This window comes from Notamacropus eugenii, chromosome 3 (assembly GCF_028372415.1).
Source record: "Notamacropus eugenii isolate mMacEug1 chromosome 3, mMacEug1.pri_v2, whole genome shotgun sequence".
NCBI classification, from domain to species: domain Eukaryota; kingdom Metazoa; phylum Chordata; class Mammalia; order Diprotodontia; family Macropodidae; genus Notamacropus; species Notamacropus eugenii.
The window spans coordinates 18,177,155-18,316,132 of NC_092874.1; the positions used below are offsets into that span (position 1 = coordinate 18,177,155).

The 138,978-nt window shown below is 47.0% G+C and overlaps 8 protein-coding genes and 3 long non-coding RNA genes across 22 annotated transcripts in view; 4 read left to right on the forward strand and 7 right to left on the reverse strand.

Moving 5' to 3' along the window:
• Positions 1-4,898: 4,898 nt before the first annotated feature.
• On the forward strand, positions 4,899-19,184 carry LOC140532487 (uncharacterized). Of its 3 annotated transcripts, none has more exons than XR_011976534.1 (3): positions 4,899-5,042; positions 17,077-17,141; positions 17,697-19,184. It is a non-coding gene; the product is annotated as an uncharacterized lncRNA (long non-coding RNA). The 3 variants fall into 3 exon arrangements; XR_011976532.1 differs by having other exon boundaries at positions 17,767-19,184; XR_011976533.1 differs by lacking the exon at positions 4,899-5,042 and adding an exon at positions 16,403-16,506 and having other exon boundaries at positions 17,767-19,184.
• HOXA5 (homeobox A5) lies at positions 5,605-10,572 on the reverse strand. Its single transcript, XM_072651003.1, has 2 exons — positions 7,829-10,572; positions 5,605-6,679 (listed from the first exon to the last, which is right to left on the reverse strand). Exons 1-2 carry the CDS (start codon positions 8,385-8,387, stop codon positions 6,429-6,431), a joined length of 810 nt encoding a protein of 269 aa, XP_072507104.1. The 5' UTR covers positions 8,388-10,572; the 3' UTR covers positions 5,605-6,428.
• HOXA6 (homeobox A6) lies at positions 8,891-13,646 on the reverse strand. Of its 2 annotated transcripts, XM_072651007.1 has the most exons (3): positions 13,389-13,646; positions 12,289-12,547; positions 8,891-10,868 (listed from the first exon to the last, which is right to left on the reverse strand). In XM_072651007.1, exons 1-3 carry the CDS (start codon positions 13,476-13,478, stop codon positions 10,603-10,605), a joined length of 615 nt encoding a protein of 204 aa, XP_072507108.1. In that variant the 5' UTR covers positions 13,479-13,646; the 3' UTR covers positions 8,891-10,602. The 2 variants fall into 2 exon arrangements, with proteins under 2 accessions (XP_072507108.1, XP_072507107.1); XM_072651006.1 differs by lacking the exon at positions 13,389-13,646 and having other exon boundaries at positions 12,289-13,121.
• HOXA7 (homeobox A7) lies at positions 19,177-28,508 on the reverse strand. 2 transcript variants are annotated; one of them, XM_072651004.1, is made up of 4 exons: positions 26,247-28,508; positions 24,796-24,851; positions 22,539-22,841; positions 19,177-21,188 (listed from the first exon to the last, which is right to left on the reverse strand). In XM_072651004.1, exons 1-4 carry the CDS (start codon positions 26,303-26,305, stop codon positions 20,881-20,883), a joined length of 726 nt encoding a protein of 241 aa, XP_072507105.1. In that variant the 5' UTR covers positions 26,306-28,508; the 3' UTR covers positions 19,177-20,880. The 2 variants fall into 2 exon arrangements, with proteins under 2 accessions (XP_072507105.1, XP_072507106.1); XM_072651005.1 differs by lacking the exons at positions 24,796-24,851; positions 26,247-28,508 and having other exon boundaries at positions 22,539-23,313.
• Positions 28,509-30,715: 2,207 nt separating this feature from the next.
• HOXA9 (homeobox A9) lies at positions 30,716-52,138 on the reverse strand. Of its 2 annotated transcripts, XM_072650999.1 has the most exons (4): positions 51,490-52,138; positions 33,715-34,305; positions 32,770-32,914; positions 30,716-32,197 (listed from the first exon to the last, which is right to left on the reverse strand). In XM_072650999.1, the coding sequence occupies exons 2-4, from the start codon at positions 34,262-34,264 to the stop codon at positions 32,038-32,040; spliced, it is 855 nt and encodes a 284-aa protein (XP_072507100.1). In that variant the 5' UTR covers positions 34,265-34,305; positions 51,490-52,138; the 3' UTR covers positions 30,716-32,037. The 2 variants fall into 2 exon arrangements, with proteins under 2 accessions (XP_072507100.1, XP_072507103.1); XM_072651002.1 differs by lacking the exons at positions 32,770-32,914; positions 51,490-52,138 and having other exon boundaries at positions 33,715-39,809.
• HOXA10 (homeobox A10) lies at positions 40,518-46,568 on the reverse strand. The gene is made up of 2 exons (XM_072650995.1): positions 43,750-46,568; positions 40,518-42,131 (listed from the first exon to the last, which is right to left on the reverse strand). Exons 1-2 carry the CDS (start codon positions 44,774-44,776, stop codon positions 41,857-41,859), a joined length of 1,302 nt encoding a protein of 433 aa, XP_072507096.1. The 5' UTR covers positions 44,777-46,568; the 3' UTR covers positions 40,518-41,856.
• Positions 52,139-53,168: 1,030 nt separating the features above from the next.
• On the reverse strand, positions 53,169-57,729 carry HOXA11 (homeobox A11). 2 transcript variants are annotated; one of them, XM_072651011.1, is made up of 2 exons: positions 56,909-57,729; positions 53,169-55,250 (listed from the first exon to the last, which is right to left on the reverse strand). In XM_072651011.1, exons 1-2 carry the CDS (start codon positions 57,624-57,626, stop codon positions 55,018-55,020), a joined length of 951 nt encoding a protein of 316 aa, XP_072507112.1. In that variant the 5' UTR covers positions 57,627-57,729; the 3' UTR covers positions 53,169-55,017. The 2 variants fall into 2 exon arrangements, with proteins under 2 accessions (XP_072507112.1, XP_072507113.1); XM_072651012.1 differs by having other exon boundaries at positions 55,031-55,250; positions 56,905-57,729.
• A 146-nt stretch (positions 57,730-57,875) lies between these two features.
• LOC140532492 (uncharacterized) lies at positions 57,876-65,120 on the forward strand. 4 transcript variants are annotated; one of them, XR_011976540.1, is made up of 3 exons: positions 57,876-61,113; positions 61,389-61,519; positions 63,691-65,120. It is a non-coding gene; the product is annotated as an uncharacterized lncRNA (long non-coding RNA). The 4 variants fall into 4 exon arrangements; XR_011976539.1 differs by having other exon boundaries at positions 57,876-60,699; XR_011976538.1 differs by having other exon boundaries at positions 57,876-59,457; positions 59,845-61,519.
• A 7,111-nt stretch (positions 65,121-72,231) lies between these two features.
• HOXA13 (homeobox A13) lies at positions 72,232-76,246 on the reverse strand. Its single transcript, XM_072651009.1, has 2 exons — positions 75,222-76,246; positions 72,232-74,347 (listed from the first exon to the last, which is right to left on the reverse strand). The coding sequence occupies exons 1-2, from the start codon at positions 76,165-76,167 to the stop codon at positions 74,103-74,105; spliced, it is 1,191 nt and encodes a 396-aa protein (XP_072507110.1). The 5' UTR covers positions 76,168-76,246; the 3' UTR covers positions 72,232-74,102.
• Positions 76,247-76,443: 197 nt separating this feature from the next.
• Positions 76,444-99,175, forward strand: LOC140532493 (uncharacterized). 3 transcript variants are annotated; one of them, XR_011976542.1, is made up of 7 exons: positions 76,444-76,744; positions 83,951-84,225; positions 84,560-84,683; positions 85,189-85,627; positions 86,035-86,143; positions 86,505-86,809; positions 94,042-99,175. It is a non-coding gene; the product is annotated as an uncharacterized lncRNA (long non-coding RNA). The 3 variants fall into 3 exon arrangements; XR_011976541.1 differs by having other exon boundaries at positions 83,951-84,200; XR_011976543.1 differs by having other exon boundaries at positions 83,951-84,200; positions 96,038-99,175.
• A 35,254-nt stretch (positions 99,176-134,429) lies between these two features.
• Positions 134,430-138,978, forward strand: part of EVX1 (even-skipped homeobox 1) — a 7,096-nt gene continuing 2,547 nt past the window's right edge. The window contains exons 1-2 of the mRNA XM_072651013.1: positions 134,430-136,401; positions 138,422-138,702. Of these exons, the coding sequence (XP_072507114.1) occupies positions 136,008-136,401; positions 138,422-138,702 (675 nt within the window). The 5' untranslated portion in view covers positions 134,430-136,007. The remainder of the gene's footprint in view (positions 136,402-138,421; positions 138,703-138,978) is intronic.

Here is a 138,978-nt window from a genome sequence, read left to right on the forward strand (position 1 = left end):
AGGCAAGCCTTCCTTCAAGGCTGGCAGGAGATTTGGAGCTTATTTACCTGCTCACTCCGAGGTCCAGAGTACCTCAGAATGTGGCCCGATAATTCAAGATGAAATACAGCGCGTATTCCTCTCGAAAAGAGGAATTTTCTATCCTTTCCTCAGTAATTGAGGTCATTCTAGCACCAGGGTTCACCTGGAGTCCATACCATGATACACGCGAAACTCGACGCTCTATTTTATCTTTTGTGTTGATAGCCTGCATCTCGGCTGTAACATTGACATCAAACTCTGTCTGGGCAGATGACGAAGAGTGGTGCACAACGTAAACTTTTGACCCTCAACTTTTTGACCCGCAGTTGTAACGACCTAACCACAAAGATATACAAAAGCGATGCCTCTCATTTCTTTGAGGACCGAGAGGGCGCCCTATTAGTTTCAATAGTTCTGCTGTTGCCCCCTCTCCTCAAAGTGGATTTGGGGAAAGAGAGAGGATTAAAATATATATTTCCCCCCCTTTCATCATTGTATTTGCTGTCAAATCCGTTTCCCAACTCTTTCGTCAACGATAAGAGTGACTAGATTAACTCCAAGAAACTCATGATTACATTTGCAAGGGAAATATTGGGTAAGTTGGGGCAACATTGAAAAAAGTGAAAAGAGAGAGATGATGGGGGGACAGTGGTGGCCCAGACTTCCATTCTTCATTTTTCCTTTATTTAAAAATAAAGACGCAACAAACCGAATTGTTTGGGAAACCTTGCCTAGGCAAAGGAGTTGACTGTGAACTTGGTCTGAAGCGAGCTCTGGTGGTGGTTCCTAGGGCGTGCAGATTTATCTTTTCTGCATTTACTTAACCCGGCAGTGAACTGCGCTGGCTGTCATTTGTTTGGCGATGACAGACTTCACCTCAAGCAAGGACTGTTTCACAAAATAGCAATAATTACCCAATAACCTTCATAACAAATATTATTATTGAAAAGACCATTTGGGGAGGGAGAGGAAAAGGCAGAGGGAGAAAGGTGGAGTCCTGGTGTAAAATACCAAAGAGGGGGACCCTATTCCCCATCTTTGTGGCTTTCTATGGGGTGTTCTGTAGATCCACCATCTAGGGGTAGGTCAGAAGAGACTAAACAAGAGTCTGCTCTGGGAGGCCTTTCCTGGATGACTACAGAAAACTCCACTGTTGACCAAGAGGAAACCTGTAGATGATCTATATTGTCCTCTTCATGGAAGGGCAAACCAGGGATTACCTAAAGTTTAGACATGAAAGACTGGAGTCCACTCAAGCTAAAAAGTTTATTTTCCTCTTTAACACCCTATAATCCAGAGTGTGATGTATCCCTTTATTACTAATTATTTGGAAATGGTAATATTTTGAATTGCACCAGTAGAAACTGCTTTTTCTCACTACACTGTCTTCTCTGAAAGAATACCCACCATGAGGCATGGGAAAAGACGAAAAAAGTCAGAATCTTGGTGTAATGTTTTTAAATGAGCCCATGGAAAACTTAACAACCTATAAGTAAGTGTGACCAGAAGCTTCCTATAATATGTTTATAATTCAGGGGATATTGTCATTCTTCTTACTTAAAAGAACTTAGGTCCTGGAAATTTAGGTTGTTTTATCCCATAAAATGATCCAAATCGATTATTCATTGATAAAATGACCAGACAACTAGATCATTCTCTGTTCTTTACTCTGAGCCATTTAAATGGAGACTGATGGAGAGACAGAGTGAGAGAGAGAGAAAGAGAGAGAGATTCCCTAAAATAATTTCAAAATGTTAATTGAATTTAGAATTTTTAAAAGTCATAGAACTTTGTTGATCTAAGTATCCACAAAACCTCTAATTAAATTTAAAGACTACAGCTACTCAGACAAGATAATAACATTTCCAGCTAATATTTTGGAGAAATCAGCTGGGCTCTTGGTTAGTTTGTGGAAGCAGATACTAGGCTAAGTTCTGTTTTTCAGTCAGTTTCCCTCAGTGTTTAATGCACACAACTTTCTAGAGAACTAGCTATTCATAAGTGCATCTACACACTTCCTCTGATTAGGCCACTAGAATATAGCAAGGTCCCTCCACTTTCCTTTCTGTTTGTTATTTCAACCACCAAGAAATCATTTAACTTGATTAATCAAAGGACACTAAAATGAATCCTTGAGTTAATGTTTTTCTAAAAATGAAGGTGGAAGTCTGGGTAACAAAACAAAGAACTAAGATTTTGTACACACACACACACACACACACACATACACAAACACACACGACCCTTAAAAAGATAAAAGGAGAAAAAAAATTCCAACAGAATTTCCATTTCTCAAACTGTAGAGATATTTGAATTTCGATGATTAGGTTAGAGGATCATGCAATATAACTTATATGATGCAGGTTTCCCCCAATCAACAAAAGGAAATGATCAGGACCAAACAGATTTAGGCTTTTTCTAGAAACTTTGCTTTTTTAAAATTTTTTGTTTCCTAAACCTCTGATTCTGTGGGCAGCTGCTGAATGGATGTTCACTGTCAAAACATAAACTCCATAAAATAAGGTTTGGTGCAGTTTTAAAACCCCCTGAATCTCAAGTTCCCTGTCAGGAGAACTGAAAATGCCCACTCAAGTTGTTGCTTGTAGGAAGCTCTCCAGACCCTAACTGAGGAGAGTATTAAGAAAGACAATATTTGATTTTTTACTTAATTCCAGAGACCAGCTGAAGAAGTCAGACTGAACTCAACAGTGCCTTTGGAAGGGAATTTGGGATTATTTGCTCACTCTATCGCTCCCAGAATCTAGCCAAGCACACCACCTCGGGATAAGGCCGCGATACAATAAAGTTCGTGAGGTTTTGTCCTGGAAAATATAGAGGGCTGAAGAGGGAGGCTAGCGAATGTAGGTGGAAGATAGGATCAAATAGAAAAAAGACAATTCTTTTTCCACTAAAGAATGCGCCGCTGGTGCCATTTTGGAAATGGTTGTTTTCAAAATCATAGATTATGTAAATTGTCCATGATCAAACAGGGTGAGGGGCTGACAAAAGAGAGGCGGAAATCTCCTACTGACAAACGACTCATTTCTTCACTAAATTCCCCTTTATGGAGTGTCAGGAAAAACAAACCTAAGGGCTCTGTAAGACTTTAAAGTTGGACATTGAAGATTGCCTTATATCCCCCAAAACGCAAGAACCTAGGTTTTAATGGGTGGGGTTATGGGAGGTGGAAGAGAGAGGTGCTATTTTTTCTAACTGCTAGCTAGATAGACAGTTCTGTCACCTTTTCAGAGCAAAATTCTGGAGGGAGAGAGAGAGAGAGAGAGAGAGAGAGAGAGAGAGAGAGAGAGAGAGAGAGAGAGAGAGAGAGAGAGAGAGAGAGAGAGAGAGAGAGAATGAAGAAAGAAAAAGAAATACAGAAAGGAAGGAAGAAAGGAAGGAAGGGGAAGGAGAAGAAAAGAAAGAAAGGTTTTTTTACCCTTTTCATTCAGCTCTGGAAATTCAAAGACCAGAGTGAAATCCGGCCATAAAGTTTATTGCTGAGTAATCACAGGCTGGTGAGAAAAGCCCCAGTGAAAATAAGAAGAATGTAAAGGCAAACAGGCAGTTGAGGCCTAGCTCCCACAGCTGGGGGTCGGGGATTGGGGGAAAGGGAAGGATAAGATCTCAAAGGCCAGAACTCTTGGCGTCTCTATTTCCAGGGATGCTCCCTTTTATTGTCTTGTCTATAACATGATTTCCAGTCTCTAAAATCCAAATCTGTTGAGTGACCCTGCAGTGGTGAAAAGTGCCTTTTAAATGGCCTCCAAGCCAGCATCCTGGACCAGAATATCACAGAAACTAGAAGTACAGGGTAAGGACCCCTTTGAATTCAGACCCTGCCAAATGACTCCAATCTTGGGGAAGAATATTTCAATACTCTCCCCCATACACAAAAACACACTCCAGTCAGACAAGAAATCTATAACCAGCTGACTTGAAAAGTCAACACTGCCCTTCCTAACCCCTGATATTGGAGCAGAGCACCCTGGCCCAGACTCCTTTCCAAGCTTGCAGCCTGAGGCCCCCACCCCAGTTCAGAACCCTCAGGATTCAGTCTGCCAGCCCCCACTCACCCACCACCACCAGGGCTCAGAGAAGATTTAGCCAGATGCAGGACAAGGACTTCCTGAGAGTCTGCTTTTCAGATCCCCCACCCACCCACACACACACACACATACACACACTGTACACATATGCACATTCTCACACACACAAAAATCATCTTTTTGCAAACTGGAGAGACCAGACTCAGAGAGCAGCGGAAGTCATTAACATCTGTGGTAGTCCAAGTAATTAAAGTTAGGCCTCAAAATCAATCTCTGCCAAAGTCACTTATTGTGGTTTACTTGGATGGGACTGGTAAAAATTTCAGAGTTGCTGTTAGCACTTTTTATTTGGGAAGGGAAGCAGGTTTGCAGGCAGATTCATAGTCTGGGTAAATTGTTTTACTCTTTTGAATTTAGTGGCAACCCTTACAGTTATTGAACCAGAGAGACAGAGACAGAGGAACTGAGAGAGAGTTAGTTCACTGTACAAATAAACTATAAGGAACTCACGAGTCAAACTTACCTTAACTTGCGAGGAGTCATTTTTCAGAGAGTTTTGAGAATTCGTGGTTTAGGCACTTCTGCCCATAAAATTGACCATTTGAATGACCAGGTGCCACATGTAGCCTGCAAAAGAGTCCAATGAAGTCCAGCGTCAGTGAGATTATATGTTATGTGGTATATAATGTTGGATGTCAACTCCCCAAAACCATAAAACTTACTTTAATGGCACCACGTGACTTTCTATAGCCAGTGAGCCTATCTGTCTGTGCTATGGATGATTTTACGATCTAATTCATAGACAAAACCCTATTCATTTGGCACCCAAATGTCATATAGCCGGAACTGGGGCTTATAAAGTTTACTGTTTTATAACTTTTAAAGGAAGCCATCAATGTAAGCCCTCAGTAAATGTGCAAATCTTTAGTTGCTATTCGAAGCTCAGAAGAGTTAACCAATCGAGCTAGGATGGGGGTAAGTAACATTACATTTGTAGCGAATGAATTGTAGCAAAAGGAATCCTATCTGTTAAGGGTGCAATGGGGGAAGGTGACGATAGGATCTGACTATGGAGAGGAGGGCTTGGGCTTGGGATCCTGGAAATGCCAGTATCTCCAGCTAGTTGAAACTACAAAAGCAGTTTAAGAATGACGTAGAGATGTTGTGAAGCCGAGGAAGGCATTTTAACAAAGGACACTAGTTTTTCTTCTTTTCCCCTTTCCTATCTTTTTTCTTTTATTTTCTTTTTTCCCAAATAGCAAACATTTAGGTAAATGCAAGGCAAGCAGTGTGGCGGGAGCTTCTGCCTTGCAATTTCTACCTCTCACTCAGGAGGAAGTCAGTGGAAAGTTTCAGTGGCAGAGAGCTCACTGGCGGGTACACACTCTAGCCATCTCCTTTGCACCAGCGGGCCCTAGCTGGCCAGGTATTCCGCTGACCATGGGGCTCAGTGCAGATCCCAAGCCTCAGAGTCTCAGGGAGAGAGGCAAAGAGGAAGGACGAGCTCACCATTTGGTACAAACCAGGTCACGAGAACTTACAATAGAAAGTTTATTTTTTGTTTCCAGTCAGGTTTTTTTTCTTTAAAAACAAATACAAAAAAAAAAAAAAAGAGCTTATCACAGTTTGCTTTAAACAGCCAGACTTGGACTATAATTGTAACTTTGTTCACAAAAACAGACACCACTGAAGCTGCGCGTATAAGAAGCCACTTTTTTTTTAGGAGTTCGTGCAAAGAGTTGTACAAAGGCACAGCAAAACAGACACTGCTTTGAGTCACACTTGCCGTCACAGATTCACTATTCACTACACGTTGATAAGAAGTTAAGTTGTATCTCATCAAGTCACTTCTACAACAGCGTTAGTTAGTTACACAGGGAGTATAGGTAGTTAGAATAAAAATATTTTTAACAGCTTGGAGCTATTCAGACAGGGACACTTTCACGCACATGCACAGTTAAAGAGACGGATCGAGTGCAACACACGACATTGGCACTAAACAAGGTGGGAGGGAGGAGAGTCTTTTTTTTTTTTGTTATTTTGTTGTTTTTTTCTCTTTTTTACAGTTACTTCAAGTAACACAGCTCGATTTATATAAATAAGTTAAAACATCTATTTTTTTTTCAAGACAAAGCCATTCAGGACAAAGAAATATACAGAAAGCATATCTACTTATACACTTAAACAGGCGATATAATAATGCTCATAAACAGGCTCATGATTAAAGGTGGGTGCAGGGGGGTGACAAGGACAGGATTTCTTCACAGAAGTAACACGAGGAAGTTTCGAAAGTCACCTTTAGTACTGACACTAGGCGCAGGTTCCACTAATACTGCTCAGTACTTTTAAACTCTCGGATTATTAGGGACGAAAAGCCCCTCCCGCCGCGGCCATACTCATACTTTTAAGCTTATTATCTTTTTTCCATTTCATTCTCCTGTTTTGGAACCAGATCTTAATTTGTCTCTCTGAGAGGCAAAGAGCATGTGCTATTTCAATTCTTCTTCTGCGGGTCAGGTATCTATTGAAGTGGAATTCCTTTTCCAGCTCTAGGGTCTGGTATCGGGTGTATGCAGTCCGAGCCCTTTTGCCTTCTGGTCCTCCTATGTTGTCTGTAACAGAAAAGTCACTGATTTTAAAACTCCGCAGCGATTTGCCCGCAAGGTCCTGAGTCGCCCACGAGAGCCACGGGACCGTTAGACCCTGGACGATTGTTATTTTTCAGTGTGGGGGGACACGCTCAACAAGTCCTCTTTCCACTTCTCTTCCTCCCCCCCACCCCCACATTTCCTCCCCCTTTCCTTTCTGGAGAGAAAACAATACGGTTTGGCTACGAGCGAACAATCAGCAGACGTAAGGCTTGGAGCTGTAGCTTTTTTTCCCCCTTCTGCTGCCTGCTTTCTGTCTCCCCACCCCAGGAAGCTAGTCTCCCAGAGGCACAGCCCTCCCAGCTTTCATACGATTCACTTTTACGATGAAAGTCCCCCTAATAATGGCCATTTTACCATAGGAAAAGTGGTCTCTGGGTCATCCTTCCTCAAAGTTACAGGGAAGAACGACCCCCCCCCCCCCCCAGCCTACCCTCTGTTCTAATGTGCATGCCCCGGGTCCTTTCTCTCTCTTCCTCCCCTCCCCATGTCTACTCTCCGCTTCTCTCCACACACACCCCCCCTCCACTGCATAACCCTATGAGCTCCTGCCCTCATTATTTCCTAAACTCTTTTTTTTTTTGGGGGGGGGGGGGGAATATAATTAGTAACGCGGTTTGCCCAGGATAGCCCGGCTAATAAATTGTACGCCGTGACAAGCACCTATTCACTCCCCCCATTCCGAATATCTACCTCTCTGCCCCCTCAGCTGTTTGAGTTGGGAGTGAGGAAGAAAGGTTTCGGGATTTCTCTCGCCTCCCCCTTTCCTCCTTGTCTTGTCTCTTTCCTTCTTTCTTTTTTCATCTTTTTCTTATGCCTTAACTTGCCTTGCAAAGTGGCCATTTGATTTACCCCATTTCCATGCACAGTAGAACTGGGCGAACTAGATGAACGGGAAGAGAGAAAGAGAAAGATGCAGACGAGAAAGAGAGGGAGAAGAGAGAGGGAGAGAATGGCAGAGACAGAAAGATAAGCAGAGAGATGGAAAAGAGAGATAGGCAGTGAAATTTCGTGGCAATCGCGGGGAGAGAGAGAGAGAGAGAGAGAGAGAGAGAGAGAGAGAGAGAGAGAGAGAGAGAGAGAGAGAGAGAGAGACCCCAAGGTTAGCTTTACCATGACTTATATGCAGCTTCCTCATCCAGGGGTAGATCTGGGGTTGGGCTGGCTGGGCTGGACTTTGGTCGCTCTGGGCACTCGCCTGCTCGCTGCTCGCTGGGGTGTCATCCTCAGTCCCAGACGAGGTGCCAACCCCCTCTCTGCTTATGTGAGTGCTGCTGGAATTGGACGATGTGCTCGTGGAGTTAGCTAGCGAGTTTTTCACCCCGTGATGACTGTCGCTGACAGGCGAAGCGGCCACGGCGGTGCAGGGCAGAGGGTCAGGTGGAGGCGAGTGAGACGACGTGGCAGGTTGGTTATACCTGGGCTCCGTGGACGCCGAGGTGGCATTGGCGGGGTAACTGCGGGCTCTCTCATTGGCACCAAAGTGGCTGGAAGCTGAGCGCCCAACGCTGAGATCCATGCCATTGTAACCATAGCCGTACCTGCTGGGATGCATGCTCGCTGAATCCCTGTATGGCTCGCTCACGGAACTGTGATCTCCATAATTATGTAACTGGTAGTCCGGGCCATTTGGATAGCGACCGCAAAATGAGTTTACAAAATAAGAGCTCATTTGTTTTTTGATATGTGTGCTTGATTTGTGGCTCTTGGTCGTTTTGTGCGTCTAAAGCACCCTTGCACAATTTATGATGAATTATGGAAATGACTGGGACATGTACTTGGTTCCCTCCTACGTAGGCACCCAAATATGGGGTACGACTTCAAATCACGTGCTTTTGTTGTCCAGTCGTAAATCCTGCCTGATGACCTCTAGAGGTAAACTCGTGCACTAATGGGGGAGTTGGGTGGATACTGGAGGCTGGGCGCGCGCGCCCCCGGCGCGTTCCCGCTACCAGCTCCCGGCTTTCAGTCGGACTCTTGCGCCACCCTCTGGAGACAAGCTAGATCTTCACCCTGCCGACCAGGGTCTGCAGGGCTGGGGTCGAATTGAGGTTACAGCCCATTATAGCAAAATTATTGCATTTCCCTCGCCGTTCCATTAGTATGTACCAATTGTAAGGGCTATCAGCTGCAGATCACAAAACTAGCCATAATGCAAAAGACTGGGGGAAATTGTTCACTTTTATTATGTTACATTCACTTGTTTTTCTCTTTCCTTTCTTCCCCTCTAATTGTTGGTGTAGGTTGATCTTTTTGTTTTTTGTTTTTTTTTTACTTCAGGGTTTTTTGTTTGGTTTAGGTTTGGTTTTTGTCCTGCAGTCAGGTCAGAATTCTGCAAAATACCAAAATCACCTTATTTCTTTAGGGTGATGTACATTGAACCAATTGGAGGAAATAAATCTGTCTCCCCCACCCTAGCAGCTGCAGTCACAGCCCTCTTTTCTGCAGGCGCATAAAGGACACTGCCGATTTTAAATGACAAACATCTAGCAAAGATAGCGTTTGCGTTGGTTTTTTTTTTCCCGAGGCGAAGTCAAATTCCGTATAATTTTATAGTCCCAGTTGATTTTTCCCCCCTCAGAAGTAAATATGATTTTCATAGATAGATATTCCAATCGCTTTAAGGACTGAGCTCGAAGAAAATTTTCATATTCCAGATGCCCGATCCGCCAGCACTGAAAGCTAGGGAGTTTCTTACAGCATACTTCTGTGCCCAGTGTTGGTCCCCCGAAAATGCAGAGGCAGAGGTGAAGCGATTCAGAGATAACTTGACCGACCTGCCTTGGGAATCCTGCTTAGATGAGAAAAAATTCAAGGAGAGCCAGAATGGAAGCATTTCAGGGCAGCTCCATCTGGAGCTTTTATTTTCCTGGGCTTAGAAATTCGAAAGTAAATGACAAAGGTAGCAGAGAGATAAGGGACTGTCTGGACCAAGCCTATGAGCCACTTGGAAATGCGGAAACCTCAGGCCAATATGCCACCTAATAAAAACTGCCCCTCTCTTACTGACATTAAGGGGGGAGGGAGGAATCAACAACAACCCGATCTTCTGGAATCGCAGCTGGGACTCCCCTTGGCACCGCACCTTTGAAAAGATGTGGCTTCTCCCAAGCCTGCAAAGTTCAGTACCCAGATCTCTTTGCCTTCCTAGGAAGGTTGATTTTCTTCCAGTTAGAGTTAGCCGATTTCATTTGGAAACCTTAGTTTTATAGCTCCTTCAGGGCGATTCTTTGTTTCCTAAAAATTCTTCCCTTGCCCATTTCTGCCCGAGGCGAAATGACTCTTGGAGGTCGTTTTGGGGGGATGGGGTGCAGGAGACCCCAACTGTCTTTTCCTCCTTTGTTCAGCAGATTTATTGGTTTACGTCTTATTGCATTGTTGCTTACTGCCGTAAAACTTTTTGTAGACCCCGCTGGACAGTCAGCTCCCAAACACCAAAGGGAGGAGACGACCCCGACCGCAAATGGGATTTTGAAAGGGTTGGAACCTCGGGTTGGTGCTTCTCCCCTCCAAATCAGCTCACAGTTCAGATGCTAAACTATGCACCTATTTGCTTCTGTAGCCGAGTAACAGCTACTAGAACAGTCACTCTGACAGTCCGAGATGCTCAACAGAAAACAGGGTCCCTTCTGGGGGTGGTGTGCCTGGTTAACTGACTTTACATGAGAAGGTAAAGAGGGGCTATGTACACAACAGACTTCTAAATGACTCCTATTTTTTTTTTTTAAGAAATACACAGTTGGTTGGAAATATATAACCTCTCCTCCAGCTTTAGAAATCAACAGACTGTGAATACTTAGGGCAGCAATAGTGTTGGCACAATGAGAATACAAGGGGGGAAAGCCGCTAAGAAGGGGGAAGGCCTGGGAATTTGGCTGATGCGTTCGTTATTCTACTCCCCCTGCCTTTTCCTCTGTTTCTTCGCTGCTGGGCTGTGTGGAATTTAGGAGTTTGTTCTCTTTTTTCCATTTCATTCTCCTGTTCTGGAACCATATTTTGATCTGTCGTTCTGTGAGGCAGAGCGCGTTGGCGATCTCAATCCGGCGCCTTCGCGTCAAGTATCGGTTAAAATGGAATTCCTTTTCCAATTCGAGGGTTTGATATCTCGTGTAAGTTTGCCTTCCCCTTCGGCCGTGGGTGCCATACACAGTACCTGGGAGAAGGAAAGATTAAGGGAGTAGACTTGAAAAAAGGTTCTAGGCTTTCAGGATGAAAGAGCAAGACATGCTCTAAGCTAGCCCCCTAGTCTCTCCTAGAGAGGCAAGCCAAGCACATGGGGCTAATTTTGCCTTTACTAATTCTGAAGTGATCGAGATGGCTAAGCAGGTCAATGTTATTTGTCCTAGGCAGGGCATGATCTTCTAACTTACAATTATTGCGTTGTGTTTTTCCTATCTGTGAAGGAAACCATTATTACTGGGGGCTGGAGAGGGAGCCACACTAACCTCACCACATAGAGAGATAGAAACGTACAATGATATGTGTGTGTGCCTACATGTGAGTGTGCACAAACATCCATGTAGATCCCAGTAAAGCTAAGCCATCATAGGGCAGCCAAATTGGAAGTAATAAAAATACTCAGCTTTCACAACTCCTCAGTGATTCTCCCAAAACCACCTTGCATGAAAGAGAATGGAGCATGCCCCCTTTAAAGATAAATGGATTTTTTTTAAAGGCACAAGACCTAAGTTTTCAAAGGTACTTTAGTCCTTCTGTCTTACTCCAAAAGATCTTCTGTTCATGGAGCTTCGTGAAAACAGAGGAAATAAGGGTGGAGGAAGGGGAGGTTTTCTGGAGTTTCTGGAAATTAATGGCCTTGAAGGCAAATAGGGTCTTTAGGGTATTCTCCACCTTAATTAAGCCCACCTTGCTGAGGAGCTGAAGGGCTTCCAGGGTCTCAGAAGTTAGCTACTCAAGGAATAGTTTCTAGAAGAGGAAGTAGGAGGGACAAATTCAGAAGCTGGATAACTGGGTCCTCCAACTGCTTTAGGGTGTCAGTAGAAGGGAGTAGATTGGGCAGTTCCATCTATCTTTGCATCTCCAGGGCGCATAGGAGAGGGGGGTTTGGTGCGGAGGGAGATTGATCATTTAATGATGTGTGTGTAGAATGCTAGTCCACCGTGTCTAGAGAACTTCACATGAGGATGTAGCATGGGCGCTCTCTCTCTCTCTCTCTCTCTCTCTCTCTCTCTCTCTCTCTCTCTCTCTCTCTCTCTCTCCCTCTCTCTCTCTCTCTCTCTCCCTCTCTCTCTTTCCCTCTCCCTTTTAGGTTATCCATGTTATAGGTTCCAAATAACTTGGCAATGGCAGCTCCCCCCCACTCCCCAAAGGTGTCACATTACATGGAAAAAGGAGCCCTGCTTTTCTATAACCTAGTTTCCACATTGGATTTTTTCCCCTTTCTTTTTTTTAATCTAAAAGAAAACTTTGTTTTGCTTTTTTCCTGTCCTTTCTATTATTTCTTACTTTCTTCTCTCTCTCTCTCTCTCTCTTTCTCTCTCTCCTCTCTTTTCCCTTGCTCCCTTCTTTTCTGGAGGTGGAGTTGGAGAGGGAATTGCATGCCAATGACTTACCAGCACAGGAATTCATCCGCTGCATCCAGGGATAAACAGGACTCGTGTACTTCCGGTCGCTACCTTCGTCATTTAAGATTTTGCCCTGCACGCTGCTTTCGGATTTGTATTGTTGCTCAGGAGAAAAGTGCAGATACTCCCCGTGGCCTCTCTGTTTGCCACTGCCCGAGGGAGAGGCGCTACTCAGGTCCTTCTCTGAGTAGAAACAAGAGGTGCCGTACTCATAGGACGCTCGATTGCAAGCAATGACCGTGTTGGACTGTTGGTAGAAACAAGGTGAGGTGTATGTCTTGTCCTGGAGGCTCGATGCCCCATAAGAAGCGGGGAAATGCCTCAGAGCATCATAGCCAGCTGGATAGAGGGGGATCTGCCCGAGGAAGGAGTCCTGTCCATTAGACAGGCTCCCAGGGAAAGTGGGATTCACAAAATAGGAACTCATTTGCGCTCCCCTCTGCAGGACTGTGATTTGTTGTGTATTAGTACATCTGGCTATAACTATTAGTAGTCATCGAACTGGTTTGTTTCTGGATGGCCGAGCGCCAAAAGCGACAGCAGCAAATAGCACCAGCTGACGGCGCGGCGGCCAATGGGAGCGAGCCGCGGAGCCCGCTCCCCGGGGACCCGCGGCGACCGAGCCAGCAAAGTTACAAACAACCCCCAGCCCGCACACCCGGCAGATTAATGGGCACGCACAGCCAGCCTACCCGCCCGCCTCTCTTCCCAGAACGCCAGCCAAGGGCCGCTGGGGAGTGGGCCAGCCTCGCTTCCTTGGCCTCCGGGCCCCAGGGGTTTGAGGGCCCTCCAGGCTCCTGGCCTTGGAGGACAGCTTGGCCCAGGCCTTCTCTCTCTCTCTCTCTCTCTCTCTCTCTCTCTCTCTCTCTCTCTCTCTCTCTCGTAAGAAATTGGAACTCTGACACATCTTCAGGGTCAATAACAACAACAACAGATCACTCCCTGCCTGCCCCCCCCCCCCCAATCTCTTTTCATTTTCCCTTCCCACCACAACAAGACCCTGCTCACTCCAACTGCAGAAAGGGGACGCATTCGTCAAGTTAGGCTCCGCCAGGGGGAGGCCGAGGTCAGGGGGTCCCTATCCTTACCTCTCCCTCCACTCTCACCCGTGGGCGCTGGAGCCCCACCGTCGCTCTGGGGGAGGGGGAGAGCTCAATGAAGACCTCCGGTGTGCTCATTGCAACTTGGGAAGCAGAGGAAGCCCCCTCTTCCTCTCATATTGACCCCAAAGAGGCCTGCGGACAACCGTCGAGCCCAGCCTCAGAACAGGAGGAAAGGGAAATTCGCGCTCTCGACCAGAGCGTCAGCCACCGCCACTGTCCTAAATGGTCTTTCTGATCGTCGTCTCCTCCCGCAGGCCTCCTCACCCCATAAAAAAAAAAAAAAAAAAAAAAGACTAAGCACCTCTACTACCCCTGACTCAGGGACTTTTCGACGTGTCCTTTGAAGCCCCAAACATTTTGGCCGTAGTGTCCCAGAAATCCCCATTCTCCTCCCCCAGCCTAATTCCCGAAAGAGCGAACCCGAATCCGGCCATTTCCTACAGAGAAAAGAAGGAAAATGAAAAATAGGCGAACTACAAAGGTTTGGGGGCACCCAAAGCTAACAAGGATTTCTCCCTATCCCTTCTCAGATTTCCTGACCCCTCAAAATGTCCCGCTTTCCTTTCCCTCAGTTCATCGCTACTGTTTACACACTGAAATCGAAATCCAGAGAGGAGTATTTACCTTATTAAAAAGACTCCGTTATTGAACAAGGCCGTGGGTCAGTACCCAAAGAGACCAGGCAGCCCCGGCCCTGTTCGGAATCCGGAGGACTAAATGATCGAACCCTGGCTTTCTGAATATTTAAATGAACGGATTAATCTGTAAAGGTAGAAATCTGCGCTCTGGCAGGGTTCGGCGAGCCCAAAATTTGGGGAGCTCATGTCCTGGATGGAGTTATAATAGCTGCCCCCAGAAATTCTGGAAACTGCTTGAAACTCCTGGCTATCTATTCCCTTAGGTTCCCCAGACAGTAAATTAATGAATGGCTCCAACCAGGATGACTTTCCAAGAGGTGTTTCCTCTAGATCTCTGACTTCCCAGCAGATGGATCTATCTCTTGACAAAAAAAAAAAAAAAAAAAAAAAGCAATAGCATTCCAGTGGCATTTTTATGGTTGTGTTTGTAAAGTCTCCTGAATTAGCTTTAAAACCCTGAATTCTGTGGTGACTGGAGAAAGTCTATTTATACCATTTTGCTGCATTTCCGAAGGCTGCTTATAAGATCTGTAAAACCCTAGCGGATGTATGCACCTCTCAGCAATATCCTAGTGGTGTCAGTGATATCAGGGGGAGTAGCAATTACCTTCAGTGATTAAGAAGGAACTTTGTTAATCTCTCTATCCTCCCTCCATTTTTCTCTCTCTCTTTACACCCTCCTAATCTGGAAAGATCTGGTAGGTACATATGTATGTTTACAAACATCCGAAAGTTGTACACATACTGTGCGCATCTGTCTTTATTTCTTTCTGAGATGCAGCTAAAGTCCTCTTGCCTATTTCCAGAACGAACCCCATCCCTGGAAAGTTTCACAAGATAAATAAGGACTGGCATGGAGCCGTGAAAATGGGGTATTTCCCTTCACGCATTTCAGAATGGAGACCAGGTGAAAACACAGGAGAGAGAGGGAAATAATTTGTGTTTTGAAAATAGATGGGAGAAAGTCCTCATTTGAGTTAGGGTGTTTCCAGTGAAAGCTTTAAATAAAGTATTTGTTGCAATTATGAAAACCCCGGGGTTTGGTGCTGACTTAGCTATCTGTACAAACATTTCCATTTTATCCATGCCCTTTCAGTCCCTATAGCACCCCAGCTCTTCAGGGTGAGAGTTGGAATTTGGGGTGGGTTGTCATTGTTTTCGTGGTTTGGCCTAAATTCTCGATATGGTTTTCCCAAGACAAAGTGAAATTCTCTTTTCTCAGAGTAAAGGGGGAAAATATTACGTCCTTGTTTCCGTAGTGACTAAACCAGAAAAAGAATTTTAATACCATAACTGAAACAAAATTGAAACCCAGGGTATTCTACAAGGCTGATGTGCGATGGGTTGGCAACCGACCAATTTGTATCTCTATCCAGCTTTAGGTATTTTATCACGGATCAAAAACAACACACACGCACACCAGGAAACTGGTGTGACCCACACAACAACGAAGCAGGGTTAGACCACAGCACGAGGCAGACCCCAGGGGCTCCCTCTGAGGCCAGACGCCTTCCTCGGCTACTTCTCAACTCTCGCAAAGCAAAAGAGCGAAGGGGGCGGGGGGGCTGGGGGAAGGTCACTTACCTTGAAAATGCTCTTCAAGGAGGGGGGAGGGTATCCCCAGGATCTCTTTGGGGCTCCAAGAACCCCACGCTCTGCCCGATATTCCTCATTCTCTCGGGATGAAAATGTCAAGTCCAGCAAGTCCACAGTCTGATAGGGCCACGACCACGCCAAGCAGCCTCCTTCCCATCAATAGGATCAATAAGTCAGAGGCTGCTAATCACACAGGTGCAGGGGCCAGCTGGACCCCACCCGGCTAGACAAACCCCTATTTCTCCAGCCACGGACACAAGATACATCTCTTCTCAGGTTCAGACCTGGCCCTGGGCTGCCCACCAGACTCCAAGATCCAAACGGTGTTGATTATCCATCCCCAGCCCCCTCCCAGAACCATTGTTTGGATTCCACGGGCCCGAGGGACCTCAGTTTGGGGGCGGAGGCAGCCATGTTATTCAAAATCAGCCCTCTCCAGGCTATGCAACCGGTTTCCAGAAATGTGTAGTTGGGAGTGGGGGTAGGGGTCCCAAGGGCCTACAGAGAACCAGCTGGGGGTGGAACATGATCCGTAAATGACCAGGTGCCCACCACCTCTCTGGGTAGGCCCGTTTCCCCTCCCCCCTCCATTCCCTTACTCCAATAATTCCTCCAAGGGGAAGTGAGAAGTCACTCTCGCCAAGGCTCGGCTTCCCCTTGGCAGCGGATGCTCGCCGCTACTGCTCTTGACCACAGCGTGGCAGCACTGAGCTCCAAAAGAGCCACCATAAATAATCGCACCCCCCTCACTGCAGTTGCAGGGGAGCAGACACCGCAGTACCATGCAAATACAATTCTTTAGCAGCCGAGAGAACACAAACAACGCCGATGTTAACATTAGGAGTGCGAGCGGCTCCTTCTGAATTACGGTAATGAATACCAAGATATTCTCGGAGCCCCAACCCTCTGCACCACTGCCAGGGTGAGGGCTTTTTCTTCCTCTTCCTTTCGCAGCTCACAAATCGGAGGGCGCCCTGGACCACTGAAAAACGTGTTATGATGCCAAATATGTTACACATCCATTCCAGCCCTAATTCAGGTCTCATTCAGCTCTCCTTTTCCTATGAACCATCGTCATACACTTTTCCCCCCCACATAATCTTTACTTTACAGTTAGGTACAAGTTCTCTGTGCTAAGCTGAAAGAAATTACTTTATGATTAAAAAGAGGGTAGCGAGATCCCAGACTGTCCATAGACCGAGAGAGATGAATACACATGTGGACACACAGTCACTCAACATCCGTGGACCCAAATATCCACACTGCAGTGCCTGCTCCAAATCACCCAAACTGTACTTGGCCACAGTATAAACCGAACCACTAGAAGACAGCCATTACTACCAGTGAAACTTAATCCAATTAACCCGTAAGCCTATTCAACCGACACCTACCCCTCCAATTCCAACAACAAATCCGTTTTTTCTATTCTCCCATTGCAGACCTCTCTCCTGGAAAACCCGTACCAAAAGAGAAGCTGGTAATGACAAGAGCGCTCTCTCAATTTGTAAGTCTTTTTTTATTTGTCTTACCCTGGCAAACTGAATTCAACCAAAATTAAAGGGCTGCTCGGACCCAAATATAAAAGTGGTCCTTTTATTGTTTTTTTTCCCCTTTCCCCTTCTTTTGCCGGAAATTGGTTCCTTCGTTGTTTTGGGGGAGGGGGTAGGAGAGGGAAGGCGGGAATCGGAATTAAATTGAATCACTATCAGCAGCACAGGAGAGGGGGAGACACTCTTTGGGAGAAAAGCCCTCAACCGAAAATCGTGAGTCCCTGTGAAAAATCTTACTCAGGAACAAACGCTGGTTGTTTGGGTTACTGAAGTCATACACTCCAGCACTTGGTGCCTTGGTAGTGCCTGGATTCTGAGCCATATACGTGCCAACCAGATGCCCAATCTAGTATTACTAATATATGTATGTATATATTGCTATAACATATACATTATATAATCTAGCTATACATCCTCACTCAAACACATATGTATATATAGCTATGTGAGTGTAAATATCTGCATCCATATCTGTCTCTATTTATGCTTTCCGAAATTCCTCCCGCCAGGGTCAGCTGGAGGGGCTGCTAAGCTATCTCTGTTGGTGAATGCGTCTCACCTTTAGATTCTGGCTTACAGGAAGGAGCTCCAGTCACTCTGACAACTGTCGCTTTGGTTGCTGCCGGGGAGACGAATCGCCCTTCTTTTGGTGCCAGAAGAAGCAGGAAATTAGCCAGGTTGCAAGTTGAAAATTGCTCACTCCACAGCTTGGGATCCAGCGTGCTCCACCTTCCCTTCCACCCGGGCTCGGGGCAAGGGCCCTGCCGGCTGGCGGGGGCTTGGAGGCAGTCCCTGCATCCGCTCTTTCTCCGCTCCCCATTGCCTTCCAAAGAGCAAACGCTATAAGGACTGAAAAGCCTGAGATCCGAAGCAGGACCAAGCTCAGCAAAAGAATGCAGCTCTATTCTCGCAAGGGAAATTATAAAAAAGTTCATGTTCACGGTTGCCATCCACATGACCGACAGCGGCCAATGGAAACCCCGAACAACTCATAAAGTTGTATTGCAAAGTTGTAAATTTTCATAAACAACAACGGATTTATGGCCTTTTCCTCATCACTGAGAAGAGGCAGGTCTTACGGAGGCGCCATCTTACCAGAAAGGCAGCCCCAGAGTGCTAGGCTTGGCTTTTTTGCAGACCCACTTTGCCCTCGTTTTATTTGAGGAGCAATAGACTCTTTCCCAGCCTGGAGGAGGCCGCGGCGAAGGCCGCTTGGCAGAGGCAAGCCAAGTAGAGTTCTGAGTCCCTGGGTCATCCCTGAGCTCCCTTCCTCCCCCTCCCTTCCCTCTCAGCCTGCTTCACCCTCTTCTCCCCCCCCCCCCCCCATCTTCCCGAGCTTCAGGGGAGTTTTAGTGAATTTCGATTTCCTGGGAACCCTTTCCTTCCCCATGACCCCATTTACTGCTGCAGCCCGGGGGATGGGATGAGATGTCCTAGAATGGACTGGGATGATCTGGAATGGGATGGAACGGGATGAGAGAGGACAGTCAGCAGCAGGCCCTGCCAGGGGCCACTTGCCCATCCAGACCCACACTTTTTTGTCCTGTTTGCAGTCTGGATTCTGCACCTCAAAGGATGGAATCAGATACTTAGGGAGGCCGATTTAGCTCGACTGGACTAGGCTTCCGAGTTAGGACAGAATGTGGAGCAGAGGAGAGGGACATATCTGGGAAACAGGGCAAAGACAATTTGTTGAGGGAAGCCCTTCCTCACCATCTTCCAGGACCCCATCGTGAGGAGGGTACAGATTTGAGCGTCCTCTTAGATAAACGAAAAGAAGAATGTTGACAGATGGAAATGTCTGTACATGTTCAAATGTATCCGTGCACAAACATATCCACATATATGTGTTAACAGATATATGTGTGTCCTTATACCACATACCCATATCGCTCAGGCTATATTCTCCCTCTTCTCTCTCCAGCCAAAATCCCTTTATTTCCCCCAGTGCTTTTTATGGTGCCTGGCAGCAAATAAAGAAACCTGGTCCATTGTCACCAAGCATATATTTTATTTTTTTTCTATGTAACATAAACCACATTTGGAGGGGGAGAGACTGGAACAGTCACCTCCATGGAGTTCACACACACAGTTGGGACTCTCAAGACCTACATAGACTGCAGCGCCAATGTTGACGGGAACACGAGAGAACACCAGAGACAGGGGCAGGGATAGAGGCAGGGGCCAAGACTGGGCAACTTCAACAGGGTGTTATAGGCACCCTGCCTGCTTGCCTCGCTACAGGAGTTAGCAAACAAAACACCACACTACAAAGGTATCCCAATGAACGACAGTCTTGCGGAGTCAGGACAAGGTATTACAAATAAGCTTCAAGACAATATAAATGGCCCCCTAAACTCATTCAAATATACAGCATCTGTTATCATAGGAAAAGTAAGGTGGCAATCTTCAACACTAGTTAAGGGGCAGGGCGTGGGGTGGGGTGGAGAGGTGAGAAGGGTAAGAATAAGTTGTATATAAGTATGGGAGAGGGGGAATGGTCACTTTCGCTAGAAACTTGGTTCAGAGGATGTTGCAGCCCTTGGAAGACTGGCCAAGGAGAAGCCAAATGGGGTGCCCCCTGAGGGAAAGAGGGTGTCCGCCTTGCCCCCTCCCCAAAAGCGGAGGCATTTTCTTCTGAACTCGGAATGGTCAGGCAAGGAGAGGAAAGCGAGTTTGCAGCATATGATTTCATTTAAAATCGCTTTGGAATAAATATATTATTATAATTATTTTCGATTTAAATAGAAGCCAGTGAGCCCTGGCCCCCAGTACTCTGCCCAAGCTACAAAGAAGCGCTCCTCCACAGTCAAGTGGACAAAAAGCTTTTTGTGAAAATATTTTGCTTTTCTTTTTTCCCCTTTTCTCTCTCTCTCTCTTTTTTTTTTTTTGGTCAGTCATCTTTAACATCTAATCCTTCTCGGATTCCTAAAGTACAGTCTTAATGAAGGAGCTAGGTAGGTGAAGCAAAAAAATAGGTAGTTTGGAAATCAGATAGGTAGTACAACTCATTGCTGGAGTGTAGTGGTTGTCTAGGTGTGTGTGTGTGATTGTGTATTTTGTGTATTTGTGTTTGTCAGAACGTCCCCTCTTCCCCACCTTTGCTCTTATTGGTCTTTCAGGAAGAAAAATGAAAGAGACAATTCTGAATTGTGAAACGGAAGCCCCAGAGCTCTGGGTTGGCATAATTAGGTAGTTTGGTGGGCGTCTGGACGCCCTTGCCCTCTTCATCAGGGGGTGATCGAGCCCAAGGGCTCTGTTAGGTAGTTTCTCTGAGCGCCAGCGCTGTGTGCCCGTCGGACTCCCTCAGCCAGGGGTAGGGATAGCAGCCACGGGGCCGAGGGCATCGACTTGGCAAGGGGTGGGGGTGGGGGCGGGCCTGTGCGGGCTCAGGGTAGAGGAACACAGCTAGGAGAATCCAAGGGACCCGGGGAGGAGAAAGAGGTAGAAGGGGGAGGGGAGAGAAAGACACAGATTAGACACCTCGGCCTTCCTGGAGTACCTCAGCGCTGCCAGGCTTGGGAGCTGAGCTAGGAGGGCGGAAGATTGGGGGGGAATTAGGGGAGAGGGTTTTTTCTTTTTTTCTTTTTTAAATAAAACGGGTAAGTCTCTTAAAGACGCCTTTCCGACTATCACGTGCGTCCAGCAGACTCCAGAGCTCGGCTGGGCGGCTCAGGCTTCCTCCCTGCAGCTTCATTCCTCCTCCTCCTCCTCGTCTTCCTCCTCCTCATCTTCCTCCTCCTCCACTTTCCCCGCCGAGGGGGTGGTCGAGGAGCTCTCGGTGGCGGCCGGGGCAGCAGATCCCTCGTCCTTGTGCTCCTTTTTCCACTTCATCCTCCGGTTCTGGAACCAGATTTTGATCTGCCTCTCGGTGAGGCACAAGGCGTGGGCGATCTCGATGCGCCGCCGCCGGGTCAGATAGCGGTTGAAATGAAACTCCTTCTCTAGCTCCAGGGTCTGATAGCGGGTATAGGTCTGGCGACCCCTCTTGCGATCCGGACCTGTAAGCAGCGTCAGACATGGGGGGAAACAGCCAGAAGGGAATTACTCAGGGACCAGGAGGACAAGTTCCTTTTTTCCCCCAGGCGCCCAGACCCTGTAGCCCCCACCCCCTTTCTCTCGCCTCTCCCGCCGGGACGCTTGACCTCCCTCCCCTCCCCCCCAGCCACAGCCCCGACCAGTTCTCCAGCTACTGCTGCCCCTACTTGTCTATGAAGTTTTACTGGGGAAGGGGGAGAGGGAGGGGTACTGATAGGAAGAGAGTTTAAAAAACAGATCTCCATGGGGGTGTGTGGCGGGGGGAAGACGCATCAAGTCCCATCCAAACTTTCGGAGGCCTTTTTTTTTTTCCAGCCGGCTAAGTTTCCACAATGCCTGCTCTGACAAAGGGAAGTTAGCAATATAGACTGGGGGCAAGTTAGGGGAGTATATCTCCTTTTCCTGTCGAAGAGGGGCCCAGCAGCCACCCGGAGCCAATGCAAGTATCTGACGGTCACAGATGTCTTTGGATGCCTCCTCTGCTCCGTCCCACAAGCATGCCCAGCTACCAAAGCAGTTTCCCTGAGCCGCTGAGCATCTCTCCCCAATCCAGCTCGACTTGGACCCCAAACCTTATTGTTCCCTCAGCAGCTTCCTCCCGTCCCCCTTCGTCTCCCTCTCTCCCTAATTCTCCTGCAACCTTTACCCCCAAATCTGTACGGGCTCCAGGTGGAGTGGGAGGGGGAGGGGGGCTCAGAACCTCTCCTCTCTCCACGGAGGAAGAAAAAGAAAAAGAGAATGGAGCAAAGAGAGAAAAGGAGAGAAAATGGCGAACGAATACACTTAATGTTAAAAATTCCAAAGCAAACGGAGTTAAATAAATTTACGAGGACAGAATCCATTAATTGGGCAATAAAAAGTTTTATGGTACTCATTTACATACAATGCTACGGGCTCTCTACGCAATGGCGCCTCTGCTCTAATTAAAACCATGGAGCCTGGCTCTGACAGGAGCCACTTTGACTCCCCGTTTGCTTGCCTGCCTGGCCTCTGAGCTCCATTCCTGCCCTGCCCTCCTCTCTCCCCTTCCCTGCTTCTCTCGTGTTTGCCCTGTCCCCCTCCTGCCCCGTCCTTCCCTCCTCTTCTCCTTCTCTGTCTCTTCTGCCCTATGCAGTCCTCTCCCCTCCTTTTCTGCCCTGCCCAGTTCTCTCTTCTTCTGTCCTGTCTTCTCTTTCCTCCTTTCCTGCCCTCCTCTCCTCTCCTCTGCTCTCCTCTCCTGTTTCCTTCCTTGCCCAGTCCAGTTCTCTCCTCTCTCCCTCCCTCCCGGTCTCCTGTGTCCTCGCCTCGCCTCGCCTCGTGTCCGCTGCCCCTACCTGAAGACCTCATCCAAGGGTATATCCGGAAATTGGTCTCTGCCTGGCTGTGCAGGGCGCTCGCCTCGGCTTTTTCACAGCTGCCTTTGGTTAGGTCATTGCAGAGGACGGGGATATTCTGATCAAAGGACGAGCAGTGCAGGTTGTAGGCGTCTGAGCCCAGGCCGTATCCGGACGAGAAGGGGCCCGGATAAATGGCACTGTTCACATTGTACACGCCGGGCACAGAGGAAGCGAAGGCGCCCGCGCCCGGTCCGTAGCCGCTTCTCTGAGAGTTGGTGGCAAAGGAGCAAGAAGTCGGCTCTGCATTTTGGAACAGAGAAGCCCCCGCCGTATATTTGCTAAAAAGCGCATTCACATAATACGAAGAACTCATAATTTTGACCTGTGATTTGTTGTCCGGCAGGCTCCCGTGTCGGTTTTACGAGGTAGCGTGATATATGGTAACATTACACCCCCAGATTTACACCAAACCCCATTTTCTTTTGGACGGAGCTTGCCTCCAGCACGTGACCGGTCATATGACGGCCTCCGCCAATCTCCTCCTCCATCACAGGTGGTAGAGCTCAGGGTGACTCCAGCCTCCCTCCTAGCATGGCAAGGGAAGAGGCTCAAACAGGGGAGGGAGCGTGTGTGCGCTCCGTGTTCGGTGCACCCTGCGCCTCGCCTAGGGTGCGGGCCCCGGGGGGCCTGGGCGAGTGCGCACCCTCGGGACCTGGGGACAGTTGCACCTCCGCTAAGGTTGACCACCGGCAGAGAACTTCTCCCATACTGAAACCGAGATAGTATCCAACCCTTTCCCACCCCCTACTACCGCCACCCTCCCTGCCCTCTTGCTCCCAGAATGTCGTCCCCTCTCGGCACCGTTCCCTCTACCTAACTCTGCGGGCTTCCCTCCCACCCTTGCCCGTCCCCGAACCCTTGTAGAGCTGGGACTGGCCTGGCAAGGTGGCGGCCTGGGTGCCTTGGGGCTGTAGCCCCGAGCATGACTGCCGTCTGTCCGCTTTATTATTTCACTCTCCATAATGACCCGTTCCAGGCAGGGTGTCCTATTTGGGCTTGCCAAGGAGGCACAGGCTCTTCCAGATGCAGTTAAAATCAAATTTTAAAATAAAATAAATTTTAAAATAAAACTAGAACCATGTGTCTCAAATGAAGTAAAAGTTTCAGGGAAGCTCTAACTGGGCAATTGTGGTATTAAGTTTTCAACACAAAGGAAGAAATTAAATATCTCTATATTAATGACTCTAATTTGCAAAATGGATCTACTAAACCCAGAGTTTTCCCCATTCCTCCAGTCTGCACCCCCCACTCACTTCTTAGTCTTTAAGATTCCCTTCTTCCAGAAGTTGAAGACTACCTTTGTGTCCATCCATTACCTTTCCAGTCCAGTCTAACCCTCTGGCCCAGCTGGAGAATTTAGGGTCTCTCCAAGGCCAATTTTGAAGGTCCTTTGTTCTGTGACCAACACATACTGCATACCAACAACTGCATAACTGGGACTAGGGAGCCAACACCAACCAGCCCCCCTTTTATGCTCCCCCCCCCAATTAGGCCATTGGCCTCAGGCCCAACGTAATAGCTTTGAGGACAAATCAGAAAAGTGAATTGGGTGAAAGAAGGATCCCTTCAGCCAGCTCAACTCCACTGACCCTCAGGTAGGTCTGTATTTTGTACCTATGGTCATGTACTGTAGCAAGAGGCCAGGTCCAGAAAACAGAAACTAGAGCTGAAGTGACAGCTACTTTTGTACCTTTCTCAGGAACTGCATAGTTTTGTCTCTTTGAAGAATCGGTTTAAATAAGGAGGGAGGGTATGGGACGCCTAATACGCCAAGCCTTGTTTCCCCCTTTCCCAGTTGCTCTCCAGACTGTTTTTCTCAAGTGCCCTTACACAGTCACACGGGCACAGCAGCGAATACACACATTTACCTTTCCCATACTCCACTGCAGCCCACCTTATTCCCCTCTCCCCACCAGAGGCAAGCCAAGACAGCAGCTTTATCCACCACTCCCTCCATCCCAGTCTGCCTTCCAACAATGGAAATGCCTCTCCATTGAGGATGTCGGGGCGAGCCCTTCCTCTAAACGGATCGTAAAATGACTTTGCTGCAGCTCTCAGACAGAGGGCCCGGGTCAGGACAGCTTTTACTGCCCGCCTGTATTGCACATCATAAACTGGAGGGAGCACAATAGATTACCCCGGAAATTCTCCTACAAATGAGAGTTTGGTTTCTCGGGTACAAAGCGCTGCTCACCACTTGAGATGGTTCCTGGCCAATGTGTTTGGCTGCACCCTCCCTGCATGTTGACACTGTGGAAAAAAAACACACAAAAGACACTCAGTGGAATGGGCTCGGGCAAGATGGCAGGGCCCAATAGCCCCAGGATTCAGGAATTAAGAGAATGTCACTGAATTTTGCTACTGCCAGGCCCTGGCCCGTTTGGACCCCAGACCCAAAGGGGAGGTGGGCTAGAAGGTTTCTTGTCCCAGAGCTGGGCCCTAGAATCGTCTTGGCACTTTCTCCCAGTAATTACTTGGAATCAGTGGGTCCAATATCCGGAGATGCCTGTTTATGGCATCTCAGGAAGCCAGCCTCATCCTGAGTAAGGGAGAGATGGTTCAATGGGATTGGATGGGGGGAAGAAAAAGACCAAATATCCTAAATAGCATCACTTTCTGGTAGAAAATAGAGGCCTAAGAACGTTAACCAAAAGTGAAGCCAGCAAGAAGACAACTCAGGAGATCAAAGCGACTGAATTAGACTGCTTTAGACCAATAAATTGTTCCTCTGGTGACAACAGACCAAGATGCAAGAGAAAGAAAAGGCAGCCAGCCCCTGTCTAGACTCTGGCGGAGAGGATAGGCGACAGGGTTTGCAGAGATGACATTTAAAACAGACCATGCTCTTAACGGAGGGCCGTTGGTCTAGGGGTTAGGGGAGGAACAGAACCGAATTTCAGCACTCCATTACTGGGGTATCAGGAACTGCTGTTTGCAAACCCCTTCCCCAGTGGGACAGATACGTCGTGCTTTGCCTCCATCGGTTCCCAGCTCCTCGGCTGCTGCCCCCAAACCTTGGAAAGTAGCTTCCCTGGAATCAGTCTGCAGTCACTTCCCGAATTGGGGATAGTCAGGGAGGGAAATATGTGTGTGTACGTACATGTATGTGTGTATGTTTGTATACATACATACATATATGTATATGTGTGTATATGTGTGTATATGTGTATATATACATATATACACACATACACATATCCCCTTTCGCTGTCTCTGCATTTGAAATGTTCTTTCCTGGGCCAGATTGTATTATATTCCAGATAAAAAATTCTGCCTTCAGCCGAGGTTTGGTCTCAACCAGCTCCCCTTTGTAATACAGTAGCTATAGAAATAACAACAATAATAACGTTTTATTGTTATTATTTTGGATAAATTGTCACACATACAGGTGCTCACATGTTTCTATATCCACACACTACTATCCACACATTTATACAAAGCCAACTCATCGAATTAGACCCGTAAGATAGATCAAATCACACATCTGGGTTGAGAGAATGAGGATCTATTTCACTTGGAGAGAAAAAAACCACCATTAGTTTATAGCTCCTAGCTCTCTCTCCCCAGATGTGTGTCTGTATAGTTACAGCTAGAAATATAGTAATCAGTAAAAGTGTCTTTTTATATATTAATGCAAACAACTACCTCCTGCTAGCGTTCACCCCACACCCGCATTCTCTTTGGAGCTCTGCCTCCATGAACATTTCTTAATGTCCTCCTCCACGGCGCTTTTTGCCATTTTTTCCTCATTCTTTGCCCCAAGCAAAACGGTATTTGTTATTTGTAGTCTAGGACATCTCAGGGCTCTCAGGGTTCGGTGAGAAACTCATTACAAATGCGTGAAAATTAGCAACGAACTACAGTGAGAGGCGGCTTGGTCTCGGCTGCCGCCGGATTGGCAAAGGAAGGAAGAATCCGTTGCCACCACTGCTCACCACGGCCTGCGCTCTCGAGCCTTGCTGTTTAATTCGGGGGTCACGCGCAGTACTGGCTCCCCGAGGCCCATTGGGTAATGCATGGCATATGTGGGCAGTGGACTGGGGGCTTCAAATCTCTGCCGACACAGTCGGGTGGTGTAAGACAGGCTACTGTCTCCAGAGGGTTCTGCCCAGCGGTTGGCTAGTCAAATTCCCGGCTTGTACAACTTGGATCAACTCTCTGGCCTTTGGATTGAGCCTAGCAATGGACATATGAGGGCTCCTACCATTTATAAATATATAACTGTCTATCTATCTATCTCTCTATATATACGTATCTATAACGGACTATTTATGTGTATGTATATGCATGTACACATTCATATTGTTACATATAAAATGTCTATAGTGAAATCGTTAACCATATAATCGGAATATATACATGAACAAATACAAATCTGTCTAAGTCGAAATGCCAATTTATGGAATTATCTTACTATAAATATTTTATATGGATCCTTGTGGGTTTATATGTACCATCTTGAATAAATACACATGTATATTGTGTGTATACACACATGTGTTTATATAGATGCCGTTATACACGTGTGTATACATACATACACGTGTTTATGTATCCGCAGATAGATACAGCTATAGATACCACAAACATAAAATAAAAGAAAGGAAAAGGTTGAGTTGGAGCCAAAATCCCGTCCTCAATTTTACAATGAGTTTGTCGCGGAGATCTGGGTCATAAACATTTTGTGGGCTTGGCAGAGACTATAATAATCCCAGTAAATACAACGTGTGCCGAATTCTCAGAGCTCCCGGGTGGGTTAGTGGTTTTCTCAGTTTTCTTTTCCTTTTTCCACTTGGAAACAAACCTAGATCCCAGGTTCCCCACTCTCCACGAGCAGTCATAGTAGTGGTGGTATGCGTTTTTGTGCTTCTGGAGGAGAGGGATTGTTTGATTCCTTCCTTTCCTCTCCTTTCCTGGGACCTGAACGCGCTCGTACCTCAATCGCTGAGTTCATTTACTCTTTCCACTCTCCGAACCAGGAAAACAAAACAGAACAGAAACTACAGAATTCTGGTGGTCTTCTATCCTTTTTTTCTTACTAAAAAAAAAGGTGAAGGTGGAGAAAGAGAAGGAAGAAAAGGAAAAGAAAGAGGAGGAGGAAAATCGAAAATAATTATAGCTCTGCTTTTGGAACTGAGGAATAAAGATCAGTTTTAAAACAATAAATCTATATTCAGAATATTACAAATTGTCATTGTGCCATCAATGAAATGGACAGTTTTTTTGAGGGGGACGACAATAGGACCTTTAGCCTCCTGCAAAAGGCAGTATTTGGGAGGAAAATCCGAGACTCCTGGAACTCATTTTCTATTCAGTGCGTCGTGGCCCAATTTATTTCGATACCTTCTTCCAGACAGCTAAATCAGCCCGCAAGGTCCTCCGATCTGTTAGGTTGGGTTTAGGTTTTGTTGTTGTTATTGTGGGGAAGGGGAGTTTCCTCCCAGAACACCCGGCTTCTCGAGGGAGAGCCTTGGGGTCCCCAGGTTCCTTCAGCTGGTCTGCTAGGGTGGGACCCGACTGGACAGGTTATTCCAGCTGAGAACGCCCTTCCTGGAAAGGCGTGGAGCTTCTCTCACGCGCGACGGTGGGGTGCCCCTTGGGGGTGGCAAAAGCCCAGGTCTGAGGGAAGGTTCCCAAAATGTCCCCCAAAAGTCTCTTTAAAAATCCGTATGCTGCAAACTCCAACCTTTCCCAGAATTCAGGACGAGGGAGAGACCAGCCTTGTTCATAGACCAATTTATCGTCTCTTTTTTTTTTTAACGCTCCCATCAAGGCATCAGTCAAAACGTGAGCAGGACCGGAAATATCTGACCGTTGTTAAACTCAAATCAGTGGCTTCGAATTCAGAAATGCTCCCATAAAGTCGACATTTTAGAAGTTGTCCAGAGTCAGGGCTGAGGGCATCATGGCGGCAGGGCGGCTGCTTCCGTGGAACCACACTGCCATCTGCTGGCCACTGAACCCCACTGCAGCTCTCAGGCATGCCTAGGATCCAGGCCTGCAGCAGGCCCCTTAACCAGCTGGCCTTGGAACCAGGGACGCCGGCTCCACTTCCAGCCCGCTGCAGGGTCCCAATTATAGAAAGGAGAAGAGGGAAAAACAACCGCCATCCTCCTACTCTGTTGCTTAGAAAACATGAAAGATAAATGTCCAAACCGGAGCCCAAGCCGCCCAAGGGGCAGCAACCAGTCCCCATAAAAGGGTGCTGTTTCCTCACATACACACCCTTATCTTCCGCGACCAGACAAAATAAATGAAAAAAAGCTTTTGTAGAAAAATCTTTAATTGTGGCTGGACAGTTGTAAACTCATTAAGGGCCGAATTCCAGACAGTTTGCAGACCCGTCCTTTATTACACACCCTTAATGCCCATTCTTTGAAGTTTTTTCAGTCTGCAGCAACAGAGGACGTCCCAACATGGACCAATTAAGGTCCCTCTCTCCCTCCTTCTTCGGTTCTCTCTCTCTCTCTCCCTCTCTCTCTCTCTCTCTCTCTCTCTCTCTCTCTCTCTCTCTCTCTCTCTCTCTCTCTCCTTTTGACCAGCAGAACTATTTCCCCTTTTAATAATTATAACAACATATTCAGCTTTCCAGAGGGCAACTTATCAAAAAGGTGGGGGTGGAGAGAGAAAGGGTTCGATGCAGAGTTCCGCAGCCCCTTGCACCTCTGTAGGGCCTCCCTGCCCGAACCGCGGCGGTGGCGGTTCCCTAAGTTTTCTCCTCTCCCCCTGAAGCTCTTTACACCCCATAAACGCTAACAGCCGTCATTTTCTTTTATGGCACTCCATGGTTCTGCGTTTTCCTTACAGATTCTTCTGCCAAGATTTGCCATTCCGAGTATTCGCTCTTCTGGGACCCCCTAGAAGGCAAGTCCTGGAGTGATTCTTCGGTGTCTCTGCTGCCCATACCCTGCCCGAGAACAGCAGCTGGCGTGGGGGGTGGGGGGTTAGGTGCAAGGGAGGAGGAAGAAGGCTTTTCTCTGAGACCTAACATGTCAGCTCAGGCAGGAACTACACTGTGGAGCCCCCAGCTAACCTTCTCTCTTTAGAGCCCCTCCATGTCCTGAAATAGGACGATCCCCTTCCCCTCTCACAAAAAAATTTCGTTTTTTGCCCCAAGAAAAGTCCTTTCATCCTTTTTTGGCCTTTCTTACTTTTAATTTCTTTCTTTCTTTTTTTTCTCCCCAGGCAACTAGTTAAATTTTATTTTTTTATTGAAATATTTCTCTCTCCAAAAGAGCCCTATGCTTTGGGAAAGAGACTTTCTCTTTCGAGTTAAAAACTAAAAGAGAAACGGAGAAGACATGCAGAAAGAGAGATAAAAAAGAAAGAGAAAGAAAGAAGAGAGAAAAGGAGAAAGAAAGATTCCTAAGTCTTGGGAGAGTGCCACTTTGGGGAGAAGAAAGAGAAGGCTTAGGGTGGGGGAACTCTCCCCATTTTTCAGGGACTGGTGGCAAATGAATCAAGGAGAAAAATCTCGCAGTGTCCCGGCTTGCCGGGTCGTTTCCATCACCCGGATTAGGCGCAAACAGGGTGTGCAGAGCTAGTTACATTTAGCGTCCTTGGTCCCCGGTCCAGTCCTTTCCACATCTGGATGTACTTTTTGCTTTCTTTTGCTCCTTAACCCGGCTCGTTTGTCACCCACCTCACCCAAGCACTTTCCTTTGGGTCTCTCTCCCCTGGACCAAGTCTAAGGGTTCACCGGGCCAGGCTGGGAACAATCCCAGAGCCTAGGCTAATTTCCCAGAGCCTAGACTAATGGGAGCTTTCTGCTCTCCCAAGCTGCAGCCAGTTCCCTGGTAAACCTTCCTCTCTCCCATCCCCTCCCAGACAAGGGGCCGGCGTCTAGAACTCAGTCTGGGAACAAGTATCTCGTTCTAGGGAAGGAAGGAAAAAACTAAGGACCAAGAGAGAAAACTGCAGCTACCAGCCTGGTTCCTCCAGCCTTGTCAGATGGAGGAGAGAGTAAAAGGAGGCCCAGGTCTGGGCTCAGTCCCTACCCTTTTCGCAGTCCCTTGGGTTCCCTGCCCCAGCCGCCCTCCTGGACCCGATCGGGAAGGAAACAACCCGGCAATGACAGCTTGAAGAAGGACGTTGAAAACAGTGGACCCACAGAATAGAAAAGAATCAATATATTTTTATTTGGCAAAAAGTTAAATATCATCTCAACACGACAATTTGGTCAGTAGGCCATGAGGTAACTCTTGCAAAATATACAGTGTATTTATTGTTCTGCCTCAACAGAAGTCCCGAAATTTCAAGTGATACAAATCTACGATAGCCCAATGGCAGGTTTCATAGCGCATAATTTATTATCAATAAAATTAACTCCATTACAATAAGCATTCGTCCCCCCTCATTAAAATTAAACGTAAACTATAGGTAGTCAGTTACCTTCTTCACTGAACAAATAACTCCGAAATCTGAAAACGGCTTCACTGGTGCAAAAACAAGATTCAAGCTCGTCTGAGTATTTACTTATTTTCTTTAATATATAGATTATATACAACTGACAAGATAGCACTAGAGATCAACTGTACAGACTAAAATGTCCCGATTGGAAAGACGTTGGGGAGAGGCTATGGAGTCCACGTATCTCTTCCAGCCCAACAAAGCTTCTGTTTGGTTTTTTTGTTTTATTTTTTGTATTTTAATTTTTTCCTTGACTGGGATGATATTATTTTATATACTCTCTATTTATATTACAATCAAAGGTTAACTGACTAGTTATACAGAAGAAAGACTTATTTATTACACTACAGAGCTAGACCCTTTGCCACATTTCTCCTCAACAACCTGAGTTCGAATGAGATTCCTAGCATCCACAATGACAACCGGTAGGGCCGGCACCCGAGCACAAAAGTGGATTCACGAACAATGATTAACCACAAACAAACACATGTTCAAGTATTACTGCAGCCCTCTCCGCTGCGCACAGAGCAAATCAAAGAACTACACACGTTACACTCTACAGTCTGTCCAGAGAGTTGTGCATTAGGAAAAAGGTAGTTTTTTTTTCCATAAGTAAGGAACAGGTAGATTTCTTATTTTCTTTTCTTTTAATACAAGCCAACACACACAGCCATACAGCACTAATGCCCCCTTGTTTTGTCCTAGGATAGAAAATGAAAAAGCTTACAGTACCTCCACCACAGGCTGGGCAGGGCCCCCGTGCTACCGTGACAAGGTACACCATTATGAATGATACGGATTGGGGAAGAAGGGAAGAAGGGAAAGGGGAGGGAACGAGGCCTGGCTACAGTCTTATTGTTTGGGGAACATGGAGGTTAGGGGGGTGGAGGGAAGAAGGAATGGAGCAAGGGCAATCTTCCCCCAGTCTTCCTATCAACCTGGGTCACGTCATTCGTCCTTTGCTCGATCTTTGTTAATTTTCTTCATTTTCATCCTCCTATTCTGAAACCATATTTTGACTTGTCTTTCAGTGAGGTTGAGGAGTCTTGCCACCTCGTATCTGCGGTCCCGGGTGAGATACATATTGAACAAAAATTCTTTCTCCAGTTCTAGCGTTTGGTGCTTGGTGTAGGGACAGCGCTTTTTCCGGGTGGATCTCGCGTGTAGCCAGTTCGCAGCTGGGTTGTCTGGAAAGGGGGTGGAGGGGAATGGGAGAAGATAAGATAGCATTAGAGATGATCTTTCCCCTGGCGATTATAATAAGAATCAGCAACAGCAGCAGCAGTGCCCACCCAGCCTCATCCAATTTAGGGGAGCCTTTGGGAAAAATCCAAGAAGATTGAAGGTTAGGACGTTCCTTTCTTATTTTTCAAGACTCTGTGTGTGTGTGTGTGTGTGTGTGTGTGTGTGTGTGTGTGTGTGTGTCTTGGGGTCAGACACAATGGAATCAAAATACAGATGAACACATGGAGGGTCACATACAATTTACACGCAACCAAGCCAAGCCCTCAGCCTCCGCCTACTCTCTCCCTGGCCTTTTTAGATTGATTACAGAATATAACTTTAAAATACACCTCCCTTCTCTCTATCCCAGAGGAAGCCACACTGAACTGTACTGGCATAGAAACACAAATCTCTCTCTCTCTCTCTCTCTCTCTCTCTCTCTCTCTCTCTCTCTCTCTCTCTCTCTTTCTCTCTCTCTCTCTCTCTCTCTCTCCCTCTCCCCCCCACCCCCGTCCCTCCCTCTCTTCATTTTGACCTTCCTGTGTGCTTTCCCTGGAAGACTGCACCACACAAGACCGTGTCTCTCCAGCTGGCTGAATTAAGCCCGGATTGTTTATGAAGCTTATTTGCATGGCATGATCTTTGAGGCTGCCGCCGCTGGAGATTCAGTGTGCTGCGTTCTAGAGAGTTAACACAGCAGTCAGATGAAGGAAATGAGTTTAGGTCGAGCACGTTCTTTTCTCTTCCCCGACCCAGGATCCCCCCACCTCAGATTGTTATTGCTCCTGCTGCTACTGAAGTTGTGACTAGTGGCCATACATGTCTCACAAAAGAATATATTAGCATCCCATGCTTTCGAAGAACCGGCCCAAAGTAACTTTGTCGCAGAGTCCAAGAGGCACACCAGAAAGCCCTAAGCAGGGGTTGGGGTGGAGAGAGTGTCCTGGTTTCATTTGTGTGCCCCCCCCCCAGTCCCATACTCCACTCTACCTATCTCCTCTCTTTGCCTCCCCCCTCCCCACGCCCGTCAGCACCACCCCCCTCCAGCTCAGTTCTGGATTTGGGGAAGGGGGCGGAGAGGAAAGGGAGTGTTTCATCCGTTCAATTTACACTAGCAAGTTCTGACTTCTGCCTCCTAGTGGGGGTGGGGATGAGGGGATGTTAGGACAGGTAGAAACGGAGAGAGAGGCACACAGAGACAGAGAGAACGAGAGAGACAGAGAGGGATAGAGAAAGAGAAGAGGGGATGGGAGAGGAGAAAGGAGAGCAGGGGAGAAGACAGGACAGGAGAGGAGAGAAAAGGCAAAGAAGGGATAGAGGGATGTAGGAAAAAGAGAGGAAGAAGAGAGATGTCCTTCCCAAGCAGGAGCAGCTCTCAGTCCTGGCAAGCTGGCAGGTCCGACAGGAGGCGGGCAGCGAGGGGGTGGCCGAAGTGACAGCGGCGGTGCAGGGCTAGAAGGGTGTCCGCTCTGACACTTACTCGGATCAATGGGTGGTTTGTCCCCGCCGGCCTCACAGTCTCCATTGTTTTCCGGGAACGCACCTTCGCTGGGCTGCTTATCCCTATCAGCTGGAGGAGAACCACAAGTATAGTCAGACAGAGACAAAGTGTGAGTGTCAAACGTGGTACAGTCACCCCTTCTGGCCGAGAGCGGTTCAGGTTTAATGCCGTAATGCCTGCTGGAAGGTAAACCCGGGAAGGACAGAGAGCCTGGCATGGGCTCCAGCCAGGAACGCATGTACCTGCCGTCAGGGGCCGCCGCTACCGGCGCCTGGTGGTGCACATAGGGGTGGTAGACGGCGGGCACATTGTTGGCGGTAGGCGGGTGCACCGGGTTCCAGGAAGTGCCGAAGACCGACGCCTTCGACTGGAAGCTGCAGGGGCTGAAGTCCGGGTGCTCCCCCAGCGCCGGCTGCCTGGCGGGCTGCGCCAGAGCGCCGGGGCCATAGCGGGACGGCACCAGCTCTTCGCTCTCGTGGAGCAGGAACGAGTCCACGTAGTAATTGCTCAGGGTCCCCGAAGTCGACATGGCCACGCGACGCCGCCGACGCCGCCGCCCCGACGCCGGACCTGCGGAAATTATGAAACTGCAGATTTCATGTAACAACTTGGTCCTACGGAGAAGTACAGTCACCTAATAAGTTGAAGGCTGCCTGTCACGCCATTGGCTGGCCGCGTCACGTGCCGGGCCAGCAGAACAATAAAGTATAAATCACTCCGCAGGCTATTAATGGGCCAGTGTTTTCCAGTCATAATTTTTATAGCAAAGCCATATGTTTTTATGCAAAGGGATATTTGAGTTCTACGATAAAGTTTGTTTTAATTGTGGCCAACGGAGATTAAAAGATCAGGTTGGGTCTGACTACCCCTTTTTTAAGCGGACTATTTTATATCACAATTAATCACGCCATCAGTGAGGCAGAGCTCCCTGCGAAAACCTGGGGAGCCGAGACCTCCACATAAAATTATACAATAATTGAAGCCATAAAAAAGCAAAATCGCATTCTCGCTGTACTGTATTTAAATATATATTTATGATATTTCATAAGGAGTTATTGTTGCGAGAGCCACGGGGCTGGTAGGAAGTCAGTAAGGAAAGGCATATTCATTTGCCTCGCCGTGTCTCCCCGTAGTAAAAATTTACGAGTGCTCGGAAAGGTTAAATTATACTATTGTGTTTGGTTTGGGAGCTCACTGTAAATAACCGCGCTGCGCCGGGGCCGGAGCCTCCGGCCGAAAGTCAAAGGCGCCGCGGAGCAGCCGTCCGCCCCGACTGCTCCACGCCCGACCCCGACGCCCAGCGCGCCCTGGCCCCGGGACTGATCCCTGGGCCCCGCGTGCCTCGATCCGCAGAAAAGCTGGAGTTTTCTTGGGGCGTCCCGGCCGCCTTCCGGCATATCCCTCGCTTTCCCCGAGACTGTAGGCTGGGGCTGCTTAGGACACCTAGGCTTCAGACACTCCTTCTCCCACCCTGCCCCCCTCAGGACGCGCCCCAGCAAAGGAGGCTCGACTCCGGAAAGCCTCTCCTGCCGCCGCATTCGGGTGACTACAGATTTCTTCTCCCGGCCTTAGCCTTTATCTCTGTCATACAAGTCAACCTTCACTGGCAGGGACCCACTCGCGGGCGAGCACACAACACACGAACACGCACATAAACATATGCCACAGCCTGCTTCTCTCTGACCCTGTGGAGACAAGCTCACTGGCTTTAAGTTGGGGGAAAACAGCTTTCGTGGGGACCAGCGACTACGTCCAGCGGGCACCCGGGCAGAAACCAAAAGCTTCAGCAGAGCTGTTGGGAGAGGGTAGCTCTGAGGCCGAGTCTTGGGTTCTCGGCCCAACGCTGAGCCCCGTGTCCGGCCCCCAAACTGGTCCCACGGCCAGGCAAAGGACTCTGTCCCGAGCTGGGACTCCTCTGGCAAGCTTTCTGCAGGGGCCGAGCGCCCGGGAAGAGGCTTGCCCGCAGTTCAGGTCTGGGAAGGAGAAAGAGTTTACCAAAGGCGAGGGAGTCTTGAAAAATACAGCCCCAGCAACAGAAAAGGCCCATCAACCTTCCCTTCCTTCCTCTCTCCTTCCTCCCTCTCTCCTTCCTCTGCCCATTGCCATGTGAAAGCAGGGGAATTCTCTGTGTGGGAATGAGGGGAACTTCGCCGCAGTCGGTCACAGGTCCTAGGTCCAGGGAAGAAATGTTTGTTTACTAATTTACTGGACGCCCCTAGTTCACTGGGTTCACACACCCGATACCCAAACTGAGCGGAGGGTTACAGTCTCCCAGTAAAACAAGTGAACCGTCCCTCAGCTCAAGTCCAGTGTTAGGAATTAACGTAAAGGTCCAGCATTGAGGAGGGGGAGAATGGGACTTTTGACTTGAATCCACTTTTCCTTTGCTTTACTTGGGAAGGGCCTTTTTATTTCCCCACCCCCCCACCCCCAACAGTGCCATGGGGGCAGGGGGGGGGGGGAAGCAGGCCGCCTCCCTGTTAATTTGAAAAACCCAGTCCTAAGTAGAAAGCCTCGAGGACTTGCAACTGGGTAGTAATTAAATTCACGTGTGAATATTGTGCATGCAAAAATATGTTTCTCATTAGCTTTACATCTCTGTTGGCTCTTTCCTTCCTTTCCTCTCTCCCCCTCCTTTTTTTCCTCCCTTTTCCTCCTGTTCAAGTTTTCTCAATAGCTACAACAGAAATCTCAGAAAGATCCTATTCTTTCTCCCAATTCCACGGCTGATACGGCGTGATAAGAAGCTGTGAGGGTCTTATCTCTTTGAGGCAGTCAGAGAACCCGGCAAGACGCGGCAGCTCGAGAGAGGCCGGCCCATTGGCTTCCTAAAAAAAAATATGGAATGGACGTGAGTGAACTTAGGTACACAATGACCTCCAACTTAGCCCTCCTCCGTCCGCTTGCCTATGTCCAGTGTTTAGTCTTCTGGGAACCCTGATTTTATCCTCTTTCTTTTTTTTAATTGTCTCCTCATAAATGAAGGACGAACAACGGGTCTGTAATAGTCCTCTGGCATCGTTGTGAGGCTACTGGTTCTTCCTTGAGCACAATTTTGTTCGTTGTAAACACTTCAGATTTAGCTGAGAGCAATAGACTTCACTGTCTCCGAACCGAGGCAGTCTTAGTCGGTCCTGTCTCAGTTTCAACCTAGAGAAAACTTAATAATACAAAAATAATAAAAAACAACAACTAAGGAAACTGCCTAATTATTCCTAACCTGAGTCATAGCTGAATAGACACTCGGCGAATTGCAGCTTGAAAGAGGTTAAGAAGGAAAAATTCAAAACCATATTAGGAGAAGAGGTCAATGAGTTGGCCTAGGTTTTTATTTTGAATGTGAAAGCAACGGTTGGATTTTTGTTTGTTTCAGAGAAAAATAACCTAGCCGCCAGCCTAATAAGCTAGTGTAATTAAGAACCGCTCTCCTCCCTTCATATAATTCTTTTTTAAGGGTATTGCATAGCAAATGAATTGAATTGTAGACGCCGCCACCGCGCCAGGCTCTCTAACGACCCTCCATAGACCACGAGCATCAGAGGTTAATCCAACACTCAAAGTGGCCTTTAGAGTAAACTGAGAGGCGGCAGGTTGGAAAAGGACTACAATCTCGTTTTCCCTCATTAAAGGGAAAAAAAAAAAAAGAAGCCCCGCCAGGTTGGCCCAAGAGGCTGGGAGGGAGAGTGACTATTTTGGCCAGATTTCGGCACCGCGTGGGACGCAAGGGCCTTTTTATTGTTGTTACAAGCCTCAGCTCACAGAGGAAGTGACCCCTGCCTCCGAATAGACTCCACCTGGGGACAGGCACTCAACTCTGACTTGCCTTCTCTGGAGTTTTGTGGTCCCCTCCACTCCCGCCCTGGATCATTTTAAACTTCCTGAATCTGGGAATTGGCCTTTCCGAAGTTCTCCATTCTCTTTCCATGTTCCTGACTCCTAAATAAAATTCATTGGGCAAAGACATGCATTTAAGGTAACAGATGTATAAATATTTATTTCAAAGACCTGGCACTGCATTCCCCCAGCAGATAGCATTTTCTGCACATACACAGCCTCTTCTAATTTAGCTAGAAGAAGAATCGTGGCAAAACTCTGCCCTAAAGCCAGCCGCACAAGCTTTCTCCCGGCTTGACTTCTGCCAGGTTTTTTCGGAGACTTCTCCCAGAAGAGCTTCCTTGTCCTTGCCAACTCAGTCAGCCTCAGCCCCTGGCACAGAGCGAGGGGTCGGCGTGGCCCCCGTATCCACAAGCTCAGCCTGAAGAACCCCTCTGGTCCCTCCTGTCTTCCCGCCAGTCCTCATTTCTCCCGGGTTCCCGGGTTCCTAGTTCTTGTTTGGTGTCCATGTAACAAAGCCTGCGTGTGGGGCTCCCTGTGACAGACCCAGCGAGGTCGCTGTTGTTCAGTCCGCCTCAAAGGAATGCAGGCGCCTGGCCGCTGCCTAATCGTGATCGTAACCGAGGCCTTGCGAACACTTGCAAGCCAAAATGGAGTATCTGCCTCGATTTTCTCCTCTCCTTAGGACCCCATTCCTTCCCGAGTAAGGCAGTGGAGACCTCAGTTTCCCTAGACTTTTCCCCAAACCTAACCGCAGCACCTGAGCAGGAGGACTAAAATGAATCCTCAGTTAGCCCACAAACCAGGCCTGCGGCCCAAAGACTAAAAAGAAAGGGGAAAATATAGGGAAGGAAGAATAAAAAAAATAGGAGAGAGAGAGAGAGAGAGAGAGAGAGAGAGAGAGAGAGAGAGAGAGAGAGAGAGAGAGAGAGAGAGACAGAGAGAGAGAGAGAGAGAGAGAGAGAGAGAGAGAGAGAGAGAGAGAGAGAGAGAGAGAGAGAGATCCCGACTTCTTCCACCTTGGCCCTTCCTCGATAAGTCTAATCCAGAGATTTTAGGGAGGGTGGGAGAGACAAGGGGTCTCATTCAGATTTCTAAGCTTTCTCTAATTCTCTCCCTGGAACAGGAGACGTTGGGCTTTTTACGCGCAAAGCAAGAGCAGCTGAAACGCGGGTCCAAGCACCCTGTGCCCCCATTCCCCAGCAAACCGCACCTGACCTTGAATGGCCCCTAGCCGACAAATTCCTACCACGCCCCTGCCGCTACCGAGCGAACTAACCTGATCATACCTGCCCCCAGATTGGGGGGGAGGGGGGAGGAGCAAGGTATGGGAAGCTATAGGAAGAAGAGGGAGGAGGAGGACTGGGTCTTGGTCCTCGAACGCCCCAGATCCGGGAAGGGCGGGTTGCGGCGAGTTACTGTGTTCCGGAAGGCAGTAGTGGCATTTGGACGTGACGCCTAGTTAGAGGTCCGTCCACTGGCCCTGTCTTCGGCCCCCTGCCCACCGGCTCTCTATACCTGGTGACGAATTCAACTGAAGTAATGAAGGCAGTATCGTGCTGTCGAGAGAAAGGTGGAGCCCCAACAACAGGAAACTACCTAAATCACAGACCAGTTCTGCTGCTCCCCCAAGGCCCGGCTCCTTATGTAGGGATCCCGCTATAGAGAGAGAAACAAAATCAGGTCAAACCCCAGACCAAGGCGCCGCTGCTCCAACCTGCCCCGGGCCGCTGCCACCGCCACCGCCACAGCCACCGCCACCGCTACAGTCTTATGACTGCTTAAAATGGGGAAAGGAAAGGAAAAGACAGAGAGAAGGGAGGGCAAGAGGGATAGAGGGACAGGGAGGGAGGAGGGAAAGGAAGGAGAGGGAGAAAGAGGGCGAGAACGAGCAAGAGAGAAGGGAGAAAATTGCGTGTGTGTGTGAGAGAGAGAGAGAGAGAGAGAGAGAGAGAGAGAGAGAGAGAGAGAGAGAGAGAGAGAGAGAGAGAGAGAGAGAGAAGGAGGGGGGAAGAGAGAGAAAGAGATCCGGTGTGTGCGTTTGTTTTTCCCAAACCTTCAAGTAGGGTGAATCGTGGAGAAAAGGGGAGGTCGTTAATGGGCCTGCCATAAAGCCCTAAAGGACTGAGCTGAGCATCGGGTTCAAAGTCTGTCCTGGAGGAGAGTTGTCCCAGAGGCTTGGACTAGCCAAGCCTGCTGGGGCTGCCCCTCACTTCCTTCTCCCCCTCCTCTTCCTCTTCTCTTCAAACACTCCCCCAGAGCCCTCTCGTAGCTGCCCCACCCCCCCAGATCCCACCTTAATCTGGCAGGGCAAAAACCTTCTTGCCTCGCCAGGCAAGAGCAACAAGGTAGACAGACGGCCTGGGGTGGGGGTGGGGGGGGGGGAGGGGGGGAGGAGGGCAACCACAGTTGAGAGGAACTTGTGAGGAGCGAGCAGTTGGTCTTGGGCCACCACTGTCTCTAGCCATCCGCCATCTCCCTTGTAGGGGCTCACCTTCCCAGCAGCTCCCGGGACATCCGAGTTTTGTGGGTGGCACCTACGGCCTGCTTCCTGCCTAGGAAGAGACCTCGATTCATTGAGACTGGGTGTCGGCCGCAAAACAAAACCAAACCAAAAAAATCGATCTCTGATCCATTCTCTACCCTCCAGAAATACTCTGTGGCTTCCTCTGTCTATGCAGCTCCTCACTCGACTGAAACCACTCGCTTGTCCAAGTCAGCAACAATCCAGATATACTAGCAAGTCATAAAAAAAGGAACAAAAGCCCACAAACCTTAGAGCTGCATTGCTCTACGGCGGAGACAAATTACGACTGTCTAGGTAATATTTAAATGGATGCCTCGAGTAATTGCAGGGAGCCCAGGCACTATTCCTGTTGTAAAAGTTGGGGACGAGATAAAGTGGGTGGTGAAGATAAACAGTCACAAAAGAGGGAAAATTAAAAGGCTTCATTCCACGGCTTTTATTCTTCTATATAAGAACATAAACATTGTCTTTTTTTTTCCACGCACAGCAGCATTACAATATTAATTTATTCTGATTTAAGGTAAGAAGTAAATAGAGCTAGGACTAACATTTATAATAACGATAGAATGCATTTGCTTAAAACAGTATTGGCAATTCTTTAATAATAGACATTTATACAGATTTGTACTTACACTTCTTTTTGTTTCTGCACCTACAGGTTTGACCCTTTTATGCATGTAACTTCACAGTATAAAGGAAATCCGAACAATGTCTCCCTTTCTCTCTTCTACCTCCTCTGCTAGAGTCCTCTGAAGGGTCCCATGAATTTCAGTGAACAAAATAAAAGCGAAATTTACTCCCTCATCCTCGTAAGGCAGGGAGAATTGTGTGTGCTTGTCACGTGCTACCAGCGGTAACATTACTTAGAGACAAAAATCCACTAATTCCACATAATATAATAAGAAAAACTACATTAGGTCACTATCTACAACAGGGAAGATAGCAGGAGTCAGAGGTAAGTGTGAACATTTAATGCCGGAGCAGCACAAGACCTTGGATGGAGCCAAGAGAGGTCTCCCTTTCCTGCTCGACTTTTAAAGCTGTGATACTTTACAAACAGAAGAAAACCCACACTTTCTCTCCTTCTTTCTCCCTCTCTCCATCTTTCCCTCCTCTCCCCCTCAAGACAACGTCGCCTCCTTGTTTTCACCCTGCATGTTCGAGGTGGTGAAGGCCTTCGCTTCGAAAGGAAAGAAACTAGGAACCGCAAGGCAAAGAAAGTCTCTCTCTCTCTCCAACACACACACAACACCCACCCGAACTCTGACCTGAACGCGGCCGAAATGGAAGGCCTCGACTACTCACCAGTCACCTCCCCATAGACACCTTAGCGCTTACAATGAGTACACTCTTGTGGCCAGGGTCGCCTGGATTCGGAGCCTGGCTAGACACGCGCGGCCCTCTGAGAGATGACACTTGGCTCGTGGAAGGAGTGGGGACCGAGCGAGACGAGCAAGCTCAGCCCAAGATGTCGGCTTGACGCGTCTGCCAGGTCTATTTGTTTGTTTGTTTGTTTGTTTTGGAGGCATGGCTCCCCCTCCCCATTCACTCACAGAAAACAAGACAAACAAACCAAACAATCCCCACCCAATCCCGCCTGGCGAAGGCAAAGCTGCTATGGATAGATGGAGGATGGAGAAAGGGGTGGGGGAAAAAGAAACTCGTGACTCCGGGTGATACAGGTGCGAATCTCTAGCGCCTAGAAAGAAGGGTTACTGGCTCTTTTCACCGTCAAAACGTGGTGGCCTTTTGGAGGTTCATCAAGAAAAGTTAAAGTTGGCTGTGAGCTCCCGGATTCTGTTCTCTCGGTTCATTTTCTTCAGTTTCATCCGTCGGTTCTGAAACCAGATCTTAACCTGTCTGTCTGTGAGATGGACGCTACGGCTGATCTCTAGGCGCCGCTCTCGAGTTAGGTACATGTTGAAAAGAAATTCCTTCTCCAGCTCCAAAGTCTGGTGCTTGGTGTAGGGGCATCGTTTCTTCCGGCCGCTCTTCGCAGTGAGCCAGTTAGCTGCGTTCTCACCTTTGGCGTTGCCTGGGGTCGAAGAAGAGAAAGCAGGGAAGGGAAAGAAGGGGAAGGGAAAGCAAAGGAGGGGACAAGAGAGAAGGAAGACAAGTTACGGCGAGGCCCTCGTTAGAGCACACAGCATATCGAGGACTCTGGCTGGCAGGAGGCGCCGGCTCCGACTCCCGCTCCCGGGGAGCCCTCGGGCTGGTTTGGCCCAGGATGTCGTTCAAAGGCCTTTCCCCCACGTTGTCCCTAATGGACCCCAGACTGTGGAAAGGGAGGGGGGAGGCTGAAAACTAAAGAGAGAAAGGGGTTCAAATCTCCCCTTTGGTCATGCCGAGGAGGGGGGCGACTTCATTCAAAGACATTTTCTAAAGGCCTCCTGGTTCTCTCTTCCCCCTTAAGAACACCCCGCAACCCCCAAATTGCGTTTTAATTGGTTTTCCAAACACCTGTTTTCACACAAAGAGAACTAGCGGGGAGGGCGCAGAGGAGAGCTTGAAAGCGAATGCTGGGCACCGGGAGAAGGGCGGCCGTATATCTTGAACTTAACGCCTTTCTTTGCCTTTCCTTCCCCTTCGCAGACAAGCATTTCCTCTGCCCCCCTGAGCTTGGGGGCAGGGAGTCCCATTATTGCCCCAGGGTCAGCAGAGGAAAGGCTTGGGGGAGGGGACCTTGGCTGCTGCCCCAACCGGTCTCTACTGGACTGAGGGTGGGCGTGGGGATGGTGGGAGACGGTTGAATTTGTGCCAAAAGGAAAGAGGAAAAACAATCGATTGGGTGTCATCCCCAACTCCCAGCCAAGAATATAGGAACTTGGGGAATTCCAAGGTAAAAAAAAAAAAAGAGGTGGGGGGAAGCCCTACTGTGCTGTGACTCCAAGATCTAGGTCTGGGGTAGGCTGGACTGTGCTGGGGGCTCCAGAGAAGATTCCCTACAACTGCTCCTGGAAAGGAGGCTCTCACAACGACTGTGACTTTGCAAAAGACATTTGGGATCGTAAACTACAGCTTCGCCCGTTAATAGGGCTTATTTATTGGCGCCGGCGGCTGATTATTTTGGAAGCTTTACAAACAGCCTTGTTATCTGCGAACCACCTTCTTCTCGCTGGCGGGGCTGGGAGGGTGGGTTGGGGCAGTTGGACTAGGGCTTCTGACAAGGAGTAAGAGGATAATAGTAAGGATGAGGTGGTGGAGAGGGGTTGCTCCCTGGCCTCCTGGACCTGATCGCCTCCAATCTAGCCAGCCTGGAGAACGAGCCTGGGGTGAGAGGGCAGAGGCAGGGTGTCGGCACCACTCTAAGTCGGACATTAATTTTTACTGCGTCCCCACGCCCAAATATTAAAAAAAAAAAACACTAAACCAAGTTCACAAGGTCAGCTGGAGTAGAGTTGTGTGCCAGACCGAGCCTGCGGGCTGCTGGGTTCCCTCTTCTCTCCTCTGGGTTCCCTTCCAGCTCTCTGTTATTTAGGGGGCTCTCTACCTCTGACTTTCTGTCCCCCTCCTCTTTTCCTTCCCCTCCCTCCCTTCCTTTCTGTTCCCTTGTTTGATTCCCTCTCTCCTCATTGTCCCTTCGTCGTTCTGTAGCTGACTTTCTCTCTCGTTCCCGCTCCCTCTCGCCAGGTCCGTGGCTTAAGCACACTTACCTATGGAGTCTTTCTCGGGAGAGGGCTTGCTGCTCTCCGAGGGAGCGGGGGACAGTTCCTCGGCGGCGGAGGACGACGCCTGTGTCTCTTCCTCCGCAGCCTGGGATCCACAGGCTAAGGCCGTGGGCGGAGGCGACTCAAGGGAGCTCTCCTTTCTGCCTGTCTCAGCCGAGACTGAAGCGAGCACTGGAGGCGAGTCGAAGCGAACTTGGGGCTGCTGGGGGAATGGGGAGGCGCCCAGCTGCGCTCCCGATGCTGCTGCTGCTGCTGCGGCCGCTGCGGCCGCCGCTGCCGCCGCATTATAGCTCTTGGAGCTGCCGGTGCCATAGGCTTGAGACAGGCGGAAATAGCCCGGGACCGGCACGCCACCGCCCCCGCCCCCGCCGCCGCCGCTGCTGCTGAGAGCGCAGACCTCAGGAGGGCCCCGCGGGGGAAAGGAGGCTAGCTCTGGGGCCGTTGAACTTTTGGGGCATTTGTCGGAATCATAGAGACAATACGAGTTTTCCTCTTTGATGTTCTGAGCGAAAGAGCAGGAGGTCGCTTGTTGCTGTGGTTGCTGTTGCGGCTGCTGCTGGTGGTGTGGATGATTCTGGGGCTGTTGCTGGTTCTGGGACTGTTGCTGCTGGTTCTGCTGGGGCTGCGGCTGCTGGGACTGCGGCTGGTGATTCGGGGGCGGCGGACCTTCCGGCTGCTCCATCCGGCACGACCTGGGGCCGTCTAGCCAGACCTCCATGCCTGACACGTAAGGGTGAGACGAGGGCACCATGCCCCCCGGCGATCCGCCTCCCTCATTGCGTTTGCTCAGGACCGGAAAGAGCCCGCAGCTTTGCAGACCGTAAGACAACTCGGACGCTTGTGGCAGGTAGTGAGGGTAATAGCCGCCGCCGCCGCCACCTCCACCTCCTTCCCCTCTGCCCGAGCTGATCAGCGAATCCACCAAAAAAGAGTTCGCGGCCGGACTCTCGGAGCATGACATTGCTGTGGGATAATTTGGCGAAGGGAGCAGATAGCCCTTTCTGGCTGACATTTCTTGTACAAAACATGCTGAATAGGGTTAGAGATCCCCCCGCACCTCGGCGAGCTCCCGCAGCCAATGAAGAGCCAGGGTTTCCCAGCGACCCCTCCCAGTTTGGTTTCGTAGGCGCTGTGCTGGTCTCAGGTCGACCTCTGAATTGAGAATTTATATAAATATGTAATGTATATTGATGGCCCCGGAGCACACGCCCCAACACCTAGGGCTGGGGCTCAGGACTCTGGGGGCGCGATCTCGACCAGGATTTTGAACTAGCCACCGGATCCCTCCTTTCTCAAGTCATGCACCCCATTTTCATGGCTGGAGCGGGGAAACTAAAGCTCATCTACGTAGCGCTCCTGGGCTCTGATATCAGATAGTAAACAAGTGGGGTGTTTATGACGCCTCCGACCTAGCGCTATCCAGGAGCCCGAGTCTGCCCTTGGCTTGTCCCAAAAGCCTCTCTGCGGATAACTCATGGATGTGAGCTGACTTAAATAAAACTACGTACATATGTCTCTTCCTCTCCCTCCCTTTTTCAAATTTTGATTTGGGGTGGGGGTGACGGGCAGGTCAGTGACGTCCCAGTTATCTTCTAGCCCTGCTATTTTATTTCTCTCTCTTTATCCAGCTTAGGGGGCAAAAGAAATCTTGGCTGGGATTTGGCGTTAAATTCTTGAGGAATTAGTTGTCCCTAGAGCATAAGGCAAGCCTGGGACCCAAGTGTCAGTTCGGGTCCAAGGCAGGCTCTCAGCTTCCGCTGAGAACACTGGCAGCTCGGGCGGGGCTCCACAGAGGAGTGAGGCGAGGCGCCTCGGACCAAGGCAACGAGCCGGAGAACTAACGAAGGAAGGGAACGAAAGAGAAAGGAACCCGGAGGCCCAGCCGCCCAGAGAACGAGTACACCTCTCCTTCATCCTGGGCTATCTGACAGGCTCCCTGCTCCGGTAGCCCTCTTCCCTTCGTTTGGGTTTCTCTTGTTAAGTGAGGAAGGCTCTGCGACTATCTTCCTCCTCCTGGATCCAACCACAGAGTCTAGGTTTACGCCGCACTAGGTCTCTTTCCTAACCTTAGCGGCTACTCAGCTTTCGTCTTGGCTGTGTTTGTTTCAATCTGTTGGCTATTGTTGTTACTATTATTTTTCCAGAATCTATTTAGAACAATGTATTGCAAAGAATGTCTATGATCCCTATCCCTTCTAGTTCTGACATTCTGGCATCGGCGTCTTTTAAAATGTCTACCTCGAAATCCCACAGAAGGCAGCACTGAATACCTGGGCCTGGGCCCGAGAGCCTGGAAGGAAAGGCCAGGGCCCAGCGTCTGCCTGGCTTTGGCACTGGACAGGCAGACCAGCGGCTTTTCTGTTTACCCCCTTTCCAGGTTTCGAGCAGAGTGGGCAGAGGGAGGCTAGGCAGCCTGGCCCAGTGCTACAGTGCTCACGAAGGTAGCATGGAGTGATTCTCTTTCTCAACGAATCTAAGAATTCTCAGGTCATTGGGAAGCCTCCTAGAGCCCAGACTCCTACATAGAAAATCAATTTTCCCCAATAAAACCAAACTCAAATTTTACTCCTTTCTTCCCCCCCCCCCCCAAAGTTCCTATCCACAGGCTGCTCATTCCCCACCAGCGTAGAGCTGCAGTGGAGCAAAGAGGGTATAAGGATATGGGGTAGGAACGAAAGAGAAGAGGGGATCGAGAGGAGGGAGGAAGCACTGCTGCCCAGGCTCTGAAGGCTGTCCTCTTCCCCTGCTTTTAGCCTTGGCTTTCACACAATCCCGAAGGATCTGACAAGAATCAGGGTCACTGCTAGCCCCCCTCTTCCTGCTTCTCTGTTCCCCCTTTCCTTCAACCCTTTTCCATCTCCCCCCTCCCCCCAGGACTCCCTCCCCTCCAAAACGCATCGATCTGTCAGCCGTTTGGATATTTTAACGTGGATTTCACTTGAGGAAATTCCTTCCCAGGTTGTGACAAGCTCCAGCACAAGTTATTGGGGACTGGGCTGGTCAGGCAGCGGGGCAGCCGGGATGATTTTCTATAGCAGGGGCAGTCCCTCAGCTTCCTCCCTCTCCCTCCTCATCTTGGAGGGTCCTCTTTTGCCAACTATAAACGCCAGGGCATGGGAAAGGTTGTCACAACTTTCCCCAGTCCCATAAAAGGTTTATGGAAAGGCGACGTTCTCCGAGTGTGATCAAATGGACCCCAGGAAGTGACTGTCTTTCTAACAGAGATCTAGGCCCAAGCATCCGGCATGGGTTCTGTGCCTTCACTGGCCTCCCTGCTTCTTGTTCTCACTCTTTCCTGAGTCTCCCTTTCTTTCCCACCACCCCTAACTTTTTGCTCAGTGTTCCCAGAAAATCCCCCCTTCCTGCCCTTACCTCCTGACGGCTCAACATCCCCCCCATCCCATTTGCTGGCTGACCTACAAGACTCCTCATGCGCCAGAGAGCTCTCAGTGCAATGAAACTCGAGCTCTCGGCCCACGCTCCAGATCCTTTCTCAGCCCACAGCAGGTATAAAACTGGACTCCCTGGGTCAGATCGCTCCGGGCTCTGCTCGCCCGACAGCAGCCAAAGGAAGGCCTGAGCCCCGGCCTCACTCAGGCCTCTTTGCCGACATACAGCGCGTCTCTAGGAAAGAGGCCCTCAGAGAGGCCAAGGCCAGAGGCGAGAGGGGTCCCCATCAGCCGCAGCTCCTGGGTTGACCAGAGGAGAAGTGGGATAGGGATTTGGCTGCCCGGCCAGGCCCCATGCTTCTCCCTTCCTGTGTACTCGAGGAGTGCAGAAACCTAAGGTCTGGCCCAGTCCCAGACAGCGGCGCACCCCCTGTACCCCCCTCCTCCCCCTTCCTTCCCGTTTGCCAATCTCCGAGTTTCAGCGGCTACACTTCATCTGCCAGGTGGTGGATGCTGCAACCGGACCCAGGAAAGGGTTCAAGGAGAACAAAAAAGAGGAGGGCAGGGAGAAAGAAGGTAATGAAAAACGCCTGGCAGGCCGGGCCTCTCCGCCTGGGGCAGGGACTGGGGCAGGGGCTGAGGAAGGAGCTGAGGCTCGGCCTGGACCACTGAGGGTCAGTTTCCTTGGAGTCTGTAGAGGAAGATCAAGAACCCGCCGCCGCCGCCTCCACCAGTTAGTTTTCCTGCGGCTTTCCTCGATAGCTCACAAGGCCAAGGCAAACGGCAGCCTGGCTCATCCTTGACGGATGAGGTAAATCTATCACACAGGTTTCTTGCGGGATTTAGGGGCTGCCCCTACCCGCACTCCCGGAACCTGGTGAGTCGACTCCTGGTCCAGGTGCTACCTACCAAAACTCCTTGCTCTCGCCAGATCCTACTGATTGCTGACTGCTGCTTGGGCCAGCCTCCTCAGAGCCACGCTAGGCCCTGGGGAAATGAAGGGGAAAATAAAAAAGACCCCCAGGGTCAAAGAAGTGGATATGTGGGGTCTGTGCGCACCCCACTCGCCTCCAGGGGCAAATAACCCTGGGTCCTCACCGTTAGGGAGACCAACCTATCCAGCGAGACTGAAGTGGGCAAAGAGCGGGCAGCTACGAGGGCAGCAGACCTCCCTCCTCACCCTTGCAGTGCGAGGCTGTTAAATGCATCAACTGAAGGCGCTGAGGTTCCCCTCAGCTCGCTAATCTTTGGGTAAACCTAAATTCACTAACTCTCAGAGAAAATCCGCCTTTTTTTTTTTTAATGCTGAGTAGTAAATGCTGAGAATCTGTTTTGGTTTGGTTTTTTTTTGTTTTTTGTTTTTTTTGAGTGTAACTTTTCCTGCTTTGGGGCAAAGTGCCTTCTCAAAAGAAAAAAAAAGGGGGGGGGAAACCTCCATTCTATTCCCCCCCCCCTCCCCAACATTGAAGTAAAGGACTTTGAGATCTCTACCTAAAACGCAGGCGGCGGAGGCAACAACTTGGGACTCTTAGCCAGAATCCAGAGAAAATCCCTAAGGCCCCCCACTGTCCTTAGCGAACTCCCCCGCAAAAAACAAAATGGCATGAGGTCCCCTGTTTCAGAGTTCTTGGTCTGTCACTTGTCAGGACCCTGTGGAAGAGTCAAATGGGTTTTTGGTCTGGATCGGTGCCAAAGTAGGCGGCTCCCCGCCTCTCCCTCCGCGCTGCAGCCTAGTGCCAACCGAGGAGACGAGTGACAGACTCGCTAATTTTTATCTTTCCTAGAATACTTTCATGCTGGGTAAAGCGGGGACCCGATCGCGAGGGCAAGGAATTCCCTGCAAATGAACAAACGACACAATGTAACAGTGACTCCAACAAGGTAGACGCCTTTAGATCTTTCCCATGGCCTTGTGTATATTTGCATTGAAATAAATGTATTGGATATATCGCATTGCAACACATATGTTGGATACATTTTTTCTTTTCTCTCCAATACAACGGAGTACCGCATTATTTATAGCAGAATGAAATCAGAGGTCCAGTGCAGTCCCATATGCTAGGTATAATAAGTGAGCATGTTATATTCCCTACAGAATGTATCTACGTTTATTATGTGCTTTAGAAGCATAGATTTTTCCAGTTAAAAGGACCATACATACCGTTCATGCACACAGAACCATACAGCCATATATATTGAGGAACCAATGCATTAGGGCATGTTTTGGATTACAAAACCCACATTCCGCAGCTGCAGCAGAAGCTCAAGTTAAACACCAATTTCCCTCCCCTTTCTCCTTCCGCCCCCCCCCCCCCCATAACTATGGAGAAGGCTGCAGACCTAGACTCTATCCCAAGACCAAACTGGCTTCCACATGGTAATATGGTGCTGTTATCTTCATCAATAAAATATTCCCATATCCAAACACCTTTTCCCGACTTGTTTTAATGGACAACTTGAGCAGAAACCTCCATTTGGAGCTATGGCCCCCGTCACCTCGTTTCACTCCCTTCCTCCCTTACTTTTGCTAGTTCAAGATGCCTTGAACTCAAACAGATGCTTCCTCTGGATGCCTCAACCCCAGCACTGTGCCTTCCCCAGACCCAAACCCTGATTCTCCTAAAAGGTCCCGAATGACCCTCATTGCTCTCGGTGTCCCTGACGATATTAGAGAGGCCTGGCTCTCTCCTGGGAGCTTTGAGTCACCCTGGACATTTTCTACCGCTAGAAAAACATCCTTTTGACCTTACTTTGAATTTTCCTTCCGAAATGGACCCTTGCATAGGATAAGAAATAATAAACTGTTACTGCAAGAAGCAAGCTTGTTTTGTTTTGTTTTTTAAATTAAGCTCCTAGGCTAATCCCCTTGGTAAACAATTTGTACGTTAAAGGACGCTGGGGTGGACGACGAGACGCCCCGATTTTTTTCTAGCAGTATTGAAAAATGGGATGCAAAGGCCTGCCAAAAATAAACACTATTTCCACGATAGTCCTGGGTCTCCTAATTCACGAATTCTGGAATTCGGTCAATATCTTTGCCGAAATCGCTGCACATATTTTAGAGGCATTTTTCGTCAGCGATGACGTCTTTTTCGCGTTCATCTCCAATAACCTTAACATTTTCTCTGTAGCTACTCTGAACCAAGCTGATAGAGGAGCCCTTTGCTTTCAAGGATCTCTATCCAAATTTTGCTTTCTTCAGAGATCAACCTCTCTAGTCATCACTAGCTTTCCAGTGGCCTTTTCACAGAATCCAGAGATCGCCTGTCTTCTCTCCTGCCCTCTCTAAATGGCCCTTCACTCACCCCGAAGGGGTAGGCCCAAGCTCGAAATATGAAAGATCCCAGGAGCCCAGGAACCTAGTGAACCAGACTCAGAGTAAGGAAGTCTCCCAAGGTCTCAGCCTAATTCGGTAGCACGGGAGAGTGAAAGAATCTCCGATATCGGAAATAGAGAATGGAGGGCGAAAGTGAGCTAGGTTAATTCTTTCGCTCGTTATTGCACGCTCCGGAAACTGGGCCAATTTTAGGAAAACAGAGAATAGGAATGAAACAAACAAAAAAAAGAGAAAAATATATAAATATTGAGAGAGACAGCCGAGAGTGAAAAGGGACGGAAAGTGAGAGGGAATGAGAGAGAGGATAACGCGGCCCAGAAAAAAAATATAAATGAATTATGTCTATTTAAATCTAGTTTTACAAAAACCCTGATGTAGAGATTACATTATCAGAGTTTATGAACAATGTAAGCTTTTGAAAATTCTTATTTACCAATAGTCTTTCCGATTCTGCCAGTGCAGAAATCTGAATCTGCTAGCTCCCCAGCGGCCTTCCCTCTCTCGAACAAAGGTTGCCCACCAGGCCAGCCTGCGAGTTAGGGAGCAGCACAGAGTGGGGGGACTACTCCTGCAGAGTACACTGCAAAGCGTTCCAGCGAGGGATTTGGCCCGATTGGGCCCGAGTTGAAGGCTGCAACCCGCAAAACTTTAAGAGGGAAACCTCGTCGGACCAAACATTACTCCCTACACAACAGCAATCCTAAGAAAATGACCTTAGTCCCGAAACACTTGCCCGCTTCTCCAGGAAGCTTGACTGAGGTTATGATAGTACAAAAAAAGATAGACAATTGCCTCTAAGGAGAAAAAGGCTAAACCCTGAGTTGAATGTCCAACTTTTAGAATGGGTCAGAGCTCCATCTCTTTTCAGCCCCGGGAACCTTGAACCAAAAGCTCGGAGCTCGCGAGGGATGGCCTCCAAGCCTGACCAAACCCTCACTCAGAGCCGTTTTCCATCGGACACCACCTGAGACTCCAACCTTCAAACTTGTGGGCACTTACCTTGAGGGGGTTTCTAAGGCACTGCCCATCTCTTCGGTTGGTTCGCCCTTCCCGTCCTCCCGCGTGTGGGGGGATGTATTTAAATGCGAGTAACAATCTATCTTGAGGACCCCCTTTTGCGACTGGGAACAGGGGAAAGTGAGATAATTTAAACGTGCTTCTCCTAGGATCTGAAAGGAACAAAGGCCAAGCCAGCTTTTTGCAGGGCTGCGAGGCTCCCACGGCGACGGCTTTGACATTGATCGGAAGCGCGCCACCTCGTGGCCGTCATGCGCCTAGGCCTGAACGCGAGTCCCCTGTTTTCAAAGACGACTCCCTCTCGTAAAGAGATGCTGGAGAATGAGCCCAGACCGCTGCTATTCAGATCTAATTTTTACATCTAAGAAATTGCTTCAAAACCTCGGCTGGGTTTATAGCAGAGCATTCCAAATATGCAAATCGGCCAGTCACGGACGGGTTTATGACCACATTGTCACAGCAACCAAGAGGATGTGATTTTTATTGGGCCAGGAAATCAAATCCTCCGACCAGGGAGTAGTTCCAGGCCTCGACTCTCTCCAACAACTTGCAGCGAATTTCAGTTAATTTTTAACTAGCAAGAAAAGGAAGTCCCTGCTTTCAACCCGGGGGGCGCGGAGATTCCTCTATCCTCTTCCCCTCCCCCAGCATCCTACACATCCCTCCCCTCCTGCCATTCCTCAATATCTTGGTCTCTCTGTCTGTATGTCTGTCTTGCTTCGTTTCCTTGACAGGCATCTCTCTGTCCGTCTGGCTGACTTTTCAACCTGCATCCAGCAGGCCCTATCAGTCAGACAAACAAACCAACTGAGAGGGGCTCCCCTTCCTTGCTCTCAGATTATATCCCTCTCCCCAGGGCCAGACGCCCGCCTGACTGGGTGGGTGGGTGGGGTTGAGGGGGTGGGGTGGTCAACAAAAGGTCCTGACTGGTTCGCCCTTCACCTCAAGGTTATGGGTGATGTCCAAAGCAAGATAGAAGTTCAAAGCCAGCAAACAATGAGAAAAGTGGACTACTTTCTCCCCCCGCCGCCCCAAATCCCCAAACAACATGGGAAGAAATAAAAGAAAAAGGCTCCCTTGTATACTAAAGGAGAGGAATCCCCTTTTGGGAGGATCCCCAAGTGCTACCTCCAGCCCAGTCCTTCATTTGTCACACACTTTGTTTCTGAGGTATCTTAAAACACTTTTGGCCCAACTGTTTGATGACGGTCCTGGACTAGTGCACCACAGACCTAATTCCCCACCACCCCATCCCTGGGCTTGACTCAGAGAAACTTGGGAAGGTGAGAAGGATGGAGTCTATCTTGAAGACCTGTCCTTAGAAGCACCCCAACTCTCTGCCATTGAAGGCCCTGACTTTCTTTCAATCTGCTTTGGCCAAGGTGGTGGAGGCTCTGGGGACAGACTTTTAGTCTAATGACCTCCACTAATTCCCTACCCCTCCAACATCGATTTCCTTCGAATTTTGTCATCTGAAGTCGGGGCACCCTTGGGTTGAACCACAGTGATAACAAAACTAACCAAATTCTCTCCATTCAATGGAGAGTGAGTGGGCTGGCTAGTTTTTTTGTTTTTCTCCTTCTATATTTGTGGTTGATTTGATTTCAGGCATTTGACGATGGGAAGCAGTCAGGGAGAGAAATGTCACAAACCAGGATAAATATTATGAAGTTTTCAATTTTTTTTATTTTCCTTGTGCCCCATTGCAGTGTATACATGCAGCCCAATATGTTGGCATACGAAAAGAACACTGTACATACATAGAGACGATACATTTCTCAAAACAGTGATGGAATATGAAGATACTGCATCTCATTGAATCGTGGTAAAGAAGGACGCGACCCCGTTCGGTAAGCTAACCGGCCTCCAATTCGTTTGTAGCTCCCCTCGACTTTGCACAAGTTTGAAAAGTCCCTTCCCTCCCCCTTTGCCCCCAAATCAAATTATGTAAAAAAAAAAAAAAGTATTCAAACAAAGTAGGTTATGGTTTCTTTATTTACAAGTCTTGTAAAACACTGTTCCTGTATGAAACATACATTCAAAATTCTCACCAGTAAATCAACCTCGCCATGAACATCGCTCCTTTTGTAAACAGATATAGAATCTTAAATATTTTTTCATTCTTCCTTTTTCTTTAAATTGCATTTTTTCTTCCATCGCTTTGGTTCCTGCAGGGAAATATATATATATATATATATATCTCTATAGACTATTTCTCTTTTAAAATAATTGCGAACAACTCTCCTTTCCTGGTGGATTTCGGGCAAAGCTTTTTAGGACACGGAATGGTAGGACATACACACGCACACACTCACACACGCACACAGCTGGAAGGGAGAAAACAGAACGCGAGTATTTACATTGTCTGCCTGCTCTGCCCGGTCTCGGAATTCCTGCCTCCCTCCCTCCCTCCCTTTGCAAACAACACTGGATGAAAGGGCTTTTAATGATCCGATGTCAGTGCATTGCACAAGTCGGCGTTTCAATTAAGTGTTGGGTGGGATTTGCCAAACTCGCTCTCCACAGGTATTTCCTGAAGAAAGTTTGGGGAGTCAGCAACAGCCTGCAAGGGGAGTTTGTCTTTTCTCTCCCTTCTCCCTCTGGTCCACTGTTGAAGTTCAGGGGCTGGACTGGAGCCCCAGGAGGGCTCTCTCCAGCGCGACTACTTCCCGGCTACAAAGCCCAAAGCCACTCCAGGTGGGCAGAGGGCTGGGGCTGCCGGGAGAGCACTTGTTTGTTCTCGGGCGAGTCGGTACCTGAAATGGTTCGGAAATATTTCCAACGTTTTCCCTCTCGTATGCCTCCTTTCGCATCGGCTGTTGGAGAGAGTACTGTTTGTCTTCCTTTCCATCAAGGGGGAGCCGGGCCCTTCTCTAACTGAAGACTCCCCTTCTTTGGGTCCCCTACCCCTTCACCCTCCTCCTCCCAAAGTTTGCAATTTGTTCGTTGTGGTGGTGTGTTGTTGGTTTTTTGTTTTTGTTTTGTCCCTTTCCAAATTTGATTTCGCACTAGTCCTCGCTGCATATCCTGGGTCTTAGACACTTCAATCCCAGATCAGCCATCTTGCACTGGGGTCCAAGCAAAGGGACCTGCAGCTAGGTGTGGAGACCCCTTCCCTCTCTGTCCTATGCCTCCCTTTGGAAACTAAGGAGACAGTCTCCTCATAGCCCGGGTGCAGGGTCTGTCACAGTTAAGAGGTAACAGCTCCGCCCTGGGGCGTGGGGTGGCCAAAATACTCCGAGTAAGGGCCATAGGGGTCCCAATGAAATGGATTCCAGTTGATATGGGAATTGGAAAATCCCATTATTCTCTATAATAACGCCAAAATCCCACGGAAGGTCCACGCGGCTGTTCTGGCGTGCGAACCCCACACTTCCCTCTGTCCCTCGGTTCCACACCTTGCTCCTGAAAAGTCACAGTGTGGCTTGACCTTGTCAAGGGCGAAATCTGAGTTTAATCTCCTCTTGAAAAAAAAAAAGCCCCACGAACCCCCCAAGGCGGGACCGACTCTTAGAGTAGCGGGTTGGCAGAGTAGTACTGTAATCGGTCTCTGTTAATTTTTTTTTCTTTCATTCGTCTGTTCTGAAACCAGATTTTGACTTGGCGGTCGGTCAGGTTGAGCATGCGAGAGAGTTGGAGACGCTTCTCCTTGTTAATATAGACACTGAAGAAGAATTCTCTCTCGAGTTCCCGAATTTGGTATTTTGTGTAGGGGCAACGTTTTTTCCGGGTCCGCTGGCCACCTGTAGGATGAGAGAAGGTAGAGAGAGGATTGTTGAGACTGGAGAGCGGGGTGGCCTTGAGGTTTCAACTTAACCCCTTAACATGAGGAACACGGGCACGAGAGCTGGGACTCCCAGGACCTTTGGGCTAGGCACTCCCCTAGTCTTCCCTCTCCTGGACTGTTTCCGCTGCCAGACTCCTGACACCTTCTTCCCCTTCTCCAACTCACCTCTTCTCTCGAACCCAAAGCCGGGAGGATCAAGGGAATGATTTCTGCAGGAGAGTGGCTGATGAGCGAGCTCTCCTCACACAACCCCAGGCAGAGCCCAGATAAAAGTCAATACCTCAAGTCAGACCGCCGCCCCCCATCCCCCCACCCCCGATGAAGGCAACACACCAGACACCAGATCAGAAACGCATGTTCTCCCGAGCAACAGGCTGCAGAGGCTGAAGCCTTTAAAGCCAGCCGGGGGCTACCCTGAAGCTCTTAAGGCCCTGATAGACTAAACAAACAGCTCACGGAAATTTCACCTCCTATCACCTGGGGCATCTTTTCTTTTTTAAAGGGGCACAACAAGACATCCCTCATCCCAGTGTCTCTTGTGGCCACGGCTCTTGGGCTTGGATTTGGCAAACATCTCTGACTTATCTTTCCCCTTTTTTGTGAGAGGCAAATGGTCCATGAGTCTAGACTTGGCCAGTCCGTCCGGATTCATAGCCTGCCCTTGGTTAAAAACAATGGCCCCTGGGCAGATTGGTCCTTTCCTTTAGCTCCATAGCCGGCCCCTGACCCTGCCTTCCCCCCTTTCCCAAGCAAACTACCAGAGATCTCAGCAAACAATCCCCTCCTCTCTGAGGTCCTCTCTAGATACAGGTAGGGTCGGAGGGGGAGAGACAGAGCTCAGTTCTCAGCCTTGGCAAGCTTGGTTTTAAAGAGGGGTTGAGGGGAGAGGGGAAAAAAACCCCACAGACATAAAAAACCCCCTTCTGACAGATTGAATAACAATTGCGAGGAGGAACACGCCGCCGGACAGAAGGCAGCCAGTAATTGCCACAGTGCCTGAGTAAAATGGCTTCCTTTGGACAAAAAGGCCAGTTTTGGGTTAATTTGTTTCTTTCTAATATATTGCTAGCGTGGGCCGCGAGGGCTGAGCTAGCTGGGCAGCCCGGCTCCCTCTCTTCTCTTGCTCTTAGGCGGTGGTTACGCATCAGCCCTGCCTTTGAATGTGGGCCCCTAACTAGACTCTGGGCGCAACACATGGCTTTTATAAAAAGCGCTGGATTACCTCGGTATCAAAGGCTCCGGGTTCTCTTTCGGGGTGAATTTACAGGCGCCCCCCCTCTGCTTGCCCCCTTCCCGAGGGCTGACCCCGGAGCGGGAGCCGAGACTCTGGGCGGTTGCCTGGGGGGTGGAGGGTGGAAAAAAAAAGAACCGGGGTGGGTGCTTTTCTTTCCTTTTTTTTCAGGCCTCCATTGGCCGGTGGGTATTTCACGGCCAATTTCAGGCCTCGCCACGTGATCGCGCCTTTTTATAACAAAGTTTTGTTGGGGGAAATCTAAGGGCCCTTCATAAACCTTATATGCTTATAAAACAGCATATAAAAATTTAACAGCGGGGCTGCGCTACATTTCCAAGTCCCCTCTCGGAGAGCGCGCGGGGCCCTGCCTTTATACCTACTGGAGCCGCTGGATTTGTCCTCATTGTTGCCGGAAGATGACTCTGGGCTGCTGCTGCTTTCGGTCCGCCGGCGCCTTTCCTTCTCCTCGGCGGCAGCCGCCGCCACAGCCGCCGCATTCTCCCGGCCGCAGCCTCCGCCGCCGGCATCCGAACTTGAAGTTGGCGGGGCTGCTGCAGCAGCCGCCGCCGCCCCGGCCGCCGGGGGCATTTTTTCCGCGCCCTTATCTCCCGGATAGTCAGAGGAGGAGGCGGTGGTCAGGTTGTCCGGGGGGCCGTATGCAGTCTCGAAAAACTGGTCGAAAGCCTGGGGCAGGACCCCATTTCTGCCCACCGTGCTATAGAAATTGGACGAGGAGCCCGTGGTGCTGGGGTGGTGGTAGACGTTGGCGGAGTTCTTGGCCAGCATGTCGCCCACGCTCGCGCTGCCGGAGGCGGGCAGGCATTCCCTGTGCATGAGCTCCTCTGCGGAATAGCAGTGGGGCAGGTTGGCCCGGGGGTGCCATTTACTGGAGGGCTCAATGGCGTACTCCCGGAAGGTCACTTCTCTTACAGGTTGTACCTGGGGGAGGTTGGACGAATAGGAATATGTCATGGGGCGAGAAGACGGGGTTTGGGGCAAAAAAGAAGGGAGGCTCGAGAAATCAGGACCCGAGACGTAGTAAGTACAACTAGGCAAATACATGTTAGACGAGCAGGGCACGCGCTCATCAAAATCCATCCTGGGCTACCTCGCTCTCGGCGCATTAGCTGAGCTCCACATGATTCTCTGATGCAGCTGCGTCTTTGAAGCAGATCCGTGAAGTAGAAATTTGGAGACGTAGGCTGACGTGGAAATCTATCCCCATCCTTAGCAGGGAGGTGCTGGTCATGTGACCAAATGTTGAAATTGACAAGCTGCGAGTCTGGGCCCTTTCCCCCCCTTTCCTCCCTATCCCTCCCCCCCCCCCCTTTCCTTTCTTTGTGGCCATCTCAGGGGAAGCAACAGATCGGCACTTGGTATTCTCACCGAAAGCTCAGTAATCTCCAGTGTAACTCATGTTCGCTGGGGCACCCTCCGAGGACCGCCGGACGCGTGACAGACCTTGCCTTGCTCTCCGGGGGTGGGGGGGGGGGTGGGAGAAGGGGGGCTCGAACCTCTTCCTCCCCCTAGACTACAGACCTCGACTGTCCGTTCCATCTCTCCCCTCTTTAACCTGGCTAGTGCCTGCTAGCCTTAGCCAAGGTGATATTGTGGAGGCATCGAGACTTGGGTTTGGGGCTGGGGGCCTTGTGGTTTCTGTCTCTGGTTTGGCCTCGGGCTCTCTCCTTCTCCCTGGCTTCCTGGACACCCCCTTCCAGCCCCCGTCAAGCTCTCCTGTTTCCGACTACCGCCCCACTCCCCCCCCCCCCCCCCCGCCCCCGGCATCTCCCACCCCCGCGTCTATCTATTTCAGGGCTAGCCTCCGTCTCGGTGAATGTGCCGGGCTCGGGGCTTGTCTGATTTGCACGGTGGCTCCATTACACGCTCGCATTCACGGTCACTTCCGAGGCGCTCCAATAACTCCCCTCCCTTTACTAGAAGCCTCAGCAATCCCCCAAGGCGGTTTGCACCCGGGCTTTGCAGACCTGCTCAGTCAGGCAGGGCGTTCGTCTCACCCGGGATCTTTCTCGCTCTTCACCCCCACTTGCTCTTTCACCCCCCCCCCCCCCATCTTCCCACGCTTGCTCCCCAGCTTCGGAGCTCCCTGATGCAGAGATCTGGCCTAGGAGTCGGTTGGGGAAGTGAGGAAGGCTGCATGCTCTCCTCGATGCCTAGCACTGATGGCTTGGGGAACCAATGGCCATGAAGCAAGTCCCGGCTCCACAAACACTTCGAGTCTTGCTTAATTGCCAGCAGCCTAGTTAATGGGAATTGACATCCAAGGCTCTTTCCAGGAGCAGGCTGGATGCTCAAAGACTCTCCAACCACCGCTTCTCCACAGCAGGCAGACCCAGACAGACCTGGGGAAGGGGTACTGGGGAATGGGTGCTCCCAGGGACAGAATAGGAGGAGCTGTTTTTGAAACCTCGGTGAAGGCTTTGCCTCTCTTTGCTTGAAAGAGAGGACAGAGTAGGCAGCGGCGGCTGGACAAGGCAGGGACTAGAAAGTCTCAGTGTACACCCCACAAAACGAGGAATACCAAGGAAAATAGAGGGGGAGCCGAACACAGCACCCTTGGAAGGAGACAGTTGAACGAGAGAGGCAGAGACACAGGCAGAGAGCCAGAGAGACACACACAAAAAGACGAGACAGAGACAGTCAGAGACAGGGAGTCGGAGAGAGACAGAGAGAGACGCCTCTGATTATTCTGACAGTCTAACTCGTATTTACTTTAGAGAAAGGGGAAGAAAGTCAAAGAAGTGGAGGAAAATCCTGGCAGTTCTTCCAGATTTAATTACTCAGCTTTGAGGGGCGAAGAGGGAGGGGAAAATCAGTGGCCGTGGCAGCCGGCCACAAAGAGCGCTGCAGAAGCCTGGGTGCTTAGGAATTGATCCTACTTTCCATCCCTCTTTTCCTGGACCTTTCTGGGGTAAGGTACCAAAAGGAACTCGAAATATGAAAAAGGCTACCCTTTTGCCATTCCGCATCTCCAACTTCCAGAGGTCAAAAGTATCTACATATGGGGGGGGGGGAGGGGGGAGGAGATTTGCAGCTAAATTCAAAGATCTCCAGTATTTAAATGTCAACATCGATTTATTTATTTATTGCTGAGTTGACCGTAACTGACTTAATAACAAATCTAATCATGTTTGCTCCGGGAAAGAAATATTCTCATTATGTATTTTCGCCAAATGATGGTGCACCATTCCATTTGAATACCTGCCATAAATATCAATAATACGCAGTAATTACTTTGTAGTGGAGCAAACTAATTTATTAGCATTTATGTTTATATGCCTTTTTTTTTTTTTACAAGGATTACTTCTCACAAATCACGTCCCTCGGACACCGCCATTTAACGAACTCTAATCAGGGTCTGAGGCAAGAGGACCTTCCGACTCTTAAGGTTGGCGGGATAAATTTCGGGATGATTCCCATCATTTCCAGATCGCCATTTCTCCACCCAGTTGCTTGGATTGAGGTAGAAAAATGAATGGGCGGTGTGGGGGAGGACCATGGCTGAGGGAAAGGGAGAAGGAAGTTCCCGACCTGAGACTGATAGCAAGAGATTGCATTTCAAGGAAATAACGTGGATTTCCAGAGGCTACTCCAAGGTTGTAACACGTTTGTCTCCTGCCTGCTCTCCGGGTTGTATCCTCTCCTTCATTTACTCTTGGAAAAAGGAAAGGGGGGGGGGACAAGAAAAGAAGAAAATTGTACCTCTGAAGAGACTTAGGGTTTTCCCCTTTTTCTTTCCTGTGTTGAGGTTTCCATATTTAAAAAAATACAACATCCCCCACCCTCGACTCCCCCCCACCCCCTCCCTCCAACAAAAGGGCTGTCTGAAGGATTTCAGTGACTTTGAGATAACAAAGGCGCCACCATCGCAGGCTTCGCCCCGCCCCTGGGCGATGGCAAACCTATTCTTGCACTTGTATGAGGGCTTTTAAGGCCATAATTGAACACGGGACGTCTAGGAGAACCGAAAACTGTTCTAGACAGACCTCTGGCTTTATAGCCCTTTGGCAGTCAACTTCAGCTTGTGGTAGAGCAGACAAACTCGCGGTGCTCAGCAGTGAGATGGATGCGCCACTCTACCCACAACTCCTGGCTGTCCCGTTTTAATTAACTGCCCCCCATCCCCCATTAAAGGGAAGAATGACCCGAAAAGGTTGGTATGAGGGTGCCAGTCTCCTTTAGATTTACCTTTTCCAGATCCATATCTTTTTTCTTATAGTGGCAAAGGGGGTGGTTTTCACCTTTAACCCCATTACCCCCATGGATGTGTACTGAGAACAAAAGCGATTTCAGGGACTGCACTGCAAAGAATGAGAGGGAAGAGGGTGAAGGTGCAGTCAGGATGGCTGGCATGAGTAGGAGGCCTGGCTGCGACTTTGGGAACAGGCTGAGGGAGGTGGGGTGCAGTGGTTACTGAGAAAAGAGCTTTGAATGGCGCATATGTGAACTCCCAAGAACAGAACCGTCTGTCCCAAGAGAACGGTTTGGAAGCCAAGGGAAGAGGAAAGGCCAATTTCATATGGCAAGCCTTTTGGAGCTGCTATTGGGAAAGACTGGGAGCGAGGAGGTAATATTTGACGGGGTAAGGGGGAACAACCCCTGTTCATAGCTTTATTTGCTGTTAAATGAAACCTACCACTTTACACTCCCAACCTTCTCGAAATGCCTGGGCGGGAGATAACTGAGCTGGAGAGGGAGCTGGCTGTTCTGGTCATTTTTTACAAACAGGAGAATAATATTCGTTATTGGAGGAGAAGTGGCAGAGAGTGGGGAGGAGGCCCAAGGCTGCCAGGGGGAAGGAGAGGGCAGTTGATTTTGACTTTGCTTTTTGCCTGTCTGAAGCTGTTACAGGAGGCCCAATCCAAGGGCACAAGGCTCGCTCAGCTCCGGGAGAGGGCCAGAGGACGTGAGAAGGACTGGCAAGAACATGGGCACATCAGGTCTCTTTTCCCAGGTTCTCCAAGCTTTCCCAGGTAAGGGAGAACCGAAGCTCTGACACTTGTCACGGCAATCTGGTCTCTGCAAGCTGTGTTTTTGCACAAGAGGAAAATAGCCAACCGAGGAGATCGATCTTATTTCTATCTCGCACTGAATTTATTTAATTTTACTGGTCAACACGGAGTTTCTTAAGAGTTTTATGTAAAGTGCCTAAAAATTCCTTCAGAGGAAGGAAAACAAAGCCAGGAAGTTCGGACGTTTGGATTTTCGTGCTTCTGATGAGCAAAGAGCGCAATTCTTTCTGACTCTTGTGTAAAAACTTCAAGCTCTCTATGGCTCTGGGAGGGAGGGTTGGCTCCTCCGGTTCCGTTGGATGCATTTTGGGGCGAAACCCATTTTTGAAGAAAAGTGAGGCAAGGGGAGGTGGAAAGAGGCCACATACAGGCATCCAAGTCACCTAAGACAGTAGTGATCCAAAGCAGACTTGGAAATGCGGAAGCAAAGAACGAGCCATGCTGGCTGGAAAAAACAAACCAAACCCTCGCCTTGGACTTGGCGGAGGATCCAGGCTGGGAGCTCGAGCTATTGTCCAGTTTCCCGGCCTCTCTGCACCGGTGGGCAGTGGGCTAGAGGAGTGCTGGGAGGTGGGTGAAACTGGGACGCCGTTTTATTCTCACAATCTAAACTTGGGCTAGCGATTCCAATCAGAACTGACTGACTGTATTTGTCTGGCCCGCTCGCCACAGACTTCTCTTTTCAGTATAGGGACCCTCTGGCAGTCGCTATACAGTGGGTGGGCTCCGGTGGCCAGCGCCCAAAGGGAAAAATGTATTTTCTGGTGCTCCGAAGTCCCCAGTGTCCACACACGAGTCTGGCTTTGAAATATACACCTGGTTTTGATTTGGGGTCTTATCGCATCGATTCTCTCACCCCCTTCTGGAGATATTTTCTTCCTTTCTTTTCTTCTTCCCTCTCCCCCTTCCTCCCCTCTTTCTCTCCCTCCTTCCCTTTCTTTCATCCTTCCTTCCATCCATCCTTCCTTCCTCACGCGAGAGACAAGATATGTCTCGAAACGAGGCCATTCTCCTCCACAAGGGCTGACACTTTTCGCCTTTATCTTGCCTGCTCACTAGCAACACACCGAGACGGTTTCTCCTCTGGGTTCTGGGTCCAGGAGAAGTCAGGGCTTGTTCGAAATCTGAAGTTACCCATTCCGACCCATTTTAGGTGCAAGGGAATGTCCAGTTTATGAAATCTTGGCCCAATGTAAACATCCGCTTGGGTCTCAGCTCCGCCGCCTTCTTGGAATTGGGACATTAATTTCTTCAAACCCCCCCTCCTCCGCAGTCAGATTTTCCCCACCCCCGGCACACATCCTCCCTCTCTGCAAGCTCAGTCCTGTTGACACGGATGCGTGCAGCACCCACTCAGAGCTTTGCCTTCCTCTGCCCTCAGTCTCCTTCCCAAGTTTCTTTCCTCGAATCTCCAAAGAAGGTTGGCCACTCGAAAGAGAGGCCTTCCAAAGGCTCCGCATTAGGAGGAACATGGGCACAAAAGAATGGGGACGTGGCTGGGCAATTTCCTGCTGGATTCTAGACCAGTACAGACGGTCATTACCCTCAGTTACACTTCAGCTTGTCCTTGGAAAGCCGGATCTAAGTCTTTCCCAAAGCAACCCTCTTTGCCATCCTCCTTCTCTTCATCTCCCTCCGATTCCAGGGACCTGCTGCTGATTCTAGTCCAGCTGTGGGGTACTGGAGGCTCTAGGACTCAGATGCAGTCTGCTCATTGTCTGAATTTTCTGGTGTATGTGTGTGTGTGTGTGTGTGTGTGTGTGTGTGTTTGTGTGTGTAAGTCACTAAAAGGCAGGGTACTGAACCAGCCTTGGAGTGGGATTGAAACAGTGGAGCAGGGAGGGATTCAATAAGGCCACTTCCCTGATAATCAAAGAATCTTTTCTCTTTATATCCTTTTCCTTTTTTTTCTTTTTTCTTTCTTTTTTTGGGTCACTATGTTGGAAATTAATTTGGCCATACCAGCTATCAAGGATTTGTCTTCTCTTTTGACTCGTCTAGATCGCTTTGACTCCTCTGTCCCCTCCCTCAAGTTCCTCAAAAATCCTGAAAAACAACCAAACCCGGAAAAAAACAATGGCCCCTACAAAACTATTGCATTAACTCATTTCTCTCTGTGTGTTCTCATACAGGTGCAAGACTCCACAGGCAACCATGGGTGGGAGAAGAAACATCTAGAACGAGTGGCCTTGGGATGTTGGCTGCTAAAGTCAGTTTCTAAGGTATCTTAGATTTCTGGAATCTCCCCCAAAAAACCATTTTAATACATGTATATGCATATATATATATAATATTATATATATATATATAGGCTCGCACACACCTAAATATATACACAAGATATATAACCATTTTTTTAAGGGTGGGAGAGGTTCCTAGTCTCTTGTATTTGGGACCTGCAGATATGGTTTTCAAAAAAAAGATGTTTCCCTGGCCAATTGGGGGCAGCTCAGTTTTCTACAGAAGTCACTGGATATGCATGTGTGGGTGGAAACACCCCCCCCATATTCCATTCAAGAAAGGTCACACAAGCGCACCCATAGCTTCCTCTCTTCTATTTCAGAACTCAGCTGCTGCTGCAGCTAGAGCTCAAAAATTTGATAAATCAGCCATGATCACCACTAGGTGATCTGAAGAAATTTGTGCCCACCACTCTGCCATCGGTCGCCTGTCAATTCCTCTGCTCACAATTCCAGTAGCCATACCACCTTCCCCACCACTGCTCAGACAGGCTTGACTTGACATTTGTTCTTTATCAAATCAGTAGTTCAAAATCATAATAACAAGAAAAATATCCACCTGATTGGTGAATGGATACCTATCAATTATTCTAAATCTTTCCTGCCACCAGTATCCTATGAATAACAGCCTAATGGATATCCTAAGAATCTCAAATTCTGTTTCCTTTATCTCTGCATATAGAGTCTCTTGGTTCAGTTGGGAGCAAAATCTGGTTAATGTTTCCAGGTTCCCAACACTGACTCAAGAGGGAAGGAACATTTTTTTTAAAAATCCCTTTGAGAATTATTTTTATTCTCATTGCTTTCACAAGTTGGGAGCTGGAGAGATTAAATAGGCAATTCTTCCAAGGAAGGTTATTTGAGTTCCTCCAGGTTCCATCCTCCTTGCATCCTTTGGTTCATGAAGCTTTGTGTTGAATCACTATTCGGTCGGGATAGTCTTTTGGTTTGATTTTGTTGGCATTTATTAATCAAGAACAGGATCAGTTTCCCCTGCACCCCTCTCAGGAATGCATCTGGGGCCAACTTTGTCTGACTTGGCCTTGAGGCACTTCTAAAGACCAGGGGAAGGACTTTCCCTATCAGGTTAGAGGTTTTCCTCCCCTTTCCCCCCCAACCCTCATTCTGCTCGGGGACATGTTCCAGCTTGGCCAGCCCAGTTCTCTAAGGAAGAAAGCTAGTCCCTGCCTTTCAGGCCCGAGTATAAGGACAGTAGCTGGGCACCAGCTGCAGCGGCCCCAGCTCAGCCCTAAACTGGGACTTGCCCTGCTTCTGCTTCCTCTCTGCTCTCCACAGAAATAAAGAGTAGCCCCTGTTTCGGATTCGTTGCCTCTCTGTTTCTGCTATATTTGGGGGCAGGGGAGGGCTGGCCCTGGAGGTACGTTGTTGAGTGTGTGGGAGTGATAGGATGAGGGAGAAGATCTTTTTGGGAGCACATTTTCGGTTTTCTGTCCCCTTCCATAATTCTGGTTTTTCTTGACTGATACTCTATCCAGTGGGCAGCAGTTCACATTTCAGTGTGGTAGTAACAAAAAGCAGGATGTGACTCTTGGGCTAATGAGTTTCGGCCTGGCCTAGTCCTTTCAGGGTCTCCCCAAGATCTTCACAATCTGTCTAAATGCACACAACCCAGAATCCTTTTCCTCAGTTAGCAGTGAACAGATGCGGGTGTGTGTAGTGGGAGGAGGGAGATTCTGGGCTTTTCTTTCCTTTTCAACAATGATTTCCAGGGGCCCCTTTGGATTCATTTTGAGCCGTCTGGTTTGCTTTAGACATGTGCCAATCATTACCTGCATCGGGGATAAGGCTGAACAGCGGGTGGGCAGGCACGATTAAAAACGAAGGCGAGGTATTTCTGAGCTACAGACGCCCTAGGAACAGGCCAGCAGCATGAAGAGAGTCGGCCTGCTGTGGTGCGTGCGCTGGGCTCTGGCAGTCACCCTTCATTTCTGGTTATGCTTATTTATTTATTTATTTATGGCCAGAATGGGTAAAGGAGAGACAAGAGTGTTTTGCCCAAAACACCATCATGAATCTCTGCAGGACTTAGTTCAGTCCCACCTCAAGGTCTCCAGGGTTCAGAGTCCTGGCGCTGAGATTCAGGTCCTATCAGATGCAAAGTTGGGGGAAGCGTGGGGAGAACAGGGAATCGTGCATCAGCGGGGCTTCAGAAACCCAAAGAAAGGAGGTAGCCCTCCCCTACCCACATTTCCTCTCCTTCCCACTCTCAGGTCCTCTTGAGTTTATTTCCCTTTGCCCATATTTAGGCTTTGGATCTGGGCACCTAAAAGACCCCTGGGACCTAAACCCTAGCTTTCATTCGGCAAACTAGGCCAGACTAGCCTAAATTTTACAAATGCAAAAGAGGAAGCCAAAAAAAAAAAAAAGCCGAAAGAAACTGGCCAGGCCTCAGCCCGCCCTGGAGATCTCACGACACGATCTCAATCCAGATCGACGGCGCTGTTGTCTTTCAATTAATCCCTCTCTCAGTCCCAAGCCATGCACCAACCCCCACCCCACTGTCAAGAGCTTCACTCTCCCTGGACTCTTACCCTGCTGGAGACTACATGCTCGAGGTGGCCGGTCCTTGGTGTCAACGCAGTGTCCAGAAAAAGTCTGCAGAGGGGGCTCAGGGCCCTGAGGCAGGCATTGCATACCTCTTTAGCCCCCATAATCCGCGGATGCTCTCTCTCTCTCTCTCTCTCTCTCTCTCTCTCTCTCTCTCTTCCACCCCCCCCCCCCCCCAACTCCGGAAGGGAGGATGAGAGGCCGACCAGCCATCTTCAGCTGCAGGATTTGTTTCTTTCACTTCATCGGCAGGGAGGGGGAGGGAGGCATGTAGATAGAAGGTTTTCAAAGGAAAACAGCCCCCTTCCAAAGGAAAAATACAATAATAAAAAGCACATCGGTACTCCAAGCAGCCAGGTTTGCTCGCCTTCAACATTTTGCCAGGAATTAACAAGTCTGAGAAAGAACAAAGTCACAAAGAAGGATTGGCCGGTTGTAGCCGCCGTCTCCATTCCCCTCACCCCCAGAGTCCAGGCTGGGATCTGAAGAGGCCAGTGCCCCCTCTCTCTACTCCCTTCCAGCACGCAAAGGGCCTGGCCACAGACATGACCGTGGATGGCGCTCAAGAGGACTTGACCTTTACGCCGCTGAGGAGGGCGCTTTCTTTCACGCTACAGGGGGAAAGGGGGAGGAGGGAAGGGGTGGGAGGGGGGAGCGAAGGAGGGTGGAGGAGAGATGCCTCTTTATCTCGGGAACTTTCCAACGCTATTCCACCCAATAGCAATCTGTGGAGTCCCAATTCCTGTCCCCCTGTCTTGAGTAAACGAGAGTTTTCCCTCCCCGCTCCACTACCTCCAGTTTCATACTCTCTTCCCAGTCCTTGGCTTTGTGTAAGGTCGCCACCCAGCCTGAGAGCCTGGGGCCACAATGACAGTGGAGAGCAGGGCCTCCTTCCCCCCCCTCCCCCAGCCTAGCCAGACCTGAAATGCAGCTACTCTTCCTACTCCTAAGTCAACCACTCACAGACCTCTCCTCTATCTGGACCCTTCATCACTAAAGGACTACAGTGCGTTCTGCAACATTCGACCCAGAAATGAAGGTTCCTGGCTAGGGGTGTGGGGAGAAGAAAAAGGCAAGATAGCCAAAGTTCCAGTTCCTCTGCTCTCAAATCATTCTGGGAATTGTCCCCCGCATGTCCCAAGAAGACCCAGTCTTCAGAAAGGGTCTGTGCCACAGGCCTTGACACTGAGGCACATTCGCTGCAGTGTTTTTGCATTCTCCTTTAAAACAAAACAAATCTCACCCCCACCCAAGAATTAGCTGGCTTGTGTGTTTGGTCTTGAGCTTTTAGTGTCTAATCACCAGGTCTGAGAAAGGCCCTCCGGGCCTGGAGCTCGGAAAACTGAGAGCCGCTAGCTCTCCAGGCAACCCAGGCAGCCCTTCTGAACCTCTGGAGAAACTGCAGACAGCTCCCAGGGCCACCCTCCACCTTCAGGGGCTCCGCAGGCGGGCCAGGGAACCCAGAACCCCCAGAACTCCGAACAGTGTCTAAACAAATACAAGATTTTCCAGCGGAAGTATTTGGGGGAGAAAAACACAGTTTCTTTTCAGCCAGTCTTAGAATTCCTTTTAGGAAATATGTCGCTGTCAAGTTTTATTTCCCGTTGCAAACCGCCTTCTACTCTGCCAAGAATTAAGACGGAGAGCGATTAAATACCCATTTATTCTCTTGTCGGGGTCCTGGGCCTGGCGAAGGTGGGGGCCCACACAATCTATCCAAGCGTTGGTTTTACTGTGTCCTTCCTCCTCGAACAACACCCAAATGAATCTAATCTTTCAGAACCCAACTCCAAGGCTGCAGTGACGTCAGCATACATCAACTGAATGCCAGTCTTCGACTAGGGCTATAGTCGGGGAGCGCCTAGCTAAACTTTGGGAGCCGGCACCCTCCTCCTTTGCAGGCCCCCCAATCCCACACTCCCAAAACCAGTCTCCATGCCAGCGCTCCTGGGACCCAGGTACACCCTACCCCAACCAGCCTGCGGCTTACACCACACTTACACCGCACACCACCCTTCTCTCACACTCTCTCATACTTAGAATTATTGTCAAGATGGAGGGGGGGGGGGGTCTGTCTCCCGGTACCATTTTGCTAGGACTTATCACTCTGCACCCGGGATTCGTCCCAAATGAAAGAAAAGCCTGGTGCGTATGTGTGACAGATCCCTAACCAAACTACCGCCCCTTCTGTTCGCCCTATCTTGCCTATCATTCCCCCAAGCCTATTTGGACCTTCTGAAATGGGGTGGGGGGATGCTGCTCCTCCCAGAAAGGCATTTGCAAATCTGGCTTCCTGCGCCTCAGCTAAGATTAGGTCTGTGCCCGTAAGCAGACCAACGGAGGGAGGCTAGGGCCAGCCTGGCTAGCGGGACTTGAGGCAGAAGAATATTTATGACCTAGCAGCTTTTCTCTTTTTTAACGGCAAATTAAAATAACAAACAAGCCGCTGCATCCTCGGCCTCCTCGCCGGTAGGTAGGAGCAGTTGGAGAAAAGGTGCGGAGCCCGCCGAAGGGGGCCCTTCCCATTTCGGAAGGAATTAAGCAGCCTATTATTTACTCTCTGGCCCGAGCAGATGAAAACTTAATTGGCGTGCCTGTCCGGGGAGCGCGGCATAAATCTCTCTCTGCCTCTTGGATATCGGCTGCATCTTTGCTTATGAAAAATGGGACGTGAACGACTGGCTGAGCATTTCTCGGCTTCTCCTCCAGGTCTCGGGCTGTTGACACGCATTCGATCAACTTTAAAGGAATGCGCATAAATCAATGGTGGGACCAGGTCTTAGTCTCCATCTTCGAGGTCCGGGAGGGAAGGACTCCCCAGAGCGACCAGCCCCAGGGCTCGGAGTGGGATCCGAAGCCCTTGTTGCTCTCCAGAGAAAGCCGGGAAACCATGGAAAGACGCAAGGGAACAAAACCGGGCTGCAGAAAACCCCAGCAAAAATATAACTTCATCGACTGTTCGGCAAGGCTGCAGAAGCACCCAGCCTATCTCTCTGTTGAGAAAGTCTTCTCCCTCCTTCTCTAGAGAACCCTCTTCTGCACTTCGGGTTTGTTTTTGTTTTTTTTTTTAAAGAAAAGGCTAAATTTTAGGTGTGTGTGTGTGTGTGTGTGTGTGTGTGTGTGTGTGTGTGTGTGTGTGTTCCCCAACGGGGCTCATTTCACATTTTTGTGTATGTATGTGCTTTGCAATTTAAAATAGGTCTATTTAAAAACTCCAGACTGTGCGTAAACAGCAGAGGAATGCACACAGCGACGTGTTACAAATTCTCTCTGTGAAATGCCTTTAATAAACTCTATTACATAAAAACCCTGATGCAATAAAGAAGGCTAACGGGCCTAGCTTTAATCACTGGTGATAGAGCAGTCTCTTCTGGGTGTACACAGAGTTTAATTTTTCCTTTCCCCCCCCCCCCAATCTACAAGACTTTTCCGGCCGGGTAGCAGCGGGGCTAGCCCAAGGCCAGGGTCAATCAATTTCACGAATGCTTTCGAGTTGCGCCCAAAGCCCTCCCGCTTTGCTTTTTAGAAGGAAGTGAGGAAGGGGGGAAGGGAGAGAGACAGAGAGACACAGAGACAGAGAAAAACAGGCAGGCAGGCAGAGAGAGAAAGAGAGGAGGAAAAAAGAAGAGGAGGAGGAAAAAAGAAGAGGAGGAGGAAAATGAAAGGGAAGAGGAAGAGAATAAAAAAGAAGGAAAAGAAGAAGGGAGAGAAGGAGGAGAATTGCCTGGGCATTACCCAGCTCTCTCTGTTCTGTTTGTCCATGTCAGGGCTGCACCAACCAGAGCAGCCACCACCATTATCTCGAAGATTAATGAACATTTTAAATAAGAGATGAAGAAAGGAACACCATTCACATCGTAGCAGCATCTCTAGAACCATAAATATCCCTTCTCACCTTCATCCCTAATCCCTTCATTCTCCTAGCTAATCTGTTGTCTTTGACATGTCTCCTTGCAGGGTGGGTTTAGAAAAAAAGACAGAAGGAACCAGTATTGGGTGCTAGTATCAGGCCTTCGAAGTCTGAGTTCCTGAGGTCACTCCACTCACTGCCTGCCAGCCTTCCAAGCCAGGGTAATTAGTAAATTACTCCATTCTCTAGAAATTAATACCCATGCAGCAATAGAAGTTTCCCTGACTACATGTCTACAAGTAAACAAACACAGAAAAGGAATAAGAGAGACTCTGTGGCTTTCCCAAGTAGTCTATAGGTGATCTATGATGCCCTCGAGGTGCAGTTATATTGGGAAATACACTGGGGGTGTGTTTATGGGTGAGTGTATTTTATAGAGAGAGAGCAGGGGTAGGTTATAGTCATATATCTCAAACACACGCACGCATACATACACACACATACATGCACACAACTTTAAAATCCTTATATCCAGAGTAGAATTACATTTTGTGGACTTTGACAACAATTTTTAAGGTGGCTGAGTTATGAAGAAGTACTTTCATTTTCTCTATATAATTATGAATCTTAAAGAGGAAGGTTCAGCTTTTTGGAAGTGCTAGGAACAACATAGGCAGATGTTTCTTGGGTTGCTTATGTGTGTGTTTGTGTCGCTCACAACTGAACAAGAATGAATTATTCCATGCAGTGATAGTTTTAGCCCATCATTAATGAAGTCCTATTTCCAATATAAACAGTCACACCTTCCAACAAAAGTCTGAACACAAAGTCCTATGTGTGTGTATATACACTATTACATGTACATATCTAACACATGCACACAATACCTATATAGACATGTGAGTGTGCTCATATGTAAATACATTATATCTGCTTATATAATATATGCATATCTTCTTTATGAAAACCCAACAGGCAAGTCTCACAAGTTCACACAAACTACCACATGTACATATCTAAAACATGTATACAATACCTACGTGGACATAGGAGTGTGCTTATATGTAAATGCATTATATCTACTTATATAGTATATATGTATATCTTCTTTCTGAAAAGCCAACAGGCAAGTCTCACAAACTTTCAACTCATGACTGTATGCTGGCAAAATAACCCTCAGCTGCTGGACTTCCAATGGACTTTTCCTATGAATGACTCTTAGGGTCAGATCTGTAGCTCTGAAATCTAGAAGGGTCTCCATATTGACCTTTAAAGAGGTAGGGTTCTTTGAATTTCTGAAATGTAATTCTAGAAGTCTGTAGTTAGCAAGGCATCTAAAACCTTTTTTTATTTGCCATAAAGGCTCCCCAATAATTCTAAATAGGGTAGTAGACCACCTTAGAAGTCGACGGGAAGGAAAGGAAGGTTATTTAGGGAGGCCTCCTGTACTGTAACCAACATGTACAGCTTTGAAAATGCATTCATGTACTTCTGACAGCAGAAAAGGGCCATTACTAAAATGGCCTAAACTGAGCTCTGGAGTGACCATTATTATTAAAAATTTAAAAACAGATTCCATATCACCTAAAGCAGATGATTCCCTCAACTTCATGAATCATCACATATTGCCCACATTGGCCCACAACATTTTAACTGGATACAATATTTACAAAATATTTCCAAACCTTGATGGTACACACCTCTATTAAAAATTTTGAGTATATCCATCCATATGTCAACTATTCACAAACCTATACAATTGCATCTATTTGCATTTGCTTCTCCTGGAGTTAACACCCCCCTCGCACCCCCAAAAAGAACAGCTCTACCTTAGAAAAGGCCTAGTATTTACCTTGAATTCATCGCCTCTCCATCCCCTCTCCCCGCAGCCCCGAGCAGCTTTAGATTTTATGAAAAGCTGCATGACAACAATTCGCTGAAACACCAGGTGGCGCCCTTGATCCATCAATCCCAAAGAGGCCGATTCATGAGCTGTCAAAAGTCAAGGTCACAAATTGTCTTTTTTTTTCGTCAAGGTCAAGGTTTAGATCTTTTCCTAGTCTTGTCATGGCAACAAAAATCAAAACCTGCACTTTTTAGACACATTCAGACCCAACAAAAGACCTTAAAAATACGGCGGCCTTGGCATTTCTGATACTCACAACTGGTTCTCATTTTCCACTGAAAGCCTGGGAATTTAGACTTCTCCTTTCCTTCCTTTTTTCTTTTCTTTTTCTTTCCCCATCCCCCACCTCAAAATACCTGACACTTTAACCTTCCCTAGGCACTTATCGTCTGACAGAATTTAGAGATGGGAAGATTTCGCCCTTTGCTCAAAAATTTATAGCAAGAATGTGAACTGGATTGAGAATAGGAAAAGAAGGGACCTATCTTGAAAAGATGAGATAAAGCTGGGTCTTCACTCTCCGCGTATCGCATGTCCAGGGTAGGGAAATAAAGAGTATTTCCTTGAGATTGTATGGCAGTGACTATTTTATTAACAGAATAAACATCGCTAGATCACTATCTACATATCTTAGAATTTTTCATTTTCAGTAGAAATATAAAAAAAATGAGGGTGCACAGATACATCGTTCACAGTGCGCTGAATGTCTTTATTTACAAGATAGCATTTTTTTAATAGTGAATAAAAACAAGTCTAATGTGCTGGTTGAAATAACTGATTGATTAAAAAGGTGCTGTAAGACGAATCCCTAACACTGCCTAACGCTGTCTCATAACAGATGATAAACAAGGAAAAAAACTAATTACTTAAATGATCAAAATATAGGCTATAGAAATCAAAATATTTCTGGGGGGGGCAAGAATGGATTCCGACTCTGAGTTTTCTAGCCCTCACTTTTTTTTCTCCAGAAAAAAAGCTTCGTCAAATAGAAAAGGCCAATTCTAACAGTACTATCCATGTTCTAACAAGAGTTTGGAAGGTTTGTTTTTTGTTTTTGTTTTTTCCCGAATTGTGATGTTTTTGTTTGGTGGTCGTTACAAGATTAGGCTAGAAGGTGTCTTGGGAGAGCAAAGGCGAATTAAGAGATGTGGAGTCCTTTGAAAAATCAATGGTTTTGGAGGGGCAGGAAATACAGTCCAAATGCCACGATATCTGCTTGTTAGCAGCGATTAAAAATGCTTCTAAGGATTTTTCTAAGCAGACATTTGCTTCCTATCTTTCAGAGCTTGGCTTGGCTGTGTTCACCACCCAGACTAGAAATCTTCCTTCCCCAACGCTGCCTCTTTCCCTGCCCTCTCTCTTGATATTTCTGTCCTCAGGATTCCAATATCTTCTTTCCTCTCTGTCTATACATTAAAAAATAAAATAAATGCATTAGCTTTACCATCCAGCAAGTGGACATTTCCACTCGGATTTAGTTACCTGAGCAGCCATCCCACATACACTGGGATCGGAAACGTAGGGGGAACATTTTTTTTAATGAAGGCAGATGTTGACCATGACCTTGTGAATTTCACCAGCTTTCATTTTCTAACGGTTTAAGAGAGCGTCCTAAAATGCAAAGGTCACATAAATACTTACAGGATTTCAGTAAATGCGTAACTTATCTGAAATTGCGTATTTGGGGGTTGGCGTTTGGGTTCTAGAGTTGGGCATTAACAGTCAGTCAGCTTGGGCTTTCAGGAGAACTGTGAAGTCTTAATCGTTTCTTATCGCAAGGTTTTTTGTTTTTGTTTTTTCAAAAAACATTATAGGTTCCATCAAAGACACAGCTATCTCTTTAGGAAAGAAGAGGGCCACTGTCTCTCCTCTGATCGTTTTCATTATTATTAATTATTATTATCTGAATGTAGGCAAGGCAACGAGTTCGACAACTTTCCCCAGAAGAGTCACCTCTTCTCTCCATTAAAAAGAAATCCATTAACTTGTCGTCTTGAGTTTGTTGATGACTTTTTTCTCTTTGACCCTCCTGTTTTGGAACCAAATGGTGACTTGTCGCTCGGATAGATTCGTCGTGGCTGATATCCTCCTCCGTTTGTCCTTAGTAATGAATTTATTTGTAGCATATTCCCTTTCGAGTTCTTTTAATTGGACCTTGGTGTAAGGCACTCGTTTCTTCCTTCCCCTCCGGTAGGAGTTCGCATCCGAAGGATGTGAGACAACATCTATACAGCAGGGAGAGAAAGAGAGAAGGCGAGTTACATACCCAGCGAGCAGGCCCGCTGTGCCCCAGGATGGCACGAAACACAATCTGACTCCCAGACGTCCAGCACCCTGACGCCTGCCCAGCCCACTTCTACTTTGGCCACCTTTGGATCCGGGCACTTTGTCCTACAGGAGGAAGGATCGATCTGAGGTCAAATTGTTCTTTTTTACCCTCAAGTTAAATCAGCAGAGGTTGGCTACCAAATGGATGAGAAAGGGTGCTCACGCTTATCCTTGTTCAAGGAGTGCCCAGGCTCTGCAATTGGTGCCCACCTTGGGGAGACTGTCTAGTAGCTGGGGACAACAGACATTCAGCTGCCACATCCCCTCCCACCTCCCCAGCTCTCTTTCAGTCTAGTTCTCTGGCCTATGTGAAAACGGGCAGCTCTTGACTGCAGTCTATTGGGAGAAAGTGAGGAGAGAAATTGGACGCTGGGGATGGTCTGGAGGCTGAGGGGATGGCTCTATGATTTTCCCAAAGTACTCCGAGAACCCCACTTTGGAGGAGAAGGGCTCCAGACCGAGGAGACACGCGCACAGCGGAGGTGACCAAGTGCCCTCTCGGTTACCGCTCGGGCACCCCTAACCCACCCCCACTCCTAAGGTGACAGGCATAAGTGGGAAGTGGAAAGCAGAACCGCAGGCGCTGTAGCAAAGATGTGAGACAGAGGGTGGCTGGCAGCACGGAGAGGACGAGAAGGCTCGGCTGGCTCCCGAGAGGCGTTGAGGGTGCGAGGGGAGCTGGGGAAAAGCCAGAAGCGAGAGGGACGAGCAGAGGTAGCATCCCGGAAAGCTCAGTGGGGCCGCAGCGTGAGGGAGAGGGACGTCATTTACCGGGCAGAGTGGACTTCCAGAGGTGGGGAGGTTGGCCTTGCTCTTTGGGGCAGTACACCTGGCCATTCCAGCCGTTGGGCAAAGCCCAGGGCTGGTAGCTCTCCATGGGCAGCCCCAGCGGCTCGTGGCGGGGCTCACCGGGGCCCCCGAGGCCCGGCACCACGGGCATATCCAGGTAGCCGGGCACGGGCTGGTGATGATGGTAGGGCCCCGCCGCGTAGCCCTGGTGATAGAAGGCGAACTCCTTGGCGCGGGAGCTGAACTCCTCGGCCGCCGCCGCCGCGGGGCCCGCAGCCGTGTCCATGTACTTGTCAGCGAAGGCGGCGGCGGCAGCGGCGGCGGCGGCCGAGGCGGGCTGCGCCGCGGCGGCACAGGACTTGAGCGCGTTGGGGTGGTGGCCCATGCGGGCGCACGGGTAGTAACCGCTGCCGAAGTAGCCGTAGGGCAGGGCGGCGCCCGACGAGCTCTGCGCCGCCGCCGAGCAGGGACTGCACTGCTTGACCGGCTCCGCGCCCGCCGCCCCCGCGGGTCCCGGGCCGCCCGAGGACGACGACGAGGAGGACGCTGCGGCGGCGGCGGCGGCGGCGGCGGCGGCGGCGGCGGCGGATGGGGGGGCCTCTCCCGGGGCGCTGTAGGCAGCCGCCGCTCCGGGGGCCAGGGGCGCCGGGTGCGCCATCAGGTTTCGGCACTGGTTGGCCGCGGCTGCCGCCGCGGCCGCCGCCGCCGCGGCCACGGAGAAGTTCCCCCCCGCGTGGGCGGCGGCAGGGTGGTGGAAGCCCCCGCCCCCCGCCCCGGCCGCCGCCGCCGCCGCCGCAGCAGCAGCCGCCGCCGCCGCCCCCTCCATGTTCTTGTTGAGCTCGTCCGCCACCAGGCCGCCGCCGTTGTCGTAGAGGAACATGACGGTGGGCTCGATCCAGCGGGGGTGGAGGAGCACGGAGGCTGTCATAGCCCGGGCCGCATGGAGGAGACCCTAGTGGCGCTGTTTTAAAAAGCCCCCAAGAAGTGAAGAGCGCGCTCCGCGGGGCCGGGGCCCGAGCGAGGGGGGCGGATCGCGCCCCGCGGGGTCGCGCCAGGCGTCCGCCCATTGGTCCGACCCACCCGCTCCCTCCCACGTGATATGCAAAGAGGGCTGCTCCTGGGGGCTCGGGGCCGGGCCTCCTCCTCCTCCTCCTCCTCCTCCTGCGCCGCCGCCGCCGTAGCAGCAGCCTACGGCCCGGGGGGAGCAGGCCCGGATAATTCAATAACACAGCCGCGGCGGGGGGGAAGGGAAAGGAAGAGAAAGGCTCTGGACTCGAGTGTCCCAGACTCCCCCCTCCCCAGCTCCAGCCTCCGCGCTCCTCCGGGGCTGGGTCCCCCGCGGCGCCACTTTCCCCCACCCCCTTCTCTTCTCCTCCCCTCTCCTCCCCCGCAGTCCCCCATCAACGAGGGATGGCCTAGAAGAGGGGGGAAGGGGTCTGGGAGGTGAGAGGACCGCAGTGGTTTTTCTGTACCAATGTACTCCCGAGCCTGGGCAGGAGGGACAGGTACTCCGGGAGGATGGGGCTTGGTGGGGCGGGCGGGCGGGTAACTGACTCGGGCTGTCGGGGGTGGGTTGTCGCTGGGAATTTTTCGGTCGCTCGCTGCATGTCTTCCTGGGTTAGGATTCCAAGCGAACCGGGCACTTTCTGGGCCTAGGACAGCTCCGCTGTTTTCCTTGGTTCATTCTTGGGGTGGGGGTCGGACAGGGGAGGAGTAGTTGGCTCTTTTCTGCGCCGAACGTTGCGCGGCACTGAGTTTGACCTGGACCTTGGGTAACCAAGTAGCTCTAGCTGATTAGTAAAGGAGAGCTCCTATGATGGTGGTGGCCCTGGCCTAGAGACGCTTGCCCTCCCCTCCCCCCTTTCTCTTTGCCCTCATCTCTACTCTCTGAAAACTTCGAGAGCCATGTAACCAACACAGACACAGCTATCACATAAACACGCGTCCCCCTCCCCCCACGTCTCCCATTCTGTAACTGGTGACAATTGCACAGATCCTAGGCAGCTCGAGGAGGCCTCCTTCTTAGAGATCCTAAGTCGGAATGGGCTGGAATGAAATAGCTTAGGAAGGACAGACTGGCCACCCTGAGCAGGGAGCGTAAGTAAGGAGGGAAGAAGAAACCAGGCGGCTCCGGAGAATTTTCTTAGCTGGATAGATTTCCATCCTCCAAGCGGCGGCCTAAAGGTATTCTTTTCGCCTTCTTGTTTTGAGATGAACAGTCAGGTTTCGTGTTCCTTTTGGGGGAGTCGATTGAAACGTCAATTCTGATTTCTACGTTCAGAATATATTCTCCTCCTCTCAAACATTCTCCAACACCCCCCCCCCCACTAAAAATATACTGATGAGACTCCTGTGTCTTTATTCTGTAAGTCCTACCCAACCTGAATAATGTCTCTCTGAGGATGTGAACCTGGGTCTTCTTTTCATCATATTTACTAAGCTCCAACATGCCTTGGGTCTTTTCCCTGCAGAGAAGGATTGGGGCCAGGCCCTGGCTTTGGTCCTGCGAACTCCAGTAGGCGCTGAGGCAGGCGTCGGGAATAAAGATTAGAGGCGAGCAAAAGGGATTGAATCCCTGATGGCCTTTAACTGAAGATCCGTCCAGCCCAAGTCTTCAGGACTTTGGCTCGGTGGGCAGAAACCTACGGACTCCTTAGGGGCAAAGAGACCAGCCTTGAGGTTTAGGGAAAGGATAGGAAGAAGGTAAGCAGACAGCTATCTAGCTAGCTAGACACACAGACAAAGAAGTTTGTATTACAAACGAAACTGAGGGCTTCCTGATGAAATCTCAAGGATTTCAGCGAGACACACAAAGTCACAGAGGAGCTGGACTTTGTGTCTACAACCCCGACCCAAAAGAAGGACTGGGAGAGGGACAGAGCAGGATATTTTCCTGCCCTTTTTCTTTGGCTGTCCCGAAGCCTAGGCAGGGTGCCAGTCCGGCATTTTCTCAGAAGGCACTGGTCTGTCAGCTCAAAGAATGGACGTGGAGAGCATGGGATGCGTTAGCAGTGATTTTTCTGGAACTCATTTCCATACATTCTCTTGGACCCACTTAAGTAACAACTAAAAAGAATGCCATCATTTCCCTGGCTTTTCCTCTCGCGTGAAAGTAGCTGCAAGCAAATATTTCTTCATCCTCCACATTCTCCTCTTACTTGAGCCAAAATTTTGAAGACTTGTGAGATTCTCCAGTGGTGTTACCTTTGTGTTTCTACCGGGCTCCTTTTGTCTTCCTCTCTCTTCCACTCTCCTTTTTCTCATTGTAAAATGCAAGAAGAGAGAAGAGACAGAAAAGAGAGAGGAGAGTTCGGAGCTCCAAGGGCAGAGTTGTTTTACATACGGGTCAGACACGGCTGGAGGCCAAGGTCAAGTTGAAAGTTGCAGTCTAGCCAATGTGAGACCTGTCACTCAAACCTTGAAGACCCTGTCTGATTTGTTCAAAGGCAGCATCCCTGAAAACAGAGATCTTCCTCTCCTCTCACTTCCTCTCCCCTCCCACGCATGTTTTCTTCCTAATTTTGTTTTCGATCTTCTTTATTGTGGAAGTTGGCCTTTTTTCTTTTGGGGGGAGAGGGAAGGAGCCCCCGTGTGCGTCCTTGCCGAAGTCTCCTTGACTGAAACAGCCTGACTACATCTTTCCATCCCCTCTTTCTTCCAGAGCCGAGTTAAGCCACACTGGACCTTGGACACCCAATATCAACTCAGGGTATTTTGATTTTGTTCTCATCACTTGCTAATTGTTGACTGAAGAAAGGATTGGGAGGAGATGAGATCCAAATTCTTCTCTCTTGACCCCAAAGAGCCAAAGACTCTTTGTGGATGCAAGGTCAGTCGTCAAGGCTCTCTGGATCCCTCTCTCCTCAGAAATGGTTCCGATTTGTATCCGCTCAAAATTTTAGAAATTGCTTTTTTTCTCAGAAGGGAAAAGACTAATGTTTCTGTTTCATTGTCCTTCGGGTTATGAGTTCCCTCTACACTAACTCTGGGAATTTAAGAGTAAGAAACACGACCCGGATATAACACAGTCGGTAATGCTTTTGAAAAAAAAAAAAGAGGAACTTGGTGGCCTGAATTATACAAACCGATAAAATGATTCAAATATTTGACTGGCTCTCTGCCTCCCTCAACTCAAATATGCAATGACAGAGGCCTCAAGAGAGATAAAATAAAAAGCGCAGGATCCATAACATAAACTAGAAATCGAGTAAAAGTAACATTAGCATCTTGACCGAATCATGGGGTACAAAGCGATTTCTCCTACCGGGCGTCATTAGCTCTTAAAATGTCTCAAGGTCCGGTTAGCGCTTGGCATAGATACAAAGCTAAGAGGGGAAAAAGGGAATGAATGCAAAGCGATCAATGGGTCTTTTTCTAGACTGAACTTGACCTCTAGCACAGGATCTGCAAACTGTTGTCCGGTTCCTAGAGGCAGATCTTTTCTCTCTTTTTCTTGATCTGCGATTGGAGAAACAATGAGTTCAGAAATCAAAGAAGGAATCAGAAAAGTAGGCAATGGCCCGACCACTCTGTTATTAAAAGATCTCTGTTGGGGCTGGGGTGGGGGGAGTGGGTAATAAACTCTCTGGTATGTTTGAGGGGGAGACTGGAACCTTATAGGTTTTTTCCTTCCTCCCGCACAACAAAAGTCAAGATTAGAGGACTCTAAACAGCTGCGATCTGAGTCCTCTTGTGTCTGACATTGTCCTGCTTTTCTCTTGCACAACAAAAACAGACATACCAGAATGTGGGATTCTTACTTTGAAAGAATTTTTTTTTATGGGGGCTAGAAGAAGAGTCTTTTAGTAAAATCTATTTTAATGATTGGCTGGTTTTCTTTTCTCTTGTGAACCACTAAAACAATACTTTTTGTGCCCAGGACTCGCTACTTTTCCAATCGTAGCTTCGTCCTTGGTTTTGCTCAGGATGGAATAAATGCGCGCTGCCGGGAAGTCAAACCTATTCAGTCCCTGGATAACCCTGAGTCCTAATATCCTCCAGAATTGGTGTAAGTTTTTCAGCGCTACCTGACAATTCTCACTCGCAGCAACTGGCTTGCGAAAAGCGGGGCCGTCTTAACTTGGGTTCGGAGGTTCAGAAACCGAAAAGGGAGAAGCATCCCAGCAAGGCTGCGGGTGAAGGAAAACAACACTCCAAACTCACTGGCCACATCAGGATGGCCTCTGCCTGCCGTCTCCCGTGCTGTCCTCTCCAACCTCCAAACCCTGGCTTTCCTCTCCTAGAAAGGAGACTAGATATAGATAGGGACGGGCCCTCTTTGTCAGCTTTCCGGAGATGAGAGTTTGGGACTTGAGGGCGATCTTACGCCCTAAACTGGATTAGCCAAAGGCTTAGAAGAACCTCCAACCCCTCTGAAATGAACCTGCAAAGAGAGACAGGCGGCAGCCCAAAGCCACCGACCCAAAGGGCTATCCCAGGAAAAAAAACCTGGACAAGTCGAAGACACAGAAACAAATCGCTTTGTGATTCCTGTTGATTTTCATTAGCAAATGAAATGTTCCTGCGCCCATTCTGAGAGGAAGGCTGCTCACTCAGATTCCATCGGTGTATACCTGGCTGCGCACTGGTCACGGAGGGGATGAACTAAATAGTGCCTTGTAAAGACGCTCGGTATTTCAGGATATTCCTATGTTTCTAATGTAAGCAAGGGGCTTTAGAAAGAACCTTCGCAGATCGTCTTAACCCTCTCCGTCCCGCAGCAGGACTCATGGCGAGAAGGACATAAGTGGAAAAACCTGAAGAATGGGAAGAAAAAAACGCCTTCTGGGGTAGAGGTTGGGGGAGATGGAGACAGGACTCGCCAGATAAGGAAGGGAGATTGGGACCGAGGAATAGAAAAGAAACAAGGAACTGAGGAGAGGGGTGTGGAGTTTTGGGGGAGGAGGGGAGCGGGACAAAACCGAACCCCGAGCCAGTACCTCGAACTCAGATCGGAAACTAGAGTCATACTTCAAACCGGTTTTCAGAGAACGCAGAACCCTACCCCACCTCGCCCCCACCCCTACTCCTGGGCAAACCCGGATAAGAGAGAAGCTCCAAACGGCCCTGCTTTCTTTCCTCCGCAGGAAAGGGAAATTTCTGAGTGTAAACACTATTATTAGCGGCATTCTGCCGTCTAGTTGTACAGCAAGTCTTGGTGTCCCCAAACAACAGAAACCTCAGAAAGAGTAGGGATTGTCTAAAGGAGGAGGCGGATGGGGTGGGGGGTCGCTTAAGCCAGGATAGAGCTTAGGACAAGAGAATTTCCTGTCTTTGGGGTCCCTGTCTCTTGTATTTTCCTGATGCCTTTGATCCTTAGTCCAGGAAGATGTTCTGTTGTCGCTGGGTACATAGGCTTAGCCCAAAGGAAGGCTGAGTACATAGGTAGGTCTCAGAAACCAAAGGGCGCTGATAAAGCAGCTCTAGAGATGTAATCTCCACCATCTAGGGAGCAGTGAAGCCTTCTGCTCTTTGGCTACTTCGGCCACCCTATGCCAGCTAGGGTAACTCAGGAAGAGTCTTGCTCTCAGCCTGACCAAACCTCTCGGACAAAGGTCGTGGAGAATGTCTGCCTAGCTCAGGGTTAGAGAAACCCCTTCAGAGGCTCAAGTAAATACCGTCTTCCTGTCTGAAGCCCGCAGCTCGGGTGAATGTCAATGCTGGAGACAATATGTGGGGAGCCACTTGGATTTGTCCTTAACCTTTGTGCTAGCTAGGGAGCAACACCGAGGAATCTCAGGGGGAGAGGAGTGTATTCTCCCTGGATGCTGGATCCCTGGGCTACTACCCTCTTCTCACTTTTGTAAAAAGCGCCCAAGAATTTCTAAGGCCCCGGTGCCTTTTGGCCTGCCACAACCTCACTACAATGAGCTGCGGTTCACTAGGGTCGCCTTAAATGGTCCGCTCCACGCCACAAACATCTTGGCAACAGGCACGTCCAGGACTAGCAACTAGAAAACATAGAAAAACATTCCGAGGAGCAAGTAAACAGTACCTCATCCACCCCCGTCCTGAGTTTAGGTTCCTCTCTCTCTTATCCTGAACTCTAAGGGCCTAATTCCCCATAAGGAAGACTCAGCAACCCAAGAGATCTTTCCTGACTCGTAGAGGTGGCTCCTGAGACTTCATTTCCACCATGGAGACACAGTCAGATCGTCAGAAGGAAAGAGACTCGAAAATTTAGAAGAGAAAAGGGAACTCAATTCCATTTCCAGAATGCATGGAATAGGAGGGGGTCCCAAACCCAGAAAGAGCTGGAGAAGGCTGAGGTGGCCTTGCTCCTTCTGAGTTTGGCTCATCCTGACCTAAAACTTCATGAAGTTCCTTTTCTCTCTTGGTGGCTTATTCCTGATGACTTCAGAACCTTGGTCACAGGGGTCAGTTCTCTCCCAATGAATTCCTGAAGGTTTAGGAATCAGGGGAAAAAATGGAAAGGAAAGGAAAGGAGAGAGAGAGAGAGAGAGAGAGAGAGAGAGAGAGAGAGAGAGAGAGAGAGAGAGAGAGAGAGAGATGGCGACAGCCCTTTCATCTGCACAATCTGTCTCATTGTTAGGGGATGGATAAGTGCATTTACCCTGGACTCAGAAAAAGAGCCACAGGCATCTTGGTCCTGACCCCGTGTATGCAGACAATTATGATACCCCAGGCACTGTTAGTAAATTAATTTTAGACTCTCTCTTTGAACATATTAAGTAATATTTTGGGTAAGGGAAGGGAATGAGGTAAAGAAAAGAAATACCTAGGAAGGAAGGAATTTGATAACCCCTTCTCTCTCCCCTCCACCCCCCCCCCCCCCTACACACATATACACCTAGTTCTGCTGGTAGGGGATGTGAGGGCTGGCCTGCGTCTATAGGCAGGCCATTTGCAATAGTTAGGAACCCTCCCCATCGAATAATAACGGGACCCTGCATCCTGAAACTAGTCTATGAAGTTCTCAATGTACAGTGAAACTGAGGAAAATCCACTAATGGGGTCACATTCAAGTTGAATGTATGATCTTTTCAATCACACACCACAGTGTAAAAAGGGATTTATTGGAAGATTATATTGTGTAATGATGTGTGCGTGCATACATGCACAACACACTGTACACACCTAAGTGTATAGATATCTATAAATAGATATCTATACACACATATGCACATACATACCCACAGGGGAGTAGTCTACAATTTCGGCACAGGTGAAATCGACCCTCCCGCCTATCCAGGTACTAGGCGGATCTCTGCCACTGGTCAGATTGGCTGGCTCACATATTTAGCACGCATGGCCCAGAGTTCGCTGAGACACAGCCTGGATTGTCCCAGGGCTTCTCTCTCACCTTTTGCTCTGCTCATACACCTGTCCTGCGCGAAAGGCGAGCGGCCTGCTTCGGCTTTATCTGGGTCTGGGCCCCTCGCACTCTCCCAGAGCCAAGTAGCCCTTTTGCTCTCTCTCTCCCGCCTTTCCTTTCTTCAGTCAGTGCTCGGTCTCCCTCTCCTCCCGGGCGCCAGCTGACTAGCTACTGACTAGCTAAAGCTGTCCTTTGTACACCTTTCTGTGTCCCTGCTCTGGCTCTTGAAAAAGGGGTCCCGAGCACGGCTATAAAAATAACCTTTCAATATTAGTTTTTATGGCTATTTACAGTCGGGTCAGTGCGAGGGGAAGCTCTAACTCTCCATTCTTTAGTCAATCCCCGAGTCTCAGGTTTTTTGATGTTCGCTTTATAGGTTGAGAAAGTCAACGGAACAAGGAGAAATCATAGCCAGCAGGGCAGACTTGGTCATAGTGAGAAGAAAGGCAGTGAAGAGGGCGAAGGCTCTATTCCTTTCTTCTCGGCTTTCACGGCTTTGAACGCTGGCCTCGAGGCTCTGGTGAATGGGACCTGTTTTTATCCGAGCGAGTGGAGAAGGAGGATTTCCTCCATCCCACCCCAGCCAGTCCAGCATTGGCCTTAATTTGTGACTTAGCGGAGAAAATGTAAGAAAGCCCTTTAAAACGAAAGGTAACTGCAAGGTGTGGGAGTATAGGGTGTCCGTGTGTGGAGGGGACGGTGGAGAACTGCGGCTGAAGAGGAGGTTGAAAGGAGGAGGTACTATGTCCTCCCTTCTGTAGTTCGGTTACAGTATACAGAGTTGAGGAGAAGCAAAGAGGGGACTCTTCCTGAGGGTGAGAAGCAAGGCCGGCAAAACCCGGGGATCTCAGACTCCTTCTTGCCTAGTCTGAAATCACTTTAGGCTCCCCCTTATCAAGATTATAAATTGATGGGCGGAGGATTTACACCACCCGTTTCCCCAGGGACGTCCAGTCTTTAATCAGGCATTTCTGTTTCTGCCCAGGACCTTTCACAGTGATTAAAGCCATGCCCCAGTGCTCTCGATGCCCTCAGATGAAATGTGGTCCGATATCAAAACCGAATTAGTATTTCCTCGCTTGAAGACCTGTTCTCCGCTTGTCACGCAGGTACACACGCACACACGATCCCCCTCCAGAATGATAAAAGTCAAAGAGATTTTAATATAAATAATCACTTGGAGGGAGGCGGGCAGGGGATTTTCCTTAAAAACCACCCTTGCGAGCCTCCATTTTCAGGAGTAAATGCACTTGTGATTGACTTTTTAAAATACCCAGCTTCTGCTTTTACTTCGGCGTTGTTGGAGCGGGAAAGCCGGTTTGTCTAGTCGTGATCGAGTTCATTGCTGGCCCTAATCCTCTGGCTGGGACCCTTCCCCAGCAAACAGAGAAGGGGGGTTTTAAGAGGCATTTTTGAAAACAGGAAGAGGAAGAAAACTCCAGTAAAGAACCTTAATCTAAATCCTCTGGCTGGGCACCGTGTTCCCCTCCTCTCTTCCCCCCCCTTAGTGAATGTGGTCATTTAGTCCTTGTTTTCCAGTGTGTGGGATTGTTTCAAATGCCCTCTGTTTGTGGTGCTTTAATTACTTTTTTTTCCTGATGTCTTGTTAAATAGTTGGCTGGGTCGATGCTAAATATGCAATCGCTTAAAGGCACTCGAATGGGGCTGTTGGTTGCAAATGGTGAGTCCGTAAATTAAGCAACAGTAGACATTATGGGCACAGATTTCGTATAAATATCTCGAACAACTCCAGCTCTAATGGGTGTAAACTCCAGAGAGGCCCCATTGCCTCCGGTGTCCTGGGAACCTGGCCCTTGGTCCACCATCCTCCCGTTACCACAACTGGGTTCAAACGGGGGAAGGGAGGGAGAGGGGTGGTTGAAGCCTTTGTTGAAATTCTCCAATGTCTTCCGAATATGGACTGGAGAGAATCGAGAAGAGTCCAGAGGTCTGGGAAGAGACTGGAACAGAAAGATGAGACTTGGGAAGGGAAGAGGGTAGAAGAAAGGGCCCTGGAACCGGGAAGAGGAGAGGCAGGAGGCCAGCCTGGCAGGTATATAAATGTATCTATATCTATATCTATATCTATATCTATATCTATATCTATATCTATATCTATCTGTGTATGTAGGTATGCATCTCTCTCTCCCTCCCTCGCTCCCTCCCCCTCTCTCTCTCTCTCTGCCCTTTTTCTGTGTCTCTCTTTTGTCTCTCACACACAGCTAAAAACCTCCTGATTCCAAACCCATACAAGTCTTTTGGGCAAACAGATAGGGACACAGAAAAAGTGTCCTCTAGAGGCATAGGGTGCTGGAGTCGGGTCAAAGTCAGCGAAGGGCTTTGGCCAACCTTTCCCTAGGCTTTGGGGAACGGGAAGAAAATAATTAGGGCTTAAAGAAGCTACGTGGGGTCTGGAGAGAAATGCTTTGGCTAACTTCTCGATCCAATCCCTGAATGCAGAGAATTCGGTTTAGCCGCTGTGCGTTGCACCTCCGAGGCTGCCTTCCTGTAGTTTAAACACTCTGGCCCCTGAGCCGGGATCCGCGCGCACCTCTCTTCTTACTGTGGGGTAGGTAGTCCCTTGGCGCCTGCTACTAATTACCTCCTTTCAGCCACTTTTAAAAAAGCCATATTTCTTCAAATTTCTGGGACATAATGTGAGGTTATGTCAGGTCATGGGACCCTCGCCTGGTGCAAAGTAATTTGATGTCACCGAGAGCGATCAGACTCATTTGTCACCGTGAGTAAGAGAGGTAAAAACAGCTTCAACCAGAAAGCAAGTGGGAAATTCGTGTGGAGGAATATTTGTTTCAATCTCTGGTCGGCAGCTGCAGGCTGTTCGGTGGGGAGGGGGGAGCTAGGCTCTCAGCTTTTTGCCCTCCCCGCTCCTCAAGCCTCTGAGTTCTACTCAACTTTGCCCTCCTTCTCAGCACCATGCCTCTGGCTGTGGCGCCCGGAGGAAAGTCTCATGAACACCAGGATCTAACACCCTGGGAAACTGAGGAAACCACCGAGGGCCTTGGCACAGCAGGATTTATGCCCAGCCTGGCCCATCACAGCCTCCTCAGCTACTCAACTGTTGCCACTCTTTGTCTTCGATGCCAAAAGACCTTCCAGGCACCTTCCTGTGGGTGGAACAAGGGTTATCAGTTGGAATAATCAGAGAGGGCCAGGCTTCTCAGAAGGGCGTTCTGATCCTGACACAGTTGGCAATAGGAACAGAGTATGAAGTCTGGTGAGTAGGGGGTGAGAATGTTTCTATTTAACTTCCATATTTCCAGTTCTACTCAATTGAGAAAGGTCAGAAGGGAATCTAAAATGAAGGAGTTGATGAATTTGGGCATAAGCCCGAAGCATCACCAAAGATTTCACCTATAATATTTGAACAGGGAGCCAGTGCTAGGGGCTATATCCACTTTCCTCAGCTCCATGGAGTAGCTCAAACCTGGATCCAGAACTCAAGGGTTCTCCCACCTTATAAACTGGCATCCCTTCAGTATCACAGCTTCTGGCTGGCAAGTTACCAATGCTAAAACAATTAACTTGGTGACCCAAGGATTTCAGCAATGATATTTGATGTCAAATATTCCTTGACTGATCAGTGGATTCATGACCTCATCTATGTGGGCACTCTCTATCCCAACAAAGGTTACAGGACATCCTTTTCTTGTCATTCTGTGTTACAGTATTCTCACACACGGCTTTCCTAAAAGCCTCTATAAAGGACCCAATCTACATGTTGGCATCTTTCTCTGCTTTTTTTTTTTTTAATACTTAGACAACACCAATGCAGCATGCTGGCTGTTCACCAGTTACCCCTTATTCTTGATACATGGCTAACTCCACCATACAAACAAATTGATATCATTTTTTTAATTATCTAGAGGAAGTCATAATAGGTAGTGAGCTGAAACCTATAGGCTCCCATCCTTCATCTTTCTTTTTAGTATTAAATTTTCCAGTTAACAAGCATTTGTCTTCTCTCCCTCTCTGCCTCTACCCTACTGGAAAAGAAGGTGGAAAAAAAAAGCTTGGCATTAAATACGTATAGTCAAGCAAAACAAATTTTCATGTCACCCATGTCTTCTACATATTGAGGCTATCTCCTCTCTGTCTAGAAAGTGGACAGCATTCTTCAATCACCTGTTCTCTGTGTTGCTCTGTACAGAGTTCTTAAGTTTTTCACAGCTCTTCATCTGTGCAATTTTGTTGTTGGAGTATCAACTGTTCTCCTGGTTCTGCTTCCTTTACCTTGCACCAGGTTCATACAAACCTTCCCGGGTTTCTCTGAAACCATTAATTTTGCATTGTCTCATGGTGTGACAATATTCTATTACACCCATATTCGATATTTTGTTCAGCCTATTTCCAATTTATTGACATTCCCTTAGTGTCCAATTGTTTGACACCACAAAAGAGCTGCTATTAAATATTTGTGCACAGATGGGTCCTTTGGGCTATAGAGCTATTGGTATTATTAGGTCAAAGGGTATGAGGAGTTTAGTAACTTTGGGGATATGGTTCCAAATTGTTTCCCAGAAATGTCAGACATAGTTAATCTTTATGTTGATCATAGGGACGTCTGTCCTCTTAAGTGTTCCAAGATATTGGAATTCCATGACTCACAATTCTTCAGCATCACTGGGAGATGTTTAAAAAAATGAGCTTTAACCCTAGGATTATATGGAGTTTAGAATGGGATGGAACCTCCACACATGGGACCCAAAAATATATGCTGTATTCTTCTGCATAATGTAATATTATTATGAATATGTGTGCATAAAATAATAGGTCAAGTTATTCTGTGATGAATAATGACAGCACTCATATATTGCAAATCTAGCATCATTTTCATTTTAATTAACATTTATCAACCACCTATGTGCTAAAGAGTGAGGATACAAAAGCAAAAGAAAACTCCTTGCCCCCCAAAAGCTTACATTTTATTGGAGGATGGAAAAAAAATATAGCCAAGGGGAAAAAATTTTTGCAGGTACCCAAGCAGATATGAAATACTACAAAGTACAAGTAAGAGGGAGAGAATATTAATACATAGGAAGGTCAAAGTCATCATGCAGGAGCAGGCAGCTGAGCTGTGTTTTGAAGGAGGTACAATGTGATTGGTTTTCATAGAGTATTTATTGCATATTGATGCCAAGAAATGTTAGTTCTAACATCCCATTTGTCCTGGCTAAACTGGAAAGGGGTAAAAAAAGGAGTGAAAACTCATGGGGAGAGATGGACACAGACAGACACCTTGAGTAACAATGAGACCTAATGACCATTTACCCGCCATAAACAGCCAGGGAAGTGTCCAGGGCAGAAATTAATATGCCTGCTACCTGTTTTGTCTTCCTTGTTTGACCAGGCCTTAGATTTGGGAAGGAGCTCTAATCTAAGGGCATTTAAAGTGGTTGGTAAAGAGTGGGAGGGAAGGGTCTCTTTCTGAATCTCCTTCAGTCAGACCAAGAACAAGTCTAGTGACTCAGATGAGGATGACTTTTGGGGAGGTTCTTGTTGATGTCAAGAGCTAATGCTGGAGATTGATGTCATAAGTCAAATGAGTCTGACCCTGGAAACTCCATCCCAGTATCTAACTAGTTATTGGGAAAGTCAGAGTCCCTCACTGTTTGCCTACATATTTCTAAAAGTTTATCTTAAATCCTCAATTAAATTCCTAAAGAAAATGCATATGATGTTGGTTGGAAGGCACATGGAAATAAAGAGGTCTTTGATTGTTGACCCAAAGCAAAACCAGTGGACAATCACTCTAGAACCTGATTTTAGCATGGTGTCTAGTTACCAGTCATCACAAATAGCAGTCAGGAGAAGGGATATTATTTGTCATACTAAAGGCAAGGACCCTGAACTCTTTCTACTGACCAACATTTTTCATTGTGTCATAACTAAACTCACCTTAGCTAAAAGCTACCATAGGATACCCTCAGAGTGAACCATTCTAAAAAATGTACCAGAAACATTCCCTTCTGAATGTCAACAGCCTTGCCTGAGGGAGAAGCCAAAGAGGAAAAAAGAGAGTGTGATTGGATTGAGATTAGAAAATAGAGAGGAAAGGAAAAGAGACAGAATTCCACAAGGTCAGCGGTCTTGGAGGGTTTCCATGGAAGCAAAATTGCTAAAACAATGTACCACCTCCTACGTGAGGTTTTTCTGATCCCCGCCCCAGTTGCCATGCATTTTTCCTCTCCTTCCTTTTTGTATTCATGTGCTAATATTTGCCATCCACTCATTTGTGCAAATTTTGTATTCCTCTCTGCTCTAGTAAAATATAAGCTCCCTGAGATGGTATCTCTTAAAGGAGACTTCTGCTGAGTTGCTGGTACCTTCTGCCCCAATTGCATTGTATTGGAGTCAGAATGATCTAAACTTGTATCTTGCCTCAGACATTAGCTGTGTGATCCTGGGCAAGTCACTTAATTCTTGCCTGACTTAGTGTCTTCATCTGTGAAATGGGGATACTTCCCAATGTTGCTGTAAGATAAAATGAGATACTGTTTGTAAAATGCTTTGCAAATCATGAAGTAAATTCAGTGATGATGATGGTTATTTGGGTACCTGCTTTTCCTCGCACAATCTCCTTGAGGGACTGTCTCGTTGTTTTGCTTCCAGTGTCTAGCACAGTACCTGCCATGTAATAGATGCTTGGTGATTGCTTCAGGGCAGGGACCATTTCATTTTCACCAGTGTACCTTACGGCCTTGGCACATGGCACGTAGTAGGTGTTTAATGAGTGCTTGTTTAATTAGACTGAATGAGCAGCCCTTTTGGGAGGAGGTATAAGCTCTTAAAAGACCTAATGGAAATGTCAGGGACTCTTTTCAGGAAACGAAACCAGAGGGGACAGGAACCTCCTCTCCCCAGGGTCCAGGGAGGGTCATTGCCAGCAGAGGAACCAGACTGACCAAGTGATGGGCTTGCAGTTGCCACCACTTCCCACTAGATGTCTTCAGAGCTAATGAGAATTCAAAGGCTCTGTCCTTTGGGTGGCGGTGGATTTCTCAGGCCTCTTTTTGAAGTCTGGCACTTCAGCAGCGAAACCAAACTCCCCTTCTTTTCTTTTCTAGAACTCCTTCCCCCAGTCTTTTCCCAATTTCTGTTCTTTTCAAGGGAATCTCTGAAAGTAGGCTGAAATAAAACCTGGGCTTGAAGCCCTGAATGGCTTCCTGCTTCATGCCATTGGAATCTTTTTTTTTTTTTTTTTTTATGACTTTAGATGTGTTTAAATAACATAGCAAGGCTGGGCACCCACCTTGGATTAAACTTTAATCAGCTGAGCCCAAGGACGACCAGGTGGTAAATGAGTTTGCTCTGACATTGCTCCTTAGGGGACAATGAGCAGTCCAAGGTTCAGTTTGTACAGTGCCACAGTATCTTGCTACCCTCTTGGCTCTTATCTGGAGCTAGACTGAGGTCCAATTACTGCCTCAATTAGAGGCAGCCCTAAGGAAGTGAATTTCTCTTCTATTGGGTGAAAACCTGCAGACAGACAGACACCTTGAGTAACAATGTGACCTAATGACCATTTACCCGCCATAAACAGCCAGGGAAGTGTCCAGGGCAGAAACTCAGAGCCCTTTCCATTTTCATGGGACTTTGAAGAATGATTAAAGGAATAGTGCCCGGCAGTCATTGCTCTTCCAGTCCCATCTGACACCATCAAGCTCACTTTGTAACACTATCCACCTTCATGCAATCATAATCTTTTCCCTTAAGAGACCTTGTGTCACCCCATCCTCACGGCATCTTTTAATTCATGAGGAATTTATACACATACAAGCACACAAAGACCTGTCAAAAGTCATTCCTTTCTTAATTGCCATTTTTTTGAGAATTAATTTCAACAGTAAGTTTACTCCTCATCCACATCTAAGAATTGATTCAACCTGAATATTAATGTAATATAGTATGTAATATCATAAGATAACAGAATATAACACAATATAATATGATACAGGTGCATCAAATGTCTCAGTGAGGTTTTAAGGTTTACTTTTTGGTACCCTGTATAATTTAACATAGTATAACATAGCATAATATAATGTAATGTGACATAACAATCTAATAAAACATATCACAATATAAGACATAATGTCATAATATAACATAATACATGATATGATGCAGTAAAATATCATATCATATGTCCTAGTAAATATATATTTTCTCTTAATTGTATAGTTTGTCAATTATATATATATAAAATATATAAATATATACATATGTGTACATACATATACATAGAACATAAATATGGACATACATATTTTTGGCAAATTTGTGATTTTGTTCCTTTAAGGACTGTGTGCCTATATGTACATGTGTATATGTGTATCTATTTACACATTGCAATTAGATAATATCCTTCAATTCAACTGGACAAGGATTTGTTAGTCATCTGCTCTACAGGCACAGTTGTCAGAGGGAGAAGTAACAGAAAAAAAAATCCAAACAATACTTGCCCCCAACAAACAAATTCTACTGAGAGCTATGCCAGGGTGCTTTATGTGGATAAATAAGTATACCATGTATTTGAGGTAGATATAGAGTAGTTAAGGGTGTTGAGAAGCACTGATAACTGGGATGTTTCTGCAAAGCCTTTCCTGAACTACACAGTTTAATTGAAATCCACAAACATTTATGCAGCACTGTGCTACAGGGCTGGGGATACAAAACCCAAAATAAAAACAGTCCTTGTCTTCTAGGAGCTTACACGCAGTTTGGGGTACATATTCCTTACATAACAGTTATTATTTTATAGAATGTTCCTCAGAAGACCTGAGTTCAAATTTCAAGCGTCCCTCCCCCTCATCTTGAGGACAGGAACTATCTTTCTCTTTTTCTGGGTAATTAATCATTTTATTAAGAATACTAGTATTTTATTAATAAAAGAAATGGTCCTTTGACTATCTCTCTCAGATCAAAGATCCTGTCTTTCTTTTTTATCAATTGTAGCTCCCAGTACTCCCCAAATGCCTGGAGGTCATAAACAAATACCTATTGAATTATCATAAAAAGAATATTCAATCTTTTATATGTTACATATTATACATATATGTGGAAGAACATTTGGAAGCTATTTAAATCTATCTGTATGTATATATGCCTATATGAATACATAAGCTAGAATGTATATATAATATATGTATGCATATATTATATAGATTACATTTATATAATACACATAAAAGAAAATGTATATGATGTATACAGTATAGATATATAGGAATGTGTAGATAAATGGACAGATAGATAATATAAATCTAAAAAAAGTATAGATTTTCTCTCTTGAAGTTAGAGAGTCCTGAGTTTGTTCTACTTCTAAGAAATATTGCTTGGATGTGAATGAAACACTTAAACTCTCAGGGGCCCAAATACTCTTTAAGATTATGGATGAGCAAAATTATTGGAAGTCGTTTCAAGGAGCATGAACTGAACACCCCCCCAAATCGTGGTCTACACCCCAAAACACTATGTGTCTGGAATTAAAAGATGCAGTGGAATGGAATCCCATAGGAACTTTTAAAGGAAGAAATTTAGTTTTGTACAGGTGAATAATGAGAAAGACAGAGTCAGAGACAAAGAGGAGAGGGAGAGATAGTTCAAAGTAATAAGTGCTTGCTTTGTGTTATGATCCAATTCCTGGTGGGACCTGTGATTCCACTGAAATAGGGTACTTCCTCAAACAAGCAGTTGAACAATGAGCATTTATTAATTGTCTTCTGTGAACCAAAACTTTATCAAGGGTACAAGACTGGTTTTGTCTTTTTTTATTTCTACCCTACTTTAGAACTGCTTTCCGCATTTGTTTTACTCCGCATTCACCTCTAAGGACTGATGTTCTCCTCATGATTATTCCTTGGAATTGTGATTCATTGAGTATTCTGGTGCTTTGCTGAAAAGTGTTATATAAACCACAAGACAAGTCTTGTAGTTCCTAGGCATGTCCTCAAACATATCTTGGCATATTCTCTCTTTCTTTCCCCCAGCCCCCATCAGAGCTTTCTGCCTATTCTGGAAAATAAGTCCCAAGGTGAAGTATGACACCTATATTTGTGGAAATGTATTTTACTGGACTATGCAGATTTTTCTTCAATAGGAAAGAGAGAGAAAATGTGTTGGCCAAATGAAAAAATGAACTTTAATTTAAAAATAGGAAATACAAGCAGCAGTCCAGAAAAGGATTCCCAGACACAGGAAGTCACTTTTGTTGCGCTGAGAAACAAAATGAAAATAAATGCCAATTTCCAGAAAATCCCAACTTTCCAGTCTACTTTAGTGAGGGGCCTGAGGCTTGTCTACTTACTTCTCTCTGTCTAAGAGAAGATGCCTCTTCTCTGAATTTCCTTTCTAGTTGTTTTCTGTTGCCTGTTAGGGGCTGTTACTTTTATCTATGCTGAGCATTGAGACGCAGTCATAATTGTTCTGTACTTGTATGTTGATTTCTAGGGGCTGAAGTTATAAAAAATCTAAGGCTGAGGATCGGCCTGAAGACTTAGGAAAATGAGTGGAACTATCAACAAAAAGATTACCTAAAAAGGTAGTAAGTCAATAAAGAGGAAAAAGATGAATGATCCTGAGGGATAGATAACAAGATATACTAGCCTCCTCCCAGCAGAGAAGTGAGATGAATAGGGCTGAATATTGTAAAGCCTATCAGAATGGATATCTGCATTGAGCTCAGACAAAGTGATTAATAAATGCTTGTTGGTTATTGACTGTTTTTGCTTAATTGTTTTTCTTTGATAAGGAAAGGTTAAATTATTGTATGGGGATTTCTAGATATGACTGTAGTATAAAACAAAGGCAAAAATAATTTTAGAAATAATATAATGTGCGTGCGCGTGCATGTGTATGTCTTACAAGGAAGTAAAACCATGAAGGAGAAGTGTAACTAATCCAGCCATTCTATTGGGCTCCCTGGTTCAGTGTGATATGGGGAAAGTACATTCCTATTGCAGGTACTCCCCCCATCCCCATTTGGGTTTCTTTTAATTTTAATTGATATTTTTATTTTTAATATAGCTGATAAGTATAAAGATTCAATCTACAGAGTATACTTCCTAAACAAGATGAGTGTTTACAATCTCATATGTAGTTTTCCTCCTTTTCTTCTCCACCACTCTCTCCTCTCCAGCTTTTCTAAGGAAGTCTAGCTCAGCCTAGACTCCAGGACTCAGGAGAGGTCAGAAGGATATGGAGCAGGGCTCTCAATTTCTGACACTCCTTGTGGGTATGTGGATGTTTGTGTAAGGGAAGGGTGCAGGGGCTCCTTGGAGGCGAGGTATTTTTAAAATAATCAACGGTACAATTAGATCAATGGAGACACAAGAGGCTGTTTAGAAAAAAAAATGTTTTTTATTTATTCCAGGCCCTGTCCCAGAAGGCTTCCCCAAATCTCAGGCCCCAATGTTTTATTGTCTAGTCCGTCTGCAGGTTGTAATTATACATTCAAGATGTTTAGGGTTTGCAAATGCTCTGGCTGTTGGTGGTGAAAATTCCACTTCTGCAAAGAAAAAAATCTGGAGATAATTAACTGAAATAGCCAAGAACACTGTGTCGCCTACACTGTAAATGGTCCCGATGTTAAAAAAAACCTTTACAAGATGTTAAAAAAAACAAAACACAAAACACAAAAAAACTCTTGTAATGAATAGAAGCGGGACAAACGCCGGATTAGGGTTTTCTCGGAGTTACTAAGGGCTGGGATAATCACTCTGTTGTTAGCTCGCCTAGCCTCAGTCTATTGGTGAAGCGAAGACCAGAGAACCGGAGGTGATGGGCTGGCAAAATCCGCCTAGAAAGACCAAGGGAACCCAGGGGAGACAGAACCTCCGAACTCAGGGGCCTGGAAGAGTGAGCTGGCCCAGGAATGGGGCAGAAGCCCCTCTGAGCTTGGAGGCAGAAAGGGGGAAACTTAAGAGGGAAAAGGGAGAGGGGGAAAAGGGAAAGAAGGAAGAAGGAAGGTAGGGGAGGATCGAGGCTCCCAAGGCTTACCGCAAAGGAAGGAACATACTCGGAGAGACACGTTGCTTCTTGTCTGAGGGACAGACCCGGCGGGCCTGGGGTGGTGGGGAGACAGATTCCTGGAGAAAAAGGAGGCTGATTGTTGAGAGTTCCCAACTAATCACAGGCCAAAGCACAGAAAGGAGACTTTGGGGACTGGGGTCACTGCAAACCACCCTTTTCACTTGGGGGTTAATCCTTTATTCTGAGTCCAGGTTGCTAGGGACAAGGTAGAAAAGTTGGGAGTTAGAGAGGAGATCTTGCTCCTCTCCAGAGGATCTGGCATGTTCCGGCCACTTGAAAAGGTTAAGAGCTCCTGGCCTGTAGCCTGCCAAGGCATGTGGCGGTGTCACTTTGGTAATCAGGGGACCTTTTACAGTTTTTGCTTGACTCCTGCTCTCCCAGTTACTCCCCTCCCTTCTCTTCCCAATTCCCGCAGGTCCTAGCCCTCCTGAAGAGACCCACTCACCTCACCCCACCCCACTTCGGACCAAGGGACCATGGAGCTCCTAAGTCAAAGTGTCTCCCCCCCTCCCCATTCTGTTTTTGCTGCAGAAGCCAAGTGGATTCTCGAGGATGCCCCAGTTGCATGTTCCATAGGGTGCTTTATTGATGACATTGGAGAGCAGAGGGGGAAAAATATGGGAGACAGAGGGGAGAAGGAGAGAAGAGGAAAGTGAAAGAAAGGAGGAGAGAAGAGAAGCACTGTTTCCTTGATCCTCATTTCTACTCTGAAAGGAAAGTGGAACCATCTTACCCCTTTCAACTTTGCACCACGAAGAAAACCGTGGAAAGGGCTAGAAAGAGACATCATCCATATTTTCCTGTTATTTGCAACAGCAGACTTATGGTTATAAGGAAATAAGAGATTTACAAATCAAGCAGTTTTTGTAATGGTTAATACTAATGACAGCGATAATGTTCATTAAAAATCTGGATAGAAATCAGTACAAAAACGAGATGGACCTCAAAGCATTATTAAGCATTTTGATGGTTTTTTGTTTCGTTTTGTTTGGACATCATCTCCAAATATAGCCTTTCCTCCTCACTTAAGAGAATCATACTTTGCAATACATTCAAAGCAGTAAATATTCAATTTTCTACACAGTTTTTACCCTTCAAACTACTACGAACACACCATATTTCAGTAGAACAGTAGTGATAACAATCGCTTTGAAGTCTGGCTTGCTTTTGTTTTATTTTCAAGTCTTGTCTGATTTTTAAAATAAAAAACAAACAAAAGAAACACACACATAGACCAGTCCATCCAGAAATAAGCCCCCTTCTTCCTTCCACCACCTTGCCTCCAGTGGATGAGCCGCTTGGTGCCAGCTCGTGCCCTGCTTTCTGCTGCTATCCAAGACAAATCCACTTTTTCTGTGAGTTCCAAAGGCATTCAAGGAGAACAGAGCAGGGATGGGTTTCCAAACAAAACTCACGTTGTTCAAATAAAAATCACATTGTCCAGGGTGCTTCAAGGGTGCTAAATAGTGTCTCCCAACCTGTTCTCCTCTTTTGACTTTGGAGGAACACCTCTGGAAGCATCAAAGGGAGTTTGAAGACAAAACGGTTGCCATTGGCTTCGGCCTGGGGGGCGAGGGAGGAGGTTGGTGGTGCTAGCCATCACAGAACTAAGATGCTTTAGGAAATGGTCTTATTTTCAAACTTCAGCCTACTACTACTACTACTACTATTACTACTACTGCTGCTACTACTACTACTACTACTACTACTACTACTACTACTACTACTAATTTTAACAAATTGGGCATGGAGTGTGTGGGAGGGTGGGAGAGTGGTGATGAGAGAAGAGAAAAAGAGATGCAATGTTTTATGACCCAACTTTCTTTTTCATAGCTCACCTCCCTCCCCCCACCCCCCAAATCTGTGCAGCCACACACAGTAAGGTCTCTGCAAAGGCAAAGGAGGAAAAGCGTGTGCAATTTTTCCTCATTCCCCAGAACATAACCAAATAATTATACTCTAGTTAACTGATTGGTAAAGGCTCCAATTCCGTAGCTGGAGTGTGCAAGCCGTCTGAGGGAAGTTCAGTAGCAGAGGAATTGAAGTCCTGAGAGAAGCGTCCTAAAATAACCGCCCCCCCCCCCCCTCCAATCCCTCCCCACACTCCTCCATCTCTCCTTTCTGAGCTGCTGGGTTGGGAATGAGATGAAAGCCCAACTGCTTGCAGGCGGGGGTCCAGCCCCAGAAAGGTAATCCCTCACTCTCCGCGTGCCTTCGCATAATGAGACAGCCTGGGGCCCATGAAAGTGCAGACCTGGGGAGTGGTTAGGGACAGCCCAGTCCCAGGATCAAGCCGAGAACTACCAGGGAAGGAGTGCAGGGTTCTGCCCAATTCTTCTTTTTCTGCATTTGCCCCAGCTAGAGGAGGTTAGAAGGCAGGAGATGTTACTCCTTTAGGGGGAGAGGGTCTGAAAAGGCTGGAGAAGCCTACAGGTGCTGGGATCATCTTCCTTGGTCTCTCCTTCTGAAAGCGAGAGAAGACAGAAAACGCAACAGAGTGGCCCCCCAGTCTTGATCCACATCTCAGATAGCCAAAACGGGACCAAATACCAGAGCTTAGAGAAACAATAGAAAATCAAGCAGCCTGAATACTAGAGAAATGTTTCCCACCCCCCCATCCTCTCCATCCCAAACCCCTTCCAAATAGCCCCCCTTTCTGAGTGCAAGGCTGGAGACGCCTAAAAAGCTTAACCAGGATTTTCCCAAGCAGAATGCCAGAGAGAAAAGTCATTGTTTCTGCGGTTTTCTTGGCTGATTTTATAAATGAAAGATTGCAGGGAAGGGTCCCACTGTTATTATTTTGAGTTAAAAAGCAAAACTCTCCCTTCTCCATCTCTCTCTGTCTCTCTGTCTCTGTCTCTGTCTCTCTGTCTCTGTCTCTCTCTGTCTCTCTCTCTCTCTCACATACACACACACAAACACACACACACACACACACACACACACACACACACTCTTCTCCCTGAAATGCATTCTCTACAATCCAAGGCGAATCAAGTGTCAATGGATGCCAACGCTCTCTTCTCCCTCCCCAAATGTCCTCCCCACGATCCAAAACGAATCAGGCCCCTATGAACGCCCACATTTTCGACTAGTCTGTCTTCCAGCTCATTCCAAACTTCCAGAAAACAGGCACTTGGATTCTTGGGCAAAAGACCTCGGGGGCACTGGAAAAGGCTACTTCTGGGACGTAGGGTCGGCCACGGGTGAGTGATTTCTTTTCCAAGGTCTCTTGTGCGTCCTAGGCTGGGCAAAAGACTTTTTTTTCTTGCTGAGTCTTCAGGGAAGGAGACCCCAGTCTCACTTCGCTATAATAGGCTCTGAGTTGGACCTAAAAGTCGGAAAGAGGGTCGCGGTTCTGATGGGAAGTAGCATGTGTGTGACTGATAGCTTCAGGAGCAAAGGTGGAAGGATCAGTAAAAGATGTTAGATTTTCAGAGAAAGATTCTCTGGCCTTAGGCGACCCATGAGATCTCGAGTTACCAAGATTTTCCTCTTCTCTTTCTGTGTTTGTGTATGTGTTTTTGCTTTTGTGCGTGTGTATGTTTTCTTGCCTTCCCTCTTTAGGAGAGTTGCGGGAGGGCGGGGGGGGGGGCAGGGAAGGGGGGGTGCAGTGCTGTTGGTAGCATCTAAAACTCTGAGGCCATCCCTCTGCTCCAGCTGATTCATAGGGCAGCCTGGCTGGGGGATGGGGGCTCTCCAAGCAGGTCAGGCTGGGCGATTTTCCTGGGGCAGTCTTCGACCGGGTATTGGGATCGTCGGAGATCCGGTCCCCAGGCCGGGGCACGGTAATGAGACCTCAGAGCAGTGCGAGGCGCCCGCCGGTTAATGAACAGAGCCGTCGAGAAAGGATCTGCTTTGATCTCCTTTGGACCCAGCATCTTGGCTTGGAGAAGACGGGGCTGCTAATTGGATTTCGCCGTTGCCTTTAATCTCCACCACCCCGCTTGGAACCCGACCAAGAGGAATTAAAACGAATTTGATAAACAAGATGTAACTGACTCCTAGTTTTAAAAGCGAGCTAAAGGAGAGCTAATGATCGCAGCTAGGTTGCCACCTCACAAAAAGACTTTCGGTTTGAGTTTCTGGGTCCCCTGCAGCCCCGAGTCTCCCTCATCTCTTTCCGCCTCCATTTCCTACACCTTGGCTAGGGCTTAATTAGATTGGAAGGAGAGGTGAAGGCGTAGTGGTGAGAGAAAACACTTTCAGTTGGGGAGGAGGCAGAAAGACGCTGTGGGTCACTGGCAAGTCTCGGGAGGCCTCCGGGGAAAGGGTAAGAAGGTGGAGGCCCGTTCCAGGGGGACTGATGGGACTGAGATGGAGAAAGAATGAACAAGTCGGGCCTGCACAAGCCTCATTTTGAACTTCAAGGCTAGGAGAGAGTGAAAGACTTGCAGGAAAGGAAGAGAGGAAAAGAGATACTGAGACTGAAGGAAGCAGGGAAAGTGGGAGAAGGGGGAGGGAAGGAGGGCAAGACGGAGACAAAGACAGGGAGAAGAGAGATGATATGAAATATCAGGGGCAGGGTGAAAGTATCAAAGGGAATAGGTTTTTTTTAATGTGGTTTCTCTTCTTAAACCATGGTCATATCATTCCTTATTTAAATTGACTCCTAGAGAAAAGATGGAATGATATGTAGCCAACTTCAGAGGGGAAGAAGGAATGGTGACAGAAAGCAGGTGAAAATGAAGGAGGAATCACTGCTTTTCTGGGCAACACTCCACTCCAACACTTTTGAGAGGCCTTTGAACAAATATTTGACTTTCAGACTGTAAATTTCTAGTCTCCAAATGCAAAGCTTTCAGACACCTATTTTTGTGCCTAGGGTATGGGATATAGTGAGGGCAGCTAAGCTCACTCTACCTAGGGGCTGGTTAAAAAAAGGTAAACTCTTTCTCTCACTGAAGTGGGGTCTAACTTCTGGTAAGGGGAAGAGGTCACTGTGGGGGCCTGGTTTACACATGCTTGCAATCCCCTGCTTGCCAGTGACCAGAACTTGAAAATCTTTTGGAGAACTGGCTACAAGAAACCCCTCTCCAGAAGAATTCTTTACTAAAGGAGAGATAGAATGCATTATGAAATGCAAAATGGATAACTTTGATTACATTAAACTGAGAAGTTTTTGCACAACCAAACCCAATACAACCAAAATCTGGAGGGATGTAGTAAATTGGGAAAGAATTTTTACAGCTAAGCTCGGGGATAAAGGCCTCATTTCTAGAACATATAGAGAACTGATCCAAATGTATAATCATACAAGTCATTCCCCAATTGATAAATGGTCAAAGGATATGAACAGGCAATTTTCAGAGGAAGAAATTAAAGCTATCTATAATCATATGAAAAAATGCTCTAAATCACTATTGGTTAGAGAGATGCAAATCAAAACAACTCTGAGGTACCACATCACACCTATAAGATTGGCAAACATGACAGAACAAGAAAATGATAAATGCTGGAGAGGATGTGGGAAAGTTGGAATACTAATTCATTGTTGGTGGAGCTGCGAGCGCATCCAACCATTCTGGAGAGCAATTTGGAACTATGCCCAAAGGGCTACAAAAATGTGCATACCCTTTGACCCAGCAATATCGCTACTAGGACTATATCCCCAAGAGATCATAAAAATGGGAAAGGATCCCACATGTACAAAAATATTTATAGCAGCACTCTATGTAGTTGCCAAAAACTGGAAGTCAAGGGGATGTCCATCAATTGGGGAATGGCTGAATAAATTATGGTATATGAATGTAATGAAGTACTATTGTGCCATAAGAAATGATGAACAAGAAGACTTCAGAGAGGCCTGGAAGGACTTATATGACCTGATGCTGAGTGAAAGGAGCAGAACCAGGAGAACTTTATGCACAGCAACAACCACAGTGTGTGAGAGTTTTTTCTGGTAGACTTAGATTTGTGTAATAACACAAGAACTTCTTACCAAAAAAAAAAAAAATCCCAATGGAGGATCTCAAGGCAAAATGCCTGCCACACTCAGAGAGAGAAATATGGAAGTCACTCACATATTGTAGCAGATCATGTTTGTGTATGTGTATGTGTTTGTGTATCATGTTCTGATTTGTTATACGATTTCTTTCATTTATCTTAGTCTGACTACATAGCATGACTATAGTGAAAATATACTCAATAGGAAAGTATATGTAGAATCTATACAGAATTGTATGCAGTCGTGGGGAGGGAGGGGGGGAGTGGGGGGTAGGTGGGGGGGATAAAATCACAATTGTATGGCAGTGATTGTTAAACATTACAAAATTAAAAAAAAAAAAAAGAAACCCCTCTCCAGCTTCACATTATCACATTATCCTTGGACCTTAAGGGATCTTCCAGCTCCTACTATCTAGGTGATCATGAGTAGAAAGGTAGTGTGGTGTAATGAATAGCGTTGTATTCAGAGTCAAGCAGACCTAAATTCAAGACCTGACTGACATATTACCAGTTCTCTCAGCCCATTTCCTCATTTGTAAAAGCAGGCTGGCCATAATGCATCCACCTCATTGCTATGAGGATCAAATGAGAATGTAAAGCATCTTGAAACCCTTAAATGATTTCACCTCTCTAGGCTTTAATTTCCTCTGGGATTGTCAAATTAATTAATTTAGAAAATGTGCATAATAATGCCTGTGTAAGCAAGTTCTCAGGTTTTTGTGAGGACTACATGAGATGATGTCTGTAAAGTATTTTGTAAACCTCAAATGAAAAAATACCTGTCACCTATCATCACCATCATCAGCATCACATTTGCGGAACTGGCTTCTTAAAGCCTAGTAGGACGTAAAAGTATAGGATGGGGATGGAGTGGAAGAGCTAATTATTCTGGCTCGTATTTATCTCCTTTAGTACCAATCACAAGATTAAAGCGTTTTGAAAACACTAAGGGATGTAGTCATAAGGATTTTCCTTCCCCAAGGCAATCAATAGATTCTTTCAAAAGCAGGTTATTGTGAATCTAGGTTTACTGTTAGCTCGGAACTACTCTAATAGTAATCTCTAAAGGTGCTAAACCTAGAGCATTGCCAGAACAGAGCTATTCGTCTTCAAAGCAGGTGCTCATCTTTTGAAATAAGTCTGTCTTATACATACATATATAATAAGGGTGCTTTAAATTTAAAAAATTACTTTTTATTAATAACTTTATCAATAAACACCTTAAATACAAAGATTAAAAGGAAATTTTATATGAAATCATAAACTTATATCTTGTTTTTAAAAGGTAAAATATATATTATGTATTCATGTATAATATGGATTCTTTAAATTAAAAAATTACTTTTTACCTACTTTACAATAGATACCCTAAATACAGAGAATAAAAAGAAATTTTTATATGAAATAATAAACTTCTATTATATCTTGTTTTTGAAAGGTTTATATTAAATCTAACACAATAGTGACAAAATGGCCCCATTTTGTGTTGTGTCTGCCCCCTGTGGAATTTCAAAATTCAACAGTTTTCTTCTATATGTATGTGTGTGTGTTTGTCTCTGTGTCTGTGTATGTGTATAGATGTTCTCTCTCTGTGTCTCTGTCTCTCTGTCTCCGTTTCTGTGTGTGTCTCTCTCTGTCTCTCTCCTCTTCTTCCTCTTTCCCCTCAACATCTCTATCACTTCTCACTCATCCCCTCAAACTCTCCTTTGTAATAGATGAGTGAAGTCAAACAAAACAAATCATGATACACATCGGACAATTCTGATCATGTGTCTCATTGTGCATCTCTAGTCTGTTGCTTTTGCCAAGGTGGGGAGGGAAGGAGGCACGGGTCTTCTGAAGTCATAATTGATCCCTTTGTTTAATCAGAATTCTGCTCTTACGATGTCTTTTCACTATGGTAACTAGTCACTCTTGAAGGGGACTTCAGACTTGGCAGATCCTACCAACTAGGAAAGGCTTTAGGCCCAGGCCAAGCCTAGCCAGACTAGGAAAGGTTGATCACCACCTTGGCTATGGGACGATGAATTTTTGGTTGCAGTAAATACCAAAGACAGACTATAATACTAAGTCCTAGAGAGGTTTCAGCCTGGGGGTGGCTTGGTCAAGTGAGGACCCACACTAATGAAATCTAGGATCTTGGACTTCTTGGATGCTTAGCGGTGTATGGAATAACCAGTGGAAATGGAGGACATATTGAAGGTTTTCCATGTATTGGTTAGAAAGGACACTCAATGCACCAAGGAAAGGATGTAAACAGTGGAGAGAAAAAATCAATAAAATCAGAGAGAGATAAACATAGAAGTAGAGACAAAGAGACAGAGAGACAGAAAAAGATTGTTTCTTCTAGTCTCCTGGCCTGCTCCTGGCAGACCAGCCACATAACACCTTACTGATCAGTGGACAGGAGCCCCTCAGAAGTAGGGAATCAGTTATTGAAGTCATCAACCTGTCACCACGGCCAGGGCGAATACAGCCTGCAAAAGTGGGAAAGAAGGGGGAGGGGGCACAGCCTGGGAAACCCTCTAGACAGACTGGCCTGCACCAATGAAGCTGGGGAGCTGGGGCCTCAGAGCTGGGGCTGGGAAGCAGAAGGCCCCAGCTCCAGCTGCCATTCACAGCTGGAGGGAAACAAGATCTCCAGGCAGACACAGGAACTACCTGGGGGCAGGACATGGGTGGGGCAAGGTGAGAGAGTCTGGCTTCTAGGCTTCCTGCTTCCTCCTCTTCCTAAAAAACCCACCCACTGTGTACCCTATAACCCCAAACAGGAAGAAAAAGCCTTATAGAGCAAAAGAAAGGTAGGCTAAGGAAGGAAGTTCGGACATTCTCTTAATGTATTGGGATGGTTTCTATTTCCCCCTTCTTTCTCTAGCATCTGTAGGGGAGAGATGAAATCTCCCCCCTCCCCAGACATGCTCTTACAGCCTCCTCCTAGCACAGAAAAAGCCCTGCTTGTCATCATCAAACCAAGCAGGCAGAGAGAGAGATTCTCCAAACTACTTGGAGCTGAGGAAAATGCCCTAGGATTTGGAATCAGAGGACACAGCCTGCTGGATCACAGGACAATAGCCCTTATAGTCCATATGATCTTGGGAAGGCAGCTCCACCTCTGAGGCCTCTGTTTCCTCAATTATTAAGTGAAAAGACTGAGTAAGATCACATCCAAAGTCTGTAAAGCTCTGGTCCAAATGGCAGGATTATGAATCATATAAATGACAGTGATGCTACCTGCTCTCTGACTTCAGAGATTTTTGAAAATTGGTGATCAGTAAGCTCCTGATAATTCACAGCAGATCTCTTGGATATGGCTATGAAATAATAGGATTGCTATTTCCAAAAGTCAACCTGGAATCTTATGCAAGGATAACTTCCTCCCTGCACCCCTCCCACATACATATCTATTGCCCTCTCCCACCCCTGCACAGAGAAATACTGGCTTCATAGTAGGATGCTTGTTGTTAGGAATTGGCAGCTTTCTACATAATTACTTCCAAGTTTCAATGAGTACTTGTCTTAGTAGAGGTCTTCCCTCTTCTGGGACAGACCCCAACCTAACAATGCCTCTATACTAGTGGAAACAATTCTTTTGGAATAGCCTCTGCCCTTTGTGGAAATCCTTCACTGAGGTTCTCTACCTATGTGCTGGACACTTTTTCCTAGTTCTTTGGTTATTCTGAGGGCACCACTTCAGGGTTCAGTCTCTTGTCTTTCATCCTTTTCCCAATAAAGAGCCACATACTTTCCTGAAAGATGCAGTTACAGTACTTCCCTGTGCTTGATTGCCACCCTTTCTCTAATACTAGCTTTCAATGATCATAAGGCACAGCTTACTTGGTGTCACTATGATCTTTCCATTGCAACTCCCTCCTAAGAACATAGATGAGGATGCTGCCTGGAGTGAACTCTAAGATACCTCCTAGCTCCAGGGCTATAGTTATGTGATCCTGCTGGATTAATTTGTTTTGGGTTTGGACATTTGATTTCATGAAAGTGTAGGAAAGTTCCCATGTGGAAACTCCCTCTATCCATAAGTCCCTATTTAGGACTTAGGATACTATATTTACAGTTGGCTGGGGGCACTGAGAGGCTAAGTGATGACCATTGTCACACAAATCAAGGTTAAGTCAATGGATATTTTTTCAAAATAAATTTTTGTTTCTGTTTTTTATATCACCATAGTTGTCCCCATTATCATAATGTTCTCCTCTCCCTCCCAGAGAGCCATCTAATATAATAAATAATATTTTTTAAAGAAAAAGAGGGAAAAAATCTGCACGATTGATCAATACATTGGAAAAAGTCAGAAATCATGTGCAGTGTAGAGTGGACCTCTCACCTCCAGGAAGGGTGAGTTGGGGTTGCCCTTTCATGCTCTTCATTTGAGTATTTCTTGAGCTTCATACTTTGGTTTCATTCATATTTTGTTGGTATATTTTTTTCCATTTACATTGTTGTAGTCCTGTGTACATTGTTTTCTTGGTTTTGCTCATTTCACTCTTCATCCGTTCATGTAGCTCTTTACAGGCTTCTCTGCATTGAACACATATCACTTCTTGCAGAACAGTAAGATTCCATCACATTTATACAATGTGCAAAACACTGAGGATATAAAAACCAAAAAAGGCAAAAACACAGTCCCTGCTCTCAAGAAATTTACATTCCAATGGGAAACACAATATGCCAGTAACTACATGTCAGAGGGAGGATTCGAACCCAGATCAGGCTTTCCAGAAGACTTGAGCTTTGAGGGAGCTATTCAGACAGTGCAGAATCAAGGTAAAAGTGAAAGTGTCTATTCAACATCCTACTAAATGCTACATGTTTTAAGTACTATTGCAGTTATAAGTTACAGTATGGTGTTTTAAGTCTTTGTCAATAGGTACTTATGAGTCTTTTGTGTTATCTTCTATAGGGCTTTCCCTGAATCTGATTTACCTTGTACATTGAGTACCTTTCTATTTCTTTTTTCAATCAATCAATAAGCATTTACAACATGCTTACTATGTGCTAAGCACCCCCGTTGAGCTAAATCTAAGCTTTAAGTGAGTTTGCCTAGAGCTATGGGATGGGGGTGAAAAGAGCCAGGTGAAGAGAGAGTTCCTGAGACTTCCCTCTAGAGACCCAGGTTCTCTTTCTCTAAACCTAGGTCTACAAACAAGAACTCAGAGCTACAGGGTCCCTTAGAGGGAGAGAGAAAGTAGTGATATGTCATTAGATGTAAATTAGTAACAATTAAAAGAAAGAGTGATGAACCAAATCAGTATACATACTGCAACAGTACAAAAGTGTATCCATGATGTGGTAGGTGCAACATCCCTCACTAAGGTAGCACCCATGGCAGTAAGATTGGAAGGTTCTTATCACGTAGGTTGTTTTCCCCCCTAAAAATAGCAATGAAACTGCAGCCAAGGCAAGGTCAGGGGACTAAGGACCACATGTTTGGACAAATAAGATAAAAGCCCAGTGAAGGAACAGTGAGAGCTCCACTGGGGAGATGGATTTCCCACAGCCGCTCCCCTAACTGGGCATGTCATCATGGTTACTGAAAAGGTGAGGCTAGCTAAGGCCAACTGAACCAGTCCTGTATCTTGGCTCAGTAGCCTTGTCACTGGTTTGCTGAGTAAACTTCTTTTCCTAGATGTTGTAGGGTATATACATGTCTCCTTTCATTCCAATCTCAATCCTGAACTAGCTAGTCCAGGTGGAGTCAAGCCTGACCCAGAACACATGCCTACAAGAGAGAGGGAGCACAAAAGAAAGGGATACAAGAGGATAAATTGGTGAAGTCATTTTGTGTTCACTTAAGATATGGAAGTATATTAATAATTTCAATTGTTGCTGTTTAAAGAGAAATCCACTTAAACCAGTAGCTAACTTTTTTTAAATCATATTTTGTTAAACTTTGAATTCTGAGTTGTCTCCCTTTCTTCCTCCCAAACCTGAATTAGAGAAAGCTAACATTATATACATGCATATGCACATATACATACATGTATAAATGTGTGTACATATACATATGTATACATGTGTGTATATGTGTGTATATGTGTGTGTACAAAAACCATGCAATAAATATTTCCATAGATGAGTTTTTTCCTCTGGAGGTGAACAGTGTTTTCCTCCATAATTGATTTACATGTTTATATTACTCAGAATAGCTTAGTCATTCACAGTTACTCTTAGATCACCAGTACTGTAGGCAATGTTCCCTTGTTTCTGCTTGTTTTGCTATGCATTTGTTCATGCAAGTCTTTCCATGCTTTCTAAAATCAACCTACTCCTTGTTTCTTACAGCACAGTAGTATTCTGTCACAATCATATGCCACAACTTGTTTGGCCATTCCTCAATTGAGGAGCATCCCCTCAATTTCCAGTTCTTTGTCACCTCAAAGAGAGCTGCTAGAAATATTTTAGAACATATATGTTCTTTTCCTTGGGAAATAGACCTGAAATTATTATGTCAAAGGATTTACAAAATTTTATAACTCTGTAAACATAATTCCAGATTGCTCTCTAAAATGGTTGGATCACTTCACAGTTCTGTCAAAAATGTATTAGTGTGCCAATTTTTTCACATCCCCTCCAGCATTTATCATTTTCCCGTTCTATCGTTTTAGTCAATTTGATAGGCATGAGAAATCTCAAAGTTGTTTTAATGTACATTTCTCTAATTAGTAATGATTTAGAGTACTTTTTCATATATATGGCTTTGAATTCTTTTTCCAAAAGCTTCCTGTTCATATCCTTCAATCATTTATCAATTAGAGAATTATTCATATTCTCACACATTTGACTCAGTTCTCTATACTCAAGATATGAGGCCTTTATCCAAGAAACTATTTATAAAATTCTCCCCCCCCCATTTTCTGCTTTCCTTCTAATTTTTGCTACATTGATTTCATTTGTACAAAACTTTTTAAATTTAATGTAGTCAAAATTATCCATTGTACCTCACATAATGCTCTCTATCTCTTGTTTATTCATAAATTCTTTCCTATCCATAAATCTGATAGGTAACATGTTCCATGGTCTTCTAGTTTACTTATGATATCTCCCTTTATGCCTATGTCATGTATCAATTTTGACTTTATCTTAGTAAATGGTACCAATAGCGAACTTTTGAAAACGAGTTTTGCCTTTGGCAACCAGGTTTAACTTGGAGTCATGCCTTGAGGAAGCTTTTGTTTCTCTTTCCCCACTTAATACAATAATATAATGATGTACCCTGGACAGTTAAGGGTGTCTTGGACAGTCCCTTTATCCACCAATCTCATATGAACATACCTGTGTCCTGTTGAGTATGGCTTCTTTCCTGAATTAAGACTGTGCTCTTTTGTCTAAGCTTGGGGGAATAGGAGCAGATTAAAAGGCTGAAGAAGAGAAAGCAGTAATATTGTACAAGGTGAGAGTAGACCTCAGAATTGATTAAAATGGGTAAAAAGAGTTAGAAAGTTTGGCAAGCTCAAAGTGGTTTGGTGGTGGTGGTAGAGACGGAAAAGTCAGGGTTGATCTAGGACAGAGTGAGGAGAGTTTAGCAGGAAACAGTAAATGCATGTGAGAAGGAGAGAGAGGTGGGGGATGTGCCTTGGTCATGGGTGGGCAAATGAATGGAGTACATGATAATTCCAGGCAGGAAGAGAGAGTACCGTGTGTATGTATAGGGAGAATGACTAGAAGCTACTTGTGGGAGACTAATACCCCAGCTGTCTCTCTTTGGCTGTTCTAAGGGTCTTCTTTAGGTATCTTTTTTTCCTATTAGGCTATTTTTAAAGTACTTGAAAACCCCTTTGGAACTATGTACATTTGAAATGGTCTTGCAGACTTGGTGGTGGAGAGAAGCTGTGTGGCTACAAAATACTGACTGGTTAAAAAGTCCCACAAGCACAGCCAGTTTAGGAACTTTCTTTTCTTTTTGTTATTAAAATGTTAGCTTTTCTTATTTGTGAAGTCAACTCTTGATTATGTGTGCTGACAAACAGGAGTAGTGTAGGTTGACTGAGCTGGTAAGTAATAAAAAAAATTTGTATTTAAAATGCAATGCATAAGTTGGTTTCCTTTGATAGCAGATTTACCTAGGAAGTAATCTTTTCAAAGTTACATTGGTGCAACTTTGAGATCGGTGTGGAGTCTTGTGGTAAGATGATGAGATAGACCAGGTCGTCAGGGCACTAAAGAAGGAAGGGAGGGGATACCTCTAGCTAGGCAATGGTTTCACAGTCATCAGATTCTGCTGATCTTTCTTTTCATTCAAGTTCTTATACCCGAGATTGTAGTGGAGTTAAACTGAGAGATGCACAGTGACACTCAATGGCATTCACATATGACAACTTGTTCAGCCATTGTTCAATTGATCTGCATCTGCTTTTTTTCTAGTTTTTCTGTTTCTACGAAAAGTACAATCATAAATATTTTGCGGATGTTGATCCTTTCTTTTTGTCCTGAATTCTTGGTCTTGCAGTAATCTTTGATCAAGGAGTTTTGACGTTTTAGTCACTTTCTTCAAATAATTACAAATTGCTTTCCAGGACAGTCTTTCCAGAACCCTTCCAAAACGAAGTATTACTGTTTTTGTCATTTTTGTCAATTTGCTGGGAGAGATATGAAACCTCAGAGTTGCTTATATTATTTCTCTTTATTACTAGTGAGCTGAAGAGATCTTTCATATGGTTCTTAATACTTTGCTATTTTTGAGAACTGTTTGATAGCATCTTTTAACCACATCTATTGAGAAATAGCTCTTGGCCTTATATATTTCTGTTAGTTGTCTATAAACCTTGAATATCAGACCTTTATCAGATATTTTAAATATAATTTCCCCCCAGTCAACCACCCCCATTCCTATCCTAGAGTATCAGCATTGTTCATGTAAAAGCTTTTCAGTTTTGAGCTATCAAAGTTACCTGGTTTATCTTTTGTAACCACCTCTTCTAGGCAATCAGTCAAAGAGCATTTATTAAGCATTGGAATATGCCAGATACTGCTTTTTAAATGCTGGAGATGCAAAGAAAGGCAAGGACATGGTCCTTCCTCTACTTTAGTTTAATTGAGAATTCCACCTTAGCAATAAATGGTATCTCATCACATTCTCTCCTAATTTTTTATGACAAGAACTTTAATGCTTAGCCATTATCTATTTTGATATAGATATTTTGAATTTTGATATTTTGAATTTATTGTTATATATCGTGTAGTTGGTGGTCTATACCCAGTTTCTGCCAGGCAGCTTTCTAGTTTTCTCACTCATTCTTGTGAAGAGAGTTTAGATGAGTACTGCTTTATAATATTGTTAGAGACCTGGGATTGCCATTGCTCCTTCATTATTACTTTTTTTTTTTATCATGCTCCTTGATAGTTTAGATCTTTTGAATTTGAATGAATTTAGTTATTATTTTGTCTAGTTCTGTAGAATTAGTGGTTTGATTAGTGTAGTACTAAATACGTAAGATAATTACAGTTGTATTAACATTTTTCTCATATCAGCACAGTCCAGAGCACTGAATATTCTCAAATTATTTCAGTTTTTTGTTTATTTTGGCAGGATTTTGTAATAGTATGTTTATATATAGGCTTAGATGGTGCCTTAATTGATTAACTCCCAGATATTCAGATAATAATAATAGCTAGCATTTCTAACATTTTATGGCTTGCTTTGCAAATACAATTTCACTTGATTTTCACAATTCTGAGAGGTAGGTGCTATTATTATTCTCCTTTTTATATAAGAGGAAACTGAACAGACTCACCCAGAGGCACCCACAGAGCTGGTGGGATTGGGACCCAGGTATTCCTGAGACCAGTCCCAGCCCTTGACTTCTTCACTATGACACTTAGTATAGGTACTTTTAATAGGACTTTCCTTTCCATTTTTCTCTTTTGGATTTTGTTATTTCTATATAGAAAGGCTGTTGATTTTTATAGCTTTGTAATTTGACACTTTACTAAATTTGCTAATGGTCTCAACTAGTTTCTTTAAAATGTCCCTAAAATTTTCTAATCATCTCATTGAAAATAAGGGATAGGATTGTTCCTTGCTCATCTCCATACTTTTTTTCTCTTGTCACCATGCTATTGCTAGCATTTCTAAAATTATGGAGTGAAGTGAGCCATTCAGCCTTTATTCCCATATTTATTGGGAAAGCTTCTAGTGTTTTTGTTCGTAGTGCTAGCTTTTGGTTTGAGGTAGTTGGATACTTTTAAATTTATGTTAATGTTTTCTTTGTAAGGATTTTTAGAAGCATAAATAACGCTTGTTGTTTGGCAGAGGTTTTTCTACATCTAGTGATATAACTTTGACTTTGTTTTTAATATGATTAATTATATTAATTATTTTCCTAATGTTTAAGTATCTCTTACATCCCTAGTATAAGCATAACCTGGTCATAGTAAATGATTTTGGGGGATAAATTGTTATACAGATTTAGACAGGATTTTATTTTCAATTTCTGATTTCACATTCATTCCTTTTATTAGTTGGTGGTTATCTTTCATCATTCTATTCTTCCATGGTTTAGGTATTTGGATGAATTTTATCTCATAAAAAGAGTGTGCTCCAGTGTTTTCCTTCTCATTTTGGGGAGAATATTTTGTGAAGCATAAGATTTATCATTCTTTAAAGGTTTGAGCCAATTTTTCTGTAAATCCATACTGTCCAAGAGTTTTCCTCCCTTTGGCAGTTGTTATATGGGTAGGTCACTTTCCTGAGACTACTGGTTTGTTTTTTTTTAAAGACTATTCTGAGTTTGTCTTCTTTTTAATTGCCTTTTCATTTACATTACTGAACTCAGTCTGCATATAAAGAAGACATTTAGACATTTTCCTAAAGCCAAGAGAGTACAAAAGAGATTCCTAAATAACTTGATAACTTAAGAGAATGTTTGCCATTGTCACAGATCAATTTGAAGCAATCTTTCATCAACCTGATGGAATTGCAGGGTGTTGGTCATGGGATGAAAGTGACTAATGAGATGCAGAGAACCTCTAGGAGAGTAAGAGGGGACACAATTTCTTTTTCCTCTTTCTCTGAACTCCACACAGAAGTGTGCTAACACTTAGGGGAGGGGAGAACAGTTGAGATTAGTCAAGTAAGTGTAAGGAGCCAATGGTTCAGCATCTGAGATTCTGCTTGGGAGAGGGCAGGTCCCAGAGTCAAGACTCCTATGGGAAAAGAGCTTAGCAGGATTCCAGCTGAGGCTGAGGCTCAAGATGGTAGAGACCATGGGCAAGCATCTGAACCTTACACCCCATCCAGGAGGAAATTGAGAGTAACACCAGGACAGACTGAACCTTGGATGAGCATTTTCAGGGTAGAGGGTCAGTAGCACCAAAGGTGTACCTTGCCTTGGCCCCATGCATCTCCCCCCGCCCCCCACCATGAGTGTGCCTCTCTGCTTGTGAACTGAAAAGTTGTCTGCTCTTTCCACTGATGCTCTGTGTATTTATGGGTGAGTTCCCACTGGGTTTCTGGGGGAGACATATTGTTACTTTTACTATTTCATTTTAGTGAATGCCTTTAGCTCTAGTTAGTTGTTTCCACTAGCTAATTATTGAAAAGCAATCCATCATATCTTCGAGGGTTTTGGAGGTATAGTTTTAAGAGTATAGATACAGACTTCCTCCAACCCAGGATGGGCATCCCTGGGAGTGGCAGCACTCACAACTGTGAGATGGGGGGTGCTGTGGCCAAGAGGTGAGCTATCCCTTTCAATTCTTAATCTATGGAACATTTTCTGGTTCAGGTTATTATAATCAGAAAGTAGAAATCATTCCCTGTCTATCCATTCTCTTGTCTATCTCCGAATTTTTCATATTTATAATTTCTTCCTGCATTACTTACAGTGAAATTCTATTACATCCATTGCCAATTTGTTTAGTCAGTTCTGGATATATAGGCAATCATTTCATCTCCAATTCTTTGTTAAAAAAAAAAAAAAAGAATGCTATTTTGAATAGATTACTATTAGTGAGGCAATTGACTTGCCCAGGGTCACATAGCTAGTAAGTGTCAAGGGTCAGAGGCCAAATTTGAACTCAGATCTTCCTGACTGGGGGAGGAGGGGAGGGGCTGCTCTGTCCACTGTGCCACCTAGCTGCTCCATTTGGGTATAGTTTATAAAGATCTCCTATTGATGCTCTTTATTTTACCTTCACAGTCATTTGTATATATGCTCTTCCACTCAATGAATTTTCTCTTATGTTGAACAAAAATTTTTTTTTAAAAAAATCTGTATTGTAATTAGGTTCAAAAGGCTCTAGACCTGTTTTCCTCTACCACTTCTTTGACAAATAGTGGGAAGAAGGTTTGATCATCTTGTGTCAGGAACCAAGACTGGTCACTGCAGTGGCTTAAAGTTCTGCCCTCTGGCATCCTTTCTCTCCCACTCTTTTTATAAAAGTCACTGTCTATACTATTCTGGCCTGCCTGCTTCTGTTAGTGGTCTATTGAATGGGTCTCACCAAGAGCTGCCCAAGACAGGAATTTGAGAGTCATTGCTCTGAAAAACATGTGCCTGAAAGAGCATAGAGGAAATCGTACCTCAGTGCAAAGTGTTTGTACTTCCTCTGAGAGGCCAAGACTTCGGGCTGAGAGAAAAGCTAAGGTAACTCAGCAGAAACCTGGTTTCTAACCCTGTCTTTGCCACTGACCAGTTCTGTGACTTTGATTAGTCACTTAACCTCTCAACCTCAGTTTCCTTTTCTGTAACAAACATATGTGCATTACCAAACTCCCAGGGCTATTGCAAGCAGTCCCACAAGAATTCACATAAAGCATTTCCTAAGCCTTAAAGTGCAATACACATTATTCTTATCTTGGGTAACATTTGGGGAGTTGCCTTTTGGGGTCTCCTTCGGGCTGGGTTTCACTTTTTTTCCAGTACATGGAAAAATTCATTTTTAGGAGAGAGAATTGCAAACTACTAATTGAGGAGCCTACTTCTTTATTTGAGGGCCCAGTTGTTTTCCAGTATAAATGAATTGGTGCCATCTTGCAGATTTCATTTATTCCAGAGTCTTTGGTGAAATTCCTTTCTACTCTTAACCTTCAACTCTGGTCAAGTTCTGGGTAGACTAATGCTAGGCAGGACAGGGCTGGACATTAGGACCCCTGGCTTCCTCCCCTCATCCATGTATCCAACTGACCTGGAAAAATTGTCACACCAAGAATGACTTGAGCTCCTGAAGACCTGACACCTGCCAAGCACTGATTTTCATGACTCTCTCTCTCTCTCTCTCTCTCTCTCTCTCTCTCTCTCTCTCCCTCTCTCTGTATTTGTATATTTCCCTTGCTTAGCTGGCCCCCTCTTCTGCCTCACTCATTCGTCTCTTTCCCCAACCACCTTCTCTTTTCTCTTCCTCTTCTTTCCTTCAGGACCTTAAAGTATGCCACCACTCCCAACATTTTCCCTGCCCCATTTCAAATCATAGAATTTAGCACTGGAAGGAGATATCTACCTCTCACAGATGAGGAAACTGAGGCCCTGAGGTGGTAAAGAGATTGACCCAGGTCAGAGCTGGGTTTTCCACCCAAGCCTTCTGATTCCCAAAGCCTCCTGCCCCCTCCCTGCCAGGAGCTATTCCAAGCTGCAAAGACAGACAATCTGGGGGTTTCAATTTCCTCCAGCTAAAGGACTTGGGTAGAGGTGGCCTACTTCTGTCTTGCAGATGGTGTGGATCCAGAACACACAGAACTCAAAAGACACTGAGCTAGAAGTTAGGGGTGAGTGCAGAGATTGATATGAGGGACATTTAGGGCTGTAGGTGGAAGATTCCAACACCAAATCCCTTCCCTCCAGAAGGTCCTTGACCTTTGCAAACCTTCAATTCTGGTGAGTCCAACTTCAATTTTTGGACCTGGTCAAGGGACAGGGAATTAGTCTCAAAGAACCTGTAATTCCTATAACATATTCTGGACACAGAGTTTAGGACCTAGTTTCTCGGGTCACCTAAAGCTTCTGTTTTATTGCACAAACTAATGGAGATGCTTTTTCAGGCAGCTAGGTGGAGCCATAATGCACACAGCATTGGGTCTGGAGTTGGGAAGACCTGAGTTCAAATGTAACCTCAGACCTCCATAGCTGCATGACCCTAGGCAAGTCATTTAACCTCTATTTACCTCAGTTTTCTCATCTGTGAAATGAGGATAACAACAGCACCTGCCTCCCAGGGTTGTTGTGAGTATCAGATAAGATCATAATTGTAAAGTGTTTAGCACAGTGCCTGGCATAGGAAGAGCCATGTGAACGTTAGCCATTATTGTGATCACCATTATTACCTGGTGGGCAATTTTTCACCTATTAGGTGGATACAAGGACAAGTCCTTCAGTATTTCTCTTAAGGTTCCATTTGATTGTTGTCCCAGAAAGAGGCTCTATTTAACCAAACCAAACTTAGCACACGAAGTACAGCATTGTGGAAAGAGAAACATCAGGAAGACCTTCATTCAACTCTTCCGGGGACACTGGCTGGTTGTTGACTCTGGGCAGGTCATTTAAGCTTGAACTGCCCAGCAAGGACTGATCCACATTTGGAGAGAGGGCTTCCTCACAAGGGAGTCCTCTCTAACGCTGAAATCCCAGGTTCAGCAAAAGCTCTGTTCCTCTGGTTCTTCTCAGCCCTCTTTTGAAAATGGGAGTTATATGAAAAATAGAGCTCCTTGAGACACCTCCATACAGGAGTGAGTCCACGACCAGCCTATTACCCTTATCCTCCCAAGTGAATGTTGCCCAGAAAGTAGGATGACCTTCTATAACCTACGTGTGCAGAGAATCCTACATACATTCTTTCATTTGAGCTTCACAACAGCCCTTGACTTAAGTTCTCAAGGTATCTGTTTAACGTATGAGGAAAGTACAGCTTAGAGAGGAAAGTCTCTGGAAAGGGGTCAGAGAAGGTTGTTTGAGAGAGAGATGGATGAGTGAGGGGGTTTAATAGAACTTCCTTTTGGGACAGTAATCAAGAGGAACCTTAAGAGGAATACTGAATGATTTGTACCCACCTAAAAGGTAAAAATTGCCTAACAGGTAATAATAAGGAGAGTAATAATAGCTAACACTTATGTAGCTCTTACTATGTGTCATAGAAAGGGGCCCTGGAGTCAGAAAGACCTGAGTTCAAATGTGGCCTCATATTCCTACTAGCTGTGTGACCCTGGGCAAGACACTTAACCTCTCTTTGCCTTGGTTTCCTTGACTGTAAAATGGGGTGATAATAATAGTATCTACTTCCTACAGTTGTTGTGAGGACCAAATGAAATAATAGTTGTAAAGCCCTTAGTGTAGTGCCTGGCACACAGTAGGCATTTGATAAACACTTGTTTCATCCTTCTTTCAATTCCTTCCTCCTTTCCTTCCTTCCTTCCTCCCTCACCTTCTTTCTTTCCTTTCTTCCTCCGTTCCTTTTCTCCCTCCCTTCGTTCCTTCTTTTCTTCCTTCCTTCTTCTCTCCATCCTTTCTTCCTGAAGTTACTTGCCCATTGTTATACAGAGAAGCAAGTGTTGGAAGCAGGAGTGGAAGCCAGGTCTCCCTAATTCTCAGCCTATCATACTATTCAGTCACTACTAGTTAGCCTGAGCTCTAATGTATTTCTGATATATCGTATACTCAGTCAGTTAAGAAGCATCAATAAAGCACTTACTATATGTCAGGCACCATGCTAAGAATTGGGGATACAAAGAAAAACAAAAGACATTCCTTGGTCTCAAGGAGCTTCGGTCTAATGGGGGGCACATATATGCTCCTCAGCTCCCACAGATGAGAGCTTTCCTCCCATCTCTGACACTTAGCACCTCTGTGATAACAGGCACATCAGATCACCTGTCAGAGCCTCAGTTTCTTTATTGGTGAAATGAGAAGGTTGGACTTGACCACCTCAGAGGTCCTTTGCAGCTCTAAATCAGTGATGCTAGGAGGCAGAATAATACATTTCAGTCCTCAATCATTTCTTCCACAGGCTCCTTGATTGTAAAGTTAGCCTGGGTAAACATGTGGTAAGAAGCTGTGCTGGATTGTTCTAGACAGCAGTTGACTTAGGTGGGATAAGAATAACTTCCGGGATGAATTCATATTTGAATCATTAATATTTCCCACCCCAAAATGACCCAGCATGTTAGAGTCATTGGAGTTTCTCTCATTTGGAAGGGGCCGGGGCTTTTAGATACATATGGGAATACACCATCTGGAGTTTCCATCTAGACCACATCATCCAGACCTTGTTTCCATATTTTCTATTCCCAATGAATGTTATTAAATGAACAATCACAACCCTATGTTCTGGGGAAGGGTTGTAATTAGGACACGAAGGAGGAGGGGCTATCATCTGCACAGAGATGATCAGAAATGATGAAGGCCCAGAGATATTTAATGTCTCCCTTGATCACACAGGAAACGGAGTCCAGACTAAAGTTGTTGACTGTCTTTCTGACTTGGCCCAGCAAAATGCTGGGGTCTACTCATTTGGTCCTTAGAGAAAATGGTCAGTCATCATCTTCATGTTGTGTCTCACAGATTCAGAGTGACCATCGGGACACTTAGGTAAACCTAAAGCTGAAAAAGCCTCCTTTCGGTGCCACATCAGACAAGTGGTTGGCCATCCAGCCTCTATCTGAAGCCCTCCAGCAAAGGGAAACATTTGGGTTTGGCCGATGGTCTGTGTCAAGAGAGCAAAAAATATCCCTGAAATTCCTACATGCAAAAACACTGCAGTAACTAGTTAGCCTCTTACAGACTCCTTCCTCTGGTTGCCTATGAGGAAAGGAAGCCAAGGATTTACTACAGCCTGAAACTCTATGAAGATGTTGGATAATTTGTCAATGGAAAAAAGGGGCACATATGTTCACATAGACACAGCACCACCCAAAACGACTCAGGAAATGGACGTGTCACATGGTTCTCTTTTATACACTTTGCTGAAATGGAAACTCTTGGCTTTCTTGTGCATTTCCAGGAGAGGCAGCAGAGCCTGGGGAAAGGAACGCTGGATCATGAATCCAGAGGCCTGCGCTCCAACCTCACCTCTCGGACGGTGTCTCCTCATAGCTTCAGTGCCTTCATCTGTCAAATGGACCTAAGAATATTTACAGACCCTTGAGGTTCTATGTAGGTATGAGCTGTTATTCTGTGGCAGGAGGAGTCAGAAGATTGAGGCTTTTCTTGTGTTGTTTGTTTCTGTTTGCTTGCTTTAGCTACTGACACCTGAGCAAACAAGATGGCTTCAGGTAGAGATGTAGCATAGATTAGTGGAAAAGAGCTTTGGATTTGAAATCAGGGGCCTGGGTTCTGATCCCAGCTCAGCGTGTGGCCACCAGTCCGTGACTGTGGAGAGCTCTTCCAAGTGTCTTACATATTCTATCTCCTTTGTGCCTCTCTTACTACTATTACTATTTTTTTTTTCAGATGGGAAAACTGAGACCCAGGCAAATCAAGTGACTCGTCTAGGATCACATAGCTAGTAAGGATAAGGACAATATTCCAACCTAAATCTTTATTCCAAGCTCAGCAGATAATATCTAAAGTCCCTTCCAGCTTCAAATCTATATTCTATACTCTATTCTATACATTACTACCCCAGCCCTGTTCATTCTACTTCTGCAGCTTTTAAAGATCGATACATTGCAAACGTGTCTCTCTGTACTTCTGTGTCTATGGAGCTGGCAGGGATTCTTCATTGGTTGGGATAGGGAAATGCCTGGTACCAGTGAATTAACTTTTTAAAGGGCCCCACATGATGCCATGGTACATTTTGGGAGGCAATGAGAGGCACTTTGCCACTCATAACCTTGGCAACCTTGAGAGTGTCACAGGGCCTCATATTATCTGTAAAATGGGAATTACAATAACAGTGCCTTCTCTACTTACCTCTCAGGGTTGTTGTGAGTGTCCAAGGAGATAATAAACATGACTGCCCTTTGGAAAGGATAGATATAAGTGATTATTAGTCAGTTTATTAAATGCAGTCTTTCTTATAATGATAAAATGCAGGAGAGGAGAAAAGAAACCAAGAGAAAGGAAGAATAAATAATGAATTTCATGAAAGAAAAGCCAGTATTTCCAGGCACCAACTGATGGGGAACCCTATGAATCGCTGGAGAGAAGATGCTCTGGAGACAGGAAAGTTTCTCTGAAGGATCAGGACAATTCAATTATTTTTGAAGTTCAAGTTAACTCTTTCAGGAAACTAGGGCACCCCCTCCCCCCACATACTAATACAGTCCAGTCTATCTAATGGTACCCCAGTGAAATACCAAATGATATCCAAGAATAGCTTCCCTTTTCAATGTGTTCATCATCTCTTCAAATCTAAAGTTTGAGCTCACTCCAACTTTACATTTGAAGAGATGATGAAGCCAGTCTCAAAGAGCTGAAGTAAATAGTGGAGCAATAAGTTCTTAAATGGTAGTCCTAGAGCCTGAAAGAATTCATGCTTAATAAGAGATGACAAAGGGACTGGAGCTGTGGCTTCATTGATATAGGGAACTCTTGGGTGAGGAGATTCTGCCAATGCAGGTCATCATGTTCTCTGCAATTTATAACCTTAGAAAAGTGCCCAGAGCATTGGCAAGTCAAGTGACTTGGCCAGAGTCTCACAGGCAGTGTGAATTAGAGGCACAGCTTGAAAGCAAATCTTTCCAACTCTGAGGCCATTTATACAAAGGTGCTTTTCTCAAGGGCCCAAGCACAACCTGGCTCCCAAGCCTGAATGTTCATACATCTCCATGGCCCTTTTTGCTCTGAGTAACACTTTTACTTCTGGCCTGCTGATACCTAAGAAGTTGGCCAAATCCTCTGCTCTCTTGTTTATCTGATTACAAAAACCGTTTTCTATCTTGAGCCTAGAAAGGGTGCAAATAATAACCTAACATTTTCCTTATGCCCAGATAAAGGTTCAGATCTGGGAGAGGGGCTTGCCCTGTGCCTAGGATATGTCACTCACGGGTTCTCAATTCTTTTTTGGAAGCAAATTGGCCCAGGTCACAATCTTTTCAATGGGTCCCTCTTTTGTCATTATCTTTTTCTGTTCTCAGCCCCACATGCTAAAAAGAAAAAAAAAAGTCTTTTTGCCTCTTTCATTCATACCCAGGCTTGGACAGTTTGGGAACTGAGGATCCTTCAGAGCTCAAAATGAGCTGCTTTTCCTCCTATACACATGCTGTTTGGACAAAACCTCTTAGGCTTTGACCTTTTGGCTGGAGGCCCCACTCAGCCACCAGCACTGAAGACTGGGAAAAGATGTCAAAAATAAACTTGGCTGGGATTCCCAGCAGCTGCTCCGCCTTCCCCCTTCTGCATCATTCCTAGGGCAGGCATGAATGTCACTGACCAGAAGGGGTGAAAGGTTCATAAGCCCATGGAGATGATGGTGGTGAGAGCAGGTCCGATTCTTCTTCTTCACAAGCCAGACTAGAAGTGGATTGCTAGGCTGAGAGTTAGATCATAAAACAGACTGGTGCAGCCTAGTGCAGTATAAAGGGCTCAGGTCAGAGTGAAAACGCAGTCCACGAATAAGGGATTAACATATTCCCGTCACTAAACTATACAGGGATTGGAATCCCAGCTCTGCCAGAAGATTGCAGACCACACCACAGAGAATCTAAAAAATCTAGAAAACTGGGAGGATTTAGAACTTGGTTAGACATCAAAAGGCGGATGGATATCTATGAGAAATAGTCCCACACTCCACACCCACCCCAAGCAAGGTGTTATTCTTTTGAAATGAACCTTTCAATGGAGGTGCTGCTTTTGACAAGGCTGATACGGACCCATGGTTCTCTGTTCACCCTCGGAGGCCAGAACTGGACTGGGTGTGTCCTTCTGCTCTACCCCACCAGGAATCAAGGAGGGATCACTAGGGTTTGCAGACACCAGCATGAACACTAAGGCTTCGAAAAAGGAGAGTTTGGGGGAATCTTTTAGCTGGGCAACCTACTTTCATCTCTCTGGTCAGCTGGAAAGGGGGCAGAGAAGGAAGGTAAATTGCTTGGATTGGCTCCGAGGAAGGTGAATGGCTCTACTCTCAGGCTCTGCTATAGGCTTCTGAGGTGTCGGCTTTGGATCCTCAGAATTTAGAGGAACACTGACAGACTCTACTTTTGGCCCAATCCGACTCTTAGCTGCACAGGAGCTCTCTCAACTCGCCTTCTATCCTTAAGCTATGTCCCATGCATTTGGAGAGCAGTCCCCGTCACTCCCTCCAGCTCCCACCTCCCTCCTTAAACCTCGAAGCCCTCCCGCTCCCGCCCCTTCAGGCCCCTAGTCCTCACCTCAGTGGCTTCGGCACTGGAATGGCCTCTCCACAAGATCCATCTCCGTGAGGGGTGCAGCAGGGACTGAGCGAGGACCTCTCAGCCCGTTGGCCTAGACCGAGCCTCAGCAAGCACTGCCTGCCTCCCCCGGCCTCCTGGAGTGGTGGGGGCCTGAGCTTCCCTCAAAGATCATGAGATGGAGCCAAGCGGCCTTCTTGGACTCGGTGGCCGCCCAGGAAGGCCGAGACGCCAGGGAGATGGACGGATTGACTGAGGGCCAGAGGAACCGGCGCAAGGAGACGGGCAGACCTGAGGGCTGCTGGACGCGGAGCCGCTGAGCCGATCGCCGGCCTCTGGCAGTGGGGGGCGCAAGAACACAGCAGTTTGGGAGCCGTCTGCCTTTGTCCTTGCCGCCGCGGCCTCCTCTACTGGAAAGAGGGAGGGAGGGGGTATGCTGGGAGGCGGGGATGCAGACAGGGATGCAGACAGGGATTCTGTTGACTGGCGGGCAAGAGAGAGAACAGGAGGCGGGCTGCGCGAGGAAAAGGCGGAGCCCCGGCAGCCTCACCTGAGCGACCCTGGGTCGGGAAGCACCTCAGGTTCCTCTCGGGGCGGGCTCAGATGCCTGGGATCCCTTCCTCTCGGCTTCGCCTCCTTTTCCTTGCCCTTCTGCCAGAGCAACGCGTTCGTGGACCTTTAAGGACTTGAAGGCCAACAAAAGACGCTGAATCTAAACTCCCAGAGCATGTTCGAATCTCAGCTTTTCCACTGATAACCTTAGTGATTTGGGTCAAATCACGTCCCGGGGACAGGGTGTTGGGTTCAGCTTTCTGATTAGGAAAAGGAGGCAGAAGGGAATGGCGCTTCCGGTGGAGAGTACTTGCCAATATACGGGAAGAGAGGTGGATTAGAAGTCAGAGGAATGGGGTTCCAATCCTGTGTCTTCCACTCAGTAACTGACTAAAGGCAAGTCACTTACCCTCTGCGGGACTCAGTTTCCTCCTCTGATAAAGGAGGCTACCAAGAAAGGAATGCTAGTGACATCTTGGATCTGGGTCCGTTTTCTCTCTGGGAGCTCTTTCTAGTTTCTATCGTCGTGACAGTAATCTTTAATCTCGATTATTCACTTTACTCCCTCTAGGAAAGGTTAATCATTTGATAACATGGAAATTGAGGGAGAGAATTAGTATGTAAGATTTGTTTAAAATTCATCCTAACGAACACTGATCTTGCGTCTTTCCCTGCGATATTAGACAAGAAACATACACGTGAAAAATTGCAAAAGTACGTTGTAAAAGATAAATTTTTTATTTCTTTCCAAAACATAGTGTAGATTCTCTAATCAGCATGTGACCAGAACCCCAACTCCCTACCTCAAATACACACGGGTCAGGGACTTTCTGAGGATAAGGAGAAATGTTCACTGTTTCATTTGTCGCTGAAATTGACATTTAGGATGAAAGGGGGAGAACGAGTAGGAAAGAAACGCAAAGTCAGCGTGGAGAAAAATCTGTTGTTAAAATTTTTGACAGACACATGCCTGAAACAACAAAAATAAAGGAGTGGGTTGGACTGGATGAAGCTCAGGTCTCCTCCAGTCCTTTTTCAACCCTATGAAGGTATTAAAAGCAGCTCATCTGTGGTCTGCTGCCAAGGTGGAATGCCCTACTGGGAAAGACTGGCGTCAAATGTTGAGTAGTCTGTTCATTTACTATGCTCCTAAGCACACACCTCTTGGTTTTCCTGGTGGATCCTAGGGTATTTCTATGGGTCTATCAAAGTGTCAAAGAAGTTGGGGAGCTGCTGGTCTTTAACATTTTTCCATAACGAATAACTAGAATGTGCCTATTTGGAGTGCCTAGAGGCAAACCTTTGGTCTCCACCTGCCTTGAGCTAAGTCTATGTTTGCACTAAAAAAATTAGGTCTGAAAATTGGAGCAAGTATTCAGATACTTCAAACAATGGAACATAATGAATTCATATATATATGGATGTCATATGGATATTTCAGGTTCCCATCCCAAATTGAACAAGAATTATTGGTAGAAGGTGCCAATGTGAGGGAAAGCATACTTTCTTCACTGAGACACTGTTTTAAAACCATAGATGCACGCAAATTTGAAGGAATCTTGGAAACTTTCTTGTCCAACCCTCTTATTTTATGATGGAGAAAACCAAGACTCAGCTTAGGGAGGCATCTTTCTCAAGGCCATATAAACAATACAAGCGGGGATTTGCATCCAGGACTCTCTGGATTGTGGGTCCAGCTGTGTGTGTGTGTGTGTGTGTGTGTGTGTGTGTATCACTCTACTTTCTCATCTCCAACCTGGTTTTGAGAGTTTCCAGTTTGGCTGCCCTAACCCACTATCTTGTATAGTGTCTATGTGCCCTCTTCCCTCACAAAGGAGGAACGCTGCTTTTTATTCCATTTAAAGGTTACTGTTCCCAATAACAGAACAGGGAACTGGCTGAGGCACAGGGTCATGGAGGCTGAAGGAAAGGTCCTTTGGGGGAAAGGAGATGATGTTGAGGATTAGGCTGAGGGAATTATTTTCAGTAAATCTGACAAGAGAGTCCAAAGGATCAGAGTGTTAGAGCTGGAAGGGACATTTAAAGCCTCTTACTCTGAATTCCTCATTTCACAGGCAAAGAAATTGGGGCTCAGAGATGTCCAATGTCTTGTCAATAGACACACAGCTAGGTAATTTATTTATTTATTAAGTCGTATTTTTTTTCTTAAAGGAAGAGGTGTGTGTGTGTGTGTGTGTGTGTGTGTGTATGTGTCTGTGTGTGTCCGTGAGTTGGTTTGCATGTTGGAAGGGGGGGGGGGGGAAGAGATGGAAAAGGAGCCATGGGGGAAAACGGAGAAAGAAATTCTCTAGACTTGGGATTTTAACATTGAAAATTTTTAACTTTATACCAGCATTTATTTTCTTTTTCGTTGTAACTCTAATTGAGTAGTGAAAAAGAATAAAAACATCCTAACAAATATGCACAGTCCAGAAAAGTAAATTCCCACATTGGGATGTCTGAAAAAATGTGTGTGTCTCAATCTGTACCTTAAGTTTATCACCTCTCTCCTAGGAGGCAGATGGTTTATCAGTAAATGGATCAGAAATCTAAAATTTTTGAAGCCTGTTTTTTTCCTCTATAATGTTGTCATTGTACAAATTGTTCTCTAGTTCTCTGTATCCATTTATAGAAGTCTTTCCAGTTCACTCTGAAACTATATCTTCATTTCTTATGGCATAATACTTTTCCTTTACATTAATAAAACACAGTTTGTTCAACCATTCCCCAACAGGTGGGTGCCCCTTTATTTTGCAATTTTGACTACTTTGAAGAGAACCACTATAATTATTTTTTGTTCATACAGGTCTTTTTTCCCTCCTTTTTCCACTCTCTTTTTCAGTAGAGTGCATTAGACTTAGGAATGGTATGGTTGGGTCAAAGGATATGAGTATAGTTCCAAATTGCTTTCCAGAATGGTGGGCTAATTCCAGGTTTCACCAACAGTGCACAAGTGGACCTATTTTCCTTCAGCTTCTCCATATTTTTTATTTTCATCTTTTGTCATCTTCAACAATATGATGGGTGTAAGGTGAAACTCCAGAGTGACTTTAATTTGCATTTTTCTAATTATTAGTGATTGGGAGCATTTTTGGGGGGGGGTGTAAAGCTGTTGGTACTTTGAATTTTTTCCTTTGAAAATTTCCTGTTTGTATCTTTTGAAAAATTTAATTTTATTTCCTGATCTGAATTCTCTCCCTCCCACTTCCCTGTCCATATCCTTTGACTATTTTTCTATTGGGGAATGGCTCTTAGTCTATAAATTTGAATCAGTTTCTTACATATTTTGATGTGAGGCATTTATCAATTTGCTCCAAAGACTTTCCCCAATTACCTGTTCCCCCTATAATTTCAACTGCATTAGGTTTGTGAATATTTTTTGTTTTATGTAATCAAAACTGATCATTTTAACTTTAATGATTCTATCACTTGTTTGTCATAAACTCTTCCCCATCCACATACCAGAAAGGTAATTTCTTTCTCACCCCTCTAATCTGCTTCGGATCACCTTCTCTATCTAGGTCATGAATCCATTTGGAGTATCCTATATATGCAAGCAAAATGAGACTATTGCTATCGAGATACTTGTTATATGTCATTCATAGTTTATAAGTAGTATGGTTAGGAGTCAGAACTAGAATCCAATTCTCTCTAGGATGATAGATTTAAAGCAAGAAGGCAGCATAGAGATCAATTTACCAGAGGAGGAAGTTGAAATTCAGCGAGATTAATTTGTCCACTGTCATACAGTAGCTAAGTACTTGAAGGGAGTTTCGAACTTGGGTCCTGCTAACTCCAACTCGAGGGATGTAACCCCTCTTACATCAAACAGCTTCTTGAGTTTCCAGTCCTCCTTTCTCATTGTTCAGTCTCCCAGTAAGAAAGCGCTGAAATTAATTTAAGAAAAGGGGGCAAACAGATTTGTCTTGGGTTTTACAGCTTTGGAGAGTTTCCCCTCTTCATAGAGACATCTAGGCTCCCTAGAGTCTCCCTCTCCTTCTCCTCCGCTCCTCCCCCCACCCTACTCCCATCTCACTCTCACGCCGTGTTTTGCCCATAGTGGGCGCTTGACGTCTGTGGATCTGATTTGATTCGTGTGGGCTGTTGCTTCGATCAAGTCTCGAGAGTGCGTGCGTTCGTTGGCAGAATATTGAGGCTTCCTACAGAAATGCTTTTATCCTTTTCCAGACGAAAACCCGTCCTCAGCCATCCCTTCCCCCAGAGGCCGCAATGGATGAGGCGCATGTGGTTTTTCTAGTCAGCCAACCCTCAGATGACAAAGAGTTGGCTCTGGAGTCACGCAGTTCTGAGTTGGAAACTGTCTCTGCTTAGGAATAGTGGTAGCATCTCTTAACTAAGCTCTCTGAGCATCAGTTGCAAAATAGAAATAATAATTCGTGCAGCACCTTCCTCCCAGGGTTGGAATGAGGCTCAAATGAGATAATGTATGGAAAGCTCCATAACATTATTAGTGTATCTATCTGTCCTTCGCTCAAGTCTGAGAGATACCTACAGATAAATGTTTGTACAAACCAAGCACAGAGAGAAATTGCAGGTGGTACGTTCAGTGTGTATATGCAGAAAACTTCAGAATGATTTTGAGGAGTCTGATCTACAACGTCGCTGGTTCAGTGAATGTCTAGTGCTATTTTGTACTGATTCAGCAGTCCCTGTTCTCTGAGACTTGCTTGGAAGTCACTGTGAAAGAAAGCAGTTTGCCCAGAGTTATTTAGCAAATATCTATTAGAAGCATCTCTTGATTCTAGCTCTTCCCAATTCAGAGGTTGATCACTATCCTCTGTACCACTCTGTCTTTCTCCAGAATGGTGCAGAACCAAACTCAGTACCTCGACACCACTACTGTAATATGTTGGAAGCTGGGAAGTCACAGGCATCTGGAGACCTTTCCATTGCCTGACATCTGAAAGAAACGTATGGGTCTCCCTCGCCCTGTTCTTCCTTCCCTTCTTGGCAATGATCTTTTCGACCTTCACTGAGTTTGGACCCTGGGCATCGAACCTAGTTCAGCCCTACAGGCTCAGATCTGAATAGTGACATTTCCTCAAAAGTCTCTGAACATATGATTCAGGCAGCTAGACACTTGATTTCCAGCTGCTTGATCCTACTTTCTAAGCTAATTCTTGATTCTTGTTCTGACTCCTGCTCTAATAGAAGCACTCTGAACACCAACTGGGTGGGGCTAATGGTTGACCTGGTAGTATCAGTTGCCCTCCAATCTCTTCTCCAGAGTGCCCATAGCTCTCCTTCCATTGCTGGGACAGGCAAGGAAAGGAGTGAGGGAAAGTGTTAGTCAAAGTGTTCCTTAAAGAAAGGTCTTGTCTGCAGAGTAAAGCATTGTTTACAGTAATAGCAATATTGTTGGAAGAGTAACTGTGAATGACTAAGTTGCTCTGAGTAATATGTATGTTCAAATCAACTATGAAGGACTCGTGAAGAAAAATGCTATCCAGAGAAAGAATTGGAAATATGTATGTATGAAAGAAAGGGAAGTATGTATTGTATGGTTCCATGTATATGTATGTATGTATATATACACACAGACAGACACACAAATACACAGAAACAGAGACGTGTGTGTGTGTGTGTGTGTATAGTTGGCCTCTAATATGAGATTGAGAAGGAGGGAGAGAGACAACTCAAAACTCAATGTAACAACAACAAAGTAAAAATAAATATTTAAAAACAAAACAAAAGAGGTGCCATCTAAAGTTGGGGCTAGGAGTTTGTGTGCCCCAGGCAAGATCTGGAAATCAAGATTCTCTTCTCCATCCCTGAGCAGGGAAGTGGAGCCTCTGTATTTGTGTCTGCCTATCCAAGGACTTGGTCTTTCTGTAACATACCAAATAATGAATGACATGGAGAAGAGAAACTTTTACCTTTCAAATGTGGGTAGTTTTAAAGACCATTATTTTAAAATATCCCTCTTTGTGTCCTAGGTTACAGTGCACTTGGCTTCTCCTGGCTCTGTACCTGTGGACAAAAGAAAGGTGTTTAGCTAATGGATTCTCATGAAGTATGTGTTGTGGGGGAAGGGAAGAAGATGTGATAAATTTTTACATATCAAAGTGAGTTATGAATTATTGTTATCTATTAGGAAGGAGTCACTTAATCCCAGATACAAAGATTCCTGATCCTCACCCAGTTCACCAATTATGCAGATATAGACACAGGAAACGACAGCTTTAGGTGCTGGTCTTAGGTGCCAGCCTATTGGAGGATACTATTAGATAGAGAACAGGAAACACACACACACACACACACACACATGCACACGCACAGGCACACGCATATGCACACGCACATACACACCTCTCACAAACCAAAAACCAGCTGCCTTTCATTAGTCTGAATTGGTCCTTTGTGAATTCTGGGGAAAAGGATTTAGTAGGCTCCTAAGAGAGAACTCTGGGGGTCGAAGTAACATTGGATAATCCTGAGACTTTCAGAAAAGTATCTCAGGACTAACCTAGTTCCTTCGCTTCATTTTTACAAATGAAGAAAGTGATGAGCAGAGAATTTCAATGACTTAGCCAAGGTCACAAGAGTAGTAGTAAGAAGCAATCAGGATTTGAATGTAGATCTTTTGACTCCACATCCAGGGAATTTCCCACTACAACCTGCCATGTCCTAAAGGTGTCTGGAGCTCAAGAAATGTCCACAGATCTGTGCAAGGGCCACAACCAGACCAGATTTTTTCTCCATTTACCAAGAGTTTTAGTAGGGAGCTGGAGATTAGGAAGAAGATGAACTCCAGGCTACCTTGGGTGATTCTTTGGCCCAGAATGAGTGGCACCACTCCCTTGTCAACATTTCCTTTGTCACATGAACCCCAGGAGGACAGTTGCTTGCCACACCTCCCTTAGTGGTTTGCCTCAGGCTTTGTCTACACTGGTCCTGAAAATCGGAGAAGTGGAGCAAGGAGTCATACAATTCAGGCAAAATCAACAAACCAAGTAACCAATGCAAGCAACAAGAGGAGGCAAGGAGTAAGGAGACAAGGTGAAAGTTCAGCCTCAGTTTCCCAGATTTCTAACTTACTCGAATTGAAATCAAGGCATTTTTGTCTTTTCTTGACTGGAAGGAGATGAACATGAGGATTCAATAACAGACCCTATTCCTCTCTTCAGGTCTTTCCCCTTTGTCTCTAGAATAGATAGAAGTCTCTGGCAAGAGGAAAGGGGTTTGAGAGTTAGGTTCCTGGTGAAAGGGGTAAGTTACTATGCTGAAGTTGTGGGGAGGGGAGGGGAGCTCAGCACTCTCCATCATTAGGATCCCCAGGATGGTGGGGGATGAAAGGACTTTGCTGAGGTGAGGGAGCTAGCCGACCTCAGCGATGCTCTCCAGTGCTGGTGCCTTCTGTAGTGTTCCTGGTTGCCACCACTAAAGATGGTCCTGAGCATAGGTCCAGGTTCTAGAGAGTCTGATCAAGTGAGGAGTTCCAGACAATCCTCAGATTCCTCCTCCAGTGATGGATTTGGTGTGTGGTGGATCAGGTGATGATTCTGGGTGATGCCGAGCCGGACTCCACTCTTTTTTTTTTCTGGGAGGTCTGAGGCTCACAGCAGCCCCAAATTAAAACACCTTAGCCAGGGAGTGAAGACACCTTTCAGCGTCTTCTACGGATCCTTTCCTACTTCAGAGTGACCAAAGTCCTAAAAGCTTTAAGCTATAGCCTCAGTAGAGGAAACAGCTGAGCTCAATGGAAAACACGGGGGATTCTCAGTCACAGGACCTTGACTGGAATAGTGATTTTTCCACTTTCTCTTGGCACCTTGGACAAGTCCAGTTCAGCTCTCTGGGCCTGGGTTGAAACGTGGGTGGTTTTAAGACCCTTTCTGGCCCTAGATCCTATGAGTCTGTATCAACTTGGAGCCTATGTCTTCCTACCGTGTGACCCTGGATCTCACATTCTTGTACACAACGAAAGGCGTTTGGACTAGATGAAATCCAAGGTTCCAGTTCTTAGAGCTATGAACCTTGGTCGCTCAGGGTTTTCAGCCCATATTTCTTAACTGGTACTGCCTTAAGGCAAGAGGAAAGCAGTCAGATAACCTTTCTGTCTTCTCCCTTCCCTTTCTCACTTTGATTCTGAGAAACACCCCCCACCCCCGCCCCTTTTTCCCCTGTGAATGTAACACAATCGGGTTCCCTTTCTATCCCCTCCCCTACTCTCTAGCCACCCTCAGTACCCCCAAAAGGGCAATTTGCAGAGGTTGAAATTTCAAAGGTGATGACCCCTGAATGGCCGCACAAAGTCTCTCAATTTAAAAGGCAAAAGACACAGCCAGGCTTCTCCAATTAATTAGCTAGCGAAGGACAGGTGGCCATTTATTCAGGGCAGGCTTTCGGAGAATCCTCTTTTGTCTTTCCATTTTACGAAAAAGCGCAGACATATAGAAACGGCCTCCTGCCGCCGCGGGGAGCGAGATACCTGCCTTTGAGATTCACTGCCCCCGAAATGTCCCCGGCCATTCCATATAACAGAGGTCCCCAAGTTTGCATCCAAGAGCAGTGAACCTGCAAAAGGAAAAACAAATAAGCAAAATGGACAAGGACCAGAGCAGTGGTAATGACGAAGAATTCACAGTAAGGACGCCAGGTCTCCGGATAACTGAAAAGCCAAAGAGGTTAGGAAGCTGAATTTTGAGTAAAAGGAGGCGGGGTGGGGGTGTTGGCGGTGGTGGAGGAAATCGATGAAATTTCGGGGAAAACATAATGGAACGTACTCCTTTGTGGAAGAGGTGAGGTACTAACAGATCAGAATAGCGTATACATTGTCACATGGGGTTTCTGTATTGTATATTTTGCTCGCTCTCTCTCTCTCTCTTTTTTTTTTTTTGGTCAAAAAGGATGGTTCAGTCTAGGGGAGTAGGCAGGAACGACTGCTATAAAGACAAAAGGTATAAAGCATCCTCCTTCCCAACTGTAAAAAATTTACGGTGCTCCCGGAAGAATCTTGGAGCACATTTCCTACGTCTCACTGGGGAGGTGGGGGTCTGCTCGGGCAGAGCACCGTATACTTTGTAGGGCGTTTTTGGTTATCTTGAATTAACTCTAATTTGCTACGATTGTTCTTATTTACATATGTTCTAGATGAGGAGGAGCATATTTTCAGAAATTACAGTGGTGAAAAAAAAAGGCAAAGAAAAAATAAAAAAAGAACGTAGGTGCTTAGTTCTTCATCAGCAAATAATGAAAAGATTGTCAGATGCTGGTGGACAACTGAAATTCCTGGATGTGGGGCCGGGGCGGGGGGTGGGGGGGGAGGCGGTGTGAGAGGCGGGGGGCGGTGAGCTGGAGAGACTCTGGGTTCCATTTTAAATAACAAATGCATCTTATCTTCCCACCTCGACAGCCCCGGGGCAATATCCTTCCCAAGCCGCCCCGCCGCCCCGCCCCTATGCTCTTAACTGCAGGAAACAGGTCCGGAAGCTTTTGAAGTACAGAGAATTGAAACCCGAGAACTCGGACTCTCCAGATCGTCAGAGATAGTCATTCTGCCTGGCCGGAGAGCCTGAAAATGCCCGAAGAGGGGCTACACTCCCTGGCTGCTGACAACCCAGAGGATTCCGGTAACCGGTTTTACCTCGCTGGGCTCCCCGAGCATCCTCTGAATGCTCTCTCCAGGAGCCGGGCTCCTTCTCACTCTGGCTCCTTCTGGGGCTAGCTGGGCCCAGAGAGTGAGCAGGCAGCTTCGCCTTCTCCCGATCTCCCTTCAGATTTCAATAATGATGTCAAAACAACCCTAATGAAATCGTGACAAAAATGCCAGAATCCTAAGAAGAGGGGAAAAGGCCTTTCCTCTCTTTTCCTTTTTCTTTCTCTTTCTTTCTTCTTTTCTCTTTCTCCTGTCCTCTCTTCTCACTTTGCTTTAATCCTACTTATGTCACCAGACTTCTTTCCTTCCTTCCTTCCTTCCTTCCTTCCTTCCTTCCTTCCTTCCTTCCTTCCTTCCTTCCTTCCTCCCTGTCTCCCTCTCTCTCTTTCTTCTTTCTTTCCCTCTTTCTCTTCATCTTTCTTTAACAATTTTCCTCTTATCTGAATTTCTTCGTTTTCTTAAGGGCTATTCTGGGAAGCAAAATTTTAAAGAAAGGACCCAGCACCCGCTTTAACTATACATAATGTGTATTCACACCGCCCTCCCCACTTTCCCAATTCGTTTATAGTCCAAATGACCTCCGTCAGGAAGCCTGGTAGAGCAAAGTCCAGCACATTGGGATAGAACAGGAGAGGAGAAAAGAGGACAGACACAGGACGTGGCGGTTGACGCTTCCATTCTGGAGAAAAGGAGTCGCAGTTTTCTGGAACCTGACCTCAGTTTTCTTAGGCTCACTCTGCCAGGGTATACCTGTCTGCAAAAGACGTTTTCGAAGCCTTGGGGACGTCTTTTCGTTCCTATTTCCAAGAGATAGTAATAATGATAGTAATAATAACAAAATAGTTATAATTCGGGTTGGTATAGTCCTTTACGGTTTACAAAGCATCCATTATTCCATTTGCGGGACTGATGGGAAAAACCCCTGAGTGGAAAGACACACCTGTGTTGTGCATTTCATGAAACACGGTACCTATGCGGGGAATTTATAACCTCGAGATGATCACGCGCCCCATCTCCTCAGCTTCTAGAAAATACCAGAGAGGAAGAAATAGCAAAAGGAAGGAAAATCCCATTGAATTGTTTTAAGGGAGGGGAATAGTGGAATGGAGGTGGAGTTTTCAAAGGGCCCTGTCCCAAGGGGCTTGGTAGAGACGGATTTGTCCGTAGTTGGACCCTCCAGGGAAGGATCGGAAGCTCAGTGAAAGTGACTAGGGGTGGGGACTGGGGGAGAAAGGTGGTGGCGAAGGATTGGCTTAGAAAGTACAGGCCCCATCGCTGCGGTGGCCTTGGTCATGTCGGTAGCCCAGATTCTGAGGATTTTGATTTTGAGAGGAGAGGAAAAGAGAAAAGCCGTGGCTAGCTTCTTGCAGACACAGATAAAGGGGACAGAAAGTTCAGAATTCCGCATTTTCCAGCAGTCTACACTCACTACAAGCACGAGGCTTACAGTTTTGGGTTCCCCCTCCAACCCCGCCCCCCAACCCTAGCCTCGCTCCCGCAGTCTTCTACAGAGGGCCTAGAGTTCTGCCTCTGGCCAGTCTCATCAAACTAGGGAAGATAGGAGGGTCTGCCTACGGAGCTCTCATTCTCTCCGTCAGGTTCCTCTTAGCCGACTTCAACAGGAAACATCTTCTTTCCTGGTGGGAGTCGAAAAGTAGATTAAGAGGAAAGCCCTGCTCTTTCCCTGCACATCCTTTGATGAACACCAAATCTCCCAATCCTGATTTTCCTATTTCCTCGTAAAAAAAAAAAAAATGACCACCCCAGGCCTCCCCAGTAGAGAAAGGCTACGACTTTCTACGTGGGGCACAGGAAGAACGCTTATGTCTATGTCTTCTGGTAAAGCAGGGATGGAGGGAGTCCCTAGGAGCCTGGGGGCCTCTGTAGCTCTGGATAGAGACAGAGGGAGAACCACAGAGACACAGAGGGGGGAGAGGCAGACAGAAAAACAGATAGAGACACAGACAAATAGACACACAGAGACGAACCCGGGTCCTAAACTGTATGCCTGTGACTTCCCGTTCAGAAAAAAAAAAATGAAGGCATCTCTTGCTTTCCAGTTCCCAGAAGTAACTGGAGAGTAAGGTGCAAGAAAGGTCAGGTTGGTTTATTACAAGTATTCAATCTACAGATCAGGGAGCAAGTATTAAGTGCCCTCTCTATACTAGTCTCTGGGTACACAAACTCAGCTGTACCCTACTTCCCCCTTCCCCACATATCAAGTGGGGTGCATAGTCCCCAGCCTAGCTTCGCTTTTTTTAGCTGAGCTATAGAGCTCATTCACTTCTAGAGAAGAGGGCATTTTGGGGTCCTGTTTCCTCTTATCTTAGCTCTGTCCAGCCTATACCCTCGCGATCCCCAGAGGTCAGGAATTCCCCGAAGAGTAGTGGTTGGGCAGGGGGCGCGTGCGTGTGCGTGTGAGTGTACAGGTGTGCACTGGATGAACTCTAAGGTGACCCTCTTGGAAACAGAAGGAAAGCTTCCTTGGAGGTCTAACCATGTAAAACCACGCTGCGAGGATAGCCCTTTCAGAGTCCCACAGGACTTTTTACCACTTGCTGTCAGCTCCCTCCGCCCTCCCTCCCCCCTATCCAGCCCCGGCAGCAAGACTCGGCTTGTAGCTCTCCCTTTCTCTCGCTGTCAAGTATGGAGTAGTTTCTTGTAGAGCTCTGGCAATCGCCAGTTCTCTGGGGGAAGATTTCCTCCCCCCTTCCCACCTCCATTCCCATCCCCAGAGTAAACTGATCCTTTGGTCTTTTTTTCCGGAAAGTTCGTTTCTCTCCTTCCAGGAAGAGTTCAAGAAACAAATATCAAATCCGCCCCCCACTCCCACACAGATACCTGAGCCGAGAGGAAGCAGCGGAACTCAGAGACGAACCTGTCTGGAGCCTTAGGCCACCTAGGAGAGGAAGACGACAGGAATGGGGCTTACTGTCAGGAGGTCCTCTGGGCGCTGCTCTGAAAGACAACACAAAAGCAGCCCCTTCAGACAGAAACTGCAAGCCTCTGTTGACCTGCGGGAAAGACAATCAGAGGAGCGGAGTCTCACTCAGGGTACGGTGGCAGTCAAACCCGGAGAAATGGCCCGAGGAACAAGGAAGGACAGAAAAAGCTCCTAAAAACGACTGTCCCCACCCAGGTCTCTTTTCATATCCCAGAGAAATTCAGATTCTCTCTCTCTCTCTCTCTCTCTCTCTTTCTCTTTCCTTTTTAAAAGCTTGTGAATAGATTTTGGTTCGCGAGCTGGTGGCAAGATGCTAAATAATTCAAACGAAAGCTGAGGTTGGAGAGGCTGTCTTCACACTTCTAAATGCACTTATGGACCCCCGCGACTCAGCAAGGCTAGATCAAGGTCTCGGTTTACCAAAACAAAACATCAAAAGGCGACCACCGGATTGGGAAGCGCCGCTTCCTCGGCTCCCCTTTCTCCCGCAAGGCCGCAGAAGCTGCGTTTGCACCGAGTCCCATTTGCATCCCCCCCCCCCCCCATCCCCCTGCTTTCCCCTCTCGGCCACTGCTCGCGCCGCTCTGTTCTCACACTCTCCTCCCCATTCGAGCCTGTCCACACCACACCTGGTGCATCACCGCCTAGCCATTAGCTTCGGGCCTCCTTTCATCTTCGGCGTGGCAGACGTCTCTATTTATCCACTTGCAATCAATGAGTGGCGTCACCAGCGGTCCCGTAATGACGCCGGCACCATTAAGGATGACAGGCTAGAAAGAAGAAGGCAATGGTGATCCCTCCCAGAGCCAGCGCAGCCCAGCGGAGCGCGAGCATCGCAAGGTGACCTGTCTCCCTGCTACTCTGTGCGCCCCGCTCCAAGCCGCTCTGCTCCGCTCCTCCCCGGCCGCGCGGCCCAACCCCGTCGCCCTCTCTCTTCTCCCCTCGGCCTCTCTCTTCCGTCGAACTCGGAGGCCAAGGGCTTCGGGTTGCTTGAGCCTGGGCAGCTGCCAGGTGGGAGCTTGCTGGAGGGTTGGAGTCCCCACCTCTTTCTTTCTGAAAAGCGCCCCGGGATGGAGAGCAGGAAGGACATGGTGGTGTTTCTGGAAGGAAGGCAGCTTGGCACGCTCGCTGGCAAGAGAGGAGCTAATTTATCCGAAGCAGTGGGGAGCCCTGGCCCCGAACCCCCAGAAAACATGATCCCCCGGAATTGCCTGAGTCCCCACTCGACCCCCCTGGCATCCCGGGAGAGGGGCGGAGACAGCAAGGAAGGTGAAGTGGAAAGATTGCCACGGAACGCGACGGGGGCGGGGGCAGAGAGTCGCCCAGCGGGGCCCTCCTCGGAGTCCCCCTCAGCCCAAGGCCAGCAGAGCAGCTCAGATACCGAGTCGGATTTCTATGAAGAAATCGAGGTGAGCTGCACCCCAGACTGCACCGCAGGGAGCGCCGAGTACCAGCACAGGAAAGGTACACACCAAGTTTTGCCCCAGCCCGCTCTCCCTCATTCGCCTGCCTCCTCTACTCCCAGTCCCAGAGCCCCGATGGCCCTCCCCTCGCCCTCCTCTCCGCTGCCCTCCTGGGCAGCTTCTGTAGTCTCTTGCCCTGAAGTGTCCGGAAACGATGAGGGGATTAAGGGAGGGAAGGAGAGGTGCTTTCCTCGGCCTAATTCCAGGTGAAGCCACAGAGGCAGCGGGGAGGTCCTGGCTGGTTACCTGCTTCCTCTGCCCCAGCCTTCCTCCTAGTCCCACAACTTGGGGAAGGGTGCTCACTTGCCTATCCCCGCGCCCCTTGCAAGGATCAGGTTTTGAGTCTAGTTCAGTGTGGGGTATTGATTCACAGGGAAGAAAGCCCCAGGTCTAGGCCTTGGGCTGGGAAATGAGTGGGTGTGCTAGACCTAGTGTTGAACAGTCCCACTGCAGCCTCCGAGAGATAATCTAGGAGACCAGCCCGAGCGTTGGACCGAAGGTTAGACCACGCCAAGATCCGGGCTTATGAGGCCTCAAACGCTTGGTGTGGACGCTTGGTGTAGTGGCTGGGCAGGAGGGTTTGTAGGTGGCAGACGTACTAACTTGGAGGCAGATTGCGTATGTCAAGACGGTATGAGTACAGAAGCATTCCCTAAAGAATGGACCAAAGGCAGCCAATGCAGGCCTCCCGATGAGCCGCCGCCCAGCCTTTTTGCACCTCGGCTCGAGGGCCAAATTACCTTGGCACTTCCAGGGCTCGGCGGCGCCAGTTCGGAAATGGTCCCAATGAGCTAATTGCCTTTGGTCTCGGACACAAAGAGGGCGAGTTACATTTGCAAAGCAAAGACCGCGAGCGGGCCTCCCTACCCTCCCATCCCCCCTGTTCCTCTGCCTCTACTCCAGCATCCCCTCTGAAGGCCCCATCCCTTTCCCTGCACCTCTGTCTCTTCCAATCCCACCCCAAAGAACAAGGAGCCACGAAGGGTGGTGGTTCGGTGGGTAAGGAAACCCCATCCTTTCTCTTTCTGCACTATTCAAAGTTAAGAGAGCGACCACGGGCTCTAGGCTTGTGCACTGTCCACCTTCATCCCTCTCCTATCCCGAGGCCTTCAGCAAGCAGGTTCAGCAGCGGCAAAGAAAGGGGCCAGAGAAAAGTCTCCCATGAGGGGAGAGAGCAGAGTCCCTAGATCCCTGTCCAGCCACTTTGCCGCAGGCCCTGTTACACTCTGCTTAGACTGTGGAATTTGAGGGCCTTTGGTGCAGAGCTCTAGCTAGCTCGAAGGGTTGGGCGTGGGGGCGGGGGTGGAGGGAAGGACAGAAATGCGTGAGAAGGAGGTACACCAGAACAGCCCACATACCCAGCCTCATCTCCAGCCAGTTCACTCTACACCCACATACTCTCATAGTACACCTACTCAGAGCACATCCTATGGCAGACTTCTTACGCAAGTAGTACTGGTGTACCTGTTTGAAGCCCACCTCACACATACAAGGAGGCGTGCTCCCACATACACACACACACACACACACACACACACACACACACTCTTCACGACACCCTCTGACAGAATGAAAGGCTAGTTCAGTGGGCTAACACTAACTCCATTTCTCTTCCAGTCCTACAGAGAAGATGGTTAGCCCCGTTGTCTCCCTCAGATCTAGTCTCTGGAAGGAGTAAATGCTAAATATCGAGCTCAGGCCGATCACCTTCCGTAGTACCTTAGTTTCTGAAACCCATATACTAAGTCTGTCGCTCGTTTTCACCTCGCGGTCCCTTTCTTCCTCGGGTGGGATGGGGGTGGGGTGGGAAAGAGAAAGGAACCGTCTTCAGGCAAGTACTCCTTTACCTGGAGACAGTAACTCTAACTATAGCTCGGGGGAGTCGGGTGTTCGGGGACACCTTCCTATCCCCTTGTGCTCCCCAATCCCACATCCAGCCCCAGCCCGCCCCCTATACCCCTTCCAGGCCCTCTGAGCCATTTCGAGTAGGCAGTGTGTATGCTTTGGGCTCACTTGTGCAGGGCCATGCTCCGAGGCTCTTTCTGGCAGTCCCAGCAGCGGAGAGGAGCCCCCCAAGAGCGGCGGCGGGGGAGGCCCGGGAGGCGGCGGAGGCGGTGGGGGCGGCGGCTCCCAAAGCTCCTTGGCCTGCAGCGCCAGCGATCAGATGCGCCGCTACCGCACTGCCTTCACCAGGGAGCAGATCGCCCGGCTGGAGAAGGAATTCTATCGGGAGAACTACGTGTCGCGACCCCGGAGGTGCGAGCTGGCAGCCGCCTTAAACCTGCCGGAGACCACCATCAAGGTAGGTAACGCGAATCCCCACAATCCTCTTTCCATTGACCCGCTGACTAGCTTCCCCAGTAGAGAAAGAGCTGGGAAGCCAACTTCCCCCTTCGTCCCAAACCTTGCTGGAGCCCCTGACTGGGGTGGGGCGCGGGAGAGAAGTAAGCAGGAGGTCAGACCTAGGTGGAGGTGGAGGAGTGGAGTCGGCTCAGGGGCTGAGATCTGGACTAGGGAGAGAGTCAGGGAGTCCTGGGGAGAAAGGCCAGGCCTCCTGTGGGCTTTTCCACACACCCCC

Bases quoted from the DNA above. Each gene is read 5' to 3' on its own strand.
- HOXA13 (XM_072651009.1), bottom strand. From the start codon at position 76,167: ATGACAGCCTCCGTGCTCCTCCACCCCCGCTGGATCGAGCCCACCGTC. The intron at 74,348-75,221 runs GTAAATGACGTC...CCTGCTGTATAG, and splicing joins CTGGAAGTCCACTCTGCCCG to ATGTTGTCTCACATCCTTCG.
- HOXA5 (XM_072651003.1), bottom strand. From the start codon at position 8,387: ATGAGCTCTTATTTTGTAAACTCATTTTGCGGTCGCTATCCAAATGGC. The intron at 6,680-7,828 runs GTAAAGCTAACC...TTTCTGTTACAG, and splicing joins GAAGCTGCATATAAGTCATG to ACAACATAGGAGGACCAGAA.
- HOXA9 (XM_072650999.1), bottom strand. From the start codon at position 34,264: ATGTCGACTTCGGGGACCCTGAGCAATTACTACGTGGACTCGTTCCTG. The intron at 32,915-33,714 runs GTAAGTGTCAGA...TTAACTCTCTAG, and splicing joins CAAACCACCCATTGATCCGA to AACGCAGCACACTGAATCTC. The intron at 32,198-32,769 runs GTCAAAATGAAG...CCCCCTTTCCAG, and splicing joins CAGGGAAAGCACACAGGAAG to ACAACCCAGCTGCGAACTGG.
- HOXA10 (XM_072650995.1), bottom strand. From the start codon at position 44,776: ATGTCAGCCAGAAAGGGCTATCTGCTCCCTTCGCCAAATTATCCCACA. The intron at 42,132-43,749 runs GTAAGTGTGCTT...CTTCGACCCCAG, and splicing joins TCCCGAGAAAGACTCCATAG to GCAACGCCAAAGGTGAGAAC.
- HOXA6 (XM_072651006.1), bottom strand. From the start codon at position 12,727: ATGAGTTCCTATTTTGTGAATCCCACTTTCCCTGGGAGCCTGTCTAAT. The intron at 10,869-12,288 runs GTAAGTCATTGG...TCCTTCTCCCAG, and splicing joins GCGGATGAATTCCTGTGCTG to GTACTGTGTATGGCACCCAC.
- HOXA11 (XM_072651011.1), bottom strand. From the start codon at position 57,626: ATGGATTTTGATGAGCGCGTGCCCTGCTCGTCTAACATGTATTTGCCT. The intron at 55,251-56,908 runs GTAGGTATAAAG...CTCATCCTACAG, and splicing joins GGACAAATCCAGCGGCTCCA to GTGGCCAGCGGACCCGGAAA.
- HOXA7 (XM_072651004.1), bottom strand. From the start codon at position 26,305: ATGTTCATGGAGGCAGAGCTCCAAAGAGAATGCGGGTGTGGGGTGAAC. The intron at 24,852-26,246 runs GTAGTTGTTTGC...TTTTTTCCACAG, and splicing joins GGGGTGAACGCTAGCAGGAG to TGTCAACATGCAGGGAGGGT. The intron at 22,842-24,795 runs GTGAGCAGCGCT...TCCAAAATGCAG, and splicing joins GCCAGGAACCATCTCAAGTG to AGCCGACTTCTTGCTCCTTT.